The sequence below is a fragment of the Corapipo altera genome, unplaced genomic scaffold (genome assembly GCF_003945725.1).
Source record: "Corapipo altera isolate COAL_440 unplaced genomic scaffold, ASM394572v1 46, whole genome shotgun sequence".
In the NCBI taxonomy this organism is placed as follows: Eukaryota; Metazoa; Chordata; class Aves; order Passeriformes; family Pipridae; genus Corapipo; species Corapipo altera.
Window position 1 is genome coordinate 8,922,635 of NW_020884883.1, and position 120,360 is coordinate 9,042,994.

At 39.7% G+C, this 120,360-nt stretch overlaps 3 protein-coding genes across 4 annotated transcripts; 1 reads left to right on the top strand and 2 right to left on the bottom strand.

Annotated features, from left to right (window-relative positions):
• Nucleotides 1-8,311: 8,311 nt before the first annotated feature.
• NOL10 (nucleolar protein 10) lies at nucleotides 8,312-58,606 on the bottom strand. Its single transcript, XM_027641110.1, has 21 exons — nucleotides 58,506-58,606; nucleotides 58,034-58,079; nucleotides 57,200-57,298; nucleotides 56,314-56,391; nucleotides 54,565-54,602; nucleotides 52,135-52,271; nucleotides 51,334-51,399; nucleotides 49,655-49,715; nucleotides 49,059-49,144; nucleotides 48,628-48,706; nucleotides 47,309-47,458; nucleotides 44,900-44,966; nucleotides 39,503-39,555; nucleotides 22,981-23,107; nucleotides 21,892-21,971; nucleotides 21,617-21,715; nucleotides 20,886-20,975; nucleotides 19,822-19,995; nucleotides 19,198-19,445; nucleotides 13,882-13,984; nucleotides 8,312-10,603 (listed from the first exon to the last, which is right to left on the bottom strand). The coding sequence occupies exons 1-21, from the start codon at nucleotides 58,569-58,571 to the stop codon at nucleotides 10,484-10,486; spliced, it is 2,067 nt and encodes a 688-aa protein (XP_027496911.1). The 5' UTR covers nucleotides 58,572-58,606; the 3' UTR covers nucleotides 8,312-10,483.
• Nucleotides 58,607-64,191: 5,585 nt separating this feature from the next.
• ATP6V1C2 (ATPase H+ transporting V1 subunit C2) lies at nucleotides 64,192-82,870 on the top strand. 2 transcript variants are annotated; one of them, XM_027640950.1, is made up of 13 exons: nucleotides 64,192-64,233; nucleotides 65,013-65,230; nucleotides 66,796-66,863; nucleotides 71,259-71,344; nucleotides 75,519-75,613; nucleotides 76,312-76,403; nucleotides 78,051-78,149; nucleotides 79,189-79,257; nucleotides 80,143-80,235; nucleotides 80,658-80,751; nucleotides 81,062-81,159; nucleotides 81,585-81,714; nucleotides 82,497-82,870. In XM_027640950.1, exons 2-13 carry the CDS (start codon nucleotides 65,102-65,104, stop codon nucleotides 82,590-82,592), a joined length of 1,149 nt encoding a protein of 382 aa, XP_027496751.1. In that variant the 5' UTR covers nucleotides 64,192-64,233; nucleotides 65,013-65,101; the 3' UTR covers nucleotides 82,593-82,870. The 2 variants fall into 2 exon arrangements, with proteins under 2 accessions (XP_027496751.1, XP_027496750.1); XM_027640949.1 differs by lacking the exon at nucleotides 64,192-64,233 and adding an exon at nucleotides 64,421-64,896.
• PDIA6 (protein disulfide isomerase family A member 6) lies at nucleotides 82,790-98,329 on the bottom strand. Its single transcript, XM_027640948.1, has 13 exons — nucleotides 98,255-98,329; nucleotides 95,274-95,415; nucleotides 94,072-94,129; nucleotides 93,253-93,379; nucleotides 92,652-92,758; nucleotides 91,362-91,495; nucleotides 90,838-90,952; nucleotides 89,738-89,878; nucleotides 88,468-88,552; nucleotides 88,306-88,378; nucleotides 87,124-87,282; nucleotides 85,129-85,225; nucleotides 82,790-84,385 (listed from the first exon to the last, which is right to left on the bottom strand). Exons 1-13 carry the CDS (start codon nucleotides 98,286-98,288, stop codon nucleotides 84,317-84,319), a joined length of 1,341 nt encoding a protein of 446 aa, XP_027496749.1. The 5' UTR covers nucleotides 98,289-98,329; the 3' UTR covers nucleotides 82,790-84,316.
• Nucleotides 98,330-120,360: the final 22,031 nt, after the last annotated feature.

Consider the following 120,360-nt stretch of genomic DNA (forward strand, 5'->3'; position numbering starts at 1 on the left):
AAGCCAGGGACATCTTCAACTAGATCAGGTTGTTCGGAGCCCTATTCTATCTGACCTTGCAAGTTTCCAGAGATGGGGCATCTACCACCTCTCTAGGCAACCTGTGCCAGTGTTTTACCACACTCATTGTAATCAACTTCTTCCTTATATCTAATATAAATTAACCCTCCTTCTGTTTAAAACCATTACCCCTTGTCCTATTTCCACAGACCCTCCCAAAAATTTGTCCCCATTTTTCCCCATCAGTCCCATCTTGCTCTTCTGAGACATGGTCCTCATCTCATCTCATCCTTTCTGAATTTGGGGCCCACCACAGTACATACATTGGGAATGGGTGTGAAGCAATAGAACAGCAGAAATCTTGCAGAGCTTTCAGTGTTCTCCTGCATCTTCAGTCCACTTTGGGAAATTATTTGGCAACCAGGAACTGGGTCTGTACAAAGCACACGGCAGATCCAATTTCCCAAGCAGAGCACTGGGCTAGACTTGTGCAAGACTCACCTTAGACCTCCTCTGCACAGCAGCAATCATGGTCTGCTCTGGACAGCCATCATCAGGGGTCAGGGCAGCAGCTGTTGGAGCCAGGGAGCTCACCACACCTCAGCAGCCATTTTCCCTTATCCCAACACAACACACTCCTTCTCCTCAACAGCACCCACCCAACTCAAACTAGCAGTCCACCAGTAAGCCAGAAACTACCTTGCAGTTATCACAGTAAATATATCATCTCAACACAGGTAAAGCTCCTTTGATGCCCATGAGAGCATGTCTTGCTCCAAAGCAGCAGGACTGACCCTGTTGTTTTGGAGGCTGTGTAGGTGAAAAAGACAAGACCTGCAAGTGGAACAAAAGCCAAAAGAAAATGAGTTGAAAAATTATTCAGTAACAGTTCAAAGCCCTGCATGTGGGATGAAAGCTAGCTTATGCTTAATAATTCTAAGAAATGATTCAGTAATAGTTCATCCTGTGCAATGGGTTCTCTGTAATTAACGTAAGCAGCATCCATGAGAGCCAATACAAATCACCAGTAGTTCAGATTAACTCTCTGCCTTTGGGTAGTTTTGAATCCAAGTAAGAACTTTTAATCAAGAGAAAAAAAAGTCTTTCTTAATGATCATATGCTGGTCTAGTTCACCCAAGCTACAGGTATGTTGCTGAGGGATTTGTAGCATGGCACCATAGCTCATTTGCATGCTGTCACCGCTTCTCTGGTTAAAACACATGAGATCCCATTGATATACAGATTTTCCCTCTTTCAGTGCTTGAAATCTACATGCAAAATGGTGTTCAGAACAAATGAACACCTTTCAAATTTCCTGCTTTATTTCAAGGCATTTGCTTAAAGACTGACTCTGAAGTGCCTCAGAATAGTTACTGTTCCTTGTTTATTTATGTCCTTATGCCTTAGGGCTTAATCCTCCTTTCTCTGAGCCCAGTGGCCAACTTTTCTTTACTTTCATAGACCTTTAGTATTTATGGAAGAAAGTAAAATCTAATATGGACAGTTTTGGTTTTATTGCTTTCAGCTTGGTGGTGAAGAACATTGCCCAGGCTCCACAGGGAGCCTGTAGTGCCTTGCTGAAACATCAAAGATGTTTCTAGATACATCAGCTTTAAAATGCACTCACATACAGAAGGTTTTCAAGAAAGAGCAGGAAGATTGCTCAGAGAATGCACAGTAGAGGGACGGCTGAAGGTACAGCTGCTGCCAAGCTCTTGTGCTGGGGGTTTCTGAGCTGTGTTCTGAGATTCAAGCACATTTGAACTCTGAATTCTTGCCTTAGCCAAGAGGCAGAAATTTTGACCAGTAGGAATTACGCAAGCTCATACAGTAGAATTTGGCTGCCTGTACAAGTACCTTACACAATAATAGATCCTTAAGCCCATCTGATTCTTCAGCCTCGTTTGTATCTTGATGTTATTAATACAGATGCCCTAAAATGATGCATTACTCAGTATGGTGAGACAGATGAAGTGATGTGTGAAGTAAGCCAGAAGTAGAGTTTTGCCAAAGTCAGAAGCTCCAAGGCTTCCTAAGAAATCATTTCCACTTAGCTCCTATCAGTTAGTTGCCACGAAATCCCAACTACACCAGGAAAAAAAATCAGCACTGATATTAATCTTCATTCCCGCTGTTCTTACTTAGTGCAGAAACTGATTTGCTGTTAAAACTAACCAGCTAAAGATGACTGAAGAAAGTAAAAGGTGTCTGTCTGGATGTCAGGTGCCTCCAAAGCTGCTCTATCACTGCCCTCCTCAGCTGGGCAGAGGAGAGAAAATATAACAAAAGGTGCCAAAAACATGCCTACCCAGAAGAAAGGGAAGATGGCAAGGGTTCAGACAGCCCAGCACTTCAGGCCTTGTGATTAGATTGTGCCCAAATATCTAAACCCTAATAAGTCCAGATGTTGGGGGGGGGGGGGGGTATGTAGAATCAGAAAAAAAGTTTGAAAGAGTTACATTACCTTTTCTACCTAACCAGCTGTAGCAACCTTGTCATGCTGGCTGTAGGAATCCAGTTTTTAAAAGACCCTGAAGTGCAAGAAACCATAGCAAGTTGGGACAGGACTGTACCTTCTACGAGAAAGTGGCAATAAAATTAAATACTTGAAGTTTTTACTGAAAAGCCTACACCAGAACAGATTAGTTTCAGCTCTTGAAAATTTGACATTTACATTGATAAGCTCTTCTTTTTTTTTTTTCTAACTGGAAAGTGTTTTAAGAGAAATATTTGACCAGATCTGGAATGACTTTCCACCCCTCCTCTCTCCCTTTCTTACCAGCTGCTTTACTGACTGCTTTACTAAACAGTGACTTTTTCCAAGTTATTTTTTCTATGAGATTCCTTCAGTTTCATGGGGAGTGGTGGCCTCTTTGAAGCAAAGAGCTCTGATTCCCCAGATCTTCAGAGCCAAGGGAAAAGAGTACATCTTAATTAGCACGAAAGGTCAATTACTTCTCTGTGGCTAAGAGGAAGCATGTAAGCATCACTAGAGACCATGACAGACATCTACTGTTGGGCATTACTTTATAGAAATCATTTCAGTAGACATCATGTACACATCATATAAGAAGGGAAAGTTAAGAGAGATTCTTCAGAAAAACAGTGGAGGGAAGAAGCTGCCTGCCTTGACTGTTTGGTTATTTCATTCTGCAGCATCCTGAGACACACTGTTCTCTCCACTCGGGCATAAAATCCCTCTTGCTTTGGTCACATTAAATATCCACCACATACTAGCAGCCCTGCCTTCACATCTATCCAAAATGCCATCACTGAAATCAGCTTTTGTTCCCACCACTCCAGGGACAATGAGCATTTCTTGAATCCCTGACACAGCCTCATGCCTCATCTCTGCTCTGGAGAAATTTCCATCTTCCAGTTTTTACTGGAACCTTTCATGGTTTGAGAGGCTGATCATGGATCATCACTTTCAAATTCTCCTAGAATAATTTTCTCTAAAGTTACCAATACTTCTAATGTCCTCCCTTACTGGCTAAGTTGTAGTTGAGTGATACCAGTACCCAGCTACAGGCATATATGAGATATTACACATGATGTTCCTGGCTCTGTCTATACTTGTAAACTGAACAACGTCAGGCTCTCTCTTAAGCGCTGGAGAATGATCATCTACGCTCTTCTTCTAGTAATACTTAAATTGCAGCAAGGCAGTTACCATGGTATTGTGCAAAAGTGATTTGTTGTAACCTGCCTAAAATATCTCAGATAGGGGATATTTATTTGCTGTGGAGATCTGTTTAAAATATTGCCTCATTTTAAGTGTAACAGTGTCATAGTTCTGTTAGGCAATCTCCATTTACATCTCTGAAAGAAGAAAAACACAGCAGCTATCATGAAAGTGTTGCAAACTTCCGTTTGACTCAGTTTACAAGAGAATCAGCAAAACCCCAATAGACAAGATAATTACTTTTCACAGCACTGTTATTTGCATATGACAATTAAATCCTTACAGGTAAGCATGTGGTCTTTCACTGCCCCTGCTGTATGTACTCCACTTGTGGTATGAAGCTGCAATATTACAAAGGTTAAAATACAAAAGAAAGTGCATTTACAGAAGAAATGTTGGTCAATGGAAAGGATATAATATTCATTACTAAAGTCAGACAATACATCATTTGAATGCTTTTGAATGCTAAACCTTTTGTGTAATTGTACATAATGTAACTGCATGTATATAATTGTCCATTGCAATTATACTAATGCAGTAGGTAAAAATCTTGAAAAAATTATAAAACAATCCCACCCAAAACATCCAGACCTTACTGAAGGAGTACTAGCACAGCAGTAGAGATGCACACAGAGCAGAAGGGGATTTTTGGGAGGTTAAAGCAACATTCCCTCTGCCTGCTGCCACCAACATGCACAGGAAAGTGTGCCAGCTCTCTGTATCCCCACCCTGCACTCTGGTGTCACAGCTCTCCACATCTCCAAGCTCATACAGATTCATTCTGTTCAATATGTGCCTAATAACGAGTCCACTATTGCCATTTTAGTGTTCATTCTCAAATCTGTGCTGTATCTGTACAAATTCATACTAGAGATCTTGATATTAATAGAAAAAAAGTGGAGTGTAGAAATAGGCACCCCACAAGATGTTCAAACAAGATAAGTAGGAGAGACAGAGCAGCTTTGGCAGAAACCGCTGTAGGGAAGGGAAGGGTGGTTCCAGGAATTGGGAGTATAAATTCTGATTAGGGCTGGGCTGGTATTTCCCACTTCAACTGCCTGGTTTTCTCTTTAATGAGGAAATAGGATTTTTACTTTTGCCCTCACTCAATGAAGAATTAAATGGGAACAAGGACCTGCCTTCAGAAATAAGTTGACCTGAACGTCAGCATGACCCCACTGGGAACTACAGTGTTTTCAACTCATACCTGATCTTGCTGTAAAAATTACTGTACTTAAACTCCAATTGAATATAAATGTCAAAGGAAATACAGCACTTAATTCTTTCAAACGGTAAGAGAAAAATTACTCCTTTCTGAACATGCTCTGGGTGGGTCTTCACTCCTTGCACATGTGCCATAGTCTAAAACACTAAGCAAAGAACAGAAGATGGAGATCCTGAAAAAGTCAGCAACAGACAGATACATTTCTGAATTAACACTGGTATAGATGATTTAGTCATTGCAGTTTTCATTCAGTCGAACAGAAATCCGCTTACCTTAGCTCTGTTGATACATGAGTGCAAACTGATCTGTACCAGGGGATGTACATATATTTCATATGGAAATGCCACTTACAGGGCAAATACATGGTAGCTTTTCGCTCTATTAGTAGAAATTTGCCATTAGGCCCCATGTGAATTAAGAATCTGGGTCAAATTAAAAAACAAAGGAGGCAGTAAGTGATACTAAAATGCAGTTAACACAAGAAGAGTCATCAGAGAGAGGAATGGGGCAGAGGAAAAACGCCTAAATTATAGGTGGGAGAATGGCTGTGGAAATTAGCAATACCCAGTTTTATAGACAGAATGACATGAATCCCTTAGCAAGGTTCACAGTTATCCATCTAGCCTGGTAAGATCATGGAGCAGACCCTCCCAGAAACTATGCTAAGGCATGTGGAAAACAATGAGGTGATTGGTTACAACCAACGTGGCTTCAATAAGGGCAAAGCATGCCTGACAAATGTGGTGGTCTTCTGATGGGGTTACAGCAGTGGTGGACGAGAGAAGGGCAACTTTTTAACACCTTTGTCAGTGACAGGGACAATGGGATTGAGTGCACCCTCAGGAAGTTTGCCAATACCACTGAGCTGGGTGGTGCAGCTGACACTTTGGAGGGAAGGGATGCCATCCAGGGGTACCTTGACAGGCTTGAAAGGTGGGTCCATGTGAACCTCATGAAGTTCAACAAGGCCAAGTACAAGGCCCTCCACCCGGGTTGGGGCAATCCCAAGCACAAATACAGGCTGGGAGGAGAATGGACAGAGACTAGTCCTGGAGAGAAAGATTTGAGGCTGTTCATGGACAAAAAGCTCAATGTGATTGAGCAATGCCGGCTGCCCAGAAGGCCGAACATGATTCTGGGCTGCATCAAAAGAGGAATAGCCAGCAGACTGAGGAAGTGATTGTGCCCCTCTGCTCTGCTCTTGTGAGACCTGATCTGGAACACTGCATCCAGGTCTGGGTCCCCAATATTAGAAAGATGTGGACCTTCTGGAACAAGCCCAGAGGAGAGCCACTAAGTTGATACCAGGGTTGGACCACCCCTCCTGTGAAGACAGGCTGCGAGTTGGTGTTGTTCAGCCTGGAGCAGAAAAGGTTTCAGGGTGACCTTAGAGCACCTCCCAGTACATAAAGGGGGCCAACAAGTGCTGGAGAGGGACTTTCCACGCGGGCATGGAGTGCAGTGATAAGAACAATGGGGAATGGCATTAAACTGAAAGGGGGTAGAGGTTTAGATTAGATATTAAGAAATTCTTCACTGTGAGGGTGGTGAAGCACTGCAACAGGTTGCCCAGAGAGGTTGTGGACTCCCTATTCCTGGAGGTGTTCAATCACCTCCAGAATCACAGAATATGCTGAGTTGGAAGGTACCCACAAAGATTATTGAGTCCAACTTCTGGTCCTGCATAGGACCATCCCCAAAAGTCACATCATGTGCCTCAGAGTATTGTCCAAATGCTTCTTGAACTCTGTCAGTGACCACTTCCCAGGGGAGCCTGTTCCAGTGCCCAACCACCCTCTGGGTGAAGAACCTTTTTCTAATATCCAACCTAAACCTCCCCAGACACAACTTCAGGCCATTCCCTTGGGTCCTGTCACTGGTCACCACAGATAAGAGATCAGTGCCTGCCCCTCCTCTTCCCTTCACGAGGAAGATGTAATCTGCAATTAGGTTTCCACTCCGTCTCCTCCAGGCTGAACAGACCAAGTGCCCTCAGCTGCTCCTCATACAGCTTCCCTCAAGGCCCTTCACCATCTTCGCTGCCCAGGCTGGATGGGGCCATGAGTGTTTTGCTACCTGGTCTAGTATAGTAGAAGGTCCCCTGCCCATGGCATGGCTATTGGAACTAGACAATCTTTAAGGTTCCTTCCAACCCAAACCATCCTATGATTTTATGATCTAGAGAGTCTTTAAAATGCAGGAACTCGTTTTCTTCTGGTTGTGTAAACTACAAGCTCTGCTAAATCTGATTATTTTCAGCATGTTTTACTGTAAATTGTTCAATTCAGTGACAAGACTGCTTCGTGTTCATCACAGAGTCAGTTGTTGAGTAAAATGGGCTTTGAAACACAGAGATAATGATCAAGAGCTAAAATAATTAATAGATTTATGTGCTTTCATTCAGCTTAAAATCCCGATACTTCCCAAGATCAGACAAAATATATTAGCTATGGAAAAATGCCAAAAGAAGTATTTAATCTTTAAGAAAGAGATAAAAAGATAAAGCTAGTGAGTGATTCAGTAGAAGGATGAGACAAAGGGGGAAATTAATCCAGTCAATTAATGATGCATGCTCCTTCCTTATGCCCTACCACATTCATAGAGTCATCTGGCTGGAGAGGTCCTCTGAAGTTTGTTAAGCCATTCCTCTTCCTCAGGTAAGGCTCCACTACACTTACAGGTATGTGGATATCTATACCTGCAGATATTTAATCTGACATCACAAGTCTCTTCATGGACATTGCACAACCTCCCCAAGTAAGGCTGTACTGCTTCACTGTCCTCCCGCATCTGAAAATTGGTCCTTTCTTCCTGGAATTAAATTAAATTCTCCATTTTCACACCTGGAAACATGGAGAACACAAATATAAAAGGTTGCTGCAAAACAAGACAGAGTAAAGTGAAAACTGTTATATCCTCCCTCACAACTCTTCCTGATGCTGGCCATATCAAATCATACGTAAGCTCCACACATAAATGAACCCCATGAGTATAAAAATGTATATATACATTTTACGCACACCTGCTATGTATGCAGGGGAATATTTTTAAATCACATTTCATTATTTTGTTCAGACACTGAAAATGAGCAGTGTGGGGTACAGTAAATTCTTTCACTTGTTTTTTTAAACTGGGGGATGCTCTTGATTTCAGACAATTATACCATCCACAGGAGCATAGAATGATTCTTGGCTTGGTAACAGCATTTTTGAAAGAACATCACACGAATAGTTTTGGTTCAATCTTTGTTGAATGACAAATGGCCTAACTGAAGTAAATCATATTACTTGTGGAATAAAAAAGTATTGAAGTACAGGTGATATCTCAGATCCAAGTCATTCCTTTATCTCATTCATATTTTTCTCACATTTAACCTCTATCTGTACATTTATTTATAGAGAATTTTAAACTGATTCTCACCACTAAGTTCTCATATGTATGAAACAATCAGGATTTCCATGAGGCTACAGCATCTGATCACTCTTACCTTAAGAGTATGAACCTCAAATGTCACAAAGGATCACAGCAGCTGCTCACCTTCTTGGAACGGCAATTCTGGATAAGTACTGATTCCAGTAGTATGGAAAATGAAGTATGGAAAAAAGATTAACTGAAAAAAGGTTAATGCAACCAGGCCAACACTTAAGAAATGCCTGCTTTGGTTGCATGATAAAGTTAATCCATTTCCAATAATGTTGCATTAATATACCAGCTTCTACTGAAACTTGGAATCCTCCCCCAGATGAAAGCCAGTTCTGATAATGGTATGGCCAAACATCTGGGGACCAGAGTGCTATGAGAAGAGCTGTGTAAGAGCCTAGCCAAAGGCCTGCCTGACTTTGCTTGGGAGTTGCATCACCCTTAGTACTCACCCAAGCTATGATGCAGGTGTGCCATGGACCTCACAGATTCTGATCCGCTCACTTTACCTTGGATCTGCCTTGTCCTTGCAAACTTGTTTGCTCTGCTGGCTGAATGTCACTGCTGTCACCCTATAGGTGACTGCAGGACTGCCCTCCAGTCAGGGAGGTCACTGCCCTTGTCGGTATCACCCTGAGCTCCCAGACTGTCTTGCCAAAGAGTTGCCCACTTTTGCTGCTCCCTAAAGCCTCAAAAGAAAGGCTTGCAAGGAATTCTTATTCCCCTTTCACCAAAAAGCTCTTGTGCTTGAGTGAGTGCCAAGCAGCTTCGTACAGCTCACCAACTACAACTCACCATGTTCCAGAGTTCCAGCACTGGACATTGAGGAGCCTTGCCTCACTGCCAGCACAATTTAAGTGCATGAAAAGCAAAACACTGACCAAAGCCACTGTCAGTCAGAAGAATCTCAAACCAGAAGAAATACACTTTTTTAATCTGAAAGTTAACCATTTCAAACTGATTCACTACTACCCTGCAGACCAATCACATCTTTTTTTTACTGCTCCTGATAGCCCACAAAATCACTGCTGAAATACGGATGCCTTAAAACATAAATGCACCTCTAGCTCTTGATCAAATGTAGTGGGATTCAGACCTACCACAAGAAGGAACAAACTGTGCCAAATTCCAGCTCTTACACTGACAGTTCTGTCCACTCAGTTCCCACCTCTCCCAGTATCAAGCACAATGGAGGCAAGTTTCCACTGTTAATCTTTCCATGTTCAGTACACCTGAATTGCACACAGATAATTTCTAAGAGATAATAAAATGCTCCAGGGGAAAGAAGCTGCACTAGTACAAACTTTAACTTGTCATTGCATTTGGATTTCAAAGGCTTGAATGTCAAGAGACAAGACTCCAAAAAGAGGGAAACACCCTGAAGCAAACACAACTACATTCACATTTTCTCAGTGCCTAAGGAGAAGTAATAATAGTGCTTACAGCATGGGTGAGACTGACAATGGAATATCGGGTAGTTCTGTGCTAAATAAAAAGCATGAGAAGGTTACGGACAATGCAGAAATCAGACAGCTAAAGGTAAAAAATAGGTATTGAGAGATTCATCCTTTAGTTGAGAAAAAGGACAGAAGTGATGATTGCAATGTATGTTTTTAAAGATAAAAATATCACGTGTAAAAGGTATTTTTAAACTAAAGGCAACATAAAGCCAAAGCCAGCTTTTGAAAAACAGAATTGTGTGACATCCTTCAAGAACCAGAAAAATTTATTGAGCCCCTGTAAAGATAAGATTTTAGACAAAAAATAATTTACTCTTGATCTTCTATCTAAGCAGTCACAAATAAAGATTTCAGAAACCAAAATCCTCAGCTCTTAAGTTAAATAAAAGACAGGTTGCCTCACTGTATACATAAATTCTTAGAGAAAACATCCAGGGTTGCACAATAACCAGATGCTGGTGATTTCAGCACAAGTACTGTTCACACCGGACCATATTCATAGTGTCCTTTGGTCAGCACTTTTACTTTCATAAACTTTTCAGTAATTAACACAGGGCTTAGAAAGTTCTGGTTTTGTGTTCCTCAATGAATCAAAATACAAATTCATTGGTACTCTGTCTAAAATTGAAAAAGCCCCTTTTTCAAATGAAAAATGAGACAAAGAAGTTTCTTGAAAAATAACACAAAGTAATTCAATGAAACAGTCGTCCTCGTCCACGTTTGCTCTTGAGATGACTTGCAGAACGCCTGAGAGTTTTCCTCTCTTGACGGTGTCGCTTCTCAGCTTCCTGCTGTTTCCTTTGCTGCTCTGACTGGAATATTAAAACAAAAATAGACTCAGGTTCTTGTAAACTTGCACCTCATTGTTCCAGTATCAATATATCATGTCAGAATTCCACTAGGAAAACATGGAAATGTCACCGCAAATTTCCCCATGCTATCTTGTCTCATACCGTACTTGGTGGTTCTGGGTATCCCCAGGCGCTATTATTCCAAGTTTTTCAGGGCAAATGTTTAACACAAAGATACCAAAATCCAGTGAATAAAGTAATGTATTTCAGATAAAAAACAATGTTTAACAGTACACTCCAGAATTTATATTTAGCTCCCTCAAGAAGGCAAATCCCAGTTTGAGGCTACTTAGTATATATACTTTGGTTAACTAGTTCAATATGTTAACTATGTTCAATATTTGCACAAATTTATTTCAAAAAGACAGCATAATTAGTTAAATTTGCTGATGCATACAGGTTTTTTAAAATGTGTTCTGACTTAGGAGTTCTTGAAAGTGTTTTATATGCTGTATACAATTCAAGAAACACTTTCCACATGAAAACAATTTTTAATTTCTGCTCCTGTGGTACGTGTTCTAATAATGTTTCTCCCCTTCATCAAAAACATGTTGAAAGTGTTTAATTTACGTACCACATAAACTACTATTTTCTTTGGAAGACTAAGGCTTCTCTTTAAACCTAGCATGAACTGGCACTACTCAAGCTCAGGCAACTGTCCATGCTAAAAAGTACTCCAGCAATTCCAGCAATTTCAACATCAGCACAGAACAACTGAACTGACAGTGAGACAGAATCACTAGTACTGTGTATGCAGCTGCATTCCCACTGCATCTCACTCTATGATCAACAGCATTCAAATGCCAGCCTACCTCTCCTTGAATCTCCCATTCTCAGACCATTTAAATTTGAGCTAGAGATATGCCTGCATAGACAGCATTTTGACTGAGGTGAGGTAGGAACCAATTTACCAAATGCAGCAATAAGCCCCTATCAGTATGAAGGCAGTGAAAGCTAGTGGTCTTTAGACTTTGATAAAATTTACCGATTCCCATTTTCACTGCAAGCAGAACAAGAAACCCACTATTTGAAAATATAAGTAATTTCTCTTTGTCTCTATACCTCTTCTGAACCAGCCTAGAAAAATCTCACTAAAGTTCACGTTGACTGCTACAGATAGTGGACTGATCTTGATTTGCATCAGAAACTTTGTGGTTTGGTTTTCGGGTTTTTTGTTTGCTTTTTTTTTAAATGTCTTCCATACCTTCCTAATAGTGTAAGTACTTAGGTATTTTAGAAACCCTGCTATTTTGTTAGATCTATTTGCTATAACAAAGCATACCAAAATTGAAAACTAAGCTGCCACACTGTAGGAACCATATTCAAATCCTCTGAAAACTAAACTGTGAAATATTAATGACAAACAATTTCATTATTGGATCTATCAGTGGTTGCTAGGCATTTGGGAGGCTGATAACATACCACACCTGCAGCAGCCAAGTTCAGTCTCAATTCCACTGACTAGAAGTTTGAGTGATACCAACCTCAGGGAAGAACAATTCCCTCCCAGACTAAATCTTTCCACCTACTCGTAAATACATCTGCCCTTTAAGGAAAAGGCATCACAAAGTGTAAGTTGATGACTCAAGTAACACCAAAATCTCTTTTTTGGCTTGTCAACTACAACTCTTTATTCTCTGAAAAGGAGCGTAAAGACTGCACAGCATGACTTCTTCCTAGCTCTACCTGCTCCATTCCTTGGGACTTCAGAATATATACAGAGGGTCTGTTTCTTTGAGAGAAGACTTGTGAGTTTTACTTCGTTATTCTGTTGATAGGAGAAAATATCTCCACTGCAGATGCATTATTTTTCTTTCAATCAGATATTTAAAAATATTTTTATGCAAATGACTACAATGTACATATGTCAATAAAGCAGTATCAGTTAACAGTCAGGAAAAGAAAATCCATAGATGTTAGCAGTACAATAATTTAAAAAAACCCTCAAAGCTATATCTTATCTGATGGAATCAAGTAAAAATGGCATTCTGAACCACTGCTGTGCCTGTCTTCTTCCACCTTACTCCTAAATCTTCACAAAACTGTTACAGTGACAGTTCATTGTGCACTACGGCCTGCAAGAAACCTTGTGGCTTTACACTTTCTAAGTTAAAGCTACTGTAAAAAAGACTGTGCTTTCAAAGTCCTGGAAATCCCATTTAATTAACTGCAAGACACTAACATATCAGTTACAGAGCTGGTAAAATCCCCAGAATGGTTACCCTACATGGCACTGCAGAGGAATTTGTGACTTGACTCCACAGTCAACACATTTGAAATTCCAGAAACACAGGAATCAAAAACAGATGAAAAAGGACATCTGCAAGTAGATAATAATCAAGTAAAATAAGTAACATAGAAACAGTCAGTAAATCTTTTTTTTCTTCAGGCATAACCAATGTGACAACCAAATAACTACAGAGCCATTCTTGTGACAGTGAGAATAATATTTGACAACTGGTACGGAGAAATGTATTACAGCAAAGAGGTTTACCTGAGCAAAAACCATTTTTAACTGAAGTAAATTTTGTCAGCTCAAGTATATTAATATATAGGTCTTAAGATTTTATAATGTTTCCTTTCCTCAGTTCTGAAGCAATTTTCTAGTAAAAAATCCCTACGTGTTCCACAGCACTAGCAGATGCACATATGCATTGAACTCTCTTCACACTATAAAGTAACAGCGTGTCTGCAGTTTACAAAAATCTTTAGGCTGGGAAATCAAAAGCCTTGGTAAAGGTAGATAGGCAGCAGTCAACCACATACTTCAAAAGGAATTTGACAACTAGAACAGGACCAGGACTCATTCCTGTGGTGTGTGTTACACAAATTCAATGACAAAGGCAGTTGGGAGCTCTGTTTTTATCATGCTGAGAGCAAGCAACCTACAGCATCCTGCCTGCATTTGGACCTGCAGACCAAGATCTGATCAGTCCTGGCACAGAAGTCAGGCAAGGTCACAAGCTTCTGGTGGTGTGTCTGCAAATAAACTATTAAAAGACACAAGCCATTATTTTCCACCGGAACATGAGATTTTATGAGTGTTGCTTGAGCTATAAGGGATAAACACACTGAGTACTACCGGAGGCTTTCATTCTCTTGGCAAGAACCTGGAGAGTTGGCAGCTTATAAAGAAATGAAGAGGGACATTTGCTTGACGGTTTTAAAGTTCCTGTTCTTTCATGCAAAAACTAAAGTTATTTGTGTATTATCTTTAAAATTATATATATATAGCTCACCTTCTTTAATTTGAATGTTGCCTGTTTGCTGCCTACTGTGGTATCAGACACGTTGAGTGTGCCAAGTTTTTCTTCAAGCTTTAAACGATCTTCAAGGGTTTTCCTGCAGAGAAAAATGACCATTTAGTCCCTATATTTGCCATCTTTTTACTATAATAAAGGTTGATAATGCAGTCAAAACTAACCTCAATTTCTCTGAAACTAAAATTTCATAACTAATAAAATAAACATTCAGGAAATAAAAAAGACAAATTCAAATAATTTCCTCCAGATAGTACTTTCAGTAGAAAAACTTTTAAAATTTATGTAAATTTCATTGTTTTTACTGCTAAAAAAGCAACATAACTCTAGTTGAGAAAGAAACTACATCTTTCTATTGCCATAGTTTTCTACGAAATGTCAGAAAAAGTTGAGGATATTAAACTCTGGTAATAGATACATGCACAAATTAAAAAAGTAGGGCTAGATATATAAAATTTTCTTGAAATCTCATAATTTCTGAATTGGAAACATTTTTGAGGGAAGGAAGTAATCTTGACTATAAATCAGAATAAATTCATCACAGAATGAATCACTGCACTGACAGAGACAAACCACTTAATCCAAATACAAATGATTGTTCAGACATTATGCCCACAACAGTCTTTTTCTGCATAAAAGAAAAATATAAATAAGTGAATGTGATAAATAAGACAGACCCTGGCCCCAGAGAGGAGCTCCACAGGAGCACATGACTTCAAGCACAGTAATTATCACTGAGTTTCTGTAAGCAAGCTGGCAAGAGCCTCTCACTCAGGCACCCAAGTCCAGTATTTCTGTGAAGGAGGTAGCTGTTGTGGCTGAAACTGATACTGTTTTCAGCTCTTCTCCACTAGAAGCTAAAGTCCCTACAAAGGCAAGAGACATGGAAGTGCCCCAGTTGCTCCAGCTTGCAAGCTGATACTCAGTATCATGATTACTGACTTCAGTTAAGCTGGGTCGTAACCTGGAAAAACTGAGGCATGGAAATACACCTTGTTCCCACACAGCCTCCAGCTCAGGGGTGAGGCAGGCAGGTAGGCATGTAGGGATGGTGCTGGCTTCAGCCAGCCTCCCTAAAGGTACCTGTGAGTCCTAACATAGTCCTGTGAGTCCTTCTCCTATAATGTAGGTCCTACAAGTAACTAACACCATCTTAAAATACAATGTGGCTTATAGGATCAAACTCACTCTACATGTGCTTAGAAAATATTCTCCTAACTGTAAACAAAATCTGATTCTGCAATTTGAGATGCTATTAGTGCCTCACTAGCACTTTCTGAAGAGGGTCAGAAGACATTTTTTGTACAAGTTTGAAACTGGAAAATAAGTCATCATAAAAGCACAGACGATTAGCAGCCACTAAAGTCAATGGCATTTACTGTGGATGAAGGACTCATGGACTGTGTCCTATGCTTTAAGTCTCTGAAGTCCACTGGATTTTGGTTAATGAGCCATTTTATGTAACAAAGACTTTTCAGATTAATCATGAAAAATTACTGTCAAGAATTACTTTATTTCTCATGACTAGGTACTTTGATTGTATTTTTTTTGGTAGTATATTTTTCATTGAGTACATGTAAAAACTTGTTCCATCTGTGTGAATCGGAAAGACAAGCTAAGCCTTAGAGCTAACTGTGGCAGAAGATCAGTCACCAACACTGTAGTGGGATTTCTATGTTCAAGTCTCATTTTTCTCGCCTTTGAAAATGAACTGGAGAAATATGGCTACTACCCAGCAATTATTTAGCATGACTGCCTAGATACTGCTTCAGTCAGGAGAAAAGTTAAAATGAGGAGATACTAGCAAAACGATGTGGGGTTGCAATTTTACTGCATAAATACAGGTATGTGTCTGTTTATCTGAAAACGTGCAGAACTCAAGTGATAGCGAATTGCACGCACTGATACACAAACACAACAGCTGGGTTGTTCGTTTTGGTTTTTTTTTTACATCTTCCTCGACAAATTAATTTAAGGGATACATTTACAGTGTTATTATAAGCAAATTCCCCTGCTCTACTGTAAAATACAAACAAAAAAAATTACCAATGTACTTCTTTTTTTGTCTTTATTAGGAGGAGAGTTTTTCAGGACTTTTCCCACTGTTTTACTTTAGCAATACCTAGGAATGTCAACTGTCCTTTTGTTGGTTTCCTTGGCCACCTCTGGAGACACATACATGGACTGTCATACTTTTTATAAAATATGACTACTGTAGTTTTTAATTTTGACATGCTCTAACTTCAGTAACGTACTCTTTAAAGAGACATCAAGTAAATCAAAAAAGCTCTTAGCACAGTGATAAAATTCCTTTCCTTTTATGTATTCCTTTTAAGTCACTAGGTAAGAAACTTATGCTGTAAGCAGAGGATTTGCAGGTTTTCTTGTCCAAGTGCAAAAGGGGAAAATTAAATGCAGACAGATTTGAGACAAGGCGTTTTTTACAACCATGAGTAAATTTTGCAGATTTCCTGCACAGAGAAATGCGTAGACTGTTGGTGTAAGAAGAAATTTATAGTACGCACCACTGCTTTAGAAGTTGGGCTTGGAGCCGTGCTGAGTCAGGAATATGTCAAAAGAAACACCCAGTTTTATATAAGTCATAAACTGTTTCCTCAGGTAGAACATTATACGATTAGAGAAAAAAAGAACACCTAGCCATTAAATGCATAGTGAGGGTATTAAGGTACTTAATTATACTGGTCACAGACCGTCATTCCATAACTTGGATATATCAAATCAAAGACAAACATGCCAGCCTCACCAGATGGTACATGCCACTACAGTCTTTCCAATTTTCAGTATGTTACTTGAATTACTTTTATGCTGACTACTTATCACTGAAAAAGGCCAGTAGAAAATATATTTATTTTCTTCATAAAATTCTAATACATAAAAATGCTTATTAGCCAAACAAGATAGCTCGTAACACATGGTAAATCATTATGATTACCGTATCATATCAGTTATATGTTATACGAAACAGATACCAGCTGTTAATTTTTAATTTGAGGAATTTGAAAAATACCAAACTCCACACTAAGAACAATGCTTGGATGAGCACAAAAGGGTCAGTGAGTGTTGAGTTAATTGGTTAGACAAAGACTAAAAAAACCCCATGCAAGACAATTCAATGACAGCAACTCAGAAAACAAAGGATGTAATACTATCTCATCCATTTTTTTGGTCATTCTCTTCTGTTCTCAAATTTTTCTCCTTTTTCTTACATTTTACATTATATCCCACCTATGCACCTACCACACAGAGGGTATCCATTAGCAGCAAATCTTAAGACAGATTCTCTTTTCTTTAAAAGTAGTCTTTTAAAAGTCTTTTGATAGTTTATGTTACCGCTGATATTCCTTCATCTACTGGATGGGCCTGTGATATTTGCTTTTGTTTTCCCTGGGCTGAAGCAATAATCTTTCTCCCTTAAAACCACGTTAAAGAATTACTTTGCCTGTGTCACATTGTACTGATTTTTTCTAAATGTTTCTCTTCCTTACACCTGTCTTGGCTTATTTATCAACTTTCCACACCCTTGTTCACATTTAAGCCTTGTATGTTTTGCATAAAATGCAATCTTAGTCCTTCAAGTAAGCGCCCTTGAGTATTTTCTTTAGAACTTAGCAGCTACATTTGTGCAAAAGAACAGCATGTGAGTAGGCTGCAGCCATACAGCCTTTTAATGAAGTATTTCAATGGCACTGAAATACAGTGTCATTTGACCACTGTCTCAGGCTCATTCCAAGTTACAGCTAACGTAACTGTAAACCTAATTATAATGTAAAAAAATATTCTTAATCTATAATACTTTGTCAGAATGTCCAGAGATGATTTTCTCCTGACAAAGGAGAAAAACTGACAAAATTAAAAAGATGCTTTATCTTCTGGAACAAATTAAAAAAGAAAAATAATCAGAAGAAAGTTAATGGAAAAATCTAAGAAAGTTAGAGTCCAGAATATGTGGGTATGTTCAATAAAAAGAACAAAATAAAATTCCTATGTGATAAAAAACAGCTAAGGAAAACACAGGAATCAGTTATGCAAAACTGCTATAAATCTCAATTTATAGACTACTACTACTACTGTTACTTAAAAAGGTCTTACAGGTACAACATGGAAATCAGACTACTGGACTACCATAGGAACACCACTTCACTAATAATTAGAAGTCCATTTGATATCATAATTAGAGTAGGGACAGGCTGAATTTTTATCAAGCGTTTCTTTACGTGTCTTCAGAAAAGTTCATCATGAAACAACTAGGCTGTAGTGTCAGTCATTAGTGACATAAAGAAACAGGCCCATCATATATATATTTCACTTTCTTTTCTTTAGCTGTATAATTTCATTCTACATACAAAAGGTAATGATTATTATGAGATCCATCCAGCACAACAACCTATTTCCAACATTAGTCAAAATCCTGCTCTGCATCCACTGTGCTGCAAGAACTCTGAAGCTACCTACAGTCTTGAAAGGTTTTAATATTAGTGGTTCTGCTTCAAACAATAAAGGACTATGAAAGCTTATCTTCTGAAGGGCTCAACCCACCTCTGAAAAAAGCAAATCAATGAGATTTGCAGGCATTGAGCACCTCAAAGCCAAGTCCTTTACACTGATGTGTTCTTTCTCTAGTTTGACAGGCACTTTATACAGTATCCATTACTTTGGTTGATCATCAATTTAAAGCATAAAAAACCAACCAACAAACAAAAAACCCTAAACAAACCCCGTCCTAGTCTGGTATTGTGTATTGCAAAATGAAAACCAGAAATAGTACGTCCTGACAATGAGGACAGTGTAGATTTTGAAAATTTCTGGATGCCATAAAAACACCTAAACAAAACAATTTTCCTTTCACCATCTTGATCCTACCCCCCAAAACAGTGACTATTCATGCAGCATTCTACATTGTTTTAGAAGGTCAGATAAGGAACATCCAGACTGTCAACCTCATACTGACACTGGTGGAGAAACATAACCAGTCTCACAAGACATCAGTGTTGTTACCTGTGAAAGCAGCACTTCACAACACTTAATAATGGATCCCCCAATCTGACTCAAAATATTAATCTCTTACTCATCTCATCTGTGTTGCCTCTCTGCCCTACTTTAAACAGTATATTTAACTACAAAACAAAGCTTTCAACAACTATGTCACTTGAGGTTATATCCCTGAATTGCCAGATGTTGCTTTACTTCCAAGCCAAAACATCACTAGCCTGCACTGCAGGGAAATACTTAAGAATTGCCCACCCCCAGCTATTAAAATAGGAACATTAGTCTTACTTCATTAATTTTTGTTTTTTGGCAGAGTCTTTGAAGCTTCTGAATTCCTCTCCTTCTTTAATCTCAAAAAACTGAGGTTTCAGTAATGTTTGCTGATCCTCCTTGGACCTTTCCCGCCGCTTTAGTTTTTCCTCTTGGCGTAAAAGCTTGCGCTGTTTCCTGACCTCTTCAACCCAGCCTTTTTCATCATCTGAACTCTCAGAACTTTCTACATCACTTGCTTTTCCTTCTGGTTCTTCCTCCTCTTCCTGCAGACAAAAATAGTATAAAATAAGAGATCATCAACTAATTTTCCTTTCAAACCATTCCTGCAATTAGAGTAGGTGACAGCTTTTAGATACAGCTGAAGAGAACTAAAAGCAGTAAATAGCAGCTGAAGCTGAAAATATAATAGGAAGTTGTTACTATCTACATATTTTATGTTTTTCAAATGATTATTCATGCAGACACAATATTGTTCACATCTAAAAACAAGATTAGAATTATAAATTAGACTTAATTACTGTAGCTGATAAAACATTCTTGCACGCCTCAGTCTTTCCGGGGTGAAAAGTCTGAATGCTTGAAACAAAGGAAAAAAAAAAATCTACGGAGTTTTCTTAATCCAAATGGAAAATATTTTACCTCTCCTATTGCTTCCAGTTCCTCTAAGATCTTTAGCTTCCTCTTTCTTTTTTCACTTATTTTAGAAACAAGTGGATTAAGTAGTCTAAATTCTTCACTCTGCTCATCCACCTGGAAATCTGGATTCTCAAACATGACCTTAAAACGATCATCTTTGAGAAGGCTGGGTAGATTCTGGAAAAGAAGCAAAGCATGAGCAAGTTAGACAATTCCAAAAAATACATTAATAAAATAAGTAACACTTTTTTTAATTAAAATTCAAAACCAAGATATATGTTTATTGTACTTCTATGAAGATCGTTCTAAGCTACCTGTAAGCAAGACTTTTTTAATGCATGCTACAGACACCTTAAATACACAATTACTAATATTTTTGAATTAATGTTTCTCATACATTCAGCCAGCTAGTCTGGAGATATGCTGTTATCTATTGACTAATCAGCAGTACCTCCAAGGCAAACATGTTGCCTGACAGGGGTGATTCTACAACATGTAAAACAAATTATCAGGGTAAATGCCTTTATGCAGTGGTACTATTTTACTGTAAATACTTAAGAGGAAGTGTTTCTATACATATTATAACACCTTTTTTCACTACCTTCACATACAAAATGGAGAAGACAGTTTTATTCATGTCAAAGTAAAATGAACTCAGTGTAAATTTTGCTATTGGTGGATTAGGAATAGTTCAAGCTACAAATTCAGGTTATGTGAAGACCAATTGTTGTCATTTTAAAAATCACTGCATTCAAAGTTTTTTATTATAAAAAGCTGATCTTTTAACACTGTCAAATTTATATCAGCATATTAATCTCCTCCCAGCATTAAATTTTCAGTTAAATTTTATTTCATTAAATTTTCCCTTCAGAAAGGGGAGGGTGGGACTAAGAATACAGAAAACAACAAGTGTAAATCTCAAACACAAAACTGCTGCAAATGTGAGACTTTCAGCCACACAGACAAAAATTAAATCCCAAAGCCTAAAAAAAATTGTTTGTAGTAAGACTGTAAGTATTGCTATTTCTGTGCTCTAGGTTAGAGAAGTCTCCAAAGCAAGAGCTCACCTTCTGTTTCCTTTTTCTAGTCATCTGTTGCTCTTCTCCTTCTTCTTCGATCAGTTTGAGTGCAAGTTCTTTATTGACTTTTGGAAGTTTCTAACAAGAGGAAAGCAATTAATAAATAAATTAGCCTTTGACACATGTAACCGACATGCTTTACACTTGTAAGTGTGGTGAAGAGAGAATTCTTATTCATTCTTACAACTCTTGCTGAAAAGTTCCTTGACTGGTTCCAAATATTTCTAGATACTAGTAAAGCAACAGCATTCGGAGAAGATTTAAGTAGGATTTCTGTAAAATTTTTAACTTGAAATGCATCAGCTTTAGTACTTTAACAGCAATCCTTTCTCTTTGTATGTTGAACAAATTCCATCTAGAAAGCTACCAGTTACAAACACAACACAATTTTCATAGATCTCTTTCCAGAGTATCATGCTTTAATGGCTTAAGTCATTTAGTATTATGACAGAAGTAGAAACTGCAAGTTGTACTAGTGGGTTAACTGGTCAAGTGGCAAATGTGATAAGAGCTGCTCTTTTACAGTCTGGTATCAGTTTTTTGGAATCAGACATGGGAATTTTATGGTTCTATTCCAGAAATTCTATAAACTACTTTGTGTCTCTAATGATAAACAGAACCAAATCCTAAGTCATCACATCTCTAAGATATACTTAGGAATATATTACTCTTTATGAGTAGTTTTCCCAAAAAGTATATGAATTGTTTATAGGATTTACCTTTAGTTGAACTCTCTGTGCACGTGTTTCTTCTATCTTCTGTCTTATTTTCTCTCTTCTGTATTCTTCATAGGCAAAAGGATTGGCCATCATTTTTGCCTTTGAACAGGCAGGAGAAAGTAAAAAGAAAATACCATTAGTATAGGACACAGTCTGTTATTTGTAGGGAAAAAAACCACGCAACCAAAATGAAAACCACAAAGAGAAAAAAGAAAACCCCACCACACATATTTTATTGTTAAGAATAAAAGCTGACATGAATCAACATTATTTACCTTGTGATAAAGTCTTATGTCCATGAAAAAGCCATGCATATATGCTCTGAGCAATGTTGATCCAATTAGATGAGCAAGGCCTGGAAAAAAGGTTCCAGAGCATTTTAAAGAGCTTTCATATATAAAGAACTTTTATTCCAATCTAGTCACTTCACTTGCCTGATTCAAGACAAACAAGCACTGCCAATGCAACACATCAATCCATCAGTCACATTCATCACATGAAGACTAAGTAAAACCACAAAAAAACATTGCTTTGGCCAGAAAGAAATTTAAGTTTCTTCAGAGCAACAAAATCGATATTTCTTGCCATAATACATTACTGAGCACTTCTAAAAAATGCCCACATGCATTATGTTCCATAGGAGTTTACAAAGAAAAATTCCAGAGGATTTTTTTTTTTTAAAGTCCATAAGAGTTTGACAATTTCTTTTTTAGTGTGATACAGAGATGTTTTTAATTAAAAAGCTTTGCCTTAGGTCAAACCCAACTCTCCTAGTCTGAGGTAAATTAAGCAAACTGGAGCAAAACATTGCAATCAAAACATGTAATGGACAGAAAAAGGACTAACTACCTTGGGAGAAGCTTGTTTACCTTCTCTGCTATATGATTTTCAGCATTCCAGTTCCTTGAAACTGTGTTTCTATTAGCCCCAGAATGATTTCTGCTTTCTGGAAATTACTACATTCATACAGGGTAGCCTTTGGTAGATTTTGCTGTGAGTTCCAACATTGTATTTGAGCATCTCAAAAATATTTTGAAAACCAAACCACCTTATCTTCCTATGCCTTCCATGTAGCGTCCAAAAGCACACACCACAAATTCCTAGACATATTAAATCAGCAAATATCAATCACCTTCTTGGGATAAAAAACTGAGAAATACAAGTATCTATCTTCCATCCGTTGGGAACCAAGGAACTTAGAGCCATCGGTCTGGAATATTAATAACCAAGAAGACTAAAGGAAACCACTGCCAGTGAATTTCTAACAGTGTTCACACATCACATCAGAATTATAAAATTTACATGTGCAAATGATCAAAAACTGAACAAAGAAGTCAGCTAAAGAGCATATTCAACTGTTTTACCTAAATTTTCAAGGTCTTTTCTGGTAACAAATTTGTAATCGTCATAAACTGTGCTCTCTGGATTCTCTTCCAGTTCTTCAGTCAAGTTGTCCAAGAAGGAGCACCATTTTGGGGCAGGTCCTAAAACCTGTGGATATTATGGAAAGTTGTAACATCGTCTATTATTACAGAAGAAGCCTAAAGTTATGCTCTTGGCTACTGTGCTGAAATTAATCCCGCTGCAGACCTTCAGAGCAGCAGTCAGAGAACACAATTAAATCTATTGCTTACATTACCAATAAATACTATAGATTATGTGTTACTTTAATTTAGGTCATTTGAGACCAACTAGGCTAGAGGCTTCAAGTTGAACTGTTTCAAGTGGTCCTAGTCTGATTAATTTATTAAAAGCTCAGAGCCAAACATTTTAGATAAAATTACAAACTAATGGCACTAGATAGCAACTAATCTGTAAAGTGCTGTTGGATCTTTAAGTCATTAGGTTCACTACGCAACCATGTTAAATCCTACTCTGCCCTAATCATTTTAATTAAAACACCACAGGAATACTTCATGTATTTTTATTCAAGGATAAACCCAGACTGTATGAACAGATAATGGGAAATATTGAAAAAACTTGCATATTTCCACCATGAGGCAAAGGACTTATTTGCCGAATATTTTGTAGCACTATCGATGTATTTTTCCATATAAGCTTCCTCCAATTTCCTGAGTTAACAAATCGGTTCCCTTTACTTTTCCCTCCCGCTGTTCTGATTGAAATTCCTCTCTATCCTGACACATGCAGCCACCCTCAACTGTTCCAGCACTATTATTTCAGTAGGTGAGCTAGCTGAATGGAAAAATCCAACACTACATTTTTCTCTCTAGAACTAATCAGTGGGCATTTTAGAACATTAAGTGACCAGCTAACTCCTGTAGTGGGACTTTTAATGATGTTTCTGATTTGTTTGCTAAAAATTCACATTAAAAACTCTGCAGTTCCCATGATCATAGGAATGGTTGTGATTCAACAACATTTTAAGATCCTATTAAATTATGGAAACGACTAGAAGTGATTTCATATATATATAAAATATATACAGTTTCTTTTAACATGATTGTGTGGTAACTGTGTGAGATCATGCTGTTAACTTAAAAAGTGTGTTTCTACTCATTCAAAATTCTTGAAGACAACTACACATGAAAACTGTAAAACTGTGTTCTAGACCATAACATTCTACCCATTCTAGCCTGTAACACTCTAGACAATAATATTTTATTCTAGCCCACTATTGTCTCTGTTTTAAATATAATTTATCTTCCTAAGATTTCAGCCCTAGCTGAGAATCATTACAAGCCAAATGAAAAACTGCACTTTGTTTTACAGTGCTGCATATTTCAATTACTAAGAGCTTCCAAGAAAATACCCAAGATGTCACTAACAGGAAACATTTTACCTACTTAATTAACCAAATCTCCATGTCTGCTCCATTCAGATTGATTTCTTGCCCAACATTACAGAAACTTTTGTCTCTATCTTGTCTCCATCCAGATTTTAATTTTTTATTTCCCTCAAACCCACATCTTTAAATGCCAAGCTTTTATATTAGTAATAAAGCAGTCCAGAACTATTACATGGCTTCATGTCGCTCAAGAAATCAGTTATCTGTGCCTCATTACCAGATCATCAAAGCATGACTGGGATGAAGGAACCTTCTCTTAAGTTTACATATAGTTTTGTTTTGGATGAAGCCGTTTGTCCTTCTTACAAAAAAAAAAATCAAACTGCTTACTAACTAAACAAGACTTCTCTTGTAATAAAATTTAAGTTTCTCTGCTGAAAATTCTTAGAGATAGAGAATCCTCAACTCACATCCATTCCCATTAAAGTTTGTTCCATCTCGCTGACACATCATGTGAAGACCTCTATCACTCCAATAAACCTTTTCTTTGCTTCCACATCTACGACACCAACTGCTCAAGCCTTACAAAGCACAGGTCACTCATCAGAACTCAGGTCAATGCAACCAGTCAGGGTAATCTCCCAACGGGATCCAGATTGATGGAAATCTTTGAACAAGTAACTAAAGCAGAAGGTCACACTAATGAGGGAAAACAGTTTATCTGCTCTTCAGCTTAGCTCCACTCACTGTTCCAAGTATTCGTATACTCAAAACTTGATATTGAGAGTAAAACCTTTCATCAGACCTAATCTGTGGCACGAAACACATAAATCTAAAAACCTGATTAATCATTATAATCTGTGGAGCAAGTTGGATGAACAGATCACAAAGTGGGGGAAATGAGATAACTAATGGAAAAAAACAGTGGCAGAATACCAGGAAAAAACAGAAGGTCCAAGCATTATTCAAATTTCACATGTAAAGCAACAGAAAGGAAAACCCTACAGAGATGTCTGTATATTTGATTACCTTATTTCCCTTATTCCCACCCCAGTGAAAAACCACTTGCCTACTTATTCTAGGACATCTTAGAAGCTTTGATTTGCACTTTAAAATGGAATGTTTTTTAAAGCTTAGGTAGAAATTTAAAAATAGAAAAAGCAAACAATACCAGCCACATTGACAAAATTGTAAACAAATGCCCTTCTTTTGCAATAGTAATTCTTTGCAGAATTTAACTGCTACTGCATATTAACTCCAGAGTGGAATGCTCCACTGTCGACCACCAGCAATCCCAGGATGCTAAGAGCATTCTGAAATGGCAGGCTCCGTTATTCCTGTGCCCAGGTACAAATGCAACAACTGAGAGGGTTGGTCTGCACTGAGCCTCCAACAGCATGGTGGGTTAAGTGAAACCATCCTGTCCTCCCCCAGTTCATGAGTGTACATACAGCAGGCATGCAGCAGCACAGGTGGGACCACTCAGGACCCCTTGGAGCTCCTGTCACTCAGCACTGGCATCATAGCCTGGCGTGCAGTCCCTGCTAAAACCACCAAAACAGCCAGGAGGCTGTGGAGGTTGGGTAGGTCAATCAGTGTCTCTGCCAATTTGGACTGGGAAGGTACAAATCTACCAGTGGCGGGTCCATTCTGGAGCCAACTGGCACTGTTTCTGCTGGACATGGAGGAAGCTTCTGGCAGCTTTTCACAGACACCATCCCTGTAGTCCTCTGGTTATGAAAACCTGGTCACAGAAACCCAATACACCTCACCAACAATGATCAAACCAGTATTTTTGCTGTCTTCATTATTACTCCGTTTTCTGTAGGATAACCGCTTCTTGAGACAATTTCTGCCAATTGCTGTTCAAAGTCAAGAAGACTGCTTTGAAAATATTTTTGCCTAACAACAGAGGAGCCTCACCTGCAGGCTGGGCCCTACCAGCAGCAAAGGGCGGGATAATCCATGCTCTGCTCCCCTCCTTCTTCACCAACTGGAAATAGCACCCATGAGGTGACTGAAGCACCGTTATCCCGCAGTGTCCCACTACCACACCACAAGACAGTGGCAGCTGAGTCATGCTGGCCCCCTCCTCCCCACAGCAAGGACAAACTTACCACTACAACACACCAGTAACACAAACCTCACCATGGCCTTTCGTCTTATTCTAAGCCACAAGAAGTAAAAATGTGGACTTCATAATTATTAGTATTGTGCTATCTAATGTCTAATTTTTCTTAGTACACATTAGAATATTTTTTAACTTCAGACACAGAAAATACAAAATAAGGCAATTAGTTTAGTGTACAACTAGCAGAGACAAGTCCAAGGCCAAACTGTTCAAAAATGGAAAAGTGTTGACAGAAAAATATTTTTTAAATATTGTAAAATAATTTCAAAAATCACAGTTCTTTGTATTCTATTCTACAAGATGTTTGACCTTTAATCTTGTAGAACCACAAATCTTAACATGGTACAGTAATGTTCTTACGGCCATGCCTAATTCCTGAGCACTCCTGTAGAAATTATCATCTTGTCATTGGTCTGTAATTCCCCTGAAATTAATGAACTCTATGACAGTATAGGTATTATATTCCCAGTCTATGTTCCTTATCTTCACTCTGGAATGCCAGACAGCACTTGTGCACTTTAAACTGCCACTCAACAATTTGACAGCCAGCTCTGCAGAGCTTTTAGAGCCATAGAAAAACTGCCCTAATCCCAACTAGTATTAAACATGTTCAACAACTTAAAAGAAGCCCAGGATGTGTAGAAGCTTCCAGTCAGATGTCAAGAGATTTAAATCAAATAAGAAGTATCATTAAGTATCTGTTTGAAGGTTTCTGAGACCAATTCTACAGGAGTGAACTGAACAGTTGCTCTTTTCTTCTCAGGGAGTAAAGACAGGTTCTATTTTGCAGCATGTTAAATAGTAAGTCCCTGGAAGATTTCACAAAAGGCAGTGACAAACTCTTCAGCAGTAAACAAGATGTTGAAATATATTAAGATTTGAACAGCCAAAATCCCTTCCAGTCTTCATTGATGTATTTTAGCAATCAAAAATATGCAAAATGTTCACAGACAGCATTAATCAGATTTGAAAATAATTCACTAGAATTTGAAAAGTTTAGACTGTCTCAATTCCCTCTAGAAGACTAACTTAATGTTTGTGGACATCACTCAAGCAAACAGTTCCAGAGGTTTGGAAAGCAGAAGTATTATCTGCCACGGCTGTACGAGACAGCAACACACACTTTCACAGAAACTTCAGTTTCACAAAAATTAACTCTCTAACACCATATCATGCCATACCATAGTTATACAGTTAGTAACAAAAAAGCATGAAAATACATCATATTACTGTTCTTTAGTATTTTAGATGTAAAACCTTCTTTCAAAAATCTTCCAGCTGTTTATTGTGGTACCTTCTATAGATTTTAAGTTAGACTAAGACCATTACCACGTAGCAAAAATGTACTAATTAAATCATTGACTGCCATACTATTTGAATAATGGTAATTACAACAAAAATAGCACATTTTTAAGGCCTTCAACAGAGTTCTAGGTACAGTGCATTGTGTAAAATTATTAATGACTGAGTGGAGACCTTTTGTATAACTCCAGTATACGTGAATATGAAGTGTAGCAAGTACAGTGAAGGTCTGCAAGAAGGATTTCTGATACAGTAACGCCTGCACAAGAATAAATACGTACAAAGTTATCACAGCGATGTTGTAAATTAGAGGTTAGCTAAGCATCAGAGGAAAGTAACTCTTGACCAGCCTTTTAAATGGAGATAATGGGGAACAACTAACAACTAGTTTTCAGATAAATCTCAAATATTCAAGGAAAAGATTATACAGTCTGATTGTCTGTGATAAGATATGACTCCATGATACAAGGAAGCTCCTAAATTTATCTGTTCCCACTAAAAAACTAAACCAAAAATGAAACTTAAAGTACTTATTTTCTAGACTATCATTTCTTTAAATTAAATATATTTTATACATATGACTCGATGACTTCACATACATATTTACATATAGGAGACAAAAATAATTCTTTGAAGAGACAAATAATAATAATAAAATCTTAATTTTTTTTTTTTAAATGAAACGACACGTTATAAAGAATTTTAAAGCCTTAACAGGACAAGTCTGCTGAAGAAAGCAAATGCACATCTATGCATACATATTCACAACTTCAAACACTCCATTTAACAGGGGAAGGAGATTACAGAAGGTCTAATGAGGGAGGGGGGTAAAAAAAAAGGTGATCCCCAGGGTGTGTGCAGTGATTGAAATGTACAATTGCATTTTAAACATAATTACCTCCCTAATTGCATAGCCAAGTTTAATTAATGCAATTACATGAATTATTAATTACTATTAATTTTAAGAGTACTGTTTTCAATGTTTTGTTCTCTAATTTTAAGAATTAGACAGATCTCAATAGGTAGTACCTTTGAAAAGTTTCCATCTAGAAGCATTGAAAAGTCAAGAGAACAAAGAATACCTCGTTGCACCTTATTAAGAGTTAACATTAAATCAATTGCAATTGGTAACTCACAAAAACAGATGGATTATTTCTACTTTGCAGACATGAAAAGCTGTAGCTCTTTGTCCTTGTTTTTATGCTTTTGACCTTCAATCATATGCAGCCCAAGATCTTCAGGGAGCCCAGGAGATCAGTTCTTGTTAGAAAGGAGCCTTGGGATCACGTTATCTTGTTATGTTTCTATCCACTACGTTTCCATACACAGCATTTATCTTAGCAACCAATATGCTCCAAACAATTTGTCATTTTGAATTGTGCCATTCTTTTGTAATCTTCTTTCTTCCTGTGAATGCTCTACAATCAACTCCAATTATGCCCTGTTAATCTCATGAGTAATTCTACTTAATGTACTGAATAAAATTCTTTAATTCTACAAATTAAATTGGTTTGAGGAATAAACTCCAAACTAATCTCCCATATATTTTTCATCATTTCATGCTTTCAATCAACCTACATCATATGGTATAGATTTGCTGCTTTTACAGACATCAAGTAGCTCACTGGAATACAGGTATGACCAAAAGAGATTAAATAGCACATTCATTCTTTTCGGCATACTGCTGACAACAGCACTGCAGTTGGTTTTAAGCCCACATACTCATAAATTTCACTGAACTATACAATGAATTGGCTCTGTCTCTCATCCTAACTCCAGTACATCCAGACATTTTTAGCAGATTCATTAATCAGAGTGGTTGTGTAGTTGGTTTTCCTACCTTTCACTGCACTATGGAAGCTGCCAAATCAACTATTTGGAAGTTTTACTCCTTAGAGAGCATGTTAAAGGAAACACTGCTTTTAAGATCTTCCCAGTGTTAAATAAAAACTGCTGCAGGAACTTGCATGCATCTTCTAGGAATGAGATACTAAATCTTTCTGCCCTGGTAGGTATCAGATAGTAAGTACCTCTTTTTCTAATTCAAGCAGTTTAACTTTATAGTGGCAGGGTTTTGTTGTTTTTTTTTTTAAAATCTCATATACTCTGATCTGACAGGTATTACAGTCAGTTAACCAGTCACAGGTCTGCTCTCACTGTGCATGTTCTTGCTGAAGTAACTAACCATCTTTTGAAGGAGACAATGGTCCAGTTCTAATAATGTTGGGAAAAAGCGCCCTCAAGACAGGAACAGCAAATAATTTCTCAGCAAATAAAGTTACTCCTTAAAATTGTAAAGAAGATTACCAAAAATAGCTCTTTTCCTCACAAGACAGGACAAAAAAGGGACACTTCTCAAGTCATCTGTGACATAACAGCTGTGGCCTTAAGAGTAAGAAGTTTGATGCTTTCACCAATGTCCCTATCATGTTCTGACATGCTGACATATATAAACCAAACACTTCATCAGTATTGCTAAGGATCTTTCATTTATCGAACTCTCTGCAAATTTTAGATCTTTAGACAATTGGAGTTGAGAATTTGAGGTCAGAAAAACAGATTGAAACTTGAAGTACAAGAACCCATTATTTTTACATGAAGTCAACTAATCAAATGAAGCTCAAAAGGTAAAAGGAGAGTGGCTTCTCAAAGCATGTGTTACAAGCATGACCTGCTTCAAGCACTTGCCCAAAAATATCAGCTAGAAATTAATCAAAAGTTCCTGAAAGTCTGCTCTTATTCTAATACAGCAGCTTCTACAGCATATCTGCTGTAAAAATAGACACACTTAGGTAAATTACTTAAATACTGTGCAAATAAGTTCAGCTGAGACTCATATCACAGGTTTTATTTACCAATGAACATTTGCTGACCATCTGTTTCTTTATATACAGGGGAAAAAAAAAAGAAAAAGGTGCAGATCAGGTATGATCAGCTGATCAGCCTTGCTGACAACAGAAGGCAGGAACCACATTTTACTTTGGCCATCCACACCTCCCATTCCCTACCACATCGGATTAAGTGCTAACAAAAACACCCCAGCTGATCACGATACTCTTCAAAGAATAAATTCCTCACAAAGTTCTCCCCTTGCATTTACAGTTGTGACTGCAGGGGGGACAGAAGAGGTAATGGCAAGTGGGAGACTTTATAACTGCCTTGGTCTTTCTTTTAAACAAGGAAAGAACAGCTTCTAACTGCTCCAGTTCTTTCAGAAATTTGTTTCGCAAACCATAATGGCATTTCTTGCAATACTAAGGGCATAGGCCATCAATGGACAAAACTTCCACTACTAACAGAGATGAGAATAACACATGCATTAATTTTAGTATATATACAATAGCCTCTGATGGCAAACTAAATTAAAAAGTAAGAACCACCAAAAATAAGCCAGAAATGCAAAGTCTCAGCAAGTCTCCTTCTCCATTTCTCCACTGGGACAGGAAAATTCCTCCACTGTCACATTGTGTGGGATCTTGCCTCTCATGTTTTTAAGTGGTTGGGAACAGGGATTTTATAGTATAAGCCAGATGCCAAGGAATGTTACAGCATAAATTATCTTTAAGTTTTGTTTAAATGACTGGACTGTACTTCATTATGACCCATATTTTAGGTAAATCTGAGGGACGCTACAGATGTAAAGGTAATGGCAAATCCAGCTGTATGCCTACCTTACCTAACTGACAAACTACTGGAAATCTAGGAATGTGTGGGCTTCTAATAACTCCCTGCCATTGCAGCTTAATTGCTTTTTGCAAACCTGGGAGGAAGACTTCTCTGCGAGTTTATACAACTACTGCCAGACAAACACAAAAGGAAGGAAAATCAACTACCTGTTGGGAACATGCAACTGCTCCAGACAGATAACGAAGATAAGCTCAGCACAAACCAACCTCTTTACAGAGCATAATGCTAGAGAGAAGAAACTTTATATAGCTTAAGAAATAATTTTGAGTAGGAAACATATTTCAAATAAATATTTGAAAGCTTTCACATATGTTTTATTTACCTCTCAAGTTTCTGTGACAGAAATCTTGAGTCTTCATAAATCTTACTATTTCTGCATAAAATAGTCATAACACATTTGGTTCACTACTGAGTACAGCACAGAAGATGACAATATAGATAACCCTCTGCTTTCAAATATAATAAAGACTTAGTTGAAATTATCACAGAGAAAATTCTCACGTGCTTTGCCTTTTCTGATTCGAAAGCTAATAAAGACATTAGTTCTTATTACATGCTAACAGACCATAGTACAGTACAAAACTTCCTTTAGCAACTACATCTTTTCATTATCTGTGACTGCTTCTCTCTTCACTGACTTAAGCTAGGCAGCTGCACCTCTAAATTTTCAGAAATCAAGTAAACAGATGGCCCACAGGAAAGAACAGGGTAGTTTAAGAAATAAAAAGTATCTTTCAGATAATCGAGGCTTAAAAAAAGAGGAGTGCACTCCCCCCTCAAAATCTGTTTCTTAAAACACGAACTCAAGAACAGAGGATCCATTACTACCAATTGTTCAAGAAACAGTCACAACACTAAAAAACATGTGAGTCTTCTATCAACCGTCAGAGCAACAACCTGATATAATTCCATACAACTTCTGCTTTTAAGAGTTTTCTTGTATGCTCTGTGAAGGGTATGATGTAAGCTATAAGAAAGTATGGACTTAACAGTCAGCATGCTGCTGTCTCTTCAAAAAATAATGAAGAAGTGCTATCAGCCACAACAGCACTGAACAGAGTTCATACACCTTCACAATCTATACATGATGTCGAACTACTATATCATCAGCACCAAAAAACATCTAAAACAAGTTTCACAGGAAGACCAAAAATTGTTTCTGGATTACTGCACATTGGTGTTTTCCTTCTATATACATGTGATAAGTGTGTCTCAGCCAGCACATGGGAAATGGAGGATATCCTCTGTTGGGAATAAGTCCAGCATGTTATTTTTCAGTTTGAAAGTGTTTAGGTTAAAAGAAGGAAGCTCGCATTTCTGCTTGCGAAGATAAACAACTTTTTTCCTACGCTTGTAAATACTGTGAAATAGGTAATGTATCATTCAATAGACATTCTTTTTATACTGTTTGCACGATTTTCTGTGTGAAGGATGAGACTGTTCTGGATGAAAAACACAGTTCTACAAGACTGATATATCAAAACTCATAATTAGCTCAGAGGCCAAAGATGTCCTCAAGTGTCTCTTTATTAATGGAAGTTTCTTATTTTGACACTTGGCAGCCCCAAAGCACAGTTGTAACACATTGCTTCATAACAACCCTGCTTTCCAGTCATTTCAGTTCTCAAAATGAGCAAACTAAGGTTAAGACCAACATTTTCCATTCTACGTCACAACTACCACATTTTTATTTTACAGTATTTTTTTCTCCCAGGGAATGAAAAGTTCTTCTACACTGTACTTTGTTTCAGGATAGAAAAGATCTCTTAGCACAAACCAGTTTCATTGCTGCTTTGCACTTTGCCTAAAACTTCTTAGGTAAGGGCTGTACTGAAGGAGATGAACAACTGCCTTCTGACAACTGTCTTCTAGAAAACAGAGCCTCAACATACGATCTTCAAGATATCTGAGGAAGCACTAATGCAGAATGACCCAATACTGCCATTCAGAAGACATGAAAACATCCTACAAGAAATCAAAATCTCATACTCTAGTATCTCTAGTCCTAAATCTGTTCTATTGGTGTCAAAACGCCAGACACAAATACAAAAAGAATTGCATCATTTCCTTCATAGCTTTTACCATGCAGAAGCAAAAAGTCAGTTCAGAAGATCTCTCACTGTAACTCTAACAGCACCCACAAACCATCTGAATGGTAGCTGACTACACAGAACATTGTCTTAAGGGCATAAGTACAAGATTTGGATAGGTGTTTTTCACTATTTTTATTCCTATCATATAAGGACCCAAGAGAGAAAAAAAGAGAATCAGTAGATCCCAAAATAATGAAAGGATTAGAACATAAGTCTTAGAGTGATAAAACTATTCTGAAAGGCTACAACCATAGAGGTAAGTGTGGAGAGTACAACACATGAGAAACCTCCCACACCTTTTAAAGTGAAAAATGACAGACTGTAAATATTGATATCTGATGGTCATAACCTCTTCTACTACTGAGAACACTCTGTCACCAGAACGACAGAAACTACTAATCCATTTCAGATAAATGCTTTTTCTGTCTGTGAGTGAACTTAACACAACTCTGGTCAATTCAGCCACAAATAGGGTTAGAAGCAGCTAACTTGGACTCCCACAACTGAACCAAAGCATGTCCACCCTTAATTTACATTCCAAAACTATTCAAACCTATTATCAAGAAAGAAATAAAGGGGATGAACTAAGGTACTAAGAAACTGCCTTTGCTTACATTTCCTTTAGCACAAGTTCCCTCTACCAATTTGTGTCATCAAATATCCAGTGCATTAAATGAAAACATATAAGCCAGTAGGAGTTGTTGCCTTAATCTGTGATTATGTTATTTCAGGGTTAATTACTAAGGAAAAACTAGTTTTTCTAAGGTTTTCTAAAACTTTTTCTTCCTAAATCTAAGGAAAAATCTGTATTTTTTTTAAGAATAAGTATTTTTAAGGCATATTCAAAACAAAAAGATGGTGATAAAGAGTAATTAAACCAGGTTAGAAGAGTATCTAAAAAAAAAAAAAAGAAAAATGAAATTAGTTGAAATATCATGAATGAAAGGAAAGAAGTACCAGGAATAGTTGGTTTAGCTGAAAAGACACCCAATCTGAAGAGGACAAAATTAATAATATTTCTAGCCATAAAGAGATCCATATATTCAAAGTGGGTATTGTATACCACCTTATACTCTTGTAGAAACTCAGTCATGGAGTAGACAAGAAATACTGCTCTTGAAACATTTCCAGTTTATAACTCCTACAGCCCTGAACTATAAGAGTGCTGGGGTATCAAATGATTTTCCAAAACCACCTGAAAAGAAGCCAGAGATGCTCCAGGATTTATTTTTTCTTAAAGAGCTTAATATCTTCGCTCCACCAAAAGTACATTGCTTCTAGCCTCAACAGGGAATGTTCTGCCAAGACTGCAGGAAAGTAAAAAAAATCCAGAACACAGAATATTACACTCAATTAATTACATGCTTAATTGCTCTCTTCTTTTAACAGGCTAATGAATAGAGCAAGTTTCAGTTTCAGAATGTAGCCCAAAGTTTCAAGACCAATAAAGGAGACAGAACTGATTTGCAACGTCTGCGCTAAGATCAGACATGTTCATGTAACCAGTAGTAAACACTTAGAGAAACATCTATGCCCCTTGTTTTCCAACCAGAGCATCCAGGAGCTGACATGTAGGGGGGTTTCTGTACAACCTGAAAAGAGAACATTATATGTCATGGAAGCCGATGGCCCTAATTAAACTTAAAGAGAATCTGACTCATCTTAGATCCCAGGCCAGTGGACCACCATACGTCAGTGGAACTTCTGCCTCTCTTCACTTCTTTGGCCAGGACCAGGTTGCACTATTGACTCAACTTATGTTTCTGAGTCAGTAGTCTAAAAACTATCCCAAGGCACACACAACTTTCATTTCAACCTTCCCGAGGCACACATCAAAGTGATGTACCAGGAAGCCAGCTGGCATGAAGTAGGTTCCAAATGTTTGCATAAACTGCAAGTTAGCTATTAAACTATTGGCAAACAGCCCAATTCCAGTCAGAGGCACTTGCCCTCATTAAAGCCCAAAATATAAAGCAAAACAAAGTCTCTAAGGTAAGCCACTCAAGATGTTACCTATGTAAAACAAACATTTCATTTTAACGGTCATTTTAATTTGGCTTTTGCTCGCTCTCTGCACTGTGTAGCTATGTAAGGTATCTTCTTACCATTTAAAAGTAAACCTGCCTGTCCTTTCTAGTAAACAAAAAAATTACCTTCTATTTCCTCTACTAAAAGTTTTGCACACAAAAGAAACAACTGCAGTGATTTTTTACAAGAAATGCATAGTGTTCTCAGACATTTCTAGTCTTAACTGTCATGTCTACCTTGATGAAAATTCTTCAGGAAAAGCTGATGCGATTTCACTTACAGACAATATTATGATACCCATTGTCAAATCTTTTATAATCCTGAAGTTCAAGAGAGTAATTTTTTGGTTTTGAAATGGAAATTCAGCCTTGGCATTAACAGTGGAGAGAATGGGCACATGCACACAGATAATTCAGTCAGACATGAGCTCAGTCAGACCGTACTCCAAGCTGGCCGGACACAAGCCAGCTCTAGTTCAGCAGTCATGTAGCTGTGTTAGTACAGCACTGTGCCCACACTAATAAAACCTGCTGAGAGGCAGGGTATATTAGTCCTACACTGTCTGGCCAACTTCAGTCAGGGACAGAGGATGCTGAGTCTGTCTGCACCCATTTGAATTTTTCTTACATAGAGCACATCACCACACATTTGTGATTTTAAGTATCCTCCTTGACCATAGAGCCATGGCAACTCCTTGTCGCTGTTCCAGTGAAGATTTAAAACAAGAGAATAATTACTAGCACTACAGAGCAATAGGGGCTAGGGCAATTAAATGGATTTTATTTACACAGAAGTACTTCCAAGAAACACAACTGTCCTTTACAATAGTAACATTTCCCCTAGGCATTTATTCTGTTGTGGAATTCAAGAAGACTTAAAACTTAATTCTTGTCACCATCTCAAAGGCAGAGGACACAGTTTTAACTGTATACATATCTATCTCAAAATAAACAAACAAATAGAAAATTAAGTTACTAATTGAAAAAAATGTGAATCCTAGTTCTTAGAAAAGGTCAGAAAAAAATGAGACCATGAAAAGAGATCAGGTTCTTTAAAGTTTTGCTCCAAAGACCCATTCAACTAAACTCATCTTTGGCAGTGCAGGGAAATTACTAAGTGTTCCAAGGATGGAAAAAACCCCATGTATTAATAATCTACCAACACAGAAAGGACAGGTGTGCATCTCTCAGCTCAAATAACTAGCCCAAAAGATCAAGGAATAAAACTGTAACATGAACATGTTAATAACATTGAGCTTTCCTTAATAACAAATGCCCTGGAGTAGTTTAAGGTTGACACAACTGCCCCATTTTATATTTTCTTCATTTAAAAGGTAGATTAAAAAAACCCAAAACTGCCAACAAAAACAGATTTACAAAGCTACATACTTGATTTTTAGGAAATGCAGTAAAAAACCCTTCAATTATACAGCATTGTCTATGCCAGCCCCTTCAGTCTTGCCTGTAAAAATGCAGACAGGGTAAAAAAGTCAGACCAGAGTGTGAGATTTCTGTCTCTCTTTCAAAGTAACTCCTTCTCACTACATTTAACTTTTCTATTTTCTAAAATAAGTATTAAATATTTTCAAATGAACTACAGATTGTCAACTAAGAAAGTCATGACAGTATTTAAGGTATCTTTAGCACCCTTCAAACTCAAAGCCATTGACACAAACTGGAGAAGTTTAGCTTATCCAAAAATGAAATTTAATCTGGACAGTAGCTTTTGAATTAAATTTTAAATTTTCTTGTACACAACAATATTACAGAAATGAACTCCTATTTGGATTTATGCTTTAATATTCATCATTTGGGTCCATTTGTATACTCATGTGTCACTGTGAATGTAAAACTCATGAAAAGGTATGATCCAAACAAGTTTAGACAGACTCAGGTACCAATAAACAGAGAATAGTGACAAAGGAAGACGGTATAAGGAAAGATTTATGATAATCTTCATTGTAATAGCCTGCATGCTGCAAAAATACTAGATAGTATTAGTCAGTATTCATGTTTGCAATAACGTCTCTCAGTATGATCTGAGATCACGGAGTGCTTTTATTTTTTAGCTAAAAACTACTTGTCTGACTCCAGAAACATGAATTCAGTATTCATGGAGGATTCTACGAGAGTGAGATTTTTGAGAGAGTAAAAAATAAGTATTTTTCATTTTGATTTACAATATGTGCAAAAATGCTCAAAATAATACTAGTTTGAACAAGTTCTAACAAACATTCATCAGTGGTGACAATCAAGACAATGAAATAACTTTTTGGTGAAGTTGGATATGTACCTCTAATGTACTATAGCTGTTGAGTTCATGTATCATTCACACCTGCATTTAAAAAAAAACCTCAGTGCACAATTTTCAGAGAGAAGTTGAACCTTACCTTTAGTGACAGAAGGAATGCTTTTTCCATCTGAATTACTTAAACTGAGTAACTAGTCCATTCTAGTTTTAAAAATTCAGACTTTGAAAATATGGGAGTTTGTCTTCTCTAATCCATTAATTAAAGTAACGATAGATTAAAAAAATGCTTGGAGAGCTACTCTCTCAATCTTACAAAGGGTCAAGCAAATAAAGTGTTCAGCTTCTAACAACAGCTAATACTTTGTCATAAATACTTCTTGTCCCCTTTTGTTATCCAAAGCATGGAACAGCTTTGGATAACAGTTAACAAGATATAAGTTGGTTAGAGATGAATTAGAGAAATAGGTAATTTACATCCAAAAAACAACCTGACATAAATGACACACACAGAACTCACGTATAAAGTTTTACCCTTTTTTAAATGCAAAAATCTAATAATATAAGTAAATACAACCAGTCTGTAGAATTGTTTAGAGGGGTATACTGTTGTGTTTGGACATGAATATACAACAGGTATATAGTGTCTGTTGTACAAGGAGAAGCGTAAACTGATGAATCTCCATCTTAAATGTAAGAGAGATCACACATGGTGGAGGTGGTGAAAGGACAACCTAGACATGAACTAAAGAAAATTATATTTAAATTAATTTTAAACCAGTTATCTGAATGAAGACTTTTTGGCTAATTTAAAATGCAGTTAAATGTATATTTCAATATTAATAAATTTTACAGTTTGTCTAAAATGCAAAAATTACTTAAGAAGAAGTGTACATATTTTTAGAGTCTGGTCAGCTATTCTCCGTGTAACATTTATATAGATATGCTATTATTTATCTTCTACCAAGACAAAAAAGCCCCTAGAGAATGCACTGTAGAAACTAAACCAAGAGTGAAACACAGGTGTAATTTTCTGTACCATCCCCTAACACCAGAAGGCTTGCTGTTAAGTCTCCCTAAACCCAATCTGCAGAGATATAATATATAGTTAAACCTACAGTTAAGCTTTTCAAGTGAAGAGCTTATCCAGTGAAAAGCTGCAAATGAAGTAGGGCACTGACTAAGCTACAGTCAAGAGCAATACCTGAAGCCACACAATAGCATGTCTTTGTCAGAAGAGAAAATATTTACTGCTATGACTGTGTCATTATATATCACATATTAAAGACACTAATGAAGTATTTCACAAAAAAGCAAAATTATTATTTTGAAAAACATAGTTCCTATTTAGGAGTTCTTCTCTAATCAGCTATCAAAACCCCTATTTTTTCCAGTAAAGCTCCACCAGAATTTTCTGTGGTCACTAGTCAGTTCTGGAACCAGTTGCAAAAGGCAAATTACAGGCTGCTTTTTAAGCAAATTAATATGTTACATTAATAAATTATGGTTAACTTAAATTTACTTTATTGTGACAGGTCAGAGAACGTAGATGTGAATTTGCCGAAGTAATTTTTCAACAAAAATACCTAAATGGCACCAAACAACTGTGTCTTTAAAGAGCAATATCAGCAACAATTTGTATTACTTACTGGTATATAATAGATATTCATTTTAGGGGCTTCATTGGCAGTCATTAGCATTCCTAAAAAGAGATTTCCACATTTAAAAATATTGGTCATAAAAGGATAACACTACTTTTTAAAAAAAAAAAAAAAGCTAATACAATACATATTCTCGGCCTGCAATGGAACATTAGTTGAGACCTATAATGAATTGTTGCATCAAACACCATGGAAAGAAATGTCTGATAGCAGCATAACTAACAAAGCTTCATTTCCCACATATCCATTCCCCTTTGTCCTCTATCTTAACTGTTCAGCACCACTTCAAGCAACACTAAGCCCTGACAAATGTGGGCTGCCAATTTTCATAACAATTTTAAACAGTTCACCCCATAATACTGTTTAGAGCAAACCCAGTTAGTATTGCACTTAAAACCTTAGGCATAAACTTGCATTACTAATACATGAGGGTTTGGGGTTTTTGTTTTATTTTTAAACATACACCCACAGTCTAAACAAAGCCATAAATCACAACATGGTTTACACCTTCATTCATATTTCATCTTGGGAAATCAAGGCAACAGCACCTTCTCAACACAAAATGAGAGACAGGATACTGTGCCTTCAAAAGGAGTAATATTACTGATATTAGCCAACTAGGGTAAATATAAAATTTGAAATATCTTTGAATATACCCAAGAAACACTGTGAATAAGGGTTTTAAGTACTGAATATAAAATAATATAAATTTGAATATAAAAAAACTACAGTAGAAATATTAAAATCTGTGGAAAATCTCCTATTGCTAAAGATTTCATGTCAATTCAAAATCAGAAATACTCTCAATTTCCTTCTACATAAAAGTGTAATAAGTATATTTGGCATACACTTTTATGTTTATCTCAATTTTTTCTTTCCAATGAAGATCTTTCCAAGCTGATCACCAGGTAATACAAGAGACTGAATATGAAGAAGAGTCATCAAATTAGATAACATTCTCATCTGAAAGAACTGTAACATATGCCACTGAGACTATGAATAACTGGGTCAATTACTACACACCCAGAGGGTAGAAATATAATTTACACCCAACTAGAGGAATGTAATTAACATGGGTGGAGTAATCCTTCCTACCTAATCCTTTTATTATAAATACACAATGCAGCTGGACTTAAAATGTCAGAAAAAAAGGGTCTTGCTTTCCTGGCAAATCAAGATATTTGTGAAAGCTTAGTCAGCAAACTGAGGCTAAAACTATATCTCAAAAGGTTTGCAGGCAATTTAAGAAAAAGGCAAGAATTTATAGTATATATATAAATATATATACACAGAGTACAGTAGTATAGTGTATATATATAGGTTACATGCTCCCTTAACAGCATCCTCACTACTATTTCATGAGACAAAGCATTACTCCATTGACTGAATATGAATCACTAGAAATAAAGACAGAAATTAATTCTGCAGGTGCTTCAAAGATGACAGTAAAGGGAAAGCCTCCTCTTTGAGAGTCTTCCACCAATAATTAAAGGAGGACAAAACCAAACTTTGGAATTGAAACAAACAAGGCACAGACTTCTACAAAATGAAGATGCTGTAACATTTTATTTATATTCTGCAACTTAAATGAAGTTGACTAAAGGCCACTCAGTAAGTGGTAAACCTTTTTTCCCCTAGCCCCATTCTGTGCATGTGTGATTAGAGAAAGATATTCAACACTATTAAAAGATCCACTAAAATTTGTCATCATGTAGTTTGGTCAAATACACACAAGGGTTTGCTCCCTGTGAAGGTAATAATATGGAAGTTGGTTAGTAAAACAGTTTAGTTAAAAAAACACAACTACAACAAAACTCCCACCAAAAAAAGAATAATTCACAGTATACTGATCTACAGTTTACCATAACTGATAGAACAGTTTGGTTTGGAAGGGACCTTTAAAGGTCATGTAGTCCAACTCCCCCCTGCAACAAGCATGGACATCTTCAACTAGATCAGGTTGCTCAGAGCGCCATTCAACCTGACCTTGAAAGTTTCAAGGAATGGGACATCCATCACCTCTCTAGGCAACCTCTGTCAGTGATTCACCACCCTCATTATAAAGAATTTCTTCCTTATATCTAGTCTAAATCTTCTCCCTTTTAGTTTAAAACCATTTATCATAGTGTAACAGGTCCTGCTAAAAAGTTTGTCCCCATCTTTATTATAAGCCCCTTTTGAATACTGAAAGGCCACAATAAGATCTCTGCAGAGCCTTCTCTTCTCCAGGTGGAAAAACACCAACTCTCTACTCTCTCAGCCTGTCTTCTTCACAGGAGAAGTGCTGTGGTCCTCTGATTGTTTTTGTGGCCTCTGAACTTGCTGCAACAGGTCCATGTCCTTCCTGTGCTGAGGACCCTACGTGGGGTCTCACCACAGCAGAGTAGAGGGGCAGAAACACTGCTGCCTACACTGCTTTTGATGCAGCCCAGGACAAGTTTGGCTATCTGGGTTGCAAGCACATATTGCCAGCTCATGTCCAGCCTCTCATCCACTAGCACCCCCAAGTCCTTCTCAGCAGGGCTGCTCTTGATTCATTCATGCCCCAGCCTCTATTGATACCAGGCATTTCCCCGACCCAAGCGCAGCACCTTAAACTTGGACTTATTAAACTGCCTGAGGTTCCCAAAGGCCCAATTCTCGAGCTTGTCCAGGTCCTCTTGGATGGCCTCCTATCCTTCAGGTGTGTCAAAAGCAGCACTCAAATCTGCTGAGGGTGCACTTGATCCCACTGTCTGTGCCACTGATGAAGATATTACAGAACACTGGTCCCAACATGGACCCCTAAGGGACACCACTTGTCACTGACCTCATCTGGACATTGAGCTGTTCACCACTACACCTTCTGGATGAGACTATCCAACCAACCCCTCAACCCCTGAACAGTCTGCCCATCAAATCCATGTCTTTCCAATCTGTGAGGGACTGTGTCAAAAGCCTTACAGAAGTCCAGACAAACACCTGTAACACTTCCTTTGTCCACTGATGTACTCATTATTTCAGAAAGAATTCAGAATGGTTTACATTGCAATGTAGTTTCACTTTTTCTAATTTTTTTATAATTGTGACAATGAAGTGTTAGAACTGTCATAAGGGTGAGACTGGGGTTTGGGCTTTCTGAGCAGCAGCGTCACATGAAGAGCTAAAACACAAGTTAGGCAAAGATTTCCTAGTTTTCCTGTGCCATGCATTCACTAGTGCTCTGAGAATGCCGGGGCACCAATAAGACCACTGAGCCAAAGCCATACTGACACTTAAATCATGTTATATTTCCAACCTTCCACAACTGTAAGCTCATCTTACTGAAAGAATTTCCTTATTTTCAGATGTTCAATCATTATTATTCTTTAAATTCTGAATGAGCATGAGGTGGCTCTAAGCATCTTAAATTCTAGTCCAACAGTATTTATGACAAACATGCAATGTACCACCCCTTAGCTTAAATCTCCCAATTTCCACTGCAACATGTTCTAGTTTTTTCCCCTCTGTCTCCATATGACTATAAAATACAACCTAGTTTTCATCCAATGACAGTTCTTACAAAAAGCCATCAACCAGTCCCCCAATAGACATGACTGATGAAGGAATAGTAAGAAAAGCAGAACTTTGTTAAGGAGGAGATGTGGGACACAGGACTGAAAAGCACAATCCAGATCTAGATCACAGACACATGAAAAGCAATATCCAATAGTTACATTAGGGAGATATGTGCATTCAGTTGTTTGTACTACAAGATTCTTCCTGCAGTCTCACGAAAATCATTTCTGCAAAAGCACATGAGGCATGTCCACATACCACAGAGGTAATGCCCATCCTTGACATATTCAAACTTGACTGGTTATGACCAGACCAACCTGACAGACTTCACAGTTGCATCTAACTTTAAGTCGGTCCCACTTGGAGTAGGAAATACACAACTCCCAGAGGTACCTTCCAACCTAAATTACACTAAGATTTTACATTGTCAAATAACTTATTTGTTTCACTCCCTTTGATGAGCTCTGCATCATCAATGCTGCATAGATAATTTGCTCCTGGGTTCTCTCTTGGATCAAACCAATAAGGTCACTGAAGGTGAAACCTGGGTGAACTGCTGATGATAATTTGCTGCAATGACCTCTCTCTGTAGCCACTATGGATGAGGGATCAGGTTTGTCTATGTCCATGTTGCACAGTCCACCCTGTTACCACGCAGTTATTCTCAAATACACCCATATGAACTCATACATACAACCAGGTCACACAACACGTACCCTGTTCCATAAGGTCAAAAATTCCTACCATCTCATCAGGGATCAGTATTTAAGTGTTCAACTTACAAAAAAACCCAAAAACCAACCAGCAAACAAACAAACAAACAACAACAAAAAAACAAAACAAAAAACCCCCAACCAAACAAAAAAAAAACCCCACCCAACACATTCTTAATTGAAGTTGGCAGAAAAGACAAAGACAAGTTTTAACTTGTTAGAAATCTCAAACTCACTTATCTACAATCCTCAATTTGAGCTGCTAGTATGAATCAAAGTCCAAGTAGCTCTGTCTTCACTGCTACCTCTCTCTAAAATTAGGATAATAGCAGAGCTTGCAATACAGGCATTCTCCGTTTCAAGAATTTTGCTCTGTGCCATCCTAGTGGTCCTAACTTATTTCATCTTTTTCAGTTCTGCTTTCCAAAAAGGAAGCACGTGTCACACAGTAGTTAAGAACTAAAGCAACTCCGACTGAGCAGGAAAATTAAGGCCAGTTACAATCTGAAGTACGACCAAAGCACACATGCACATACAACCACCACTTTGTAAAATATTTTTACTGGTAAGATAGGTCCCGGAAACCTTGGCTAAAAGTGACCTTCAGTTTTGATCTCTAAACGTAACATTATGAGATGCAACAAACCTGGAAACAGTCACAAAAAGAATGCAAATCTATGCACTTAGGAATCTACACTTAAAACCTAATTATTAAACATAAGGGAGGGCACAGTAAGTGCTGTATCTAAATCAAGGAAAGATCAAATCTCTAAACTTGCTGTAAAGAGATTTTTCCTAGCTTTAGAAAGCAAGCTCTAACTCATCTGGGACTTAGCCTAGACAATAGGCCAAAATTCCTATTCTTATGAAATTAATCACTTGAGATATTTGAAAGACTAAAAGAGGTCAATCACTCAATTAACAGCACAGCAGCTTCTAACTACAAAGAGGCTCCGATATAATACAGATGTAGAGGAAACAAGGACACTAATGCGCAAGTAATCCTTTATTCCTAGCTCTGTCATAAGGAGGAAAGTAGACCTAAGTCTAACCTAAACAGAAAAAAAGATCACAGCTTGGCTTAATACATGTTCTTCCTTTTGAACTTAACAAGACATTAATATACTTAACATACCTGAATTTGGATACAGGCAGACATCATTGATACCATGTTCTGGCTCCATTGAAGTAAATATTTTCCCCTGAAATTGTAGGAAGAAAATGCATTATAAAAAATTCCAAACAATATAATTAAACTCTGTAAATCTAAACATTTAAGAATTGCCATTATAGAAGCTAAGAAACATGATGAAATGAAGATGGAACAGACTTTGCAGAAGAATGAAATGCTATTAAATATCTGAACAAAACACAAGGAACTCAGTATTGTATTTTATCTCTGATCCAATCTCCTACAAGGAAGCACAGCCTACTGGTTATTGAAGATACAGCAATGTATAGTGGTACTTCTAATTTTTCAGTTCACACTTGTGTGTTGAAAATATATGTGTCAGATTTACTTTATTTTATGCAAAATAAATAAGTCTTTTGGGGCTGAAGTCTTTAAGTTCCTGGCACACCGTCAGCGTAACCCTCACTTTATTCAGCTGTGAATATGGTAGTTTTAAATCATTTTACTTTTATAAGTATGATTGGCTGAAACAACGGATTGGGAGTGGAATCTGAATCTGGAGCTTAGTTCTTCCACCCTGCTAATGTCTACATGAAATGCAATATAGCTCAGCACTTTACTTATAATTTATAAACTCAGCATTAAAGAGGTCTTAATATAAAAGTACTACAGCATCCAGTGATATCTATCTTAGATCAGAATTGAAGCTATAAAGGTTATTTAAGAAAGAGGTAAAAGCAGGAAACAACATTCTCAAAATAATAAAAATTGGAACAGAGTCTGAAAAACCCAGACAAAATACAGGTGCTCTTATAAGCCAACATACAAGACAGCCAGCAAAGGAAGAGTCTCTGAGAACTGGGCCACATAATCTGAAGCATGAGAGTACATGCCTACACAGTTCTAAATGAAGGACAGGAACAGAGCAAATTTTGATCCTGTTCCTCTTTTTTCTTTCCCTGCAGCAATCCCACCTACCTTTCTGGGCCCTTCCTTTCCCTCCCAGTTACACTCTGTTACCCCACCCACCTCTGGTCTCTCCCTGATGATTAAGAAGAGTCCTCCTCCACCCCGGCCTCAGCAGACAAAAGCCTCGTGCTCCCCACCCCAAGGCACGTCTCAGCATGGGGCTATTCTGGTATCAAAGCCATATGCTCTCCACCCCAAAGTCTGCCTCTGCAGTTGGTTCCCAGCCAGAGATAGTCAGGAACCAGCATCTAGGAGAGGTGGAGCCAGCTGGAACATACTCTAGGAAAGAGTCCAAAGCTATCTTTGCCTTCCAGCAGTAAGAAACGTTCCCTTTTCCCACCAGAGGCCACCTGACAGACCTTACAGTGTTTCATTCTCAATGAGAGAAATATACATACCTAGGAAAAATGGAGAGAGGCCCCTGCAGATGTTTTAAATAATAACCAATAATTTATTTGCTCTTTCAAACAATAAAAATTAACTGCAGAGGAACTTACAAAATACTGCTTGTGCTCACAGAAAAAATAAGAGGCTGCTGAAAGTTCATGAAGCAACACAATACTGAAATGACTGCCTGAAAGAATCAGAAAAAAAGCCTCTACTACAACTGCTCTTGGTCTGCTTCACTATGAAGTTAGAAAAGCATACGTGGAGCATGTTTTTTAGAAGGAATACAATGACTACATATAGCTCCTCAAACCGAACCACATTACAACAGTATTAGTGTGAATCTCTGGGATAACATATTTTGTGCAAGCTCCATTGACCCAAAGATAAGAAAAACGACAGCATAATATACTGAAAGAAAGTGTTATGAAAATCAGAGATTTCGATTTCACTTAAAAGGTGCAAAAGGCAGGGATAAAGATGTTGCCTACTGCAACTTAATCCATTAATATGGCATAAGACATATTAATGTTATTAGGATACAGGCATAGTATCTGCTTCAGTATCCAAATAGGTTTCTGTGAAAATAAGCAGCATCTAATTTTAACAGGCCATTAACTAACTGATCTACCTTTGAAATTAACCCTTTTTTGAGCAGGGAATTGGAATGAACATGTTTTCTGTAATGAAAAACAGTAACTGGATGTATTCAAGCACACTTGGAGAAATATACAAACCAGGGTAATGGCTAAGATACTACTTTTTATGTTTAAATCCTTCTACTGAAAGCCTCTTGGCCAGACATGTACAAACAGCTAAAAATGCCCTAAGACCATATCTTTATACCTGACAGGCTGTTGAATAACTTCCCAGATGTTGATGTAGTCAGACAGGACAAAATGGTATGTAAATTATGACACATTAAAAACTCAACTTCCTACACTGAACTTCAGCTTTCTTATTCAAACTGCAAAAAACCCCAAACAACAAACAAACAAACAAACCAAATAAAGTAAAAAATAAAAAATCTGAATGCAAGAACCTAAAACCACTTACTGTATCTTTGTTCCACATTTTTATGATTCGAGAATCTGCAGAGATAATTAAATCCAACTGATGCTGAAACTGAATTGATTTAATAGGCAGGCCATAGTGGTGATCTTTGACTATTAATGGATTACTAGACCGGAGATCATATAATAAAACCTTGAAAAATAAGAGATAGATTAAATTTATAATATTGTAAGATCATGAAGAAGTTACAACCACCAGATCTTCACTAAATATTTAACTAAACTTGAGATTTTGTTACCTAAATATATGGAGAGGACTTATATAAATAATTTTAAATTCTGAAAACAACTTATTAAGTGAGGTCAGTTTATTCTGGCAATGTGTTTTAACCTCAGCATGCTTCAATCTAGAAAAATTACCAAATTTAAGACCTCACCATCTTTCTAAAGACTTTTTCATTTCTATGGAATAAAATGAACCATTTTCAAGACTCTTAGTATTTCAAAATTACTAATATTTCACTTTCAGATTCTTGTGCTGTTCTTACACAATTTAAATTTTCAGACTCTCTAACAGATTCAGTATCACTTTCTCTCAGTGAAATTTATGTTAAAGAAAGTAGAGAGTACAGTCCCCATATTCCAGAAACCTGTATTTTTATCTCCAAAATTTCCTATGGGACTTGAGAAAGACCTTGACCCATTCACATGTAAAGTGTGAATACCAATAATTTTGGGGAAAAATAACATTAGCAGTTGGTTTAATAAAAACCCCAATCTCCAATAAAACTTGTCTGACACACAATTCTTACACACATATCTGCTCTTGAACAAGCTAGTTTACTAAACCCATTACAATACTGATGAAGGCAGGACATAATCCCCACACTTCACTTTATAAATATGATGGCAACAATGAATAAATAAATTGAAATGATTCTTCATATCAAGACAAGACAGTAAAAGCAGCAGCTGCAAGACAATCACTTCTGCTTCTTTAGCCACCATCAATATAAGGAAGACCACATATGTTGCATTGAGATAGTACTGATAGTCTCAAAAAGCAGCAACTTCCCCATATACTTGACTCAAGTCATAAGAAAACTGCAAATTTGAAGTTATAGCGTATGTAGGTTATGATTGTTTTAAGTGGTCCCTAGAGTGTTCTGAAAAGAAAGACCATTTGACAAAATTGAATTGCAGCTGAAGTATGACTATTGCTACTCTATATACATAATTTATAGTCTTATAAATACTTGCAGTAATAGATACATTACAATAACTGCACTCAATGCATGACTTGGATTGGGAAATGCAAGGACAGGATCTCCTAAGAACCATGGTAGACGAAGTTAAATCTACCTGCCCAGTAGATGTTCCAACAGCCATATTCAAAGCTCCATCAAATGCCAGTGCTGAAATGGATGGCAAACCATCTATCCTGCAAAGCACAATGCTTATAATTAGGCATTCTTCAATAAAGGCTGCAAATAATTTTTTTAATGTTAAAAAAAGCTAATTACTGTAAAATAATTTATAGGTATCGCTCAGAAATACTACTCCAAAAAGCTGCATTGTTTACATTCACAATTTGCATTTGCATAGAAAAATAGCCAATACTACTCAGATCAATGACTAAGAGAACTGCTTTATGACTAAGAAAACCTTTTATTCACACTAGGAATGAGAAGACCATGGGCAGGTCATTTTAATGCAAAGTGGGATTGATTTCTAAAACCAAAACTTTGAAAAAAACCAAAAGAGCACACCTTGAAAAGGTAGACTTTACTCACTCTGTGTCTGCTGTCACACTGCTTAAAGCACAGTCCAACAGCCCAACTCGATTTCTAGTTCTAGGATCCCAGCATTCCACTCTACCCTAAACAGTTTAGAAAATATGGTTCAAGCATACACAACAGATGCCTGGTATTCTAAAAATGTTTAAATAAAATTATAAATTATTTAGTATATGAATAATTAACAAAATTTCCTAGGTTGACAAGAGTTGTTCTAATAATTATGTACATGCTGCACACATTTCATTTCTATTTTTTAAAATGTGATCTGAATCAAAATAATTAATGCTAATTTTCCTAAGATTAATAGGGTACACATGCTAGCTAATTTCTACAGATGGCTACACTGCAAAACAAGGTAACATTATTTTCTCTCCCATCTGTGAAATCTCAAGCATCTAAGCAACCAAGTAACTCAGATATTTTATCTGCACTACTCTCTAAAAAGTCATCTTAACAGATCTATATCTAACATAGCAAATGAAATCAAATTAACAAATTAGGTTTATGATTTCTTCTTATCCTCATGCAAACTAATATAAAAATGAAACAAACAGTACTGCCCTTTTCATAGAAGAAATGCAAACATTTACCTCAGCCGTCCCCATAGCAAACAAAAAGTGTACAGGATTTATGTCACAGACATTACTCTCTCTAAAACAGAAAAAAGAGCAAGTTTAATGACCTCAGAATAATTTAACACATGAGTAGCTAAAAAGATTTCTGTAATCATGTACACTATTGCTCAGCCTGGAAAAGCAAAAGTTGGAGGGAGGGACAGACAGTCACGTAATAGCAGCTTCCCATACTTAAAGGGATGCCGAGATAATATTTCTAAGTTGTAAGAATAATTTAAGCACTGGAATGGGTTGACCATAAAGGTTTGGAAATCTCCATCTTTGAAGTTTTCTAGACACCCCTGGGAAAATTCATCTGAATTCCGTGTGACCATGCCTTGAGCAGGAGCCTGGGCTCTGAGGTTCTCTCCAGCTTGAATGATTTTACATTTCTCTGCCCATATCCACCACATACCACCGAGCCTTGCCATATTGCTCTGCTCCACTATATTCTTAAACAACACAACAGACAGGAGGAAATGGCCTCAAGTTGTGCCAGGGGAGGTTTAGATCAGATATTAGGAAAAATTTCTTCACTGAAAAGGTTGCCAGGCATTGGAACTGGCTACCCTGTGAAGGGGCACCCCTGGAGGTATTTAAAAGATGTGTAGATGTGGCATTTGGGGACATGGTATAGTGGTGCATTTGGCAGTGTTGGGTTAATAGCTGGACTTGATGATCTCAGAGGTCTTTTCCAATCTAAATGACTCTCTGTTTTTAATTATGTTGAAAGATCTTTCTGATTACTTATGTTTTAAAGCTTACATCTCCAGCACGTTCTGTCTGATGAATGGTCTGTTCTCCCTTCTCTCACCCAAGTATCCTGTTTCTCAACAGGGCACCCCAGAGCCCTGTGTTTCAACAATTCTTCTAAAGTACAAATATTTCTCTCTATACCACTTACACCAGTGCTTTCCAACTTCTTCCATTCAAAGCTCTCCACCTCTAATTCTGTAAGTCATTCAACTCTCCCACCTCAAAACCTTCTCTAATCTGAATTTTACACTACACCCTTATCCTTCCCACTCCAGAATTTCCCCCTTTTTTTTCCTGTTGCTCAGTTCCTTATTGTGCCTTCCCAAATACTTCTTTGTCCATTAAGCTATCCTACCCACTGAACACCAGCTGTTGCCCACCAACTAGCAACTTTATCTAGTCAAGTCTGGTTTTCTCATCTACCTCTCCCCACATGAAAGAAGCTCAGTTCCTGCTCTGGTACAGTTTTCAAAAGAATCAGACACATGTTAGAGATATAAAAAAAATATCTCTGGGCTACTCCACGAGCAGAAGGACAAAGACATGTCTAGGAAAGTACATACCCTGTGGGTAGATCTCTATATGATGGCTAAATTGAGCAGTAATGGCAAAGTTTTAATGAAATGCTCTTAAAATCAAGTTATATACTGCCTATTATAAATTCATATTAAGCAATTTTAAAATATCCACAAAAGAAAACTCAATTAAACATAAGAAATGGAACAAAAAATTACAGAACATAAAATGAAATGAGACTCAGACTCAGCATATGTTCCCTTTCAACTCTGCGATGCATTTGGGCAGTGTTCAGAGACAGTACTGATGGTGAGCATGCTAGTAGTCTGCTTCCACCTGGTGGAAAGAAGACAGATAGATGTCATGCATTACAGATAACTTACGAAGCTTCAGTTTGCAGGGAGTTCAGAAATCTTCCTTGTTCCAGATTTAGCCTGTATACTTCAGAACTACAAAATAAAAATCCAGAATTACTCCTGCCTCTTACAAATACTGAAAAGCACTGCTCTAAGTTCTGAGGCATTGTAAAGATTCTTATTCACAGCCCAATTTTGACAAATACACAATTTTTAAAATTCACAATCTACAACAAGATAAATCTATACTGCAGTGTTAAAAATACAGAGAAAAATGTGCATGTTCACCAAGTATATTTATTATACTTCAATATCCTACCAATTATTGTTTTTCCAGTGAAAGGATACATTAGCTCATTTCTCAAGATTTTTTAACTTCCTATGATTTAAGGTACATCTTGAATTTCTACTTATTTTGTTTGAAACCCTAAAGACCTCATTTTATTTTTACTATGTCTTTTCACAAACTCAATTACGTGATTTAACTCACACCTTACAGCAACAAAACACCAACCAGAATAGAAAGAGTTATTTAATTTTCCTTACTTAGATGCTAAACACTTTTTAGAACAGTACACTGACTTGCAATATTTAATACAAATTTGCAAATACATGATGTACTTGGTTTAAGAATTAAAGAAAAAAAAGCCTTAGAACAGCACAAGAAACTGAATTTTTTCCTACATTTTCCATTCTTCACAGTCTCCATTATTAATCTGGAAGGAATTGCCACTTCTTCCATTTTTTAACTTTTCTAGCATTTTAATGTTTATTTCATTCTTGGAAAACATTGCTAACAAAAGTGAAACAAAATAATCCACTTATTACCTTGCTCCTACAAAGTACAGGTCACAAGATGGATAGTGATAAGAGAAATCTCTACCAAATTTTGGTATTCTTGTCCTGTAGTAATGACCATGTTGTGAATGAAACTCCACAAACCTGCCACACTGCAAGAAGACAATCTGAAAATAAAATAGAAATCACTGAAAGAGAGAAACGACAGCAATCTCTCCAACTTGCCTTACAGCACAGACTCCAGTGATTTTTTTTTCAAGCTCACACGGGCTCATCACAACCTAAACAAGTTCTATTAAAATGACAGAATCAACTAGTGCTTCATCATTTTCACTAGCCATGGCAAAGAGGTTTTTTTAATATACATTATATGAATATACATAAGAGTATATGTGATACCCTGAAAGTGACTCTCCAAGCAGAACCACTACAGTTACCTCAGTGTTCTGCTGCACCAAAATTAACACCTGTATTTCTTTCAAGATACTAGTTAGTAATTTCTTCCACGTAGGATGCTATGCAGACATCAGTATGTTCACAGGTACTAAGCACATGAACTACACAATCTGAGTGTTCCAATAAATTACACCAATGGTCTTTCTGCATTTTTGTTGTTTGCTAACTGAGGAAGAACATTGTTTCCTTCTGAAACTTAGACAAAACATCTCAGTCCTGTAAAAACCCCACAGAGCCACATTATCAGAGGGTTTGATCTGTACCAGTAAATAAACTAGGTCAGAATCTGCTGTTATAGTCTTGATGGCAAGACATATCCACATGAAGGAATCCTTCCCACTCCAGAGACAGTATCACCCACCCCACCTGTTAACTCACGCTGTACCTCATACCATGCCCAGGCATTTTATGGCGGAGGCAGAGCTGACCTTGCCCAAACTCATGCCACGAATGATACATATAATCACAGGCTGACTTTTGACTCTGAGCCTCATCCCTATTTACCTTCGATTAGAAAAATGCTAGTTAAGTTTAGCATGTGTAGTAGATGCATCTTCTAAAAACAGTAGACAACGAAAATTTAAATTTTTCTGCTGCTGAACTACATTGCCAGCAATACAAATAAGGGTGAGAAGCTCAGGAAGGGTGAGGTACAAAAATTACTTTAAATCTGTCATCTTTACAACAGTAAAAATTTAAGATTTTCCTGGGCAGGTTGGACAGGAACTGAAAATTCTTTATGACAAGGCAGTGCAGCATGGCAACAATTTATGCAGTAAATTTGTGGAACCACCATGCTTGCAGATTCTGACAGAACTGTTCAAGCAGTAAATGACACGTGAAGGTCCAATTCCAATCAATACTTTCATGATTCTAAGAATTTCAAGTACAATTTCTCAAATATTGTTCCTTCTTTCTAACGTGTCCACAACATCATGACAGCTACTTGAAATTAAGTTTTCTTTCTGAGGATTTGTTAAGTTTAAGGAAAATAAAATTGAAAACAAGGTTGTATTAAGTTGAGAAAACAGGGCTTCAGTCCAAAATATAGTACCAATAATAGTTAAGAACACACGAGAGCCATTCTGTTCATAACCAGTCAGAAACATATTTGAGAACACAGCATGTCTCAGTCTCACAAACAACTGTTTGGTCTGTACAACCAGAAACATTTTCCCACAGACAAGTACAGTACAGTATCAGTCGTGATCTTCTGCTACTTAAATTCATGCACTTCCTTGGAAATCTCACAGAAAACATTTTGAAAAGCTAGAAGGCTAGATGTTCTTGTCTCTGATTAAACAGAGTATTTATTAAAACAAACCTGTACCTGAAATGGTAATGTCTCTTCACAGAAAAAAAAGTAGTAAAACAAAACAAAATGGCTTGTCCTAATGAAATTACATATGCTTAAATTTCATATTCAACTGTACTAGGCCTGAAAAATGGCTCAGGGTCCTAAGAACTCAGGTGACTCCTTCAGGTACAGCACTTAATTTAAAAATAAATGAAATTAAAAGAAAAAAAAATTAAAAAGGACATTGCTTCTCTCCACAATTTTTGCCTCATTCATATGCTCATAATCATCATGTCTACAATGACACTGACAAATCAGGTTATTAACTTACCTATAGCTATCCCACATCTCGAAAAAGGTGTATCTATGTACCACTTATCACACAGGATTGTGAGTAAACATTATCCTACAAAGAAGAGCTAATTCCATTTTTTACCTTATTTTGTTTGTAGGGTAGATCATTATTTGAAGTTTTTCTATACTACAGAAAAGACTTTAGAAGTGGTAAAGCAAATTATAATACAAAGAGAAAAAGAAAACAAACAACATTTTAAAGCTACAAAAATGTTTATCCTGTTTTCTTTTTTTTAAAAAAACTTTTGTTCCAAAAGTTGTGTTGATTGACTACCTTTACTATATATGAAAATCCATTTTAATATACATACTAAACAATTTTTTCATTTATACATTGAAAACATTAGACATACCTTTGAGTAATCATCTGATAAAATCTCAAATGTAACCACTAGAGGAGAGAGCAAGAGAATTTTAAGTCAACTAAGTAAGCAAATTTATTTGCAAACATTGGCATAAATCCTGAAAACATTTACACTCATGTTAATCTTTAGTCATGTAAGTATTCCCCACAGGTGTCAATGTATAAAGCAGGCACTGTGATAAGATCTTTAATTATATACCTTCATTTGCAAAACAGTAAGTAGTTTCTAAAACTTTAGAAATATATGAAGCACCTTGTAATCTTTTTATCGTTCTTGTATACTTGACATGTTCCTCAACACACTGCTCAGTCATGTATTTTATTGGTGCAGGGAAGGTCTAATCAAATGGGTTTTGGTGAGTGTGTGGTCCATGGAGCTTTGGTACTCCATCAAAGGTGACAAAATATGACGTGAATCTGGACACATACGCATAAACTGGCACATGCTGTCCTTCTAAGGGGTCAACTCTTCCACAAAAAAAATTTCTAAGTCTCAAAAAAATCACAAATGTGAAAGCTATTATTCATGCTGAACACTGTAACATATCAAACTTTGCCTAGTTTTAAATTAGCTGTGTTGAGAACATTAGGGAGCAGCTGCTTCAGCTAAATTGGTTCCATATAAATGAGATAACTCATTTAAAGTTACCTGAAGTGACTCTATGCTATTCTTTAAAGGAAACATACTTCTGCAGTCTAGTAAGATGCCAGTTCAGAAAAAAGCTTTAAGGTCTAATTTAAACTCTAATTACCAGCAAACATTTAGTATTACAATGACTCTCTGAAACCCTGCCCTACCACCTCCCCTGTTACTGCACTGTAGCACTGTTCCTTCACCCTATGTCACTCCTCGTAGTCCTAAGGCAGAGGGCAAAAAGCCACCCCCATGCTCTACTACCCTTTTCCTGAGCTAATTCAGCAGTTCTCAAGTTTTTTCACAGTACTTTCACACCCATCAGAGTTAGACCAGTTCAGTTCTTCTGTAATGAATATGCTTATCCGCTCATTCTTTTGGTCACCTCTGTTTTTGTTTTCAGTCATCGGTTGTCTTAAAAAAAAAACCAAACCAACCAACAAAAACCAACCAACCAAACAAACCCAAACTCAGGTACTCTAAAATTCTCCCTCTCCCATTGTAGCTCCTTGCTTCCCTCACCACAGTTGTTCTCCCTCCAAATTAATAGCAAACAAGGTGTTGTTAGGGCCTTGGCCATGCTACCATCTATTCCTAAGTACCTTGTTTCCAAGAAAACAAACAAAAAAAGCAAACCAACCAAACAAAATTATCCCTCAGGGAATTCCCTTTATCCTGTAACTCATCTACTGAGCTTGGGCTCCAGGGAGAAAACTGAGCAACCACAGTGCATTCTCCTACCTGACTGCTTCACAGAAGGGGAAAGAAGGGAGATCTGGCAACCACGCAGGCGCTGTACCCATGTCACATTCACTAAACAGAACACAGACTTCAACCACATTCACCCTCTGAGCCCCACACTTACTGGCTCAAGGTAAATCTTACGTTCCCCACACCGCTCGGTCCAAGAGGGGAAAGAACTCTCAAGTGGGATGACAAGGAAAAAATAGAGAGATAAAGACTAGGGGATGTTTCACTCCAGATTCTTGTGTTCCCCTAAAGTACATTCTGTCCCCTCAGCACAGGGAGAGAAATCCGTACTTGAGTCCAACCTGAATTATGTATGAAAGATACCTTGTGTTAACAGCCATAGTTTATACTAACCTTCAGAATCTAAGCATCTTTCAAATTTCTGGGATAACTGATAGGTATCGAAACAGCGGACCCTTGGCTTGTAAGTTCCTGAAAGAACAATTTGATGTTTAATTTAAAAGAAACATTAAACAAAAAGTAACATTAAACCAATTTTTAAAAAACATATAGTATCTTACATATATAGGCTTTACTGTATTTCTACCATAAGTATTCTGATCTTCCCAAAGCCTCTGTGACTGGAAAAATATGCCTCTTAGGAACACAAGCTTATGGCTTGATTTTTGTCTTTGGTGCTTGCAGGCACCCTACTTTTATGCAGGTTCTTCTGATTACCAGGTACATCATAACAGAATTAATAATACCTTCCAGTAAGTCTGAAAGACCAAGGCTCCTTATGCTATTAATGCCTACTAAAGTACTCCTGTTTGGATTCTGCTTTGACAGTTACGAAATGCAGCATTATCCTCCATCCTATAAAACAACACTCAAACAATGACTTTCAGAAGTAATTTAAAGCAAATTTACATATATAGAATAAAAATAATTCAGAACTTAGTTTTTAACTGTATTATAAACAGATTCGGGTTTTATATGTGTTATAAACACCAGTGGCAGGGGGGTTGGACTAAATGATCTTCAAATGTCCCTTCCAACTCAAACCATTTTATGTTTCTAAGAATTCTATATTCTAAACAGAACTGCTCCACAGCACCACTACCAAGACAGCCATTCTATCACACCTTAAGAGTAAACTTCCAACACTATGTTCAGTGTTACATTTAATGTTACATTTAATGAACTCTTCTCAATTCTACCTGAAACCCTAAGTCATTCTGCAGTCAAGATTTTCTAGGACTTTTGGCCTCTGCTACAGAGAGACACTTTGTTAACTCACCAACTGCCATAATATACTGTCCATCTCTTGATACCTTAATCTTTGTGCTAACTGTGGGCATTTCAAAGTCTTGAATAAGTTCAATTCTTCTACGGATATCTATAAAGAAAAAAAAATTGCAAAGTTAGCACAATTGTATCAGTCCAAAAAACTATAATGGTTTCTTAAGGAAGCATGTTGAGCTAACTGAATATCAGGAATATGTTTTAAAGATACTTTATCTTTTAAATATTTTAACTAACACATTATAAATAGATTAACAGTCTGTTAACACTGAGGAGCAGGTTAGCTCTGTGCCAAGTAAATTATTATTCTGAGGTAACTATGTAACAAATTATTATATAATGTAGTAGCAAATATTCTTCACATATTTTACACAATTAATATGCTGTATAATGTATTCCATCTCCTGTTAACTATGCATTTTTCTCTCAGTGAAGTTTCTTATACAACACTTCCTACACTTCCAAATAGTCATTTTTAATTCCTATGACAAGTTTAGGCTAAAATGATTATATCTATGTTCTAAGATTAGCATAGTAACACAGAGGAGTTTACAGTCTGATTTTATCATAAGCTATACATGGAATTCATCCATCACATTTTTGTACAATCCACAACCCAAATATTTTAATGTCTGAAATTTAAAACACCCCTGGTAATATTCTGTTCCCATAAAGCTATATATGAAGTCAAAGTAACTATTTGTAGCTTTAATTTTGTATTTTTTAGAATATGAGTTAGAAATAACTTCCTCATATCAATGAAGTATCTGCTCTGGACCTGAATGTTATGTATGTGTAAAGCTGAGGACCTTGCAAGCGCAAAACTCACCCACATCTTTCTTCTGTAAAGCTCTTTTCTTCCTGTCTGAAAGCCACTGCAAACAAATATATACATAAGTGTTAAGCTCATTATTCACAGAGGAACCTGAGAATCATTTAAAGTTTATCCAAGCATTTGAAGTATAAGACATTTAGCGTGCTAATTCTTTTTCTCTTGATTATTTTACAAATCTCCACTGATAAGTTTAACGATTGCACACCAAAAAAACTTAAAAAGTCGTGCTGCTTAAGGGTCTGTGGAACAACAGACCTACATTCAGAGAAATAACGCGCTCAATCTGCATTTTTAGTTGAACGAACACTTTTGGGTGTTTTTCGGTGAGGATGCCCAACAGGAGCGCACATGGGCCGGGCAGGCGGGCCGGTCCCGCCGGGCTTCAGCCCAGCGCCGGCACCGCGCGGTTCGAGCTCCCGCTGCGGGACCCGGAGCGGGCCGGGCGCGTCCCCCCCGCATCCCTCACCTCCGGGAGGCTCCTGCCGGCGCTCAGGCTGTAGATCTTCACCTCGTTGAGGCTGGAGACCTGCATGGCCGCGGCCGTGCCCGCCCCTTCCCGGGCACAGGGGAAGCGGAAGGCGGGATCGCTTCCGCCGGCTCTGCCTCCGGCCGGCGGGCGGGACCCGCGGAGCGGGCGGCCCGGGATCGGCGGCGCTGCCCCTCCCTCACACGGGGGCGGAGCACAGCAAACCTGCGGCACAGCCAGCTCTGCCCACGCCGCAGCTCACAGCGAAGGAGTTCCGCTGCTGCGGCTTCCCACGGGAAGGGCACGGTCTGTCCGTCAGGCAGGCTGTGGTGCCATCGGGGTGTCGGCGAGGCGGGTCATGGTGCCGCTGAGGTGTCCATCTGGCAGGTCATGGTGCCACTGAGGTGTCCGCCAGGCAGGTCGTGGTGCCATCAGGGTGTGCATCTAACAGGCTGTGGTGCCAGTGAGGTGTCCGTCACGCGAGTCATGGTGCTGCTGTTGCCTAAAATCGGCTCTTAAAAGAAACCTCTCAGACTCAATTCGTGAGTTTTAGGAAGCAGGCATTCTTTTTTAGGATGCACTGCATGATCACAGCAGGCCCGGTGCCCTGGGAATCAGCTTGCCAAAGTGCACCCAGAGGTATCTTTACTACAGCTTACATGCCTGCATTACATGATTATTCATTTTTCATTCCCCACGTTCTTGTTACATATTTATGACATTTCTCAACACTTATTAGCATATATACACATCCTTGCAAGGTCTATGAGGGGCTTCATCAGGAGCCTCTGGTGGTTATCTATGTCTGGAGCCCCCAAAGTCCTAAATGACTGCCTTATGCAGTTCTTTAAGACAATACACCTGATTATAGAGTAACTTGGTGTTGCTTGGCTGGCTGCCTCAGTTCCCTTCTTCATTAGTTCTTTACTTTGCTTGATTAATCCCTTTAAATCACTTGGCTCAGCTATATGTAGTTTCTATGGTACATTCCACTGCAAAAACTATTAGTTGTTCCATCTCAAAACTCAAATATCAATGCCATTGAGGTGTCTGTGAGGCCAGCTGTGGTCCCATTCTGGATGATCTCCATGTGAAATCAGGAAGGCTGGAGTTATTTGGCAGCCTTGGTGGAGGAGTTTAATTTTCTCAGCCTGTGGTGAACTGTGTCCGATATCCATGGAAAACAGTGAATCCAGGATTTGGCTCATCAGAACCATGCCAGCAACCATAAAAAAAAAAAAAAAAGACATGAAAATAATTCCAACCGTTCCTGTTCCAATTTACAAGAGACTGAAATAATCTATATCCAATCTATACACATCTTCAAGAAACAGTGAAAATCACAACTGAATTCTTAACTATACATAATTCTGATACAAGATGCAAACAGAAGCTGTTTCAAGTAATTCTTATGCATGGTCTCCTGGATGATGTATTGCAACAATGATGATACCTATATCATGACTAGAAAGGCCTCTATTCTAGTTTGTATTAGAGGGTGTTATAGCTGAGATTCCTGGGAAATGAGCACACCTAAATATAAATGAGCACACCTAAATGGGTGCTAGGTGTTTAAGCTCCAGTTTCAGAGTGTTAAGGCTTCACTTGCTTAAATGTAGGTTCTCTAGTGGCCTTTGAGATGCTGTATAGTGTCCAGGACACCTAGATGGGGCTGACACAAGACCTATGGAAAAACCACGCCCTCTGCAACATAATCTGGAGGCCAGGGAGGATGTCCAGGGACATCTTTGGTGGCACTAGAAACTGGGGCAGCTGAATCTCATCCCTGGTAAATGCAGTTAATGAAGCGTGAGGAGCAATGTGGTGCAGCAGCCACTGGGGTAAGCTCCATCATATCTAGGTTCCACCATCTAATTAGAGCATCACGAGCTGTTAATAGACATTTAAAGCTGAATTCCCTTGCCCACTATTCAGAATGTCCTAAGAAATCCCAGACATCTGCACGGGGTTGGTTGGTGTGACAGAAGGCCAATGTTACCCTGCAACAGCAGCTGAAGGCCCAACAGGATGCTCCAGGGCACCTCAAAAGGCATTAGGCAGAGTAAGGAAGTCTGAACCTACAAAGAGTTCCTGGACGTATAAAACACTGGAGATTCTTATAGTCAGGAGAATTATGTGACTCTTCAGCTTAGACTGCCCAAGGACTCCTGACCCTCTCGTCCATTCCCTAGATGCATTTAGCTGACTACAGTGCAAACAAAGAACGGTAGAACCCAGAGGTTCTGACTGCACAGCAGGGAACAGTGTTTTATTTCAAATGTCTTAAAATTATATTTTTATTCTTTTCAGTCAATTTAGTTTGCGTGAAAAGTTGATAAATTCAAGCCTGGCCAGTCATTCATTTAAGTCTTCTTAGAAAATCAAAGGGGAAAAATGAACTAGAATGTGGGCTATTAAAAATTTCAATCCATATAACTTAAGAGCAGCCAAATCTGCCTGTTACACTGACTACATAATTTTTAAAGTATATCATCAATTTTTGTTGCATGTAGTAATGATATACTTCTAGATTTTCCATTCAAATGAATATAGATGAGCAGGTAGATGAACTGACTGCAAATAGGTGAGATACAGGATGCTTTCAACAAAGAGCAAATCATGTCACTTGCCTTTTCTTTCTTTTTTTAGTGTCAGAATTTGCTGTGTGCAGTACTGGTGTTGGCCATGGTGGTGCAGTGTTCTGAACAGTGGTGATAAGCAAACCGATTGTTACCTTTCCTGGTTTTAATGACTAGACAGTGCCCCTGCAATAGGTACATCCATATGATTATGTTAAGGACAAGCTGTCAGGTACATTCACTTTTCATGTTCAGTATATAAAAAAAAGTTCATCAAGAAGGTTCTGCTGCACTTCACATACACAGAGAGTGAGTAATCAATATTCCAATATTGTTTAACATAATTAAGAAATAGATACATAGCTAAGAAACTATGATAAGTAGATCATATACTAATATTAAAGGTACACAGAAAATTATGAAATTATTTAGGACATTCTTCACTGAAATGTTTTAGACTACAATTTTAAATATATTGCTGCAACAGTAGTAAAACACGGAGGGTTGGGAAGTAGGATTTAAAAGATTGGTTTTGAGCAGAGGGAAAAACACCCCACATGTTATTAGAAAACCAAATAGGTAATGCTCATAATAGCTGTATAATTTGTTTTATAGAGAACTACAGCTCTGTGGCTGCTGTTTTGCAAGCTTAAAGCAAGCTTTCTCGCTAGTATCAGTGTCATAATTGTCTAGGTAATTAATTTTGGTTATCTGTTTGAGAAAGTTGTTTGGGAGATACTTCAAGTAGGATATTTCAGTACTGTTAATGACTGTTTTGAGGCGGAATTTTGTTCCTTAGTGTGACATCTGAAAAATACTCCTAAATACAGAGAGAGGCAGAGTCACAGAAAAGTTAATTGCCTTGATGGATCAAAGGAAACAGAAATCCACATGATGATCATGAGGGAATTAGACAGCTCTCAGATCACATGGCACCACATGCAGGGCCAGCCAGGGAAATGGCTGAGGAGACATGAGCTGTCAGAGCTGTGTTGCCACCAGACTGCAGCACACTCTCCTTGTCCCACAGTATGTGGTGCTGCCTGCTTCTTCCCTTCCACCTCCACTGCTGCTTCATCCAACCTGAAAAATATGTAATGGGGTAAAAAATAAAGATTAAAAAGTTGCAATAAAACTAGAGAATATGACAATAGAAGACGTTCAGCAGGACATCACTTAGGTATTAACATCATGTCTAATTGATCATTTTCTATGAAAACAATAAAGTAGTGTAATATTTTCACTTTAATAATAGTAACAAAACAAATGCGAAATATGAAAAAATAAGAAAAGTTGCATTGCTACTATAAAAATGTTTAGGAAGGAAATAGCATATATTGTAGAATCCAGAAACCCAACAACCCTTGAGCTTGGATTTTACCTTATTAGTCATAGCATCCATGCATACAGAAGCATCCCCAAAATCTAGCACCACTGCATCAAGGAACATTTCTGTTCTCTTCACACTAGCGTCAACTTACACAATTCTAAATTTAAGAAGCTTATGAGAATGTAACATTTCTAAAATTAATCATGCAAGGCATTTCCACAGCTTGAAACTGCAGCAAGGATCCAGTGAAAACTGGTTTGAGGTGGGAAAGAACTGCCTTATCCGGGTGATGAGGTTTACTATACCTTTCAGACTACTAGTCTAGGGGTAGATATATATGATGTACATGCTTGAGCATCAGTTAATTCTGTTTTCATTATTAAAATGTATAGTCTAAAGAAAAAAATAAACCAAAAAGGAAGATTAGACAATAATCACTGTTTCTATGAATATCATCTCACACACCCATATGTTCATTTTTTGGAATTTTTTGGCTTTCTGGAAAGCCCTTTGTTGTGCCCCAGGGGTCTGTGATTGAAAAGAATTAAAATCATAGCAGTTATGAGCACTGAATGTTTAATTAGCCTAGAAAGGAAAAAGAATAAACCAAAAAAGCCTCCACAGACTGGTTATTTCAGCTACAAATCTCAATGTCTTTTTCTGGAGTAGACACTCTCCTCCTCCACACATGTATTGCTTTTTTATGAATCACTAAAAATGTTAAAGAGAAGCAAAGGAAGATTAATCGTTGGCTAATCTAAAGAGTCTAAAATTTATAGCCTAAGACCTTGACCTGCATGTTAGCTACCTAAAGCACAACTTACATGGAATGATGCAGGATGCCTTGCATCAGATGCTTCTACCAAGTGCTGAAGATACTCAAACTCATTAGAGGTCTTCATTTAAGATTCTTGAAAGTGTCAAGAGCTCTTCTTTGCATGACCAGATCTGCCTGGCCCCAGCATCTCAAAGCCTCTCCATTTACAACAGGTCATGTGGAAAAACAGGAGCATCTTTCTGTTTAATTTACATTTGATACACAGAAACATGAGTAAATAATGCACTGTCTTTTGAAGAAAATAAGCCCTTAGTAATAGAAGAGATTGTCTAAGTGCTGTATGACTGCATAGGGATTAGACCACTCAACTGGAAGACGAGAACTGGATAACCACCTGTGTGGGGCTTAGACTCTCGCAGAGATGCTTTTCAGAGGCAGGTGTTTAAACACTTGCTTCCTTCAGAACATCCCTGCATTAGATGCCTCTCAAGAACATTCCTCCACCCAACCTATGAAACACTCCCAATGTTTTAACCAAGCTTAAGGCAACATAACACAAGCTCAAGACTTGGTAAGGACTAAACACCACAGCTATATACCAAGGAAGAAGCATCACCAGGAGCAAAAGCATCACTACCTCGCTGGCTTCTGCACCACTTATTTGTTAAATAAAGCACCCAGGGAAGTCCTGTAAAGTTTCTTTAGTTATTCCAAAACCTTCAGGCTTGCTAGAGGCAGTCAGTGTTCAACACAAAACTAATGGCCTCTGCATTATTTGTGCCACTTTAAAAGACAGTAAAAAGATGCAAAGCTGTCGGAGTCAGAGCTGTGACAGAGCACCAAGCACAGCAGCCCACCGTGGCCCGGGAGGGAGCCCTCACCTCGCCGCACTCACTCGCGGATCCGGCGGCCGCTCCGCTCCGCCCCGACCCTGCCCCGGCCGCCTCCGAGCGTGTCCGCGTCGGGAGCCGCCGGGAGCCGCCGGGAGCCGCTGGGAGCCGCCGGACCGGGAGCGGCGGGCACAGGGAGCAGCGCGGGCAGGTGAGGCAGCGGGAAGAGACCCGGCATCCCCCACATTCCCCACACCCGCGCTGACAGCGGTCGGTGCCCAGGGGCCAGTGTCACACCTGCTTTGTCCCGTGCACCAGAGAGCGAGGGCGTGAGTCGGAGGTGCCCCGGGGTAGCCCTCGGGAAGGACGGGGGATTGCGGTGCCCGCTGCTCGCTCTCCTGCCCTCATCTGTTCGCTTCACGCCACAGTAGCTGGTCCCCCCTCCGGGTTCTCGCGACTGTTCTGTCTGTGGTGGTGTGACGATACCGTCTCCGTACTCCAGGACCTGCCTTCTTCCAGCTCCTTCCTATCCAACCGGGGAAGAAAAAACACAGGGGAAAGCAATATTCCATTCTTGCCAGTGGCATCTTTTGCAACCTTTATGTTCAGCAGAGGTCTTGCTTTCAGTTTTCCCTACAAGTATCCAACAATTTGAGAATGAATAGTTATCAAGCAGAAATGCTTTATTACGTTTGGGTGGTTTGGTGAAGTCCCCAGACTCCCCAGTGGTGACTGGACGTACAGTGCAAGGCAAATGGAACAGGCTGGGAGGGAAAAGGGGAGGAGGAAGCTTCATTTCTTCATTCAGAAACTGGATGGATCAACCCTGAGAAGGAAAGAACAGTCACACTCTTTCCGTGACATTCTGGGGAAGGTCATGTTCCATTTCAGCCTGAGACATAGGACTGACTCACTCTCCTGGTGTTTCTGAAAAAAAACAAAAAAAAAAAAAATAAATCAGTGATCTATTCTAACTCTTTCTGTTCTTAGGGAAGAGCACGCTTTGTGCAGTGCTTTTTCAACCACTTACCTGCTTTGAGTTTCTGCAGTGAGCAGGAGTGAAGGAAAAATACTAGATAATGTCAGAGTTCTGGCTAATTTCTGCTCCAGGAGATAAAACAAATCTGCAGGCATGGGAGAGAATGAACACTGTGACATCTAAATCCAACCTGTCCAGCAACAGCAAATTCCATATTCCAGACTTAAAGGTAAGTGAAGAAGGGGTTTGTGTGTGGGCAATACAGCAGCACTAGCTAGGGCTAAAGACTTTTGGGATAACTGTGGGATTTATCCTTTAGGATAAACATGGGATTTATCTTTCGGGATAACATGCAGAGAATAGAAGAAGACTGTGGTTGGGGGATGAGTTGTGTTCAGTCAACTGAAAATTGATCAGAGAGAAGTAAGTCATTGTGCTCAAAGCTGACCTTCACATTGGAAGGGTACATTATCAGTTAAATAACTAATCTCTTGCATTCCATGAGCAATTTGCTCCTAGTCATGAAAGACATACAGCACTTTACATGATGGATTGCTAATGCAAAGGGAGTAGCTAGAACCACAGCAGTAACACTGCTGACAGAGAAAGCAGTGCTACCATGCACATTAGTCCTTAGGAAATTGATGTGTGTGTTTATTCAGCTGCATTATCAAGCTTCATGATATCATATAAATTCAAAGGGTATTAATCCATGATTTTAAAAATTATTTTATGAGATCTGCACTTGTATTTCTGTTTCAATGGTGGCTATGGGGAAATCAAGATCTGCTGTATTGAAGTCAATAGAGCTACCACAGATGTAGAACTTGATTCCTTGGGGAGTTGTCATCACCCATCACTTAACAATGCTACACTTAGTGCACCCAGGATCTGCCTTTAATCCAAAAAGATTGTTAACAGTTATAACTTGAGCTCTTCCAAGTACATAAGGATCCAAGTAACAGGGGAGCATGGCCTGTTCTCAAGTAATAACCTACTGAATTGTCACACGAATGTTTCAGACTGGTAATGTTGCTTTTTGCATACACACCTGAGATCGATATTATTTTTACCATCTATGGACCTTATTTTTACCATCTGTGGACCTTGCCCAACTGGTGGTAGTGTGAGTCTGCTTATGCTAAAGGAACTAAAGCATCTGGAGTATCTGAAGACACCCATTCACATTCTGCTGTTTGTTCTATATAAAATTTTTTTCTTCTCCCTCAGCTTGACCCTTCATAATGTTGAGCTGGCAGCATTAGAAGAAAAGGTTTAGCAATATACTGCAATACCATAAATACAGGATGGTGACTGAGTCATACAAAAAGCAGATGTTGGTCGGAAATGGCTTTGTGAGACACTTAATCTTCGGTAATAGCAAAAACTCAGACAGAGACCCTCTGTCTTAGGGTCTCTAAGTCCTGCTTCTCTAGGTTCTCTCAGTACATCTGACTTGTTTGTATGTGTGCATTATTTTTGTGCATTTCTAGTCATTGTTTTATCAGGTTAAAGACTATGCAGCTCAATGAATGATACAGGATGAAATGAAAACAGGAAGACAGTGATGTGTGATCTTGAGACTACACGTATTTTTTTCCTTTATTGGAAAAGGCTTTTTATGCCCTAGGTCCTGGGTAAAGGAATTGCTACTATTTTCCACAAAGTAGATAAAGTTCAGCCAAACTATTGAATTCACGAGTGTTAAGCACAAATCAGTCTCCTTAAGGCTCTACCAACAGAAGCCTTAGGCAGAGTTGTGCATCTTTCACCTAATTCTCATCTTTTGCACAGGTGGGGACACTGGATGCTCTTGTTGGTCTGTCAGATGAGTTGGGAAAACTTGATGGCTTTGCTGAAAGGTAAACTAGATCTTATTTACTATCTACAAATGAGAAACAGACATTGTTTTTATGAGATGGTATGTCCTTGTGTTCACCTCAGTCTGACTCAGTTCAGCCTGGACTACAGCTGGACTAAAGTGGGTAGGCTTTGTTTAACCCTTGTGTTGATTGTCATGAAGTCATCATAAGGAAAGGATGATTCCTTAAAATTTAGCTGAATGGAATCTGTGATAGTTTTCTCTGCACAGTGATTTGAGTGGCAGTGCTAGGAAAGCAGTTTCTCAAAAGGAAACTGCTTAAAAAGTTGAGTTTTTTGTTTGTTCGTTTAAGAACATTCTTCCTCCCCCATCCAGAAACTTAATAAAACAGCTTTTAGAGAATGTGAAACCCTTCCTGATCTTGTTTTCACAGAGTATTTCTGTAGAGCCTTCTGTCCCTTTGCAAACAGATATAGGAGTTCTAAGGATTAAATAAAATCCAAACCTCTCCCTTTCAGGCTTTTAAACTCCTTGAAAGCCAGAATATTGACTCACATTGTATAAAACCTACTCAAGCAAAGACTTGCATGATCTGACCATGACTTGCTGACCATTGCCAAGTTTGCCTTTTGGACCAAACTGACCTGGATGTACAAAGAATAATATATTGTAGCAAGCTGAGAAAATGCCAGGTTGTAAGATGCTTCATGGCACAAAGTAGAGTTTGAGAAAATGAAAGTATAAGCTGCTGGGTTTTTCTGCTTTGTTCTATTTTTTGCTTTGGAAGCATGCAACTATGAACACATGTAGTTTTGGTCATGTGTTAGCTCTGGGGCTTTTAGCCTTTTTTCTCCCAGTCCAGACTGAAAAGGATTTGCTTATCTAAATATGCTCAATCCTTTCATAGGTTTTTATCAGGCAGTTGCAAACACATACAGAAACCCTGACAGAAACTGTTGGCATCTAGGCTGGGCAGTTTGGGTCAAAGTAGGTCTGCTACAATACATTTCTCCATAGAATTTTTTTTCTTTTAATTTTACTGGTGCTATCTGAAGTCTGTATTAGGATGATTACATTTGATCACTCTGGACTGCACACAACATTGATGTTTCTAGGAGCATAGAATATGATTCATATCTTGCATTGAAAGACTACCTAAAACTAAACCATATTGCTTTTTCAGGATTTCTAGCAGGACAGAGCAACTTAATTAGTCAAGAAAAGCATCTCCATAGTGACCCTGCCGAAAATACTGCCCCATATTCTTTGTAAACATGTTCAGGCCTCTGGCTCATACTGTAGAGAAGGAAATGGGAATGGGGGTGAATCTGGGAAGAGACAGTGCCAATACCTGCTAACTTTTCTCATGGAAGGTGTCTCTAGCCAGGGTAGCAGATAGGCAAGCAACAGTGAGGCCCTTCCACTGTTATCTGCTGAGGCAAGGACTCTTCCTTTTGTCCCATTTGCCTATCAAGATAGGTAACCAAGAAGGATCAACAACATTTAAAAATAAGAGGGATGCATTGAAAAATAATGAAAAAGCATTAGGATAGTAACAGCTAATAATCAACATAGATTCATCAACACAAGAGAAAAACCAAATGTATTAGCAGATTGAGTCCCACAAGGACATACAAAAGCATTTTGCATTAAATAAATGCCTAAGGTTTATGTCTGAATTGTGATTCAGGGGTTAAAATGCCAAGCACTCACACTTGATTGACATAAATGGCATCCAGAGGGTTACAAGCCTGTTCAGATGACCTGAGCTCCTCTGAAAGAGCTGCCTGCTGAACTGTTGCTGGATAAACACAGCTGCCAGTAAAGCCAGGCAGTGCAAACCTGTCAGCGCTGCCTCCTGCCAGGACAGAGAGAAGGGGCAAGAGCTTGCAGGAGCTATTGTTTCCACATACTTTTATTATTTATTTACTCAGGGAGGAAGAGTGTTTTTCCATGTCACCCTGTGGTAGCATGGAGCTCTCTCATATTGACAGTCCTCTGGGTCACTGTTAACTGGGGGTTCTCCCTGTTCTCTGTTGGCAGAGCATTTGGCAGCAGCCTCAGATTTCAGGACTTCTGCTCCCTGTAGTGTTTTGGAGGCCTGGCTGGTAGCACCTTTTCATTTTCAGTATCACTTAAAGACTTTGACTTTTTTTTGGAAGGTAATGACATTGCAGCACTTGCAGAAGCAAAATGTGAAAGTCAAGAGGTAACAATAGGTTAAATGGAGTTATTCTTTTTATGGGTTTTTACTACTACTTCTTGAAGCAGTTTAGCTGAAACCCTTTCCTTTTTAAAGCATCATTTGAGCATGATATTTCCTCAAGGTGGGATTCATCTCATCTAAAGGCAGAGGTTTTAAGTGTTGACTGTGAAAGCTGCTCACTCAGTGAAACAGCTACTTTGGAAAGCTACTTTGGAAAATCTCCTGGTTTATACACTTCTCCATGGACTTTCTCCGTAAGATCTATAGACTCCTTCTATTGGTCTTACCAACTATTGTTCCAAGTTCCTTTGAGCTCCCTGAGCATCATGAAAGAGGACAAAAACCAGCTGTATCTACCAGCTGAAATTTTCAGAAATGCTTGGAAAGGTCACAGCTGGCAGGGAACCACTCCCTGGATCCCTCAACCTCCCCACAGCCAGAGTGTGGGCAACACATGCTGTACTCCAGCAACCCTCTGCTGGCACCAAGTCCCTAAGGGGCTGCATGTAGATAGTGAAAAACTGCAGCAGCTCTGTGAGAGGGATGTGAACTGGAGCCCAGTGGTGTAAATTCCTCCTACAGAAACTGAACTGCTCCTGTCCAGGGTAACAGAAGAATGCTATGGGTTGAAAGGGTTCTTTAAAGATCGTCCAACCACCCTGCCATGGGCAGGCACACCTTCCACTAGACCAGATTGCTCAAAGCCCCATCCAATCTGGCCTTGAATGCTTCCAGTTGTAGGGCATCCACAGCTTCTCTGGTCAACCTGTTCCAGTGCCTCATCACCCTCACAGTAAAGAATTTCTTCTTTTGTGTCCAGTCTAAATCTACTCTCACTTTAAACCTGTTACCTCTTGTCCTGTCAGTACAGGTGCTGGTAAAAAGCTTCTCTCCAGCTGTCATATAAGCCCCTTTTATATATTGAAAGGTCAAAATAAGATCTTCTCTTCTTCAGACTGAATGATCTCAAACAGCATGAATTCTAACTACTGCATTCTTGGCAGCATCAGCAATCTCATCTTTTTCCTCCCTGTCGCAGGACTAGAAAACCTTTCCAAAGACTGTAAGTTTTTTCACAGGAATAGAGATAGATGTAACTGCTTTGCAGCACATGAATGAAAATCCTTTTCTCTGATGTTTTCCTCATACCAGGGAAGACTGTACCTGGCCCAAAGTCCTATTCCTGAGCTCTTGAAAACCACAGGATGTCACAAGATACATTGTCCAAACACTCTAGGTGCCCTTTCAGTCTGCAGCTCATCTGTAGCTGTAGTAGTCTCCCCTCAGGAAGGAAAGAAAGGGATAAGAAGCCTGCAATTATGCTCCCTATCACTGTGCCAAAGATTATGTTCACTTCATGTCTCCACCAATTTCATGATCAGGCAGTTGCTTTGTAGCTGCTGTTTTTTTTTTTTTTACAGTGTGTAGTCAACCTGGAACAGTTAGGGAACTGAAAGCCAAATTCTGTGAATATCTCTGAGTGCAGAAGGATACTTGAACAACCAGAAAATCTCTTAGCCTGTATGAGACAGGTACTTTGACTAGAGACAGGGGGATCTACTGCTGGAGGGACTTCATGAATCCATTTTTTTAAATCAGCAAAGAATAAGTAACTGTGTGGAGATAGTGTTCTCCAGGAGGGGCTCTGTTCAAATCACTACTCTGAATCGGGCAGAAGGATTTCAGTCTAGTTCTCCTATACCTTAAAGGATAAGAGAGAAAGAATCCCCTAAAGAAAAAGAACAAGAAGTAAATTCTCCCTGTCAAACAAGTGAACACTGCCATTTACCCCCGAATACTTTATAAGAACCTTCTCTCAGCAACCCTTAGAGTTTCTTTGGCATTCTAGGGAACGAATTTTCAGTCAATGTTGTCTGTATGTAGCCTTCTGTTCCTTCATCACCTTTGGGGTTTTAAACATGGGTTTCTTGCCTTTCTGGTTTCTGCTATGAATGTAATGAGTGTAGAGAAGACTGAATCTTGATCAGTCTAGAGCACTGGATAAATGACATTACCTGTGTTTTTGCAGAGATCAATGTATTTAAGAGATAAGAAATTTAGTTCTGCAGTATATCATAGATTCTTTTATCATCATTTGAATTGCAAAGTAACCTGCCTTGCTTCAGGTGTTTTGTTTGGGCATCTCTGTGTTTATTAGATTATTGTGATAGCTGTTTTGTTACAATTTTGTTACAATTTCACTAACACAGTTTTCTTGTTACACCTAAGCGTAATAAAGAAAATAGCCCAGTACATAGGAGAAGTTATAGAGGACTCAAAAGATAAAGTCCAAGAAAATCTTCTGGCCAATGGAGGTAGGTGCTGTGAATGTGGGATTTTTAATGCATTGATGCTGCCTTTGTTTGTTTTAGAATATGAATATGTGGAATTGAAACTCTCACACTTCAGAAAGGACAGCCACAGCAACATTTTATAAGAACATGTTTAGCCTGCTCCCATTTTTCTCAAAGTTAGCAGAAGCTAACTTTGGATGAAGAGGAAAGCAAGAGACATCCTCCTTCACTCCTAAAATGACCTAGCACATTTCTGTGCCCTGCCTGGGCTTGATCTCTTATGGGCACCTAAATCTCATTCTGTATGGCTGTGTGACATCTGTCAGTGATCTGTTACTGATTTGCATTCCCCAGCTATCCTGAAAAAGTACAACAAAATTGGATGTGTTACACATGCTAATTACAAACTTGTAGAATGATGCTTTTGAATAAACTTAAGAGTGCACTTTGACTGTCTACAATGTTGTACTTCAGACCTGTATGGGTAAAGGATGGGGAAGGAAGTTCTTTTAGAGATGTCCTTGCATGACATAAAACTGATGTGTGATGAGTGCAGCTGTTTAAAAAATACAATAATCCCACTTACTGTGTTTCAGGGCTAAAGGATAAAATGAAATGTCTCAAAAGTATGTTGACTGATGATTGTGGTGTTGTCACATGCATGCATTTGTGTGTATTAGTGCTAGACACAGGTCTTGGTCTGGTTGTAGAGATACAGTGATCAGGTTACGATGGATTTCTCAAGTAACAACCTCATAGCTTGATCATTATATCGCTATGACTTGAGAAACAACAGGTTTCATTAATTTCCTTTGTTTCCCCTTTTTACACCATTTTGTTTTCATATCAGCTCTTCATGTGTGGTATTAGGATATGACAATTACTTGTGTGTTACTAATTTCTCTCCTCTGTCTGGGTTTGGTCATCCAAACAAATCATATTAAATTAGGACATTAACCTTTCCAAGATTATTCACTGCATCTTAAAAAATGAAGTCAGCTTTAGCATGTGAGGATTCCCCTAATATCTTCCAGTGTCAGTCTTCATAAGCAGCAGCAACTTTGCTGCACCAAGTCTTCCTCCTTTCCTTTTTGATTAGCAAAAAGACTCTAAAGTCCTTTCAGACTTCCTTGAGTTTGTGAACTCAAGGACTTCCTTGAGGTCGTGAAATTAGAAACAAAATTATAAGACCTGATTTCTTGCTTCATGGTCCGGTTTCAGACTATTAGACCATCCCAACTCAAACTTTAAGTTACACTGATTTTAGCTCAGTTGTATATAATTCTGATAGCAGTTAGGTGGTGGCTGTGTGTCTAAATTTTTTGTTAGATTTGTATGAAGAAAAGTGCAAAGTACTAAAAAATACAGCACTTTTAGTTATGTGAGCGTACACACACAGAGTTTTTCAGTGGGCAACAGTTGAAAGCAGCCATGTGGAAATTTCTCTCTTACCGAGAGAAATGTATATTTGGGTAAGAAAAAATTTTTAATATATCGTAACAGCATAAGCAAGCTTTCTTGCTTATGACAGAATAAAAAATGTGAAATGTAATTAAAGCTTTTCTTCAAAGATTCATACCAAATTCTCTTCCATTTATGGTAATGTTAAACCCAAATGAATTTTAAAATTGAATAAGTGGTAGAATAACTCCATTCTTTATAGTGAGCGCAAAACAAAGCAAAGTGGGAAGCATAACAATTTTGAAGAATTAAGTGTTTTGAAGGGAAAGTGTCTAACACTGCCTCTTAGAGCTGAGTGTGTAAATTAGATTGTGAGAGATTTAGGCTGTGGAGTTCCTGGACAGCTGTGAGCTGGTAGGAATCATCTCTCCTGGGTGGGCAGCTATGTGAAGTCTTTTAGAAGTGACTTGACAGGTCCCATAAATCCCAGGGATGCCATTCCATGAGCATCAGGATTCTAAGGGTGCTTGGCAATTTACACTCAGGTCTGCTAGTGTAGTTCACAGTAGTTTGTGCCATCCCCAAGATCAGGCTGCTTAACTAACCTGCACCAGTGCCAGAGTACTGCTCAGGAGTGAGCTTGAAAACCTGGACTGAGAACTCATGCTGTGTTTAACTGTCCAACATCTGGATTCTGCGGAGAATTAAGGAATGTGAGGATAGAAAGGGCATGTGAAGTTCTTTGGGGAACTTTTATATCTCATCAGCTATAAATAGGTCAGTGTGTGTCTTTAAAGAGCCTGTGAATACAATGTTCCTCTGCACAGCCCGGTAATGCCGTGCTCTTTGCAGGTTTCATCCCCACTGTATTTAGCAAGGCCTAAGCACGCAAGCTTAGAAGAGAGGCAGCGGGGTGAAATCCTTGTGCTGTGTACCCCTTGCTTGAAAATGCTGTGTGAACTCTGTTGCTGAAGTATTTTTGACCTCTCTGCCTTCCCCACAGAGAACATGAGCAAGCACTGCTGGAGAACTGTGCACACGAGAGCTGTGCCATAGCTCTCCCTGCCTTCTGCAGTTTTGCACCTTTTCTGCACCCTCTGTGTGCAGGAGAATTTGCTCATTCCTGATTAGACATTAGCAGGAAGCATTGGATCTTTGCCTTGTGACTCCTGCCGATTGGATGTGGGGGACATTGACACAGACGTGGTTTTAGAAAGAGGGGGAGAACACCACCGTGCCAGTGCTCTCTGCTTTCTAGGCAGTTTATCCCTTGCTAAGAAGCCTGTTCCCTCCTAGCATAAGACTTTCCATGCTTCGGAAATCTAATAGGGTAAACTGACTCTGTTGTGGGGTGAGAGAAGCCCATGGAAAGGATAGTGCTCTCCTGCCAAGGGTATTTGGTGTCACACATAACAGGGTAGTACCCTCAGCCTGCTAATATGGCAATGACACAATTTTTCACATTCCTTCTCATGCACTTTGGTTCATAAAGTTTTGCCCTTACCCTCAAAGTCCAGCCCACAAGAAATTGTGCTCAAACCTCACTGTGGAACTGAATACACTCCCTGGACAAGGCAGCAGAGAGCACTTAAGGACCTCAGCATGCACATCCTTTTACTTGGCACCTTGAGCTTGTTTTGCTCCCTATTGCCTCAGTGCAACTTCCCAGATATTCTCCATATTTACTCCCCTGGTCTGGAAGGGAGCTCACCCTTCAGGTGGCAGGGCCTCTGGCCTCTTTGTCTAAACCTTGAGACTGTGCCTGCTGCCTTCCCCTCGCCTTCTTAACCTTTAGGGGGCAGTTCCATCCCCTTTGCTTGTTGTGGCAGGATGCATGACTTTACCTCATCCTATAAAGTTGTGCAAGAACACTGTGTAGTGGTGTGTTCGGCATCCAAAGGGCTCTCAGGGCTCAGGCAAAGAGCTGTTTGATTTCATGAGCTGCTGGAGGAGAATTCCTTAGTTGGTACCATAATGTACTAAGCCTTACTGTTTTTGAACATCAAGGAGCCCTGATCTTCAAACAGGACGATCCTGTTCTAGGAGCTGGATGTTGTATGTGTCGTCTCCTCTTGATTCTGGGAAGAAGCCATGGCTCCCTATGGTCCGAGGGTGCCTTGTTTTGGGGGTTGCATGCACAGAGCCTTGCTGTGAATTTCTGTTGTTGGATGCTGTGACTGGATTTATCCATTTATATAAATACTCTATAGCTTTTTGTGAGATGGAAACTTCTGTGCACAAAATCAGTGAGAAATTTGTCATCACATCTGAATTTGTTTGATTTCTAGTGAGCACTTGATTGAATCACAGAGAAGTGACATCTGCTATGCTCTTAATACCCTTGATGAAGCTCTCAACCACCCTGAATATTACTGCTTGTCCTGGGCATGAAGTATTTTTCTGATAGCTCTTGCTGGGATTAAATTCAGGCATATTGCAGAAATCGAGATTGAGATTACACAAAACTGTTTCTACTGTGAAGAAGAATGTCTCTACAACTGTGTGTCCTGCTGATACAGATAATTTTACACTTTTTCTATACTGCTAGGTGTAAGGCAGTAAAGATTTCTGGTTCAATTTCTAAGTTTGGGCATGTTTAGAATGGTGATTAGATTGGGCATGTGATCTGTGTGGATTTGATTTAGATCAAATCTCTATAAGAATTCAGAGGTTCTGGTTCAGTCCTGTCTTTAAAAATAATCAAAGTTATGCCTAAGCTATAGCTGGGAAGTACCACCCAAACTTTGGCTGTCTGATACACTATCTGCTTTCATGCATCTCTTTGCATTTTCAGTTGACCTAATTAGCTACTTGACACGGTTTGAGTGGGACATGGCCAAATATCCCATAAAGCAGCCGCTGAAGAATATATCAGAAGCATTAGCAAAGGTAAATTGCAATCCAAATTTTAAGATGTCGTCGTGGGGAAGCATGTCTTTCGGCAGGTTGTGATCCCTCCTCTCATTGCAATCAGTGGAAACTTTGCCTTTGGCTTGGCCAGGAACAAGCTCAGAAGCAAACACTTCACACTGAAGCAGTTTATATTATTTTAATTTCTACTGCAATTGTAATGATACGTACATTGAAACCTAACCAATCTGTAAGTATATGGCACTTAGTCAGATTTACTACAGTATATTGATGTGTTTTGTGCACTTTAATCCCCTTAATTGTAAAACTTTATTTTTTTCATATACTGTCATATTATTCTCCATCTTGGAGGGTTTTTTGTGAAATTGTTGGTCTGACATTAAATCAAATGCCTGCAGGCTGGATGAATTATTTACACTGTCAGTTCATTCAGAAAGGTGTGATGTGTTGTTCAATGCAGGTAACAAATGAAACCATGAACTTGCCCCTTAGGTACAGCTTTGGCACACTAACAGCAACAGCTGACTGAATCCTACTTTCTGCAGAGGCCTTTGCCATGAGGGAGGTCTGACACCGGTTCCCTCTTGCCCACAATCCAAGTGGTTTTAGGGGGGCTGACAGCTGTGTGTTTGCGTTAAGGTGCAGTGGCAGTGGGATGGAGGTGAGAACAAGGCCACCAGCACTGTGTTGAGTCACTTTTTTTTACTTTGTTTTAGCAAGTGACTCAAATAGAAACAGACCTGAAGACTCGATCAGCTGTGTACAACAACATTAAAGGAAATTTGCAAAGCCTGGAGAAAAAAACTATGTAAGTATTTTGCATTAGGGATGCTGCATGGCTGAACTGAGGGCAGTGTGAGCCCACACCTATTGCTGTGCAGAGGACCATGTGTGTTCTGGTGGGAACACTTTTCTGACTTTGGGGCATGCTGAGTAGCTGCAGACACAGTGAATATCAGTGATAGGAAAGCTGGTGTAATCAGCGTGTCTCAAAATCAGCTCAGGGACAGTGCCGTTCCTAATGGGATTTTATTGGCAGTGTGAGCAGGCAGTCTTGGAAAGAGTCAAAACTAAATGCACTGTATTGTTCTGATGGGACTTCAGGGAGTCAGAAATTAGATGAGCAGTGTCAGCTGGTGGATTCCTTTGCCAGACAGAGCTGTGTTCTGTGTTCTGAACAGGATTTGCAGAGCTCCCATAGGAAACAGCTCTGTCTTGCTTGTTCCTGCACCTCATCAGCATCCCACTTATATTTTTCTTTTCTTTGTTTCGTTCTGTTGGTTCAGGTAATGCACTGTTCGGGCTTCCCAAATGTTCTCTCTCCTGTCTTCGTCTGCTTATGGTCTTTACCTCTGTCAGTGCTGATACCTGGGTTTTTTTCTAGGATATCATTGGGGAGAATGGTAAAATCCAGTAAGTAGTAAATTCAAAGCAACTTAGATGATGCTGTGCAAGCCCTCACCCAACATATGCTTATATGTGCCACTGTTTCATATTCAGGATCTGGGCACAGGACACCAGTCCTTGCCCTCCTGACCCTGCAGCCAGCCAGGTTGGCATCCTGCTGGCCAGGCCTCCAGCCAGGTGATGAGGGGGAAGAACGGAGACCTTGTGATCAAGGCCTATCTTCCTCTCACCATTTCATTCACCTTTATATGCTGACAACTCTGGTGTCTAACTGTGCCAGATAGCTTGGGTTGAACAAACACCTAATAAGTTACTGGCCAGTTAATTAATATTTAGAAACTACTGGTTTAGGTCCTTTTCACTTTTGCCCAGTGACAGGAAGGATGATTCCTTTCTTGTCATACACACTTGGTGCCTTCCAGCCATGCCCAGTCAACCCTGGCCATCTACATCTCCTAGGAATTAATATGATCAAGTGGGCTTAGTCTGTGAAGACCTCCTGCAGGTCCCACCCATGCATGAGACTGCTGCTCTCACTGCCCTTCAGCAGGAAGTGTCTAAGTGTGCTTGGCCATGGCAGTCCAGATATGCCAGTGTTGCTTTGATAGCCTAGGTCTGTCCTAACACAGCTTGCTCTGCCTGAAGCCTGGTCACACAAGCAGTTCAACAGGCTTCCTGAGAAAGCAGGTGTCTCCCTCAGGAAGTGGTAATGACTGGAAGAAGATGTGCACTTCCTGAGCATCTACACCCCTACTGTAGAAACAAAGGCAGCAGAATGGTATAGTTTCATATAAAGGGCATAAACTAGCCTCATGCTAGTCACCAATATTCTGTCGTTAGTATTAGTTGGTTTTTGATCCTTTTTCTTGCAGTAAAAATAATGAAATGGCCATTTCAGAGGTGTAGCTGTGTCCTTTAGCCACCTCCTTCTTGGCCCTCTTCTACTCCAGGATACACTATTAACAACTCCACCCACAGCACAATACCTCCAGTGTGCTGCTGCCGAGTTCCTGCTAGTGTTATTTTTACTTTGCCTTTTTCACCGTAGGGGAAATCTGCTGACCCGGACCCTGGCAGACATAGTGCATAAAGAAGACTTTGTTCTGGATTCTGAGTATCTTATCACACTGCTCGTCGTGGTGCCAAAGTAAGGCAATAGTGTGTGCACAGATGCTTGATGTGGTGTTGAGTTTCAGGCCCAAACACCGGACCGGGCAATGCTGAGTCAGGTTGGGGCACCTCATCAGCGCTGTGGCTGGGACATGGGTGGAGCTGTTAGCAAAGAAGAATGGTTTCTGCCAAGAGTGGTGCTGGCACAAAAGGAGACAAAGACTGCTCCAAAACTGTAGCAGGACAGAATTGGGATGTGGGTTTTTAATGGTTACGAGTGCGTTCTCAATCAACCTCCCGAATAGTATGAGCTAAAAGAAAAACAGACTCTTACCGGAGCATAGCCGTAACCTGTCCAACTCACAGCCTCTGCTGGCCATACACTGCATCTGCAAGTGCCTACATGCAGGATGACTGCCACTGCCATCAGTCGCGAAAGTTATACAGTGTCCTCCTCAGAAGCCTACACGAAAGTTTCCCCCTCCATATAGCCCTGTCCCAACACACACATAAGGCACCATCACTTTTCTGTATGTATCACAGGTTACAAAAAGCTGAGATAAGTTTATTGAGTTTATTATTTGCACATTCTTTCAGATTCCTCCTAAAAACAGACTTCTTGCTTTGCAAACTCTTACCATCCCCCAGATCCCTTTCTCCCAGTGCTGGCACTCACCATGATTACAGTCTAGCACTGGATCAGCTCTGGGGTTGCACACAGCAGATGCACCACACTTACCCATGGTAGGGGTCCTGGAGGATGGGACACTGTGTGGCAACCTGGAAGTATGTGCCAAAAGCCATGTTCTTCCCACCATCAGCTTCCTGTTATGAACCCTTCTTCAAGCTAAGACCCAAGTGAAAACTGAGGGTGTAGCATTGAGGGAAACATCTCAGCTGGTGACTAAGAGAGGAAAGGATAGGAGAGGCTTAGGGTATCTTAATGACATAACCCAACACAAAGAACTCCAACCCTTCTACCCTAAGCCATTAGCTTAATTAACTACATATATCAATACATTTGCTTTCCAGTGTATAGTATTTATTTACTGTGCTTTGTTTTGTGTTGCTCAAAGGTCAAGCTACATACAGTGGCAGAAGACCTATGAATCCCTCTCAGATATGGTAGTGCCTCGCTCCACCAAGTAAGTGAAGTTCCAAATTAAGCTCCCTGTTTGTTCCAGAGATCCCTGCTATATTTCAGGCAGATTGCTGGATCCTGGAAGGAATCACTTATCTAATGCATAGGCTCCACATTAACATATTTTCAATTGAAACTAGAAATTACTCTGTTGAAGGGAAGTGCAGATGAAAGAAAAGAAAAAAATAATTTTATTACAATTAGCTTGTTGTTCCTTTTTCAAGTAATCTATTTCTTTCTACTTTCAACCATTGCCTTTGTTTTTTTGTGTAAAACAGACAATTTGCTACAATAATCAAGGCATAATTCAAACATACGCAATCACATACAACTTTATGGAAACTACTTTGCAAGAAGATCAAACACTAAGTTTGCATTTTAATTGCTTCTTGCAGTACAATAGAATAATTCAGCATACTATCATTTGCATTAGCAAATGCCATATTAACTTATCCTTTCACCTTAAATATTCCACTGCTCAGCTCACGCAGACCACGAGGTTCAGTCCAGGGCACAAAAGCTGACAGTGCTATGACCTGAACTGGAAGAAGTGGAAGCAAGCTGTTTGCTACTGCCTGTCTCAAAAACACAAGTGCATGGAAAGGTGGGGGAACACTACCAGGAAACACAGACAAATCAGGCAGGCAGAATGTGTGTACTACAGTGGGTTCAGGAACTTAACTCATTGAGTTTTACATTGGAGATAGAGAAGCCGGTGCTGGTAAAGTCTTTGTTCCCTGTTTCAGTCACAACAGTTTTCAAAAAGCAGGGTGTTGTTCAGTATCATAAATGAAAATAAAGAGAACTGCAAAAGAGGAAGGTGAGGAAGGTAAAAAAGGCGTGAGGGATTTGCCATGACAAATTACAGCAGTGGATTTCCCTCCCACAGAATGATTGCTGAGGATGCAGAGGGAGGACTCTTCACCGTGACCCTATTTAGAAAAGTGATGGATGACTTCAAGGCTAAAGCCAGGGAGAACAGGTAAGTAACAATGACTGCTAGTCAGGGCAGGCTAATGAGACATAATGGGGGTAAGGTGAAGTTTATTCTATGTGCAGTATGCTAAATCCATCACTGAGTTTTGTGACTTCTTGACTGCTTGGGATGCTGTTGGCCCTAAAGCCACTGACAACGCAGGGTGGGAAGGAGCTGTGGCAGGAGAATCAATGATCCTGTTCCTAAAGCACCAAACTACAGATCCCGGAATTGTCCTTCCTGGTCTCATGCTACTGATAGCAGGAAGCTGGCTTTCTAGGAGTGACTTCAACTCCCACCCTCCACATACTTTAGCTTGTTAAATGGCTACAACTTTCTGTACCTGCTTCTCCAGAGGCAAAAGAAATGAGTGTGCATTTTGCCTGGACTACATACAGCTTGTGAGAGCAAATGTCATTCAATTGTAGGTTCATGGTTCGAGAATTTTATTATGATGAGAAGGAGCTGAAATGTGAAAAGGAAGAGCTGATGAAATTAGCTTCTGATAAGAAACAACAATATGTAAGTAGCCCCTCAAGCTGATGGCCTACATAAATGCAGCCTTTGCTACCAGCGTGCCTAAGCATCTCTCACTCAGAAATGGCTTTATGGTTCCAACAGTCTCCTGTGAGCTCCATTTAGCCCATAAAACTGAGGCATGGGATAAATAACATGATTTGCCCAAAATAATTTGAGTTTCTGATAAACTGGGAGTCACGACCAGGTGCCTGGGATCTGTCCCAGCAGCCCATGATGACCTCAGTGGTGTGTTAGCTATAGGGCTGCTTCACTCAGCAAGGGGATCACAGTACTGTTGTGTCTGTTCTCATAGGGCCCATTACTGCGCTGGCTGAAAGTGAACTTCAGTGAAGCATTTGTGGCTTGGATTCATGTGAAAGCCTTAAGAGTTTTTGTTGAATCTGTCCTGAGGTAAGTGAGTAAACATACAGTGCAGGCAGAGATTGCTGTGAAAGTCAAAACGTACAGTTCTCTTCCTGGTGCAGTTCCTTTGTGGGTGGAACCCTTACACACCCTGTTTTGTGTTGGTCAAGGTGTGTCCCTTGCACACTTTATTCCAGGAGCTCAAGGGAGACAATACAGATGTTCACAAAAAAGGTGACACACAAATTTGATGAAAAACAGTTCTTTGGGGGCACTCACAGGGAAATGGAAAACAAGGACACTATTTAGTTGACTTTTGGCTTCAAAAAGAAAATGCTTTCCAATCAGGAGGCAGCATTGTTTCTGCAACACACCATCAGCTGGCATGCCTGGAGGCTGAGGAGGGCGAAGGGCAGGAGCAGAGACCTGTGTCCCTTCGCAGCAGATGATCGTGTATGTTGATGTGTTTCAAGGTATGGCCTTCCAGTAAATTTCCAAGCAATGCTGTTGCAACCAAATAAGAAGTCTGTAAAACGCCTGAGAGATGTCCTAAACGTGGTCTTCAAACACCTGGATGAAGTTGCAGCAGCAAGTATAATGGACGTATGTATTTGAACTGCAAGTGCACATGCTGTAGCTTGCCTCAGTTTAGCCAAATGAAACTTCCACTGCCCAGGGGCTCCAGCATGCACGTCCTCACATCTTGCAGTGCTAGGAGCTAGAAGCCCTAGGTGCAGCTCTAGTCCCTGGTGGTTACAGACTGGATTAGGGTAACAGTTAGGCTCAGATTGTGAAGCAGATGCATAAAGATTGCGTGTATTTTCTGTTGCAGCATCTGATGTTCACAGCTACCAGAACAAAATAGGTCTGCTCAATTATGGCAGTTCCTCTGCATAAAAGGCTTAAAGACCTTTATAAACATTCAGATCAACACCAGCAAGAAAAATTAATTTGGAGCTAAACACTAGGACTGTGACACCCCTGTTCCCTGTAAAAGGCCGTCATTCATAAATAACCTAGGCCTTAAGCAAGCAGTACTTGCTTTCACCTTTCCCAGATCTTGAGTGCAGAAACATTTTAGGCTAAAGGAATAAATAAACTAGCAGGCCTTCAAAACAGCCTAAAACCAGCAAGTATGATTCCCACTATGCAAAGGGAGGACAAAGAGATGAGTTGCTCTAGAGCTGATGCACACAAAATTGCTACAAGTTCATGACAATGAAGCCTGAATTCTCAATGCCAGTTATGTTAGACAGCCTGAAACAAGCAAAGACCAGATTCTCAGTGGCAAATGTAGGAGAGGAGCACAAAAGCAATCCCCTGTAGCTTCGAACTGCACAACAGTTTGTTTACTGCCACTAAAGTCATATTATTTCCTTTTCCAGCCTGGCATGGACATCCCTGGCTTACAACTGAGTAACCAAGAATACTATCCTTATGTCTATTTCAAGATTGACCTCAGTCTTCTTGACTGCAGTTAAAGAAAAATTGCTCAAGCTTCATCTATTAATTTTCAAGACTCTTATGTTATAGTAAAACGATCTTTAGCTGCTGAAAGTCAAATTAAAATGCAGATGCTGTAGCAGGATGATCTTCCTACCAATAATTTTTACAGTGACTTCAATATAAATATTCCTTATTCATAGTTTTACAAAAAAAATATTTCAGAGGCAGGAGGTACTATGGTAGTATTTATTTTTTTTGGTAAATTACAAAGATGGAGTATCTACAGGACTTGAAATAAAACAATTTAAAAAAATGGTGGCTAATGGGTCTACTAAGTATATACAGTCCTGTTTTTCTAACAAAAAAATACCCAAACAGAAAAAGTAGAAAGCATCAGAGAAAAGTCCAAAGTTCTTTTAATTTAACAAAAAAAATGCCAAAAGCTTAAGAGGAAAGATCCTCAAAAATGCTGAGGAGCTTACTGTAGTATGACTTATAGTCCCAAGTACTCGTGAGTCTAGTTTTTGCAAAGATAATTCAGTTAAAACAGTTCCATTAGATCTCATCTGCTGGGATGACTTAAGAGTCAGACACATCTCTTGCACCAAATCAGCAAAGTTGCTGCTGGTTCTGACACTGCCTTTCACAGGGATGAGCTACAGGCAATCTCTTACAGACACCCGATGACAAACATCCATATTAGGTTATTTCCTTGAAAGAAGGGGAAACTTTCAGCTCTTTCATTCCTCACTTACAAACAAGCTCTTCACATGAGGGTCACTTCACTAGACACCAATATACAAGACATGGAGAGCAATAAAATAATAGTATTTTTATTAAAAAAGCATCAGTAAACATCCCTATTCCCAGTTCCGCTTCCAAGGAAATAGCAATTTCAGATCAAAACAATGTCAGATGGGAAGTGAAGAAACATTACCCAATTTGCTGGAGAGAGCACCAGGGTGGTTTTCTAATAGCACCTGGAAATCCTCATGCCCTAAAATGGGGATTAGCTTCACTACTAATCCAGGGGAAAGACCAACAGCTCCCAGCATCTCCCATTGCAGCAGCAACCGCACTTCCATTGTATTAATGATCTTATGAAGTCTGGCACAAAGAAAGAGAAAGCCCCTGAGAAGCAATAAGAAAAGGAAGACTAAAGAGCATTTAAACTAAGATTGTCCATCTAATCAGGCTTTAGGCCAAACTGTCAAGATCTCACAGCAAGGGGGTGGCTTAGGACTCCCATCTGCACAAGCCTCTCTATTCTACAGTTCATTTTTCAAGAGTCATCCAAAACAGGACAGCCTGTATCATGTGCACCTTTCTTACTCTATACAAGACTAACACTGTGTGTCAAAAAATATTTTATTCTTTAATTGAAACAGAAGCTGACCAGGTTCCACCTCCATGAAAAAAAAAAAAATTACATTTAACATTGGTTACACTAACAGCCTCCAGTAACACTCAAACAGCACACTATCCACAAAATAAAAACCAAGATGTTCCAAAGAAATATCCATGTTGTCCTCAAAATATTTGTAACACAGAATACAATCAAGTTTACTGGTTATGACAATTCATAGAATTTCTGCAATGTTTTCTTGAGATGCGTACAGTCCACTGCTGCAGTGCATCAACAGCACAGTTTGTCATGTGCTATTCTCCACATAAAGGCCACTGGAATATCCGTCTGATTGTGATCCAGGCTGCAAACTGCTGCGCAAACTCTCCCAAGAAAAAAAGTTTCCTGAAGATCTCACAGTTCATCTTTATCCCAGTCATCCAGATCCACATCACTGAGATCAATGTCATCTTCAACTGGAAGCTGTGAAAAAGGGAAGGTTTTGAGCATGTATTTAGAAGTACTTAATGCCAGGAGATCCCTGACTTAGAAATATTCTTACTTCATCCTGAGAGTGAAGCTCCCTCCCGTCATCTCTTTCATTCATAAAACTAAAAGTGCATTAAGCACAGGACAAGTGATCAGAGTTTAGACTGAGGCTTGTTTTCTACTAATAAAAATACTCCAGATGAAGACAATACAAGTAAGCTCTGTAACAAAACTACTACCATATTCCGTGCTTTTATTTGTCTGAAGTAGATCTAAGGACTGCAGTAACTTTGTTTTTTACAGCAATGTTGAACTTTAACAATGTCCACTGAGTCACTGTGTTATTTATTACACAGGCTTTACCCGATGAACTTTCTGACAGTAAGACCTTGGTGCCAAGGTCAGCATACCACAGAACCAAAGCCTCCACAACACTGGGGTCTTGAATGCATGCACTACCACCTCCCTTACTCAGCACTGCTAATACACTTCTTCCTCAAGGGATTCAACTTTCAGATCACATCCTAACAGCTAGGCAGGAGCATCTGGTCCACAGTCAGACAATCAATTTGGCGTTTGGTCTGCTGGCAGGATTTAGATAATGCAAACCCATCAACAAAACTTGCCAAAATCTTGTAAGAACAAGAATTTTCACATTGACAGTTCTTAGTTACTCTATTCTGTCACTTCTGAACCCAGCAGTTCATCAGCACTTTTAGAAATGGAGCATCTCTTACCTCACCATCTTTGCCATCCCAAGGTTCAACTGAATGAATTTTGGGGAAAGCTCCACCACCCACTGGTGCTGTAGAGCCACGACCAACAGAGAGTTCCCTGAGAAAAAACATGTAAAAGTTAAAGTTCAGAAACTTCTCCAGCCTTCCTCCACCTGGAACAGTGCCTGCTTCAGATAAAAGGAAGTCAACTTTAAGATTTCATCTCTTCAAGCAGATCTGAACTGTCTTTTGGAAGCAAAAACTTTTCAAATTGAGAAGCAGAAAATGACAGAGCCCTTAAAGCAGCATTGAAAATTTACAATTGGATCCAAAGACATCTGTGACTACACTATTTCATATTTCAGCAGTGTAACAATCATGGATAAGTACAGACATTTAACAGTACGTTGTTTATCACTTAAGGCAACTCCAAGGAAAGTCTACAATTCTATTTGTGGAAGTCACCTGCAACTGTTACTCAAAATTACCACCTATCTTTTTTAGTGAAGAATAAGCCTCCACGGCTTCCAATGGGTACAAGGTAACCAGCCTCTGAGACACTCCATCCTGCCCTTGCTAGTTAGGCTTGCTCAAAAAGCCCAGCATTAAAACCCTGAGGAGCTAATCCCTTTGCATTCTTTCAGAGGCAAATAAGACTGAATTAGCATTCCTCCCTAGGTGGATTCCATAATTTTTGTGCTCTTCACAGTGCCAGTTTCCTTACTTGTAGTCAACACTGCTGAGACTGCCTATTAGATTACAGAAGCTGCCTACAGCAGCAGAGTTAGCAGCCAGCCACACCAACTGTGATTATACTTTGTCTAGGCAGCACAGCTGAGCTGAAGCGTGGAAAGACAATACCAAACCAATTACCCAACAATATAAGCTGTTAAATTGACTGTTGTGTTCTGGAAGTACCATCCACCCTCCCCAGGAGAGGCTTCACTAAGATGGATTTTATAGACTAAGAGAATGTGCGATGTCTGAGAAAGGCAGATGCTTCTCTAATGTGCATTAATTAGTACAAACTGTCTGGTATTTTTCTCTTCTTGCATCTGAATCCTGAATTTTACTTGATGCCCTAAGAATGTTTATTTTTTGGCATTAAGAAGAAAGTCTGATCACTTGGTAAGATCTTACCTGTCTGATCAACAGGTAAGAGAATATAGCATTGATTCCATTAATCCAGCAGGAACAGCGTTCAGTTAATGTGCTTCTTACGGCAAGGTGAGGAGACGCTGTTGCATTTGCTTTTGCAATTCTCTCTGTCCTGTACCATTCTCCAAGCAAAGACATGGAAATAACACTGCTAATGTAAGCTCTCAAAGGCTCTTGCATATGTTATGGCAGCCAGTGCTTTACCTGGAAGCAGAGTTCCAGTGCTGCTGTCAGCTTCTGTCGTCCTCACCATTTCCCTTCCCCATTCCATTCTTCTCAGCACTGGTTCTTGCCCAAGCTATACAAGAGGCAGCTTCAGGGAACTTGTGCTGAGCACTGAGCTATTGAATTTTTGGATGGATTGCTTCAGCAACCCAAATCAGTTTATCAGGTGGCAGGAGAATGGGAGGTAGGAGGGGGAAGACAGGACCAGTCTGAACAAGGAATATGAACAGTAACATACAGAACCTCAACAGCATCCATTTAGATACCCAAACTGGGAACTTCCCAATTACTTATGACTAATCAGAATGCATCATTTGAAGTAAATAGAATTGATTACCAAGTTATTTCCTGAGTTACAGAGAAACAGAATTTTTCAACATCAAAGCCCACTTCTGTCAAAAGTTATGCCAAAACTACCATTTAAGTCTAAATGGCCAACTTAATTTTGTACACCACAAAAAGGTAGTGACTGCTTTATTGCAATCCTCACTGAAATCATTCCCTACTCCAGTGAATTCTAATCATAATTCTCTTAACTGTGCAAGTTTTGTCTGATCCTCAAGAGTCTGATTTTGGCCTAAAGAGTCACAGCCCCAGTTACAGAAAGATTCAAGTCACTTAAAGATTTCATACCTGAGAAACTCATTAATCCCTTGCTCACTGAATGATCCTTTCAGAAGGGCAAATTTCATCTTGCGAGCATTAACAGCAGCCATTGCTGGATACCCAAAGCCTCCAATCCCCAGAGAGCTCTCAAGATCTGACTGAGCACCTGCTTCTGTCCACAGCCACCTTGAGGAAAAGACAAAACAGAATATTAACAATGAAGATAGGCACTACAATAATTTTCAAGTCACATAAATTCTGCAACCCTGCAGAGTTCAAGCGGGGCTCTGAGCTGCCCTTGACACTGGCAACTGTTACTGATATCAGCAGGGAATAGCAGGGTCCCGATCTTGAACCCTGCACCACAAGAAAGCCTCTCCTCAGCAGCACCTCTAGTCCAGTCCCATCCTCACAGCCACTGAAAGCTGGATCAGAACAGCAGGGAAAGAACTATGTTACTAAAGTGAACAATTGCTACATTTTTGCCTGTTTTAAGCAAGGTTTAAAATTACTGAAGTCACAGATCCAAACATGACAAAGTCCTGCCTAAATATCACTATAAAGAACTTTTAGCTAAGGACACTCAGTATTTGTTTCTCGCTGGTCAGGTCTCAGTTCCTGTAATGCTTAGCAAGTCTCCTGAGTAACCTCTGGAATCAGCCAATCTCAGCCTTTTCCCTCAGGCTTTCATGCCATTCTGCCCCCTTTCACAGTAGTATGTGTGACAGAACAGCTCTCACTTTCCAATTAAGTTCCAGAGATCCTCACCTGCACTTGAGAGGAGGTGGCAAAGCCTGATGGCCTGCTTGTTTGACAGCATGAAACTTGTTAATAAACTGTAATTTACCTTTTTTTTCCCCTGAGAATTCAACATTCATAGTGGCAGACTCTCCCACCAGCAAAAGACTAAAAGAAACTGCCCTAAAATATTTTAGTATTCAGGACAAGAGTAAAAGTTGCTTAATCTCATTAATGCTTCAATATCTTGTAAATGCAGAATTCAAGGTGGATGAAAAGAAAAAAAAATAGCAGGTTATTCTAAAGTCACAGCATTCCCTCCCCCGGTAATTAGTGAAATACCACAGTATGCTACCCTGAACAAGGAACAACTCTGATCTGTAGTTAAACTGCTGTTATACAAATTTTATCCCATTACCTCCACAAATGCTCACATCTTTTCCAAGATAACCAATCTACAATGATACTTACCCCCACATTTTCTTTTTATATTTTTCAGCCATTTTTAACATGACATCCAGGTAAGAATTTCTCCCTGAGGCTCCTGTTAGACAGAATTGGATGAGTTAAAAAACACAACTACATGCTCTAAGTGACAAATTCATACAGAAGTCTGCTTGCTTGTATGTGTACCTGTGTCAAGAATATGAGGCAAGACAGAAATGATGCACAGCTGATGAGCATCACAGGTAGTCTTCAGAACATCCTCACTAATTATCTAGAAGAGAGCAGCAAAAAGTCAATGAGACTTGGTTATTCAGTTGTGACTGCATTTCCCTCCAACAGCCTTATAATAACTCCATCCTACAAGGTAATAAGCATTGAAACAACTTGACACAAAAGTGGATGAGTCTCCCCTACTTCAACGGTCCCGCAGCACAAGAGTAATTTACAAAGTAAATTTACAATTCACAAAATCTTCTGTAGAGACTTGCAGCAACAGTAAAGTAAGTGATACCAAATAAGGCTTACAGAAAGCACAGTAAGATGTCACTTGTTGCTCAAAATCACTGTCCTTGCCCCGGGCTGGGAAGAGCACCCCCAGGACCGTGCAATGCCTGCTGGCACAAGGAGAGCCAGCAGTGAGCAGCTTTTGCTGCATGTGAGATTGTTCAATCAACAGTAACAGCAATACTGGGTTTGTGGGATCTGCCTCAAAAGGAATCGATCCAGTGACCTGTACCAGTGGTCTCCAACCTTTGATTGTGCACCCCACCAGTAAAAAAATTTTTAAGCATGTAGCCCTAGTATCTGTAAATCAATTACATACATATACGCATAAATAAATATGTACTGTTATATTAACATTTAAAGCATAATAGACATTTTAGAAGGATGAGAAATATGAACTAAGCACCATTTAAAAATATCTTTATTAATCCTACAAACGTTTTAGGTTTTTTCCTTCCTGCATCCCAATGGATTGTCTTGTGTGCACCTCACTTTGGAGACAACTAATCACCATTTCAAACATACCAACAGAAAGTGGACACCAGAAGTTGCCATACAGGGGATGGGGTTTCTTGGGCAAGCAAAATGGCTTACCATGCACCTCCCAATGGACAGCTTACAAATGACAAAGCCCTGCCCTCTTTTTGTGAGAAAGAGATGGGGCAACGAGCCCAGCCTTTTCACTCACTGAAGAGTGGACTCACACACCCTGGCACCATCCTGTCTGTGCCTTCACTGCATCAGTTCTGATCATCTTCCAGTCAGCAACAAATTCATAGCAGAAATAAACATTTAGCTTTCTGTTATTTAAGACTTGTCACCCTTTACTTTCTGGGGCAAAACAGTGCACAAGCACCACACAGGCAGTTTTATTTACAGTTAATATAGTCCTCTTAAAATTGTTGCCAAGAATATGATGGAAAAGCAATTTGAAAAAATAATGTAGAGGTACCTCCAGGAGCTCAGGTGGTGGCGCATTATCAGAAAACAGATCCAGAGCACGAGCAATGATATCAGATCTAGTTCTCCCACCATCATAATCAACAGGATCTTCACCTTTTTGGAAGATTTTAATGGTGGGAAATCCACGAATCTGCAAGACAAGTTTAAGCCATTAGCTCAAATAAACACGAATTGATGGTGGAATTGAATACGGTAGAAATTATCTGCTTGTCCAATGTGTTCTAGATTAAGAGCAAGGGAAGAGATTTAAGATTTACATGTATCAAGTCTCACAGCATGTTCTGACTTAACTTGAAGACTTTTGTAGCTTTCTACCTGTGCAACAATTCAAAACAAGGTTAACATACATTGAAACACTGCTTCAGTGTTTGGCTGATGAACCAGCAATGGTTTAATCTCAATTTAGATGCACAAAGCTCGACAGGTTTAAGTATCATAAGGACTATCTTTACTCTTCATATTTATTAGACATTAGTGTCGCAATCTGTCTGTGCGGGAACAGCACTGTGACTACATGGCAACAAGTGGATGTTAAACTCCCTCTGCTACACTTCCAGTAAAACTCGCTCAATGTTCCTCTTTGCTGTCAGCCATGTGCACTTACAGGGAAACTAAGCAGCACACTGTAAGCTCTGTGGACTGTACTAAAAATTAAAGAGTATCAGTTTACTTTGGGCAAGGAACACATCTGATCTGTACAGCCAGTATTGTCAGAGTGATCCCTGCTAACTGGTTCCAAAGTGTACGGGTACATGTGTGGGTTCTGGAGGTGCCGAGCCAGCATACAAACAGTCTGAAAAGAGAGACCTCTCACTTTAGATGATAAAGGTATACAAGATCTTATGGAAACAGATGACCTTTTTCATCGGCAACATCCAAATTTATTCTTTTCCTCTCTCCCCATTTATTTTTATTGTTACTGACATTCAGGAATTAATTATTTGTGGAAAAAAAATTGTATGCACCACTTATTTTTAGCACAAAACTTTTAAGTAGTACCAGATGAAGGAACAGTTCAGTAAGCATTGAAGAGAAATCTGACTTAACAGAGAGGGAAAGAAAATTGTAACCACTGCAGAGCACACTCACCCCGTATCGCCCTGCCAGCATCTGATTGACTGTTGCATCTACTGCAGCCAGCTTTACTTTTCCTTTTGTTTGTTCCTTCACCTCAGTGGCAGCAGCTGCCCATTCTGGCTCCAGGCTGAAAAACACAGTACAAGTGCTCTAAGCTCTTTGAGAGTTAGCAGAAATATACCACACTTCAACATTACATAGTGCATTCCACTCAAGGAAATAAAGTCTCTGCAGAGAATGACAAGAGAGTTATTCCAAAGGAGACTAAGGTCCTGCATTAAGGAAATAAAAGGGAGGTATAACTCCTGGATCTTATTTCTACTGATAACTGGGAATTTTACTGCTAAGGAAGAGTGCAGCCAAAGCAGCACCAAGGGGCCCCGAGCAAAAGCCCACACATTTTTATTAAAACACCTTACAGAAAACCCCACTTCTGGTGTACCAGAGATGGAAGGTCTCTTTTAGGGGGAACTAAGGGTATCAAACAAAACCAAGCACTAATGGGAACTGAATTGTCAAAGAAAAGCCTCATTTACTTTTTGCAGTGCCCACACCACGGGGCATAAAACTCCACCATCCACACATCGTCACTATTGATGACGTTCTTATCGAAGGTGTCATCAGTCAGCTCAATCACATCCTTCTTGTCTCCACCTCCACTCTCCCGGCTCTGTAAGAAACAAACAGACCCTCCTGTAAGAGGTAACCAAAGCTGGTTTCACACATAAGCCACCTCCTGTGTGTCGTGTTGTACCAAATGGTCTTTATTTAGTAAGATAAACAAGAGGCAGTCTTAGGCATCCGGAACTGTGTCCTGGTTTCCAGGCAAAACAAACATGTGGGAGTGCAATATACACTACAGGGTACGATCCACCCAGGTCTTCTACCTGGCCAACCTGAGGATGCCACAGAGTACTTGCACCATGATTTAGAGACAGCAGTAGGAGCCAGAAGCTTTTCAATTTACCTTCAGGGAAGAAATCCAACAAGCCAACTTCAGAAAAACACTACCATACTAAAAAAACCTATCCATTCAGTTTAGACTAGGACTAGGCAAATGATACCTGAACCACTTGGATAATGGGGCTAACAGGGACCTCAAAGTTCAAAAGGAGATGCACCTGGGGAATAACAGCCCCATACACCAGTACATGTTGGGGACTGACTAGCTGGAGAGCAGCAAGAGAAACCTCAAGGTCCTCATGGACAAGCTGAATACAAGCCAGAACTGCACTCCTATGGTAAAGGTGGCCAAGAGCCTCTGAGCTGCACTAGGCAGAGAGTTGCCAGTAGGTCTGAGGAGGCAATCTTTCCCTTTGCTCAGCACAGTGTGAAACACGTGGAGTGCTGGGTCCAGTTCTGGGCTCCTCAGTAGAAGAGGAATGCACACACTGGAGCAAGTTAAGCAAAGCTGATTAAGGGTATGTGATGAGAGGGTGAAGGAAAGTAAAGAGAACGACAGACTCTTCTCTGCAAAAGCAAGAGACAAAAGGGCATAAGCTGAAATAGAAGAAATAACATTCTATGATTCTATTAACTTAAATACAAGAGAAAGATTTCTACTGTGAGGATGGTCAAACACTGGAACAGGTTGCCCAGAGACTGTAGTCTGCATGGAGTATCAGATCTAGGAGATACAACTTGATGGGACACAGCCCTGAGCAATCTGCTTAGCTGACCCGGCACTGGGCAGGGGGCTGGAGTAGAAAACCTGCAAAAGTCCCTTTCAACTTCAACTATTCTGTGGTGGAATCAGGGGCACAGGCTCTGACCTCCTGTACAGGACAGTCTCCAGTTGAAAAACGAACACACATTCCCTCAAATACCTGTTTCCCAGAGCTGTATCCTCCACTTCTGCCACTAAGACGTTCTTTCACCAGGGACCGAAGAGCACTTAGAGCAGCTTCAACAATAGCATCACTTGTCCTGCCACCTGCAATGCAGCAAAGTAAGTGATTAAACCACCAAAAGGCCAGTTTAAGGTCAGCTTCTAACTTAGTTACAAACAGTACTCCCTCACCCTAATGACTTTTCAGGAAAAGCAGGACTGGGCTATGAGTGATACAGTCCTAGTGGTGGGACATCTGACTTCAGCACAAGAAGCAGGACTGACTTCACTACACTTTTTAGCAACCCAGCTTATCTGATGAGGGGTGACTGTGGCAAGCTCCAAATAAATAGGAAGAAAGGAATAATTCTTTGGAACTGTCTATCAACCTCCAAAAAACTATGAACTGCAGGTGGGACTGTTAGTCCATGCTAAGACATACACAGTTTGGTTAAACCAGTCCCACCCATCTGTCTCTGAGTTACTATAAGCACTAGACAAGGAGGAAATGCCACACAAGACATCATTAACAGCTACCATAATTGCTGTATTCAGGGAAGCTTTTAGGCATGTAACATGTAATACAGCATCACATTTACCCTGATAGTCCTCTGCTTTATGTTTGTTGGCTCCAAATATCTTGATAGTTGGAAACCCTCTGACTCCATACTGTCCACCCAAGGACTGATGTTTATCTGCATCTACTGCACCCACTTTCACTACACCCTGCAGAAACAAAACAAGAAACAGCACCTAAGACAAGACTTCTAAAGTGATTTAACACATTTCACACTCTCTGCTGGGGGCATAGAAGAGGGGGAGGAGATGAAGAGGGAGGGACAGTTAATAGGATTGTAAGAGAACAGTCACCAAGGAGAGGTACTTCCCCCCAAAAGCATTAAATTACAGAACATGTAATATATGTCCATTTTTTAATTCAGCCTGACTAACTACATTTTAAATTCTTTGGGTTTTTATTTGGTTGGGGTTTTTTTTGTTTGGAGATTTGACTCTTTGGGTTTTTTTTTTTAGAAGGGGAATATATATTTTACAAAGACAAGAATTCAGCAAATCACTACATGACCAAGTTTTTTGTAATTAAAGAAATACTCATCCCCAACAGCTTACAAAGCTGTTTTCAGTTCTGGAAAACAGTAATGGGAATTCACACAGACAGAACTGACTTGCTTCCTCCACAATTTAATGTCTTCTTTTACAAAGGAAAAACCCCAAACCAATCAAACAAAAATCCTGACTTTTTAAGTGCCTGAATGACTACTTCTCTGGCTGGACAAGTATGGTTAGAGTGATAACGGTTTTAAGGACCAAATCCCACCTCCATGTTCACAAGCCAGATGGCAAACAGCCAAACTCTCTTAAATCCACTGCCATAAGCACATTTGAAAGGCTAAACTTACTTTTAAAGCTGTTGCTGCTTTCTTCCACTCAGGGGTTAGTCTTTGACAATGACCACACCTTTTAGAAAAAAAGAAACAAACAAAAAACTGTAATTGTCATTCAGATCTGACAACTATTTCACAGTCACTCACTGCAAACTGTGGGACAATGAAGATTTACTCATAAAGAGAAGAGGCTATGTCACAACATCACATCATCACTTAGGCTTCAAAAACCTCCACACTGTATAAGTACATGTGCACACACACACGTATATGCAAATATCTCAATAGCTACCTGTCCTTCCCAAAACAGAGGCAAACGTGAGCATGAAAATACAGATTTGCACACTAGTCTGCTTGTGGCAAGCTCAAATAGACCTGTGATAAGGCCTAAAAAAATTATTCTAGAGGTAACTTCTTAACTAGCAAGAGTTTGTGGCACAACTCCTGGAGGTGTCTGAGGGAGAAAACCAACAGCATATAATCACATCATCACAAGTCTGCAAGGAGAGGAACTGCCAATTTCCTGTTCTACACTTCATTGCTACTGTTCAGTAAAGCTTCTCATTGCCCATAAACTGCAACACTAGAAGGGGCACAGCAAGCCTTCCCCTAAACCTCTTGGCCCAGACACAGTCAGGCTGTTGCAATGAAAGGCCACTTTCTCCAGAACGTGGAGCTTTGGGATGGCAATATCACAGAGGATTTGTACAAAGATGGAATACATATCACCAGAATTTAAATGGAAGAGACTCCATGCTCTGGACATGAGCAGGACAGGAGACTAAGAGAGATGCTAAATTAAGATGCACAAAGCCAGTATTTTTCAATGGAAAGTGTAAATTCTAAGTGTGAATTCAGATTTGTGCTTTCACATTAGAATTACATTCAGAACCATGCAAGTGAGGGGCCTTTTCACTTAGCTATTGCACTGTAATCAGTCATTTTTAATACTAATTTCATCAGAAAAACTGAAGTAGTAAAGTGTATAAGATTTTGTTATCAGACCCTGTTTGCCAACTTGAAACAAATTCCTGCCTTCTTCCCTCATGAGGATATTTAAAACAAGAATCCCAAGTACAGCTATTTTGCTAGTCATGAAGCCACCAAACTGGCAACTGTGCTGCCAACAAGTGAATGAAACCTTGGGCTGATCAGCAGCAGATTCCTATGCTGCTCCTCTGTGTAAGAGCAAGCAAGTACACAGCTGTAATTCTTACCATGGGGCGTAGAACTCCACTAGCCACAGGCTCTCACTCTGAATGACCTCCTTGTTGAAGTTAGTTGGTGTGAGCTCTATCACATCATCACTGGCCGAATACAAACCATTAACTGCCAGGAACAAAGTGCAGCTCACGGTGCCTACAACAAAAAGCAAAGCAATCAGCACTCCTGTTCAACATTTATGATTCTCCTGTTGCCATGGCTAAATCATCTCCCCACGCCCTGCAAATCAGCAGGGGTGGGAAGGGATTCCAGTCTGACCAAATAAAAAAGGAAGTTAAGCCAAGATATATGCTTTCTCTCGTCACTTCAAACATGATTCCACAGGACCATGTAATATAAGCTCTGTGCCTAAATCTAGTTGGAGTTAGGCCACTCCTGCTATGGCTCTCCAGAGCACCTTTCGTCAGAGCTCCTACCCTACCTCCTACTGGTACCACACCACCAGAACTTCTGCAGGGTCCCCCACATAAAAATTCCTAAGCCAATTGCTCACACCTCTTGCACAGCAGGCAATCAAGCACTTTTTTTACAGGATCACATAATGCAGGACTGTCCCAGCTGGGCTTGGCACAGGTACACTGATTTTAGGATGGGCACTTGATGGACTGGTAGCGTAATGAGTTCCTTCATTCTTGCTCATGAGGACCTTAGTCTACCATGGATTTCTCTCTATTGTATGACAGGTGAATCTCTCTGGTTAACAACTCAAGCACTCTGAGAATACTAAAATATAACATGAAAAGATACATGGAAATTGCTTTCTCTTATGACTTTGTACTTCTGATCATTTTTGGAACTTATTATTGCTTGAGACCTTGTACATAAAATCTTGTAATCCTTCCTTCTACCAAGTCAGAGAGATTGAGTGATGATTTGATGAGGAATGACAAGCATCTTTGCAACAAAATCAACCCAGCAAAAGACTTCTCTTAGTCCACTAAAGACTGGGGGGAGTAAGAGCCCAGACACCCAAGTTAGAACCAGACAAAAAATAGCTTTGCTGCAAGTGGTTAATAACTTGTATGGGAAGCTACATATTACCTCTTAAGACTGAATGTGAGAGGAAGACACTGCTCAGTGATGCAGAAACTCTACAGCACATGGTACACAGACTGCACAGCATCACCCACAGTTTATCAGTCCCACTCAAGAAGAGCCAGTTCCATTACCTCTATTCAGCAGCTGAGAGAAGTTGACAAAACCAACATCTTCCAGGTTACTCAAGCAGAGATCAGGACTGAATTGCCACACTACAACCCACTGCGCCACTATCCTTTCCTTATGGTTTCTTCTAGCACAAGGACCCAACCCTTTTCTTTTGGGGTGATCATTATCGGTTTCCAGCACTAGATTTACATGTAGATTGGCTCTGGTCCTTCAGTATGCCCATACACAAACAGCACTTCATCAGCACTGATCAACTGACTTCCAAGGCGATCAGTGGCTGTCACAGCATTGTACGGTGACCTACAGTAGCAGCTGCTGCTGGGACAGAGTAAGAAAACAAGTTCCCTGAATGTTACAGTCACTCTCGAGAGCAAAAACCTTCTCTAGATGGAATGAGATCATTAAATTGAAATCAGTGTATTGTGGTATCACCTTTTAGGGAATCCCTGGCACAATACATTCAGAAGACTGAATAGCTCAGCTGTTACTGTCCCTTCAAACAGAGAAGTTCTAGCTTATGCGAAAACAGTTCCTAACGAGAACTCACAAAAGAAAGCACATGGTGAAATGCACCTAGTCACGTATCGCTGTATTTTTTTAAACTATGACTCATGAATGTTTCACTATAGAAAGGAAAGTTATGCCACCAGTTCAAGGTTTGATTCATCTTTAGTAAAGAAAAAGATCATTTTCCTACAAGCATCTAAACAGAAAAATTCAAGTCTGTCCTTCTTATTAAGGCAAAAAGTAACAATAATCTGATTTCAAATGTTGTTTTCTAATGCTGGCAAATCACAGACATGAGCGTTATTAAACCAACTAAGGTAGCTCCATACTGATATTACTCGTCTTCACTGAACATCAAAGTTGCAGCTCTGAAGATCCGTGAAAAAAAGCTTTTGTCATGGGATGATGGTGATTATTCTGTGAACTTCCTCCTCCAACTACCTCCTCCTCCAGCAGCGCTCGGCGTGCCGGAGCTCACAAATCCCTGCACACGTGCGCCCGGCGAGACACGGCCTTGGGCAGCGCTCCCGGCACCTTCCGCGTTTCCATCGAGGGGCCCGAGTGGGAATCGTTTACCGATTGCCCCGGCACACAGGATGCGGCAGCAGGGGCAGGGGAACACCAGATCCTCACAGGCACCTCCGCCTGCTTTCGGTCACCGCTCTCTCGCTGCCCCTTTCAGCACCAGACCCCAGGGCAGGGCAGCCAGGCAGGCACAACACCGCCGCTTACTCAAATCAAAGCGGGTTTTTTATTTATCAGGATGAGAAATAACCACCGTTTTATTTATATTTTTTTGTTATTGGGATCTTTAGGCCTTTAGGATGTTTAGTATCTCCCCCTCTGCGCTCCGATAAAGCACCGAGCAACCCCCACCCCCTCGGCACAGAGGCCACCATGTCAATTAGACCACGGCACTGAGTGCCACGTCCAGTCTTTCCTTAAACATCTCTAGGGAGAGTGACTCCCCCACCTCACTAGGCAGCTCGTTCCAACATCTAATCAGCCCTTCTGTGAAGAATTTCTTCCTAACTGCCAATCTAAACCTCCCCTGGCACAGCTTAAAACTGTGTCCTCTTGTCCTGCCGCTCGTTGCCTGGGAGAACAGGCCGATCCCCCCTTGGCTGCAAGCTTCTTTCAGGAGGCTCTCCGTTCCGCCCGTGACCCGCACGGCCCCGGGCCCCGCTCCCCCCACCGCGACGGAGGCCGCAAAGCTGGGGAGAAAGAAGCCACATCCCGCCGTGCTTCTCCGTGTCCCGCCGCCCCGTCAGGCCGTTCCCCGGCCCCTCACGGCTCTTACCCCACCACAGCCGGCCCGCACCGCGCGCCCCCATGGCTGCCCCGCACTCTCAGCCTGCCGCCGTCGCCGAGGCCCTCGCGCCCGCCCCTCCTCACCCACGCGCCCCGCCGTGTCCGCCGCCCATTGGCCACGCCGCCGCTCGCGCAGCGCCGCAGCCAATGGAGGGCGGGCGCGTCAGCCGCTGCGGCGCGCGGGGGCCGCGGGAGGCTCTGAGGGGCGGAGGAGGGCGGTGGGGTCAGGGCTGGGCGGGGTTAGAACTAAGCCGGGGTTTTGGGAGCTGTAGAGTGTGGGGGACTGCCTGAGGTGTGAGGGGGGAGCGTTGGTGCCCTGAGGAAAAAAAGTCTCGGCGTGCTTGTAGCAGTTTCCTAGAGTCTCTCCCTGGCCAGAGTGCCCCAGCCCCTACGCCTCAGCGCTGAGGGGTGATCGGGCCTGGGCCGAAGCCCACACAGGCCTTCAGGGAGAAGGAAGGCAGGCCAGGGATTTGTCCTGTTCGGTGCCCGAGCTTTGCTACTGCTTCTGAGTGCAAACATAAGCCTCAAGGGCGGTCTACATGGTCTCACTGCGAAAATCAAGGCAGGCATCTAGATTTGAAAAAAAAATTTCCAGTTGCAAGCTCACCTGTAAAAGTAAAAATTAGCTCAGCTGGGACTGCTGCAGACCGAGGAAATGCAAAAGGGGAGGGAACGGCTGGTGCATCCTGATATAAGCGCCGTGAAACCCTGAGTAACCTGCTTGCATCTGACAGAGGCTTGGAAAGTTTGGGTCCACCAGCACAGCATGTATATGGCTATTGCGTATGAAAAACCAGCATCCCAGTTCAAAAGCTCTGAAAATAGCTGCCTCGAAAAGCTGGTAGTACATCTGCCCCTCTCATCCGCAATGGTTGCACACTGAAGCTTGGTGGGCAAAGATCCAGACAGGCTTTTGCAGAGCTAGGAGTACACGATTAGGTGAGCTGTGAATTTTTTAGTGTAGCAGTAGTAGCTGGACTTCATGTATCATTGAACTAGAATTTTTCAGCAGTTGGATCTGTAGTGGTCAAAAATTTTACCCCCATTCACACCCCCATTGGTTCATGTTCACAAACAGCACTTTTCAGTACCATTCAAGTCCTGCTTTTTCAGAGCATGGAATTGTTAACACGGCAGTGAGAACAGGCAGCCATATTCATCCTCAAGTTGTTTCAGAGGTTGAGGAACACGGGCTCATGGAATAAAATTTTAATCAGAATGCCTACAAAATACTGACATCTTGGCATTTCCATCAGTAAACAAGAAACCTGAGCAGGCAGGTTCAGGTTTGTGGCACTTATTTTACTGACTCCTACAGCAAATAGGAGCTGCTTTGCAGACCATCAATTAGTATTTCTCTGAACTGTCTCCTACCTTCTACTAGTATGATGAAAAAAGTAAACATGACAGGTCAGGGCACTGTTGAGCAATTAGCATGACATTAGCTCCGGATAAAATTCTCAAAACCAGAAATCATTAAAGAATAGTTTAATGGTGTGCAAATTAGCAGAGAAAATTGATAATTTGGAGTGGGAGAATGGCTAATAGAAAGAGCTGCATATGGACAGTGTGTTTTCTTTTTCACGAGTGTGAACAGTAAGTTGGATGGCTGCATCTAACGTTTCTGTAGCATCAGAAAGCATGTGTTAAAGTGGTTATTGCAGAATTAGAAGCTTTTAAGACAGATCTTTAGTGACTCGTTAAATTCCTAGTGAGTTTCTCCAGGAAACAGTTCTACATCAGGAGCAATTCAACATTTTTATGTGTGTTCTGGAAATACACATAAGATAGTGTTGATAAAACCTGAACCAAGACAAATATTAGTAGAGTGATAAATAACAATGGAAACAGGGAAATGATACAGGCTCTGTGATAAATGGGCTGCCTTCAGACAAAATGCATGAAGGGTTGTAATGAGTTTGCATGGGGCTGTACTATCTCACTGAAGACAGTGATGGAGTCTCAACAGAGCAGCATGAAATTCTGTGATATTACTGGCAAATAATCTCACGTGACTCATGGCTACATACAAGAGGGAATAATGGAAAGATACATTAGGTATATCCATCACACTTGTCTTTTCTTGACGATCCCTTAAACCTTCTACCATGAAGTATCTAACAAGGCTTGGCAGCACAGAAACAGCATTTTCAGCAGCTAAAAAAAATGCTTAGCATCTTCTGACAGATATATCAGAACATTCCATGTTAAAAGAAAAAAAAATTACATAAAACCATTTCAACTAAACTAGTAAGATTTTCAGGAAGTAACATGATGCTTAGTGGGGAGGAGACCGTACCCCAGACCACAGAATCATTTAGGAATACCTCCAGGTAATTAACATTACTGCAGCTGGGCCTCACTGTTGTGCTAAACATGGAAGTACAGTCTGTTTGTGAATCTTGGGGCTGACTAGGTCATTCAGAGTTGTATGGCAGGCCAGACTGTCTGTTACTTTGCAAGTTGCCTTGGGATTGTCAAGAAAAGACAAGTGTGATGGATATACCTGATGTTATGGAAGCCCAGTAAGCTTCTTTTCATTTTTCAGCTCAATGACTGGCTTGTTTTATTTCACCGCTGTGGCAAGGAGAAAAACCTTTTGTAATAAAGTAACCATAGCTGTCTTTCATTGAGAAAAATAGGCTTGATATGAGTGTATGACATACAAGTTGAGCTGTTGTATATAAAGGCCTTTGAGCTCACTGTGAATTCCCATGAGCACAGCTTGTTCTTCTTGGTGAGGAGAACCTCAGTGCTGCAGCTTGAATTCCCACTATGCCTGTCCTGAGAAAGAACCAGGGAAAATGTTTCAACCAAGGAAAATTGCAGCAAGGGAAATTCTGGTTAGGTAATGCAAAAACATTTTTCATTTTGAGAGTGACTGAGCACTGGAGCACAGAGATTTTGAAATCTTCATCCTTGAAGGTATCGGAACTCAGCTAAATATGACCGTGAGCACCCAGACTTAACTTCGACTGTGAAGATCACCTACAGTGTCTTAACTAACTCTCAGAAGGCCCATCCCTGCCATCTGCCCTGTGCAGTGAACACAGCATTACTAACATGGTTAAAGCTTTTTTTTTTTTGCATGACAAACTGTTTCTGTGCAAGGCTTTCCAATGAGTCAGCTTTTACCATGCAAGAGGTTTTGCTTAATAGCTGTGTGTAGTTATAGACACAGCTAATCACTGTAACTCTGCTAGACAAGCACTGCATGTGTATGCAGTGTCTCTATGGCCACATCTCCACTCCAGAAAGACAAAGCATCAGCCCATTGAAAAGCTAAGAGCCAGTGCCACAGACCTGACTTAAAAGTCCTGTCAGATTGTATAAGAGGGAATGTAAATAAGTTTGAAAACAATCAAGTGACTTCTAGACTTCTAGTTGTCCCTGGAAGGCTGAAGCTGTATAAGTCTTGTTACAAACATGTATTTCTGCAGAAATCTGCATTCTCAGACATCTCACATACAGCTCATGAGTCTACCCCAGCTTCCCCTCTTGGTGTCTTGCTTTAACAAATCATTGAATATAGAAACCTTCTTTCTTTTGCTCTTCTGGGCTATACTGGTTCTTTTTTACTCCAGAACTGGAGAGTTTGTCTTAAACCTTGATAAACACATCACATAATGCCAGGCTGGCTTTGCCTGTGTTATAGTGGAACTTTTCAAAGTGTTGATTTTAAAGGATATTTGAGAAGAGCGGTGGAAAAAGGCTAAGAGAAAGCAGATATTGAGGGAGTTGAAAAATACAGCACTGTATGTACACCAAGGGAAACTGTAAAAAGAGGAGGAAAATACCAAGTGTGACAGTGAAGGAGGGTATTTAATAGGTTTTATAGATGTAGATCTCTACTAGTTTCTTTGTGTCAGGTTGATGGAAGCCAGTCTGGCTGGAAGGGGGAGCCTGGACACCCAGCCAGCTCTAGCAGTATCTGTGTTGCTGGGGGTGCTGGCTGATGGAACAGGCTGCTGCAGCCCTGTCCTGCTCCTCTCCTTTCAGCTTGGTCAGTCCAGGATGGCAGTACACTGCACCAGAGTATTTCTGCACAATGGGAGGCTGTATTTTTGGTTGGTCAGCAGGCTGCGTGTCCACTGTGATTGCTCTGCCTTGTCTTGTTCTTAAGGCACAGACTTTTCCATGTGGCTCAAATATTGCACAGTCAGGAATATGTATAGGTCACTACAAAAACTGATAAAAGACAGTGAAGGGAAACTCAGACTCAAAAAAATGGTACAGGTCTAAACTAAGTGAGACATCTTTTTCAAAGCACAGCCTGAATATTGGCCATCACGTTGTAGAAAGTACAGACAAAGTTGCAATAGGATGGAAACATATATTGTTAGAACCAGGATCAGGAACTCAGGGAATAAAGTTCATCAGTGAGATCCATAGACAGTATTATTCTGAAAGAAGTTGCTAAGTATGAAGAAGTAGATCAAAGATTTATGGGAATGATAAGCAAAGTCAGTGAGATTCAATCTCGGGAACTGTAAGCCAGTCTGCCTGGGAGACCGGCTCAGACCTCTGGCTTTCTGAGCCATCAGAGCCTAGAAATACATCTGTGTATAATCCTGAACCCACTACAAACCATGGCAAGCTTCCCATGGCTTCAACAGAGGAGGAATCTTTGTTCAGTTATTTCTGGCTACAGCAAACATAAAGCAAAAGTAAAGATATCATATGGATTAGAAAAGCTGAGCTAGTTTCTGCTCCCACATAACTCCAGGAGAGGCATGATTCAGATGAAGAATAAGTGATTAAAAATTGTAATTTTCTGCCTTACTAGCAACACACTGATACATTGTAGATTAACAGGGCAACACACTGATACATTATAGACTAACAGATGGTAGGAAGCTGTTCTGTGTCATCTTGTGAAGATTTGTTTTAACTTACAGTAAAAGTGAAGCAGTTAATTTGTGAGTGGCGTGGAGACAGTGGACAGGGAACAGCTGCTTATTGTGTAATGCAAGAACTAGAGTTAGTCATTAAGAAGCAACAAATATAAAAAAATAGGTGATTGGCTCAAACCCAAAAATATTCATACTTTTCCTGTGGGTAATTAAAATATTGAACTGCTTACTGAAGTATTTTTTAAATGGTTAAAAATTTAAATTAATTAAGAAAGTGACTGGACAAAGTCATCCTGTCTTAGAAAGTCCTCTAACCACAAAAGGGTGGGGACTAAGACTGCTGAGACTGTGCTGGGGAAAGGTATCTGCTTTTTGCTATTACTGTTTTCTTTCCAGGTACAGTGCTGGGTGATTCTCTGGCCTGCTTTCATATAGTTGTTTTATTTTTTCAAATGCTTATTTATCTTTCATTAAGCATTTGATTATTTTAGGGATGGGGTTGGAAAAATTTGTGTAGGGCAGTTACTACCAAGCGGTTTGCTCTTCTGTAATTTCTTAGACTGATTTGCTAATGGGCAACACAAATCCCCTCATTAGCTGAATAAATATATAAACCTGCCTTTATTTGCACCATGACAAAAAATTGGAACTGCTTTCCTAAAAAAAATCCCAACAATAAATTGAAATTGTTTTAGAGAAGGGCATCAAGGTGAGAAATAACTGGAATGATCTATATCCTAGGTAATTAAAATAGATGAGAAATATATGTGTAGTACGAATATCCAGGTGATCAAGGAAGTTTTTTTTGCAGAATGTGTGGAAGCAGATGAAAGAGATGTGGGAAGAAATTAAAGACAATTTCATGAAAGCTGTTTTTTGGAAGAGCTGCTGAGAATGGCCAAACCTGGAGATTGTCCCCTGATGCCACAGGGGTTTTCTCTGCTGTGGAGATGAGGGCAGAAGGGCAGACCTTCTACTAATGCAATGATGTCCACTAGGGGCCACTGTGTCATTTCTCTGTGTAAGATTACGTGCCCTTCACAGACCAGGGCACTTATGTTCCTTTCAGTGGCAGCTCTGATGCTTTTAGCTGACGGGGATTTGAGCAGAACATTTGTAGGTGTGTGCGGGTGTCTTTGTGCGCATATAACCCAACAGAGACTCCTGACAGCACTACAACGTAATGCACTCTACAGATGACAGTGTGTTGTAACAAATTGTCACCTAATCAACATGGTTTCATCTTACCTCCTTTGTGACATTACCTCCACATGTTGTTACTGCTGCTGAAGCATGCAACCTCTTTAATCACTATTAAATCAAAAGATTTTAGTGAGGTTTAGAAAGTTCTGGTGAGAGTAAACCACACTACCCCTAAGCTAAGAGCTTCCTGTGGACTAAATATTCCTTAAGAGAAAATTTAGGGCATTAGCCTTTAGTTTGCTTTATACTTTCCTGTCCTCCTACAGCTGTAGTTTTGTGCTGACTTTTTCTCTTAACCTGACCCTAAACCTAATCCTAATCCTAATTCTAGAGTGTCCCTTGGACAGGGTTTCCCAAACCTTCTCCCAGTTACACCATGTCCAAGGGAAGATACTTTTTGCAGTCTTCTCTGTCATATTCCAGCCCTGCTCCTGCTGTGGTCTTCCTCTTGCTCTCAGATCTAATCCTGACCCTAGCAATAAGCCAAGCCATAGACCAGAGAACCTGCTCAGTCAGGGACTAGGTATTCCTCTGATAGGAGCTCTAGTAATGCCAGTCATTTACCTCAGTGTTGGGTTGAGAGAAAGCCCAGAGCTGCAGGAGCAGGGCTGATGGCACTCTTCCAAAGTGGCTTCTGGCATCAGCCCTAATTTTACTCAGAAAGACACTTTCCAGCCTCTAGCAGCTGTAGCTTTGAGTTTATCTCTTGGCTCTGAACTGAACTGTAATCCTTGGCAGGACCTTAGTCAACGTACCCAAGCCTTTCCTCCAGCTAAACACTCACCATGGGATAGATCTTTCTGCAGCTTTGAGCTTTCCAGTTTCCAGCTTTGAGCCCCTTTCCAGTTCCACCTCAGCTGCAGCTTTGGGGTGTTTCTGTCTCTCAACACCCGACACTAGGCTGAGCAACTAGCCAAAAAACATGTAGATACAGGGATGAAATCAGCATCTATAATTCACTTTAGCTGGTGGATCTCTAACAAAAAAAAAAAATTGTAATAGACTTGCATGGGCATGCACAGGTATATTGAGTTCCAGAGAATTTGCAAAACTTATTGAAAAATAAAATAAAATACCCCCAACCAATCAAAAAACTCCCCAAACCAAACAAACCAACCCCACCCCCCCAAAAAAAAACCCCAACAATCCCCCCTAAAAACAAAACAAAACCCAAACCCCAGAACCAATAGTGCAGGTTACTCATTATCAAGGTAATGAGTATCAAGAAAAACATATGTATATGTTTTACAGTGGAAAACAGATTTAAAAATTGCTTTTCTCTTGTAAAGAGTCTTGTAACTTTCTCCTGTGCATTCCATTTTGCTCTTAGTCTTATTGGCCACATGCTCATGTTTGTGAGTGCACGGATGGTGAGGGCTACAGTGCAGGCACGTCTGTATGGCAGCTCTGTGCATGTGACAAAGACAAGATGTTGCAGATACAGAATTTACCAGGAAAGGTGCTAAAATGGAACAACAGCCAGTTTCATTTGAGTCCTTCAAGTACAAAAACATTTAAATATAGTAAATTGTGTGTTAATAACATTAAAATTTGCATAATTCCCATGGAAAGAGATGCTGAGTATGAGCAAGGTTGCAACACAACAGAGAACCATCATGAAAACTACAGGGATCCCTTTTGTCTTGCCACTGGCCAGCCTGGCCAGGCTGGTTGTGTGATGAGCCAGAAGCTGGTCATCCCAGATGCATATGTGTATTTTTTACTCCTCTGTTTTATTTAGTATTTAAAAAACTTGATGTATACTATATGACTAGAACCAGCTGGAGTCCTAATTCAGTGCTGCTCTTCTCCCTATACTTGTTGGTTTAACACATGGAATACAGGCTTTCTCTGGAGTGATGCCCTTTTATTTTTCATATATTGGTTCAGCTTTCTTGTGAGTTTGGTAATTTTGATTTCAGTGACAAAGGAGTGACAAGCAAGTAATCAAAACACCTCATCTCCGGACACCAGCTGGTTCTCTGTCTGGACTCAACTGATGGCATTTAGAGGTATGTGAAATCTGTATTAAGCATCTGAAAAGACATCTGTTTGCCTTGTGTTAATGTTTCGATCCTGCTGAATTCCAGTTCTGACTGTACCACATGTTTTCTGTGCCAGAATTTTCAAGTCTGCAGAGTAACTTACCTTCTATTCACCTCAGTCAATCTGCTATTGTCACTAATTAAAACATGTCATCCATGAGAAAGCTAATTCCCACTACTGAAAGAGTCTATCTAGGAGACAAGAGCTGTGGCACATGCTTATTCTTCGGAATTTAGAGGTCAGGAGGACTATCTTGTTTATACCTTTTTCTTTTCCTTTTTTTGTTTTTTAATCATGGATGACAACTTGAATCAATTCCTCCTTAGAGGAGGAGGCTATTTCATAACTAACCTGCTTGTATACTACCAGAAAAAGCATTGCTTCCCAAAAGTTTTTTGTAAAAGAATATTTGAAAAGTCTCTAGCCCTCTGTTCCTGTGCAGGGAGGCATGTTTATTCAGATACTCACACATCTGGAAGGGGACATATCTGAGCAAATGGAGGGAGAGGGAGGGAAGGAATAAAAATGGATGGTCTTGAGACACCCCCCATGCCCTGTTTTAGAGATTCTCTGGAAGAAAAATTAGAGGATCATTTAGGACAAGAGAATATTGATTATATATGAATGCCTGTGGTCTCTCTTATCATCTTGGACCTTAGAAAAATTTCCTCAAAAGTCTTTAAATTAAACTAACCTATTACTTTGAATGATTTTCTTTTTATTGCAACAAACCAAAATGTTCAGAAAAGTATGTTGTAGTTCAGTGCATTTCAAAAATTCTTGATTAGTTTGAGTCATGGGCTGACTCAATGGCACACAAGAGGTATCTTTATTGTAGGACATTATAAAGAAGTGGGGAGTGTGTGGAGAGTATCATCTTTCCTTTTCTCACCCACTGCTACTGCAGAGTTGCCTGGTTCAGTCTAAATCTGCTGCTCCTTGCAGTGCTTTGAAAGAGTTGGCAGATGGTGCTGCTTGCCTTTGATATGTAGCATATTTCATCATTGTACTGTTGGTACTGTCAAAACAGTCTGTTCCCAAAGGTGATGTGTGCTGGAGATCAAGGAAGGAGGAGAAGAATAAACAGGGGTGAACAGGAGTGAGTCTTACAGTCCTTAAGATTTTGACTGAAGATAATGTAAGTAAGATTAGTTGGAGCTCTGCATTAACATGATGAGTTATGTTGTTTGCGACCATTAAAATTGAAACTTGTGTGCAAAACTAGACATATTGTGTTGTAATTTTTAACTGAGTACTCGTAAGTTGATGTAGCCATCAACTTTAGTGCAAGAGGGATTCATTCTGATAGTCTGGGCCAGCCTGGGTTAAAACAGGTCCTTCGGATTTACCAGAATAATTCCTGTTTGAACTTGTCCATATCTTTTAGACAAGCAGACAACTGCAGTTTAAAAATGAACAAAGGTAAGTATTAATTTATCCCAGCTTAGAAAATGATACATTAAATTTGTGCACTGATTTTTACAGTGCTTCTGTAAAAGAAAAAGCTCTCATTGCCTCATATTGCAGCAAGTCATTGTAGGAAATAATGATGCACCATTGTAGAAACAATATTATAAAGCTCAAAGCCAGATGTTATATGGAAGGAAAGGTTATTTTATTTTCAAAAGGCCAGTTTCTCCCATCTTCATAACTGCATGATCTCAAGCACCAAGACACATGCGTCCAAGTAGCCTCCCTACCAGTCAGGCATCTAAGGTGATCAAGTTGATCAGGTGGACAAGGTGGTTTGGTTCATATGCATTGTGATGAAAGAACATCCAAAGGATTCTGATTACTGAGTACTCATCAGGTCTCCTGGGTTTTCCTTAGATTCATGAATATTTGATAGTTTTGGAAAAGCTTTATTGCACCCACAGAAGCTGATGGTGACCTTGATCTCTTGCGTCACCGTCCCACTACATTTCACTTATTAGAATTTACTCATGGTCCTTTGTCTCTCTGTGAGGGGGTTTTAAGGATCCAGCCCTGTTAGAATGGTGGGGGTTGGAAGAGACCTCTGAAGATTTTCTAGTCCAATACCCCTGCTCAAAGTAGGGTTAACCAATGCAAGTTACTTAAGGTCATGTTAGACAGGGTTTTGAATATTTCCAAGAGTGAAGACTCCACAACTACCATTTTTGACATTGTTCTTCTCACCCAACTTAGAGAAATAAACTTAATTGCAGAGAACAGGGCAATGTTTCAAATTAAAACCTGTGAATTCTCCTGTCAGCTCTGTCTGTGACAGGGAAGTAGGATCTTGAATGTTAATTTAGGAGGCTGGCAACGTGGTAATGAAGGAGAATGCAAGAACATGTCCTTGCAACATTGCTAAAATTAGAGCAAGTGGCTTCTTAAATGTTAAGGGACATTTGTTTAAAGATAACAGGGTCCTGTATGGATGCTAGGAGATTCAGAAGGAGGACTTATGAAACTGAGAAGTGTTATTTGTCAGTGATCAGATCAGAACATTTTTTCATTGTTCAGAGGGAATACTATCTGTTTAGGAAGGTTCATGTACATGTAATTACCAAAATTGGTCTGTATTCCAATTGCGAAATATAAAGTTGTAGGACCACAGCATTCTTCATCACTTATGAGAGTTACTTGGGTGAGATGTAAAGACAATATTTATATATTTTGCTGATTTTTCTCAATACTGATTGAAGGAAATACAGTCTTGAAGGAAACTTCAAGGACACTTAACTACTTGAGACCTGAGTGTCAGAATTGTTTTCACCTCTGTCTTTTTGCTCTCACAGTTGCCTGCCCAGATTACCCCAGGCACTTTCTGTATACTACTGACAATGAAAGCAGTAACACCAACAATGAATGTAAAATCCAGAGTCTAGGTTTCACAAAGGGGAATGATTTATGATTAGTTTTGTGTTGTATTTTGAGCCTTAAACATATAAGGCTAGTCTTCCTCTTTTTACCACCAAATTGATCAAGTTCAATGTAATTACAGCAGAACAGTTAACAGCAAAATCTTAATCTTTTGGCTTCATTGCTTTGGGCTGTTGGTATACTGCAGTTATACTGCTACTGGTAAGCACAGCAAAACCTGGGACAAAACTGTACTATGGATTGTTCTAATGATGTAGCCACTCTAGAAAATCAAGTGTCCAGACCTATACCTCCAGCTTAGTTTATTAATACAAATAAAGGTTTCAGCATAGCTTGTTTTTTCACAGTAGGCATAGTTCCTCCATGACTTCTAGAGCCAGGAGACAAGATACGAAACAAAACTTCCATGTGACATTTTACCTTACACGAAACCCAATAACTTTTTTACTGAAACCACTTAATCCATATTTTTAAAGCCATTTTTTAGAGTAATTAGAAAAGCCCAGGGCATAAAGGCACAAAAGGAAGCATCTAGCATGGGAGTTTTCTGCTTGACTTCCATGTCAAACAGTTATGTAAATGATGAAGGGATCTTAGGCTGCCTCTGTAGTTAAGAAAGAGAGAAAACTGCTTATTTCACACAGGTCAGGGAAGTCATGTATTTCTGTTTGGGGGCTATACCAGGAACCTGGCTGAATGCCATTTTGAACCTTCAGGCAGATGATTCCTGAGCAAGGGGAATGAGACACTGGAAAGCAGTGCTGCGGAAAGGGACCTGGGGGCCCTGGTCAATGGCAAGTTGGATATGAGTCAGCAGTGCCCTGGCAGCCAGGAGGGCATCAGGCAAAGCATCACCAGCCGGTCGAGGGAGGGGATTGTCCCACTCTACTCCTCTGCACTAGTGCAGCCTCACCTTGAATATTGTGCAGTTTTGGGCACCACAATAGAAGAAAAGACACTAAGCTCTTAGAGAGTGTCCAAAGGAGGGCAATGAAGATGGTGAAGGGCCTGGAGGAGAAACTGTATGAGGAGTGGCTGAGATCACTTGATCTGTTCGACCTGGAGAAGAGGAGACTGAAGGGAGACGTCATTGCAGTTTACAACTTCCTTGTGATGGGAAGAGAAGGGGCAGACACTGATCTCTTCTCTGTGGTGACCAGTGACAGGACCTGAGGGAATGGTCTGAAGTCATGTCAGGAGAGGTTTAGGTTGGATATTAGAAAAAGGTTCTTCACCCAGAGGGTGATTGGGCACTGGAACAGGCTCCCTAGGGCACCAAGCCTGGCAGAGTTCAAGAAGCATTTGGATGATACTCTCAGGTACATGGTGTAACTTTTGCGGATGGTTCTGTGCAGGGCCAGGAGTTGGACTCAATGATCCTTGTGGTTCCCTTCCAACTCAGCATATTCTGTGATTCTGTGATTCCTGCCCATTATGGCTAATATCAGCTCCTCCAGATACTTTGCCCACATATGGAAAACTCCTCAGTTGTTTTGGAAACCTTCTGTTGCAGAAAACTCAAATTATTTTTTTTTTAAGACACTGGAACAGGTTGTCCATGGAAGTTGTGGATGCCCATCCCTGGAAGTGCTCAAGGCCAGATTAGATGCAGCTTTGAGCAACTGGTCTAGTGGAAGATGTCCCACAGGAGGGGAGTTGGAACTGGATGATCTTTAAGGTCCCTTCCAACCCAAACCATTCTATGATTTTGGTGGCTGTGAAACATTCTTGTGGAAATATCTACTCCTGCTTCCTCAGGAGTGTTACAGGCACCACCAGAGCTGTGTGAGGCTGTCACTTTCCCCTTTGTTTTACATAAGCCATGCAAAGAGAGACCTCAAAGTTGCTTTAATAATTAGTGATTCATCTCCCCTAATTTGTGTCAGAAAATAATTAACTTTGGTTTGCTGATCTGCATATCTCATTAATACAGACTCTGAAGACAAGGAAATAAAGAGATGTCATTCAGAACATCTTCATCCTGTTCATGCTGTGAAGAGCCAAGGAAGAGAGCTCTCCAGCTGAGGCAGGTGCGCAAAGAGTCATCATGGCAGCTTGGCTGTAATCACTGTCTCCACCTCCCTGCCCTGGTCTTGTTTTCTGTTCCTTGTTCATACCTCCCAAGACAGGTCAGTGCAAGTCTTGTAAGCTGCTACAGACTTAGGCTGCACCTGGGATAAGCCACAGAAGTGGAAGAACAAGTGGTTTCTAGTAGGGCAGAGGCTAAATCCTGACTTTTCACTCCTAAATCCCCTGAGGCCAAGCAAGGGCAGCACAGGAGAACTTCTTGTGGATAGAGAGGTCTCAAAATAACAAAGGCTATGAACTTGCTTCTCTGCTCTGTCAGAAAGAAAATGATTCCCCAATCTGAGCTTTTCCTAGCAGAGAAAAATTTGTCTAGGATTCATGTCAGGTAAACATACAGAGGTCATATTCTTGTGGGTGAGTTTTAAGATGATTTGTGTTTGAAGTAGTATAAAAATGCATGCAAACAGTGCTGCAGATGATGAGAAAAACTCCTAAAAGTTCAGACTAAAATCCAGGATAGAAAAATTTAAATTATTCCCTAGTGAAAATTGGGGGAATATTTTTCTAAAAATATGGTACAGACAATTTAATAGTCCCCTGAAGAGTTTCTGCAGGAGTTATGGAGAGCAAATTTAGCATTAAAATATGGACTAGAGGTGTTTAATTACAAATTTCAGTGAAACATCTTCTATGACTTTGCTCTCAGGTCTTTCATCCTCAGCCACGACACTGTTCATTCTTTCAGGGTCAAAGTGCATCTATTAATTTAACAAAGGACTTCACATAATTTGGAGAGGAATATTACTATTTTCTTGGAGAGATAGCCTTGAGCTTTCATAGTAACAGCAATGAACATTAAAAAATGTAATAAATAATTACCAGCTGCTTCTGGCCCAAGATGAGCTTACCTTTCTGTGAGCAATGTACTTTGTTAGAACTGCAGGTCACTGGCTGGATGCTGGCCTGAGGTGAGGATGCCTGAGTGGGATATGGAAATCTACAGGATGAGACATGAGAAATTTCTGTATGGGGCAGCTGGCAATGTGAGAGACTGACAAAAGTTACAGCTCACACTGTGAGGGAAAGCTGGATTTCAGAGAGGTTGTTTTGGGGGAGCTACGTGAGAAATGGCCAAGCTTCACAGATAAATGGAGGGATGTTTTGAGGAGTATTTGGCGGCCTCTTGGGGTCCTTGGGAAAGTCCATCAGTATCTAGAGAACTATGTCAACAACACTATATATGTCCAAGGAGACCTAAGCAATAGTATCAAAATAAAAAATTTGGGTGTAGGTGCAGCAAAACTGGTACAATAAGAAGAAAATGTTTAGGGATGATTTTGTTGAGAGAGGGCTGAGGTGGAGAGAGGGAGGTACAAGAGTGGGGTACAAGAAATGGGGGAAGGAATAACAGGGAACACAAAACTTGTGAGTGGAACTGTCTGAGAGTGCCTGATGGGCCTCCCTGTGCCTGATCCCCAGTGCTGGAGCAGGATGTTAAACCAAGTGCTTTGCTATGCCCACATCACACCAGCCAGTCCTTCCTCTGTCATCAGCGGAAACAAGACGGGAGAGGCAGCGAGATTCCTGGCCAGCAAGCAAACAGTTGTATAGATGGATTGAGCATCCTGGTATCTCCGTGCTAGTGCCTCTTCCAGATCTGATGGCTTTGGCAGGTGATCACTGCTTTGTAACATATTTACTGTGTTATCTGGAAGTTGACATAATAATTATACAGGGTTAAAATTGAGTAACTCCGTCCATTTGAACACAGATTGGATTTATACTCTCTGAGAAAGAATGGAACATATTTAAAAATATTTAATACAAGTTTATCATTTCCAGACAAAGCAAGGCAGTAGAAAAAAACAGAAGTACAGCTTTTTCCAGACTTGCTTCACATCCTGGCTGTGATCTGGAGGATATGGCTCTCAGGTCAGTTGTTTCTGTTCTAAAATGCACAGGGAAGCTGCAGAACTCTGTGCAAAGGTGATGGTGAATTTGATGTCTCTGGCATTGTTCCTATATTTGACTGCACTGACTGAGCATGCCCATTAGATTAAGAATGCGTCTGAATTCATGCCAAAAGAGTTCTCAAATTTTTTGAAAGCATGGGAGATACCTCTTTTTTTTTATTGTAATGCAGATTATAGTTAGATAACTGGCTTTAATGAACCTTTTAGTTGCATCAGTGTTGCTCTAGAACACATATGCAACAGTGACTTGAGTCCCTGGAGCCCAGGACTTATAACAGTGAATTAACTTTACTGACTGTCTCTAAACTAAGAAGGTAGCATCATTTGTGGAGAAAAGATGTCTGCACTGCACATGGCAAATATACATCATAAGTACAAACTTAATTGTTTAAAGCAAAACAAGAAAAACTTCTTTGTAGCACATAGCATACTACTTGCACTTACCAACAAGTAAAGTACAAAGCATACACAAAAAGGGAAAAAAACCCCTCAGCCAAGAAGTGCTCACCGGTAAAATCATCACAAGGAATTTATCCATACAGAACCCTGAGGGTACCAGGGCACATATTAGTGACTGATACTCCACAGCTGAGCCAGGAACCAGAGCTATCCATGGACAGGAAGGTTTGAAAATGAAATGGTTTTGAATTAAGAGGATTGGTTTCTTTTTTAACCTTAAATAAAGCTATTTCTTTGCACCAAGATATCTGATATGTTCAGATTATCTTTCCTGCAAACATCAAACTATAAAAATTGATAAATCATTATAAAGACTGTTTTAACATGGGATTGTCTAACCAGTGGCATAAGATCACATCCACTCTCAAGGCATAGCCAAGTAACTTGTTGGAAGGCAGACACCCTAGAGTTATAAATATATCTTTAAGATATACTTAAGATTCCTGTTTGCCTTTTGTGCCATCATAAGGAAATGACACTTTCTCTATTGGGCAAATGACTGAGACCCTTGAGCATAAAACCAACTTAAACTGTATCTTGGGTATCAAAGACCTAAATCTTCAAAACTTCCATGTAGTTGCTTGAGCTTCACAGGCAGCTCAGTTTTCTATGACAGTATAAGCAAGAGATGAGACTTCTTCCATGCATGCCAGAAGAGCCTTGGTTTCTGCAGGGCTGCGTAGAGTTGTTTATTTCATACTCATGTCCCACCAAGACTCAATAATTCTGCAGATTTGATAGATGCCCTGTAGAGCTCAGTCCAGCCAAAGCAATAAAACAGGATATGGGGAGCTTATTTATTCTTTTATTTTCTTTGCCTGAACAGCTTCAGACCCATGCCTCATGTAGGGAAACTAAGTACTGAGCTATGTTGTTTTGGATGAAAAAGAGAGGGTGTTGAACCCCTTCTATCGAAGCCATTCCTCCTTGTACAATGGGCTGGAAGGATTCACTAGTAAGTGGGCAGGGTAAGCAGGCAACAAGTTAGTGTGGGCAGGAAAGCTCCAGTCAGGGTAGAATAGTTCCACAAAGCAATACAGTCTATGAGAAGGTGTTGATCCTGAAAACTCTTAGATGTCCTGAGAAAAGAGAAATAATACGTTTATGAATATCTCCTCATCACAAGTGTGTTTTAGCACTTAAGCTGAGGGAGAAACATGGTATCAGGATTCTGTTAAAAAGTAGCTATGACACTCTGGAGTTGTACATTAAATAAAGAGTGCCAAGCCCTGGACCAAGGACTGGGAACTTGATTGTTCCCACTGTTAACTTGCTTGAAAAGTCATTGATATGGTTTTGGTCTCATTCAACTAGCACACCCCCAAAGCGCTTGTGAGAACTGAGAAGGGATTCCAGGCTAGGGCTTTTTCCAGTGGGCAGGTCACACATTGTCATCCTTTCTTGGAGGAGGAGAGAGTTTTTATCTGGTCTGCTCCTGCCAGCTGGCTCTGATATGGTTTACAATATTAGTATAGATGTTACTTCTACAGGTGTTTGTTTGATTGAGTATAGATATATAATATATCTATATACATTTAAATCATTGTCACTCTCAGCTCTGTAGTGAGAGACAGGCAGTTTTAAGATGTGATTCATATCATCTTAATGCAGGCATCTAAATAAATCAGATGAATCACAGCCTAAAACTTCTACATGCCATTGATGATGGCAGCACAGGCAGCTGATTCAGATGGAGGACCACCTGCATTAATCCAGGCAAATTCCTACCTGGAGGAGCAGATGGTGACCATAGTGTTCAACTGTAAGTAGGGCCACTGAGGCCAAGGAGAAAGATAAGACCATGGTGTAAGTGGAGCTGTTGTCTTGTCCCTACTGCAGAGAGGCACTGACAGCCATGAAGACATTCCCACTCATTTCAAAAGGTAAATGTCCTACTCTTTAATACCTAGGTTTGTGTCTATCCAGTTTTCTTATCACTGACATTTTTTATTAATGTTTTTTCCAGACCTAGTACATGAACACTGCTACTCACAAATGTGATCAGACTAGAACCGAACAGAGTATTATTCCACAGTAATTGGAGATGAAAAGCTATGTTGGTCTTTTCAGGCTAAATGGAAAATACATTTAAATGTCCCACTATGTCTTAGACTTTGGAGACAATAAGCTGCTACCCAAGGCACTGGACAGCATGGTAAAGTCAATCACAAGCTAACAGATCAGACTGTGATGAGATCAGCAGTGACAAGACTGGTTGCAGCTTAAACTGTGCTAGATGAAGGCAGCCAGGCAGAAAGGGGTGCAAATCTAAGTGCTTGCCAGAGGGAGAGGGGGGGACAAAACCTGCAGGAAAGAGTCTGGTGTTGCAGACTGTGGGCACTGTGTTGCATTGTTTACAGTGTGTTTCAAGAAAATATTAAAACATTGAAACAGATTGGGAGACTAGGACAGCCTTCCTTGTTAGAGGAAAGGATAGGAGTACCATAATTTGGGAATGCAGCATCACAGGTAATCTTTCTGTAATAGGCAATTGAAGACAGATTCATTTATTTTTAGTCCTTTAACTGTCTTGGCAAGATGAATGTTACCGTTTGGATAGTTTTGTACTAAATCACTAATTCTGATTAGACAATCACAAAATTTAATACACATTAAGGTGTTGCAGTAGTAATAAACCTTTGAAATTCACTGATAATAAAAGAGAGGGACAGTAAACAGGGAAAGTGCTGACAGTTCACAGAAGCCTTCAAAATGTTCCTTGTAGCCAAGTCTAGAATTGGGATACAGAGAACTAAAGAACCAGCCCCTTGACCCATTTGCAAGATCAAGAAAGATGAAGGTTTGGATTTGAGGGCCAAGGACACAAGCTTAAATGGCAGGTTAAGAAAGAGGAATTATCAAAAAGAGCAATGCAGGTTTTAACAAACACTGGAAAGTGGAAGGTTAATTAACAATCTGTTTCAGAAAAGACCATCTTCAAGTCCTCTTTTAGCCGTTTTGGATCTGTCTTAAAATCAATGTCTGGAGCAAAGAAAAATTATAAACATTAATTAACTGCAGGAAGTGTTGAATTGCGGTGCACTCAGAACTGCAAAACAAAGCAATGCAGAATAGGGGATTTTTAAAGCTACCTGTTAAAATGCCCAAATATTGTGAAACCCAGATTCAAATACTGGTGTACTTCAGTGATGCTGAAAAGTGAAGGAGAATCGAAGGACGTTCATTCCTGTCAAGAGCAGAGGTACTAATCAGAGAGGCAGCCTAGAAAATAATTGTGCAGACTTGAAACTCAGACTTCTTACATACTGCAAATGATATCAGTATTTAATGTTATCTTTATGTCATGAATGATGAATGTAAGGTGGCATGTTAGGTGGCATTCATCTCTACTTAACTATCTGTCTAAAAAATGACTGAGTCAAACCTGATTACCAGAGACACTCTTTTGTCGGTGGACAAAACCAGGCTTTTCCAGAAAGCAGTTTCTCTCAGGCTGAGATGGATCAAATGAATTGCCCTTTGCAGCTGCCTCTTGACTGTGAAGTGATCATGGCTGAGCAGTTGACACACAGGCAACTAACTTTCCAACATCTAAAATTACATCAATTAAATCCAACTGGTTTTACTCTGTTACGGTTTCTCACACTGGGATAATCTGTAATTGATTTCCTAAATGGTAGGAGACAGGAATGGATTTGAGAGGAAGGCAGTTGCCATTTGTGTATTTTCAGTTGCAAGCTCAAATTTGAGCATTCTTTCCTAGGAATCCTTTGAGTTTAGCCAAGGCAATAGCAGGATGTCACAGAGATCACAAAGTTTACCTTTTCCCCAGTATCCACTTCAGATTTGCAAAGCTAGACAGAAAAACTGAGAAAGCCACAGAAAAGATCTGATCCAGTTTAATTTAAGTCTCACAGAAAAAAAAGTGCCATTATAATCTGCATTTTCTTGGGAAGGGTGACAGCTGCAAACATTGCCTTCAGCTACTATCCTGAGTTCCACATAGGCAGCATTTACCTTAACAATTTCATCATTCAGAGGGAGAAACACTGTCCTCAACACAACTGTGAATAGGTGATTTTTAAATTACTTGCTCAATACCAGGACAGAGCAACTGGATATTGATCTGCCTTTCATATTTGATGAGTGTGGCAGATAAGAGTTGCACAAATTTGCTTTTGAATCCAGCAAATAGAATGGTAAATCATGTAACATCTACACAAAGCAAGTCCTTTGGCCATGAGAAGCATCAAAACTCAATCACACGGGGAGATTTTGTCCTGTGAAGATAATTGTCCCTTATAAAATAAAGTAGTACAAAGATAGCAAATGAAGCTACGTCTTGTGGCAGTGCTTTTTCAAGTGCCAGGTACAATTCCTTCCTTATTTGTGACAGTAAGGAATGTGATACAGGAATAATTGACACTATTTTCAAGCAATGAGGCCCCAGTTAATTAGCAATAGCAAGATAAAGCCACCAATTGATCTTTTGCTAAAATGACCCCATGCTTGTTCAATTGGATATCATTAGGTTTCAATTTGATTACTAGATTATATTTTATCCTCTTTTGTTCATACTGTTCATTAAAATGATAGGCAAGTGCTTAATGAGAGACTGTGGTTAATAATTAGCAGTAGCATCTCTGCTAAATTTAAAGTTTCATTTCTACTTCCTACTGTTTAATGAATTAGGCAATGAGCAATTTTTTAAATTGGTGCAAGCTTGACATATACATGTACGTTTCCTTTCAGCAGGTCCTTTGACAGTTCTTGCTTTGATTAGCAAGGTAATGACAGACCTGTGTGGAGGGGGTTGTAATTTGTTGTGTTGGTTTTTTTTCAAGAGGCTGAGCAACAGTATGCCAGCACCAATAGTTTGAATGTCTGCAGAAATCCATATGATTGTCTGCAGAAATCCTGCAGGAAGGTTTGACTATAGCAAACATCAGAGACAGTTCCCAAACCAAGAGCAAAATGGGTTTTGGAGCTTCAAAATTCCCATGAACTAGGGCCTACGAAGGAATATCAGTGTTTCTGCTAGTAAATCAAAAAATGCTGTGGCATAGATCCAAGCAGCCCAGTCACTTGTGCAATTAAATTGTTAGTGTGTCTCCTGATCCAGTTTAACACTGGGAACATTGCAATGCTGCTTCAGTTGGTTTTGGTGCCAGAGACTGGTCTACAGCATTATTTAATTTATTAATGCAGCCACAAAGTCACTCATCCTTCATTTAGGGTTGCAGAGGGCAACTGTCCCTCACCAGCTCTTTATCACAGTGGACAGTAGGAGAAAGAACTGGTCCATGCCATTTACAAGACTCATTCCAAATCTGGACTTTTTCCTTGTTCTGAGGAATACTGCTTTTAAAAACCTACTCTTAGCCATGTCTCTGACGTCTTGTAGCTGTTACATCCCTGCCTGCCTGTTCTCCAGCTGCATTTACTACCTTGTTCACAGAGGGATAGCTGTAGCCGTTCCCACTGTTTGCACCACTCCTCTTGCAGTGATTGGTATCCCTGGAGAAGGAGAAGCTGAACAGGAGGCTTGTCCACCTCCAAAGGCCATGAGTCACAGCCTGATGTACTAGTGCCAACTGCCTGCATTTCCATGCCATGTCAATACACAGGGCGATGCTGTGCACAAGGGAGGACACACGTGCCACCAGGCTGCTCTGCTCTGTGGGCAGCAGCCCCTGGGAGTAGCAGGGCAATGGCTCTTTCAGCCATCCTGCGTAAATCCACCTGCAAATATGAGTCAGAGTCTAAAGCTTTGCTCAAGCCTTGCTGCTGAGAGAGCTGTCAGTGCTCTCCTTGGTGCAAAACTGCTGCACAGTGGAAAAAAATTACAAAACATCCTTGGTAAATAATATCTCCCAGTGCTCGTTAGGGTGGAGGAGTTTGTTTTAACAGTAGTTAGAAATTTTAAGGTCAGCCCAACACTAATGGGTTTGGGCTATTTCTACCTGGCATTTGAAGTTATGCTGATGCTACACCATCACTTCCAGTGTTCAGGCTGGCAGCTAATCACAAGAATGGGTTCTCACCTCTATCAGTACCTTGGAAGGTGGATCAGCTACAGTACTGGCACAATAATTACGTTAAATTGGATGGCTGAAAAATCAGCTCTGGGCCAAAGTTTTCCTTAGCAAGATTTTAACCAGCATTTCAGTGCCTAACACGGCAGATGGGTGCTGTGAAGATCGTGTAGGAGCTGTTTGGTACTAGAAATGAATTCCCGAAAATTTTGAGTACTTAGATGCTTTGGAAGTCCCAATGACCTCTAAATATCTTAGCATGTACACAATCCACATTCTTAAAAATATGAAAATTAGCTCTCATATTGCAGGATAAAGAAACCATATTCTGGATGTACAGTCCATGGTGTGATAAATGGAAACTCAGAGTCACTTGATTTCCAATTAGAATTTATTATATGATAAAAGCAAATTCAGCGCTAGGTGATCAGGGAGGGATTTCAACAACTCCCAATGCCTGTCACACCCAAAGAAGACAGTTGTTCTACATTTATTTCCAACTAATTCATGAATATTCATTATATATAAGCATTACACATTATTAAGTCATACATTCAACAGATGTTTTTTCTTAGACAAGAATATTATCCATAAGTATCCATAATATATTGTCAAGTCAGACATTTAGTAGATGTTTGCTTGTTATCTATATAAAGTTATAAATTTTTAAGAAAGGTGCTATTATCTAGC

Bases quoted from the DNA above. Each gene is read 5' to 3' on its own strand.
- NOL10 (XM_027641110.1), bottom strand. From the start codon at position 58,571: ATGCAGGTCTCCAGCCTCAACGAGGTGAAGATCTACAGCCTGAGCGCC. The intron at 49,716-51,333 runs GTAAGTTATCTG...TTTCTGTTTTAG, and splicing joins TCCCTGCAAACTGAAGCTTC to AGAGAGTAATGTCTGTGACA. The intron at 13,985-19,197 runs GTAAGACTAATG...TTTTCTCTGCAG, and splicing joins AAAAAACAAAAATTAATGAA to GAAAACCCTTGAAGATCGTT.
- ATP6V1C2 (XM_027640950.1), top strand. From the start codon at position 65,102: ATGTCAGAGTTCTGGCTAATTTCTGCTCCAGGAGATAAAACAAATCTG. The intron at 75,614-76,311 runs GTAAATTGCAAT...ACTTTGTTTTAG, and splicing joins TATCAGAAGCATTAGCAAAG to CAAGTGACTCAAATAGAAAC. The intron at 80,752-81,061 runs GTAAGTAGCCCC...CTGTTCTCATAG, and splicing joins CTGATAAGAAACAACAATAT to GGCCCATTACTGCGCTGGCT.
- PDIA6 (XM_027640948.1), bottom strand. From the start codon at position 98,288: ATGGGGGCGCGCGGTGCGGGCCGGCTGTGGTGGG. The intron at 91,496-92,651 runs GTATTTGAGGGA...TGTTTCTTACAG, and splicing joins GATACAGCTCTGGGAAACAG to AGCCGGGAGAGTGGAGGTGG. The intron at 88,379-88,467 runs GTACACATACAA...TCTGTCTAACAG, and splicing joins GCCTCATATTCTTGACACAG to GAGCCTCAGGGAGAAATTCT.